Source organism: Oncorhynchus clarkii, chromosome 7 (genome assembly GCF_045791955.1).
Source record: "Oncorhynchus clarkii lewisi isolate Uvic-CL-2024 chromosome 7, UVic_Ocla_1.0, whole genome shotgun sequence".
Taxonomy (NCBI): Eukaryota; Metazoa; Chordata; class Actinopteri; order Salmoniformes; family Salmonidae; genus Oncorhynchus; species Oncorhynchus clarkii.
In genome coordinates this window covers 25,508,097-25,628,032 of record NC_092153.1, presented here as the reverse complement: position 1 = coordinate 25,628,032, position 119,936 = coordinate 25,508,097, and the positions used below count along the sequence as shown (strand labels likewise).

Genomic DNA, 119,936 nt, shown 5'->3' with positions numbered 1-119,936 from the left:
TGCAACTCATTGTTAAGAGTTTCAGTGACTTCATTAGCTGTGGGTGCTGACACGTATATGGTTGAATCATCAGCATACAGCATACACGCATGTACACACAGGCTTTGCTTAATGCCAGTGGCACGTCATAAGCTTTGTTGCAACAAGGATCCACCATGCCTCTGGACTACACCCCTTCCTGTGGGTGGCTGCCTGGACGACAAAAACAGGGTGATTAAAGGACACAATTCATCACATGAATCACATAATACGTTAACCATGCAATAGGAATGCTTGATTGTTACACATGGAAAGTAGTGACACCTGTGACATTCTCACCCACTTTAAAATGAGTGTTTCCTCACACTAGTGAGTGAAAACACTGCAAAATGACACATGCAATATTATGTTTCACACACAGGTTAGCAAAAACAATTTAAAAAAAATATAAACCCCCCCCCATATTTACTCAAAACAAACAAAATCACCTTGAACATAAAGGTCTCCAATACATTCTAGCTAGCAGCCACGGCTATTCTTGTAGTCGTCTCCATCCACCGTTTCCTCTCTCCTGGTCGACCTGGGTCATCAAGTGGCCCCATCGTGGTCGCTACAGCCCCATCGCTCACCCACTTTGAGTGGATCATTCCGTCCAGCTCTCTGCAGGCCCCCATGGCAGTGTTATTGTCCCCGCCCGCTGTCCTGTACCTTTGCCCCACTTCTGGATTACCAACCTCTGCCTGACCCTGAGCCTGCCTGCCGTCCTGTACTTTTGCCCCTGTTGCTGTAATAAACATTGTTACTTCGACACGGTCTGCATCTGGGTCTTACCTTTATCCTGATACCTGGCCCCTCAAAGATAATGGTCGGTCACACATACAGAGCACTGATTACATTATCAATGTTGGTTATGATCATCCTGGTGGAACCAACCTGATCGCTGTGTTCACCTTTCTATTTCACTTCAGATTTCATAAAATGTGAAGTGAAATAGAGTGGTGACAGGCTGGTTCCGCCGGGCTAGATTATGTCCAGGACATTATATTCACCCAACAATTAGAGAATAAGTGTAACGACGTTCGTCTGTTGAAGGAGAAGCGGACCAAAAAGCAGCGTGGTGGTTACTCATGTTCTTTAATGGAAAAATGAACGATACATGAAATAACTTAAATCTACAAAACAACCGGAACGTGAAAACCTATACAGCCTATCCTGTGACAACAAACACAGAGACAGGAACAAACACACAGTGAAACCCAGGCTACCTAAGTATGACTCTCAATCAGAGACAACTAATGACACCTGCCTCTGATTGAGAACCATACTAGGCCGAAGCATAGAAATCCCCAAATCATAGAAAAACAAACATAGACTGCCCACCCAACTCACGCCCTGACCATACAAACTACATACAAAACAAAGGAAATAGAGGTCAGAACGTGACAATAAGCAACAAATAATGCCCTTCACATAAATTATTTTTCACAATTGGTTTATCAAATGTATCAAAGTAATGAAGTGGGTTACCTTTTGTATTCGTACAATTGATGAGCCCGTGAAAGCTGTTGCCGAAGGTTGCCTGTCGGATACTTGCCATAAAGTGGCTGACTGTTCCATTCATAGGAATGCTCACAGCGAGGGCATGTCTGCATGATACTGATGGCGGAGAATAATTGGCCCAGCGTCGTTAGGGTTTGGCCGGGGTAGGTCGTCATTGTAAATAAGAATTTGTTCTTAACTTACTTGCCTAGTTAAATAAAATAAAAATGTAGTCTGGCACCCAATTATACACTTTGTCTAACAGAAAAACAGGGTAAACAATTGTCATCATCCTTGAATTCTAAATATAGCTAGAGAAATCATCTCATTTGGAAGCTAATTCTATGCTTTACAGATGAAGACTGACTGGCTCGAGATTGGATTAGATTTAGGCCGGTGACACCGTTACACTATGCACTATGGCGTGTGACATGTTTTGCTGTGGCCCTGAGTTGGTTTCAGTTTGTTGCTGCCAGTTAGCACACTGTTGTAGTCAGACATGAGTTAGTTTTTAACGCCATAGCTGCATCCAATATTTATTGGACACTGTATTGCACTGTATTAAGTAAGATATTAAGCTATTTCAAAATACATGTATGCTAGGGTTGAGGTTAGTGCATCTGACTAGTAATTATTTGGCCGGGTTCAATACTTGCAATAGAATATTTAATGTTTTGCTCTCCCAAAAGCACTTGGCATTCTCTCAACCAGCTTCACCTGGAATGCTTTTCCAACAGTCTTGAAGGAGTTCCCACATATGCGGAGCACTTGTTGGCTGCTTTTCCTTTACTCTGCAGTCCAACTCATCCCAAACCATCTCAATTGAGTTGAGGTCGGGTGATTGTGGAGGCCAGGTCATCTGATGCATCACTCCATCACTCCCCTTCTTGGTCACATAGCCCTTACACAGCCTGGAGGTGTGTTGTGTCATTGTCAAATGACAGTCCCACTAAGGGAAAACCAGATGGGATGCCGTATCGTTGCAGAATGCTGTGGTAGCCATGCTGGTTAAGTGTGCCTTGAATTCTAAATAAATCCCAGACAGTGTCACCAGCAAAGCATCCCCACACTATCATATTCCTCCTCCTTGCTTCACGGTGGAAACCACACATGCGGAGATCATCCGTTCACCTACTCTGCGTCTCACAAAGACACGGAGGTTGGAACCAAAAATCTCCAATTTGGACTCTTCAGACCAAAGAACAGATATCCACCGGTCTAATGTCCATTGCTCGTGTTTATTGGGCCAAGCAAGACTCTTATTATTATTATTGGTGTCCTTTAGTAGTAGTTATTTGCAGCAATTCGACCATGAAGGCCTGATTCATGCAGTCTCCTCTGAACAGTTGATTTTGAGATGTGCCTGTTACTTGAACTCTGTGAAGCATTTATTTGGGTTGCAATCTGAGGTGCAGTTAATTGCCGATTTCTGAGGCTGGTAACTCTAATGAACTTATCCTCTGCAGCAGAGGTAACTCTGGGTTTTCCTTTCCTGAGGCGGTCCTCATGAGAGCCAGTTTCATCATAGCGTTTGATGGTTTTTGCAACTGCACTTGAAGAAACTTTCAAAGTTCTTGCATTGATTGACCTTCATGTCTTAAAGTAATGATGGACTGTCATTTCTCTTTGCTTATTTGAGCTGTTCTTGCCATAATATGGACAGTCTTTTACCAAATAGGGCTATCTTTTGTATACCACCCCTACCTTGTCACAACACAACTGATTGGCTCAAACACATTAAGAAGAAAATAAATTCCACAAATTGATTTTTAACAAAGCACACCTGTTAATTGAAATACATTCCAGCTGACTACCTCCTGAAGCTGGTTAAGAGAATGCCAAGCGTGTGCGAAGCTGTAATTAAGGCAAAGGGTGGCTACGTTCACGAATCTAACATCTAAAATCTATTTTGATTTATTTAACACTGTTTTGGTTACTACATGATCCCATATTTGTTATTTCATAGTTGTGATGTCTTCACTATTCACTATTCTACAATGTAGAAAATAGTAAAAATAAAAATCCTAGAATAAGTCGATGTGTCGAAACTTTTGACCTGTACTGTGTGTATATATATATATATATATATATATATATATATATTACATAGCATAATTATTATGGCACTAGATTGCAGGACAAAATCTGTTTCAGGTGTTTGAAAAATGCTAAATTCATTGTTTAGCCCTCATCGGGACCACACCCAGAGCTATCCTCAGATTTTTTTGCAGGGCACCTCCCTAATAATTCCTTTCATTCGTTGTCCGGTCAGGTGACTTGGCGCTCGAGCAGCCTCGGTATCGTTCTCCATTAAACAAACACCGTCAGCGGCACTGCCACGGAGACGAGCTCTGAATACATACCGACGGAACATAGAATAAACCCCAATACACCATACATAGGACGCGTTGTGACAATAATACGGCATGGGGGACCGTATGGCTCTGTTGCTGCTGGTTGTTGCGACCACGGCGTTAGCAGTTGAGGTAAGAAACTGGGGAAAGAAAGACGGGAGTCGGGACAAGGCTGAGCTCCATGGTTATTCTTCTCTTCCGCTGCTATTGCGGGAGCGAGCAGCCGGGTGATTCCAAACCATGGGGGCTAATTACGCATGAATAGAACCAAATGAAACCAAACATTCAGCAAGGCTGTGATCATATTCCACGCCTGAATACATGTTGGACAGCTTTTTTATCGAATTTAGTCTGACTCGAAATCATAGAAGTAGATTAGCCAGTGTTTAGATCCCCCTTTGCCCAGTGTTGTTATAAACTGCTATATTTCTGCCATCGCTTGAATTGAAATCTAGTTTTATAGCCTATGGATAAGTTTTTTTTATTTTTCATAATTCAAAATGAGAAATAATTACATTTGTTTTGCACAGAATGGAATGCTTCGTCAGGTCTTCGTATCTAGGCTACGGCTGAGATTCCTGTGTAACCTATGTAAACGAACGTGATTTTTTTGTTTCTGTGCATAATTGCACTTCAAAACACAGCCTAGTCTAGACAGGTTTCTGTAGTGGCACTATTGATTGTTGTATCCGGATATTATGGGTAATATGATCACCATTTTGTAGCCACTTGTGTAGTGTTTTTAATCATGGCTCGATGATATATTTTGGTGGTGGGCGTGAAAGTAAACATCTAACGATTTTATAGTGGGTTATTCTTTCCCTTAGATTTAGCTTTCTGTAGCCTAAAAACACAGGCTACTCCCTAAAAAAGAGCCAACGAGTAGACCTACGACCCATTTAATTCTGCACTTTGCGGCCATGGATAAGTGTAAAACCGCCTATGTTTTCCCTACGTCAACCTGTTTCATGTTAAGCCTGAGAATCAAGATAATGTAGTGAGACAGAAGTAAGATGGCGGCGGTGCACTGCAGCATTCCATGAACCCAGAGGCTCGGGGACGCAGGGACACGGTCTCTCGCGGGAACCATTAGGTTAACATTTCAACCGATAGGCTGGCTACCTGTTTTTTATTTGATTTATCACGACTTAACCGTTTCAAGAAAATACCCTGCAAAAATGTCTGTGATTAGTCACGAGTTGTCTGAAATTGGCCCCGGTGTGGAGATGTTGCACACAATCACCGATCATCTCTCTCTCAGGCGCTATGCCATGTCGGTGTGACTGTGGCCTTGTCAAGAGAGAGACGACAATTGCTCTTTCACGACGTTCGTATTGTGTTACAGTGTAACACACACGCTACACTGCAATTGCGGCTGAGTTGCTACATTTGGTATGCCTGTGTGTGGGTACCGCGGTTTGGATTTGAACAAATGATACCAGGCAGTAAGCGGATACATTTGATATGGGTGATACTTGTAACAGGTCGATGCGGGTCTGTGGGCTAGCTAGGCTACCCACACAATAAACATTACTCCTCACACACCTCAAGTTCAATATTTCAATGTCACTCAGGTTTTACTAGGCCTTCTCACATCCATACACCTATAACATAGCTAGCTAGTTGTTATATGTGTAATAATAATAATAATGTTTCTGACTATATGTATCAGTTCTTAATCTTAGTTCAATATAGCCAAAGGGTGTTGGTGATATTTCTACATATTAAGATCATTTCAGTCAATTAAATTCCAAATAGGCTATAAAGTTGATTTTCAAACCTCCCAATACAGAAGTTCATAGTTGTTATTTCCCATATTGTGGGTTGTCAATAATTGACAATTAATTCCTTACATTTTTGATGGGAAAAGAAAGCTGATGTAGTTTAATGCTTTATTTCTTGGCATACACATGTATAAGCCACAAATTGAACAGTCTAAGGACACAGAGGGCAGGGCTCTCTTGTTAATCCGACCTCTATACAGACTGGAGTGTAGGATCAGAATTTCACTTTCCCATCCTTGAAAAATTGGTCGAAGAGCAACCCAGGCAGTCTGTCAATGCACTGCAGTCATTCAAGCCCGGGGCAACACAGCCTCACACCCATTAGCGTACATTATACCCATTGTCTCCCTTTGGCATCCACTGCTCCTGTTGCAGCTTCATCCAACCATCCATTTAAAGCGCCAGTTTCCAATGATGCTTTAAAGGGACAATTAGCTCCGTAACAGTCTCTACAATACCTACCCGTGTAATGTTTTGTTGTTGTGTGCCAATCATTGTCTTTGTTTTGGGATGTTTCTCAAGTCATGCCAACCATCCTCCATTTTAAGCCCCTTTTTATGTTTGTGACGGTGCCTCTTTTTCCGCCTGCCAGACATAAATTCCTGGCCCTTTATGGCATTGTCTTGGTACGTTTGTTATGATGTTCTCACCATGTTGGGATGTTCCTCACCTTTCAGGATTTGTTGTATTTTGTACCCTCTTTCTCTCCCATGTAGCCACACTGGACATCCTCACCTTTTAAGTAATGTTTGTCTGAAAAGGTCATGTCACCTATCCCTTTAATGGCATGGCAGGTTTTCAGGAGAGCTGATCAGTGAAAACACCTGGCATGGTGGTGTAAGGCTGGCTTTTGTGCTGTAACCTGGCCTTTCAGATAACCAGCCATGGATGCTATCTCTATCTTGCTGGCCATGGGCTGTGTTCAGTTGGCATGAAATGGAGTGAAACAGTGAGTGACTACCTGAACTTGTCCAATGAGAGTTGTTTGTTTTCACATTCTGTTGCAAAACATTTTGCGGCGGTGTGTCCTAATGAACACTACCATGAAGAGCTTTACATATCATGATATAACAGTATTATCTTATATGAAATGTGCAGCAGTGTCTGGTACAGACCACATTTTAGAGGCTCTCACAACATCAGGATGGGCTCGATTGAGAAGCGACTCCGGCCCCACTCTTCACAATCCCTCATCTATACAGATCAGTGGTTCTGTGCAAGTGCTGCTCCATTCCAATGCTCCCCAATGAAACTGGATGAGGGTTATCAGGGACCCCACCTCCAACTAGGAGAGAATGGGTGTGTTCCAGGTTGTCTTTTGCAGTCATGCTGCACATCCCAAAAGACTACTCTATCATAATAAAGTGGCACCTGGGACGTGCCCTATAGCCTTGCTGCTATGGCAACCCCCCCGCTGCTATGGCAACCCCACCGCTGCCCTGCACAGGCCAGTGGATCACGTCTTAACTGTCAGTGTCACCGTCATGGACGCTGCGTGACTGCCGTGGCGAGTCGTGTGTGTGTGTGTGTGTGTGTGTGACCTTCACGTCCCCACATACAAACCTGGAACTTGATAATCTGAGCGACCAAGCGCAGTCAAAGAGCCTGGTGGAGGTCGTTTGTGATGATTTCAGTTTTTAGGGGGATGACTCATTGTGGCTTATAGTTTTACAGAATTAGTCCAAAATGGCACCATATTCCTTATGTCGCCTTTCCAATATGGCTCTGGTTAAAAGTAGCGCACTACATAAGGAGTACCATGCCATTTGGGATGTAGACATAGTCCACCGTTAACGTATAGCTGCATAGAGTAAGAGCGCGATGGAAAGAGAAAAGAGGGAGGGCAGTAAGGTCAATGTGATGTACATCGATGTATGGGGCAGTGATCTGTGTGACCATTTGACTGAGCCCACGTGGATATATTAATTAATAATATGTCCGATGGCAACATGCTCCTGACATACACACAGACAGTTAGACACATGCACGCTCACTCTACACAACGCCAATACATAATCACACAAACACAGCAGCATGTGTCTTAGGAATTATGCTACACACTAGTCCCTCTGACTACAAAATGGCCACTCCTTCTTCAGTCAGCCTCCTTTGTTCTTGATTGACTTGTCCTACTTGACCAAATGTCTCCCAAAGCAATCAAATAAATACTCTAAAACATGTATTTTCTTAATTCCAAATCAACCCCTAGCCCCTACCGTGTACAGGCTACACGCCTATACACTCCTATAGAGCTGTCTGTTTCTGAGATAATTTGGCAGGTAATGGCTTACTTTTACCTTTTCATTTAGCTAGGGTGTAAATATAGCCATATTGATTCCACCGATCTAACCATCCAATCCTCTCAGATCGACAGGAGTGAGTAGGGGGCTAGGGGTTGATTTGGAGTTGAGCAATTATTCCTCACCTCATCAATTATCCCTTCTCCCATGTTGGGTCTCTTTTTGAAATGATTGAGCAACCCGCCTTGACCACCTCCTCTCATTCCTCCTTATCCCCCTCTTCCCTCCTCCTCCTGTGTTTTGGTGGTGGCAGTGCCCTCCCCGGTCGCCTGGCACCCGTGCTATAATTAGAGCGCCGCCTCCCAGAGATATTCCTGTCTCTGCTCTCTCACGCTTTCTTCCTTTCATTCCTCCCTTATTAATTTTTTTTTTCACTGCCTCTTTCTTCAGAAGCAACAGGCCTAAGTCTTCCCTCATTCAATATCTTCTCTTGCTCCCATTCCTCCCTTTCATTCCCTCATCTTTCTTTTTACTGCCTTTTTCTCCAAGACAGGCCAACGCTTCCCTCGCTCGACCCTCGACAGTGTCCCTCTGTATATTGGCCTTAAGTATATTTATTGCTACGTGCACTGTGAAGGGAGTTATTATATGCGTATTGCTTTACAACAGTTTCAATCAACTATGACCTGACATTTGGAGAATTTAATCAGTGCTGGTCTAAATGTTGATTTGGGCTTCGATTTAATCCGCTTGCTCAAAATTGCGTTGTTGATTATAGTTTGCAGTTGTTTTGAAGTATCTAATATCTCTAAAAGGTCCTCTTTGTTTCATGAACTAAATAACTTAGCTGAACTGTGAGTAGCATGGCGTGTGTGTGGTGTCAAGAAGGACTGGGATATTCTTGGCAGTGCCCTGCTATTCCCAGTTCCTGTTTCCTTGTCCCCACCATTACCTAGGGTTGGTTTCCTGCATTTGTGTGATGCCGGAGGAGACTTATAGCCTACTGTGTGAATGTGACAGTAAAGGAACATGGCTCTGTGTGTACATTTTTGAGTTTGTGTGTACGGGTGTGTTTGTCTCACACTCGATTCGTTTTGTACATCTCTCCCGTGTGTGTGCATTTTAATCTCACTTGATTAATTGTGTGTGTTCAGTGCCCCACTAAAACATGTGGGACGGGTAAGCATTGCATCACTGCACGGGTATGCTGCTGACCCCATAAATTACCTTATTTCTCAGTATGGGGAGCTAGTTCTTGGAAACATGCAAACATGTATCATACATACATTGACTTCACATAGTAGACTTGTTCCATTGTGGCTCAGTTGGTAGTGCTTGTACTAGGCTTGGGTGGTATCCAGAATGTTATACTTTCATTCCGACCTAGTGCCATACTGGCATAATTGGTAACACCGTCACTGAACACAAGGGGTGCCGTTTTCAAACCCCACTGATACTCTGTAATCCAAAGGTTAGCAATGCTAACAAGTACCTGTAAAATCACATAGAAAATGCTAACGGTCGCATTGCGAACATTTTGTACAGTTTCCGACCTAAACTATACATGACTTAAAAATGCTACTCAGTTTGCTGCACGCACAAAACAAATATTAGCCAGCAAGGCTCTTGATACAGGAGGGATTTCTCTGTTACCAAGCCTCCCGAGTGGCGCGGCGGTCTAAGGCACTGCATCTCAGTGCTAGAGGCGTCACTACAGACCCTGGTTCGATCCCAGGCTGTAACACAACCTGCCGTGATCGGGAGGCCCATAGGGCGGCGCACATTTTGCCTAGCATTGTCCGGGTTAAGAGGGGGTTTGGCCAGGGTAGTCCGTCATTGTAAATAAGAATTTGTTTTTTAACTGACTTGCCTAGTTTAATCAAAATGAAAGTGAATTCTTGTTGGAAGAAGCTAACCACTAGATAGCTAACTAGCTACTAAATCAGCAAACCAAATGCATAACTGCAAAGCATTTAGCACATTTTAGACATTTTATCTGAATTTCTTTCTCAGATTGCACTGCAGTAGGACATGTATCTGTCTCGGTCTTTTGTCTTTTCCTATTCCAGTCTTTTTCGTATATATCTTAATCTCACTTTCTATCTAAGTATACTTTTTTCCGATTAATCGGAATGCTGATTAATTAGGGCCGTTTTCATAACAATCGAAAATCTATATTTTTGGACACGGATTTGGCCGATTTAAAAATAATAATAATAATAATTTAAAAAAATTATTTAAAATAACATTTTAAAAAATAAAATAAAAAAATAATATATTTATTTGACACCTTTTTTATTTAATTGTTTTAACTAGGCAAGTCGGTTAAGAACACATTCTTATTTTCAATGACGGCCTAGGAACGGTGGGTTAACTGCCTTGTTCAGGGGGCAGAACGATTTTTACCTTGTCACCTCTGGATTCAATCTTGCAACCTTACGGTTAACTAGTCCAACGCTCTAACCACATTGCACTCCACGAGGAGACTGCCTGTTACGCGAATGCAGTAAGCCAAGGTAAGTTGCTAGCTAGCATTAAACTTATCTTTTAAAAAAACAATCAATCATAATCACTAGTTAACTACATATGGTTGATGATATTACTAGTTTATCTAGCGTGTCCTGCATTGCATATAATCGAAGCGGTGCATATCGTTGCTCCAACGTGTACCTAACCATAAACATCAATGCCTTTCTTAAAATCAATACACAGAAGTATATATTTTTAAACCTGCATATTTAGCTAAAAGAAATCCAGGTTAGCAGGCAATATTAACCAGGTGAAATTGTGTCACTTCTCTTGCGTTCATTGCACGCAGTGTTTATGCAACAGTTTGGGCCGCCTAATTTCCCAGAATTTTACGTAATTATGACCTAACATTGAAGGTTGTGCAATGTAACAGGAATATTTAGAGTTATGGATGCCACCTGTTCGATAAAATACGGAACGGCTCCGTATTTCACTGAGAATAAACGTCTTGTTTTCGAGATGATAGTTTCCGGATTCGACCATATTAATGACCTAAGGCTCGTATTTCTGTGTGTTATCATGTTATAACTAAGTATATGATTTGACAGAGCAGTCTGACTGAGCTACAGTAGGCAGCAGCAGGCTCGTAATCATTCATTCAAACAGCACTTTCTTGCGTTTGCCAGCAGCTGTTTATGGCTTCAAGCCTATCAACTCCCGAGATTAGGCTGGTGTAACCGATGTGAAATGGCTAGCTAGTTAGCGGGGTGCGCGCTAATAGTGTTTCAAACTTCACTCGCTCTAAGACTTGGAGTGGTTGTTCCCCTTGCTCTGCATGGGTAACGCTGCTTTGAGGGTGGCTGTTGTCGTTGTGTTCCTGGTTTGAGCCCGGGTAGGGGCGAGGAGAGGGATGGAAAGCTATACTGTTACACTGGCAATGCTAAAGTGCCTATAAGAACATCCAATAGTCAAAGGAAATACAAATGGTATAGAGAGAAATAGTCCTATAATAACGACAACCTAAAACTTCTTCCCTGGGAATATTGAAGACTCATGTTAAAAGGAACCACCAGCTTTCATATGTTCTGAGCAAGGAATTTAAATGTTAGCTTTTTTACATGGCACATATTGTACTTTTACTTCAACACTTTGTTTGCATTATTTAAACCAAGTTGAACATGTTTCATTATTTATTTGAGGCTAAATTGATTGTATTGATGTATTATATTAAGTTAAAATAAGTGTTCTTTCAGTATTGTTGTAATTGTCATTATTACAAACAAAAAAAACGTCTGATTTAATCAGTATTGGCTTTTTTGGGTCCTCCAATAATCGGTATCGGCGTTAAAATCATAATCGGTCGACCTCTAGTACGGAGCTGCTAATTTATAATCCTTGTAACTGGAACTTCCATCAGGCGCTAGCCAGCGAACTAGCTACTAGTCTTTGTTAGCCACGGCTAGCGGTTCTTGCTTTTTTTCCCCCCCAGTCATCAGCCAATCTTAGCTCGGACAACACCTGCCAGTGTGCACAACACGATATCAACCCAGAGCATATCGGACTTCTTCTCTCTACCATATCACCGGATTCCTGCCGCTCTGGATCATTACACCGGGTCATTACTCCGGATCATCGCAGCTAGCTAGCTGCTAACTCCTCTGTCCAGAAGCAAGCACCAGCTAGCCTTGAGCTAGGCCCATATACCAGCTAATTCTAGAGCTACAATACCTCCTTTGCCAATTGGTCTGGACCCTTTATTGTCGACATGGAGCCCTGCCGATCCATCACGACTGGACTGCCAACGTGATCGCCCGATGTGGTCTCAACAGGCTATTCTGTTATGATGTTGCCGAAGAACCAGCTACTAGCCCCGATCCGTTAGCTTTTCTGAACGCTGTGCCCCCTGCTTGCCTAGCGTAGTAGTGACTACCGAACAGCACCCTGACTCACCTATTTCTGTAGAACCTTCAGTCCCGCTCAAAATGCCTTAGATAGCTTTTTCGTCCCACACAGATGCGGCCACCTCACCTGGCTTAACTTGTCCCTCCAGAGACGAAACCTCTCATCGTCACTCAACGCCTAGGTTTCTCCACTTTACTCACATCCTACCATACCCTTGTCTGTACATTATGCCTTGAATCTATTATAATCTATTCTATCTATTCTATTCCCAGAAATCTGCTCCTTTTATTCTCTATCCCCAACGCACTAGACGACCAGCTCTTGTAGCCTTTAGCCGTACCCTTATCCTCCTCCTCTGGTGATGTAGAGGTTAACCCAGGCCCAGTAGCCTCTTGTTCCACTCCTATTCCCCAGGCACTATCATTTGTTGACTTCTGTAACTGTAAAAGCCTTTGTTTCATGCATGTTAACATCAGAAGCCTCTTCCCTAAGTTTGTTTTATTCACTGCTTTAGCACACTCCGCGATGTCCTTGCAATGTCTAAATCCTGGCTTAGGAATTCAGAAATGTCCATCCCCAACTACATTTTCCGCCAAGATAGAACTGCCAAAGGGGGTGGAGTTAGCGTGCAGAGTTCTGTCATTGCTATCCAGGTCTATGCCCAAACAGTTCGAGCTTCTACTTTTAACAATCCACCTTTCCAGAAATGTCTCTCACTGTTGCCGCTTGTTATAGACCCCCTCAGCCCCCAGCTGTGCCCCTGACACCATATGTGAAATAATTGCCCCCCCCCGTTTATCTTCAGAGTATGTACTGTTAGTTGACCTAAACTGGGATATGCTTAACAACCCAGCCGTCCTACAATTTTAAGCTAGATGCCCTCAATCTCTCACAAATTATCATGGAACCTACCAGGTACAAACCTAAATCCGTAAACACGGACACCCTCATAGATATCATCCTGACCAACCTGCCCTCTAAATACATCTCTGCTGTCTACAACCAGGATCTCAGCGATCATTGCCTGTGTCCGTAATGGGTCCGCAGTCAAACGACCACAAAAAAACACTTCAGCGAGCAGGCCTTTCTAATCGACCTGGCCCGGGTGTCCTGGAAGGATATTGACCTCATTCCGTCAGTAGCGACTGCCTGGTTATTATTTAAGTGCTTTCCTCACTATCTTAAATAAGCATGCCCCTTTCAAAAAATGTAGAACTAAGAACAGATATAGCCCTTGGTTCACTCCAGACCTTAATGCCCAAAAATATCATGTGGTGTACTGCATTAGCATCGAATAGCCCCCGCGATATGCAACTTTTCTTTTTTTAAATTTTTTTTATTTTTTTAATTTTACCCCTTTTTCTCCCCAATTTCGTAGTATCCAATTGTTGTAGTAGCTACTATCTTGTCTCATTGCTACAACTCCCGTACGGGCTCGGGAGAGATGAAGGTTGAAAGTCATGCGTCCTCCGATACACAACCAACCAAGCCGCTGCTTCTTTAACACAGCGCACATCCAACCCGGAAGCCAGCCGCACCAATGCGCCGGAGGAAACACCGTGCACCTGGCCACCTTGGCTACCGTACACTGCGCCCAGCCCGCCACAGGAGTCGCTGGTGCGCGATGAGACAAGGACACCCCTACCGACCAAGCCCTCCCTAACCCGGGCGACGCTAGGCCAATTGTGCGTCGCCCCACGGACCTCCCGGTCGCGGCCGGTTACGACAGAGCCTGGGCGCGAACCCAGGACTCTGATGGCACAGCTGGCGCTGCAGTACAGCGCCCTTAACCACTGCGCCACCCGGGGATATGCAACTTTTCAGGGAAGTTAGGAACCAATATACACAGGCAGGCTAGCTTTTTCTTTGCTTTCCTAACAGAAATTTGCATCCTGTAGCACAATCTCCCCAAAATATCTGGGACACTAAAGTCCATGGAGAATAAGAGCAGCACCTCCCTACTGCCCACTGCACTGAAGCTAGGAAACCCTGTCAGCACCGGTAATCTACGATAATCGAGAATTTCAATAATAATTTTTCTACGCTGGCCATGCTTCCTCCTGGCTACCTCTACCTGGTCAACAGCTCTGATCTCTGTACCCCCCACAGCAACTTGCCCAAGCCTCCCCATTTCTCCTTCACCCAAATCCAGATAGCTGAAGCTCTGAAAGCGATGCAAAACCTGGAACCCTACAAATCAGCTGGGCTAGACAATCCCCCCCCCCCCCCCCCCCTTTGAAAGGGGGTGACACTCTAGACCCGAACTACCCTGCCTTTCTAAAATCTTTGAAAGCCAAGTTGACAAACACATCACCAACCATTTTGAATCCCACCGTACCTTCTCCGCTATGCAATCTGGTTTCCGAGCTGGTCACGGTGCACCTCAGCCACGCTCTAAGGTCCTAAACGATATCATAACCGCCATAGATAAAAGACAATACTGTGCAACCGTATTCATCTACCTGGCCAAGGCATTCGACTCTGTCAATCACCGCATTCCTATCAGCAGACTCAACAGCCTTGGTTTCTCAAATGACTGTGTTCTGCAATGTTCTTCATCTCGTAGCATATTACAGAAGTTGACTGCAGGTATGTAAAGTAGCTACAAATATGTATTAAACGTTAACAAAATAGTTCACACACTAGGGCTGTTCCCGACAGGAAAAAATGTTGGTCGATTTACGTCATCTGTTCTTTCAAATATTTTTTTTTTTTTTTACATTGATAGAGAACCGTATGGGTTTTAATAAAATCAAATATATTCATTGAGCTTGTCTGATGCTTTAATATACTTTAATATACTCTTTTAAATGGATTAACTTCTATATGTAAAAATAGCATAAAGCCAACAAATGAAAATATTGCAGCCTACAGGTAGAAAATATCCTGATCAAAATAAATATCCTATGAATCACATTGGCTACGCATGGCCCGACTGCAACTAACTTGAAACGTATCAACTATTAACTTGGATCCAGCCCGAAGCTTGACTTGCAACATTGAATAAAATATTCTGGGCTCTGTTTCCCACACCAGTGAGCTCTGGACAGACAGTTGTAGGCTATTTGGCAGGGGTTAAGGAGCAGTCCTTGACTTGGGCAGGAGCTGAGTACAGACACCTCAAATGTTCTACTGCTTGAGCTTCTATTCCTCTTGTGGAGCTACTGCATCTACATATAAATAGTAAATATTCCTTTGTGGAGATGGTTGTCCTTCTGGAATGTTCTCCCATCTCTGCATCACTCCACCAATCAGGCCTTTATGGTGTAGTGGCCAGACGGAAGCCACTCCTCAGTAAAAGGCACATGACAGCGCGCTTGCAATTTGCCAAAAGGCACCTAGAGACTCTCAGACCATGAGAAACAAGATTCTCTGGTCTGATGAAACCAAGATGGTTTGGCCTGAATGCAGTGTGTCACGTCAGGAGGAAACCTAACACCATCCCTACAGTGAAGCATTGTGGTGGAAGCATCATGTTGTGGGGATGTTTTTCAGCATCGGGGACTGGGAGATTTTTCCGGATCTGCTCAGGACCTCAGACTGGGGCGAAGGTTCACCTTCCAACAGGACAATGACCCTACGTACACAGCCAAGACAACGCAGGAGTGGCTTTGGGCCAAGTCTCAGAATGTTCTTGAATGGCCCAACCAGACCCCAGACTTGAATCTGAACGATCATCTCTAGAGAGACCTGAAAATAGCTGTGCACAAATTTCTACCAAGGCACACCTGTTAATTGAAATGCATTCCAGGTGACTACCTCACAAAGTTGGTTGAGAGAATTCCAAGCGTGTGCAAAGGGTGGCTACTTTGAAGAATATCAAATGTAAAATTTATTTTGATTTGTTTAGGACTTTTTTGGTTACTACAGGATTTCCATGTCTTTTTCATCGTTTTGATGTCTTCACTATTCTACAGAAAATTAGAAAATTGTAAAGATAAAGAAACCTTGAATGAGTAGGTGTCTCCAAAAATACAGTGCATTCGGAAAGTATTCAGACCCCTGACTTTTTCCACATTTTGTTATGTTACAGCCAGTCTTATTGCTTGACAATGAGGTTGTCAACTGTCATCATAGGGACACAGTAGCACATCTCGACCAGATGGGAAAAGACATCATCGTCATGGCCACGGCAACCAGTCTTCCGTTCCGGGTGCAGGGTGTAATTGGAATGTTGGCAGGCAGGGTGTGAGGGAAACGAAGGGCTGACTGCCCTCTAATCACTGTAACACACTCCCACAGCCAACCTACCCGGGGATCCGGTCCCAGAACCTAGCACCGATAGCATTACAAACACACACACACACACACCCCAAAGACCAAGCACATGTACCATTTTCCCATAGCGTCCAACCTGTATTCCAAACAGAACAAGGCTCTGTCCTACAGGGCAGTGGTGGAAAAAAGTACTAACTTGAGTGACAGTAAAGATACCTTAATAGAAAATGACTAAACTAAAAGTGAAAGTCACCCAGTGAGATACTATTTGAGTAAAAGTGTAAAAGTACTTTTTTAAGGTACTTAAGAAAAGTGGTGGAAAAGGTACAATTGTCAGACTTGAGTAAAAGTAAACGCTATTCATCAATTTCTTTTATTGTGCAAACCAGATGGCACAATTAAAAAAATATATATATATATCCTTTTGATTTAAGGACAGCCAGGGGCACACTCAACATTCAGACACAATTTACATACGCAATATGTGTTTAGTATCCACCAGATCGGAGGCAGTAGGGATGATGGGTGCCTGAATTGGACCATATTGCTCTTGTGCCTGAGCATTTGAAATGTACCGAGTTCTTTTGGGTGTCAGGCAAAATGGGTGTTAAGTACATATTTTCTTTAGGAATGTAGTGGAGTATATTAAAAGTAGTCAAAAAAAGAAATGTTTATATACATATATCCAAGAAAACTACTTAAGTAGTATTTTTATTTGTTTGTATGTCAGACTGACTATTTTTTTTATACAAGGCCTCTGGCTATTTCTCTTTCCTCCCCAGTCATTGTTGATGTGCCTGTCTACTCAGTATCTGACATTCTTATCGATCTGTTTATGGTCTGTCTCTACGGCCTGGCTGCATCTAAAATGGCATCATATTTCCTTTAGAGTGCACAACTGTTAACCAGAGCACATTTCAAACACAGCCAGGGACCTAGACAGACCACAGTGTTGTACTAGTAGTGCACTACATGGGGAATAGGGTGCCATTTCGGACGCACCCGGTGTCTCTGGTGGGTAGAGACAGGCAGAGGACACTCCAGACTCCCGGGTCCGTACACTCTCAAGACATAATAGCTGATCTCGGATGACACTCGCTCCGCCAGAGGGTCTCCCTAGGTCTGAAGCTGATCCCAGATCCCAGTGGCAGGCCGGGGACACTCCGATAACACCACCGCAACAGAGCCACAATTAATGCCGCCCCGGGATTGTGGGACTGGTTCACAGAACAGGGCCCGGGAGGATTAAATCAATGTGTGTTTGATGATATTATACACTTGTTCTTCGGTGTGTGTTTGCGTTTATGTACGCCACAACACGTGCGGGTGTGCATGTGCCTTTTCATGCTAATAAAATGACAAAGCAGAGGATGGACCAGCTGGAAGAATTATAACCCCTGGTCAAAACCCACGAGATCCCCATGCAAACCAATGGGAAGCACACTATACCCATTGGTCGAGCTAGAGGAATGGTCAGTGACCCACCAATAATAGCACATTGACACATTCTCACTGGACAATAGGTACCAGCAAGGTTTTCTGTTTAACCAAACGAGTCAATACTGACGCAATGACTGTGGCTCTTAGATACAATATGGAGCAAAGATAACGTGTGCTTAAAGATGTGTGATAGAGACCTGGTATGTTTTGTCTGGTTTCAGTATAGGTCACTGAACGAGGTCACCCGACTGAAATGAGGTCATGATTCAATTCAAATAACTTTTTGTCCTGTGTAGGGCTAACCCCATTTTTAGTCGACTGGTGGATTGTTTGGTTGGTAGGCTGTTGGTTGACCGATACTGTTTTTACTCTTGAGTAATGTCTTTGACATCTTTCTCGGTGGACTAATCCATTGCGGAGGCCGCGGGGATTGCACATGAGTAGTACATTTACCATGAATTCCCATCATTTCTAATCGTCAATGTTTGTTTGGTTACCGTAATTTCTGTTAATGCAATATACCCAGGTCTGCTTCCCTTACACACTATCATAGAAAAACAATCAACGTGGCTTCTTGTCTCTGTGTAAGTATGTCGACCGTACGTTCCTACTAGTACCAGCAACCAGCTGGCTAGGCGCAGTCCAAAGATTATGCGTGGGTATAGGATTGTCTGACTTTATTTTCAGAAACGGACACTGTCTGTTTCATGGCCCACTTTCAGCATGAGGCAAATCTTCCCTGTGTTTTCAGGCGGTGCCGGCTCTATTGTAATGCGTGTTCTAGTTTCCATGGCTTCAACTTTTTGCCGGTGGAGATGTGCAACTGGGATCACTAACCGATGCAGTGCACCAGCGCCAAAGGCGTGATTGATGAGAGCAGTCTCCCATGTGCTGTGCTAGTACCAGCAGTACCAAGCATTGTATTAAGGTAGATTTACATTGGACTACTGTCATTTATATGTGAATTAGACTTAGGAGAAGTCTGGTCGAATGCCTTTCTTCCCGATTCTCCCAGAAAATTGCCCGATGTGCTATCACTTTACATTTGGTGTGCCGCGGTTGACCATTAATTGCACAGGTATAAATTGTTTGTTTGCCGTTTGGGGGGAAAACTCTTGATGTTGCGAGCTGGGACTGTTATTCCTGCATTTCCCTAAATGAAGCTTAAATCAACTGTATTAGCCTTTTTACTGTGTGCTTACGACAACAGTACATAGGTCTGTGTTACCTCCAATATGGTCTTTGATGGGGTACTTTACATGCAATATCTATTTCGAGTGTGCGGTAGTGAGACAACGGTGTCTTGTGACAGCAGCAGGAGGGTACCATGGGTGGTATCAGTGTGGATTGGGCCCTCTGTGGGATATCTCGGGCCAGGCAGCTCAGCGTAATCCCCCACCCAGCTTACTGCCGGCAGGCTGGCAAACCGATAGATGAGATTGCAATGCTGGCGATGGATGAGAGTGGGCAGAGGCAAGCGATGGAGCAGGTGGCTCAGGGAAAGCCCTGTCTCCTCATGTCCACTACTCCTCTGTTCTATTATTCGCTTTCTCCCTCCCGTCTTTCTCTCGCTCATGTTTTGAACCCTGCAGCTAGGAAAACCGTTAACCATTACTGTTCTATCTCTCCCGACTGGTTTGTGATCCAGGGTGAAGTTTTCCCAAGGTACATATCTAGGATCTGCTTTCCCTCCCCCAATCCTAACCTTAAACTTTTGGGTCAGCTTTGTATCTCCTGCAATAAGATCAGGGTCTAAGGGCAACTTCACCCTACTCCACTGGTGCTCAAAGTTTATGCACCTTACGTACATCACCTTACTTGAACCTCATACGCACAAAGCCTCATTGTCCATTTAAATCCTGCCCTCTTTCGTCTCTCGCTTTGTTGCTTTCTCTCTCTCTTTCTAACCTTTCCATTCCAAACAGTCTGATTTATAAGACTGCAGTGGGATTTGGCTGCTCCCCAGGCCCCCCCCCCCCCCCCAACTGTTTGCAGAGGGATGGAGAAGAGAGGGGGATGGAGAATAGAGGAAGGACATGATTTACAAGGCAAAAACAGATGAGGTGATTTTGAATACTGGAAAAGTGGTTTAGAGAGAGTGTGAGGGAGAGTGTTCACACATCAGAGTAGCGGGTAGGTCTAAAAGCAATATAGGGATTGCTCCACCTAGGCCCCTGTTTCAATTTCTTCACATTTAAGACACTTAACATCTAAGTGATGGGGGGGGGGGGGGGGAGCGACATGGAACTGGGTCAAATTTCAAACACATTCTAAAGGCCTTTATACATCAGCAGTTGTCACAAAGTGGAATTGGGTCATCGTGGTCTTTCTATAACAATAACCTTTTTCACACTATTGTCAACCTGAACTGTGCTCTTTTGGCTCGCTTTCCAGTGAGTACTGACTGGGACGATGGCCAGCCTGCTTTTGTTACGAACTGCTTCTTGCCAGCATGGTTTGAGTAGGGCATGGCAAGCTAACTATGCCTATATTCACTTTGGGCTGGAAACGGATATGTTAAGGGGCCAGTTCAGCTCGCTTTTAGTGACTGGACCTAGCAACGTGAAAAGAAAATAGCCAAGCAATATGGTTTGGGTTGAGATGATAATGTGGGTATAGGAGCATCATGTGTTATCTGACCCGATCTACAGGGTTCTCCAACTCCAATCATTTGGCGTGTAGACTTTTGATCCAGCCCTGCAGTAATGCACATTATTCAAATATTAAACTACCAGAATTAGCTGAATCAGGTTTGTCAGTAACTGCAGGGCTGGATCAAAAGTTGGAGAACCCTGTTCTACATCATTGAGTTCTTGTAGAGCAGAACTAAGACTCTGATCTTGCACACACATCACAAGGGAGGTGTACCTTTCCACTAGTGTAAACATACAGAGGAAAATGACATGAATGACAAGCAGATGTTTCAGCTGACTGCAGATCTACCCACTGGGGAAAGACATCAGTTCAACGGCTAGTTTTGAATTACTTTTGATCAAATTCAATGTGAAATCAGCAGAAATGTTAACCATGAAAATGGATTTAGTTTTAAAGTTGAGTGACGATGACAATTTCCCAAAAATCTTTTACGTTGATGACTTTTTGCAAATTTAATCAGTTTTCCATGTTAATTCGAAGTCGTCACATTTTCTGGTTGAAATGACATGGAACCACATTGATTAAGTTTTTATGGGCAGGTGGGACGGTAGCGTCCCACCTGGCCAACATCCGGTGAAATTGCAGAGCGCAAAATTCAAAAATGCCAAATTCAAATATTTAACATTCTTGAAAATATGTGTTATACATCAAAATAAAACTCAACTTCTTGTTAATCCAGCCGCTGTGTCAGATTTCAAAAAGGCTTTACGGCGAAAGCAAACCATGCAATTATCTTAGGACAGCGCCCCGCATACAAACACATAAAAATCATATTTCAACCAGGCAGGTGCGCCACAAAAGTCAGAAATAGCGATATAATTCATGCCTTACCTTTGAAGATCTTCTGTTGACACACCAAAATGTCCCACAAACATCACAAAGGGTCCTTCGATAATGTCCTTCTATATGTCCCAAAAATGTCCATTTTATTTGGCGCGTTTGATTCAGAAATACACCGGTTTCAACTCGCCCAACATGCCTACAAAGTATCTAATAATATACCTGTTAACTTGGTCCAAACATTTCAAACAACGTTCCTAAACCAACCTCAACCAATGTAAATAATCAATAAAATTTAAGACTGAATAAACTGTTTCCAATACTGGATAAACAAGCATGGGAAACAGTATTTTAAACCCTTTACAATGAAGATCTGTGAAGTTATTTGGAGTGTGTGTGTGTGTGTGATTTGAGAGAGAGCCATGTGTGCAAAGCTGTCAAGGCAAAGGGCGGCTACTTTGAAGAATCTCAAATGTAAAATATATTTTGAGTTTAAGTCATTTTTTTTGTTTTAGTTTTTTGAATACAACATGATTCCATATGTATTATTTCACTATTATTATAAAACAGTAAATTTAAGAAAAGCCCTTGAATGAGTAAGTGTCAACTTTTGACTGGTACTGTGTAAATATGTATTTAAAAGATTTATTTTTTTTTGCTACTCCTCAACAAAAGAACATCTTGGTTGACTGACAGCCTATCGGCCAAACAATTGACCAGTTGACTAATTGGGGTCAGTCCTACCGTGTTCAATGACTATATAGAGTAGCAGTCTCTAAGGTGCAATGTTGAGTACCGGGTGGTAGCCGGCTAGTAACAGTGACTAAAGCTCAGGGTAGAGTACTGGGCGGAAGCCTAAGTGACTATTTAACTGTCTGAAGACCTGGAAATAGAAGCTGTTTTTCAGTCTCTCGGTTGTAGATGATAGCAGGGTGAACAGGCCATGTAGCTGAGGTCCTGACTCCTTGCTGATCTTCTTGGCCTTTCTGTGACACCGGGTGCTGTAGATGTCCTGGAGGGCAGGCAGTGTGGCCCCGGGGATGCGTTGGGCTTAACACACTACCCTCTGGAGAGCCCTGTGGTTGCAGACAGTGCAATTGCTATACCAGGTGGTGATACAGCCTGATCGGATACTCTCAATGGTGCATCTGTAGAAGTTTGTGGTTGAAGAGGCACTTGCTCCTTTTTCACCACACTGTCTGTGAATGGACCATTTCAGCTTGTCAGTGACGTGCACGCCAAGGAACTTAAAGCTTTTCACCTTCTCTACTGCAGACCAGTGGTTTTGGATGGGGTGTGCTCTCTCTGCTGCCCACAATCAGCTCCTTCATTTTGTTGAGGGAGAGGGTATTTTCCTGGCACCACTCCCCCAGGCCCCTCTCCTCCCTGTAGGCTGTCTTGTCCATTTTGGTAATCAGGCCTGCCACTTTTGTCTGCAAACTTGATGATTAAGTTGGGAGATGCGCATTGCCATGTAGTCATGGGTGAACAGGGGGTACAGGAGGGGGCTGAGCATGCACCCTTGTGGAGGTGTAGTTGCCTACCTTCACCACCTGTGGTCATGCCATCTGGAACATGTCAACACAAAGCTGACTAGGGTCATGATGATTTTGCACCAAACCGAAAATTGACAAACGCAGAATGACTTCTTGAAGTTGTCCAGTAAAACACTCATTGTCGTTTTCCGTTGCAAAAGGTGGAGGCCAACCACCCTGTTTTGGAGTAGTTGGAAGGTCTATTTCCTTACTTTTGAGAGGCACTGGCTATTGTACCAGGGGACGTCTAGCAATTGCCCTAAGCTAGTGATATGCTAACTTCAATTATTACCCCGGTTTTGCGGGGGTGCGTGCTATGTCACTACAAGTTAAGTATAAATACAATAAATCAAAGATGTGTCAAATGTTATCCGGATTTGATAGCTAAGGGGATAGATGTCAAGATCAAGCTTCTTGGTTACGGCAGACATTCAATCCCGTCCTGGAGAGAGGTCCCTGTTACCTAAATGGGTTTGTGGGTTGCATTTTTTGTATTTTTTATAGCGCCACTTGTATGCCCATTGGTAATGCTGTATGCACTGGTATGGTACAGAAATGGTATGACTGGAAATCTAGATACCGCACAACCCTAGTTTACTGTACACACGGATGAATACATTCTCTCACACACACATACTTCTTTTAACCTGTTTGTGGGTTTTATAACAATCTGGCCTTAAATGGCCGTGTACTGTTAGAATCTCCACCCGGCACAACCAGAAGAGGACTGGCCACCCTTCAGAGTATGGTTTCTTCCTAGGTTCCAGCCTTTTCTAGGGAGTTTTTCCTAGCCACTGTGCTTCTACATCTGCATTGCTTGCTGTTTGAGGTTTTCGGCTGTGTTTCTGTATGGCACTTTGACCTCTACGAATGTAAGAAGGGCTTTATAAATACATTTGATTGACACTAACACAAGTGATTTCACCTGTTTTTCCACTGTCTGTATGTGCGTGAGGGATTTACAGATTTGCTTGGGCATGCGCTAGGGCATGTGGCCTAACAGGTTTGCTTGAAGGACATGAACTTCTTTAGGCGACACATCCGTCCCTCAGAACTACACTGCAATCTGATCTGTCTGAGTGTGTTTGTGTGTACACGTGCATGCCAGAATGTGTGCATGCATGCACAGTGCACGAATGGGCGTGTGCGCGTGCATATGAATGGGCGTGTGCGCGTGCATATGAATGGGCGTGTGCGCGTGCATATGAATGGGCGTGTGCGCGTGCATATGAATGGGCGTGTGCGCGTGCATATGAATGGGCGTGTGCGCGTGTCTGAATGGGCGTGGGTGTGTCTGAATGTGCGTGCACTGTCTGTGTGTGTGGATAAGGATTACATTGTGCATTAGCTCAGAAAAGAATCAAGTCCATTCACAGTATGTCATCCTCTACTTCACAAACATTTGTTTTACTGCCAAACCACTAACAAGATTATAGAAAAACACAATGCAATCAGTCTCTTTCTCTCCTCTCGTTCTCTCTCTTCTCCCTCGTTCCCTAGTACAATGCTGTCTTTCAGTCTTGTTTGTCCCCACCTCCCTTCTTACAGGATTCTCATTACAAGACCTCCTTACGCAGTAGCAATGGACACACATACGTGCTCACACAAACATACTCGCAGAGATAGATGTACACACATCAATGGAGTTGCATAATATAATTAGTACCCGTGAATAGGCATTGGATGGACAACAAAGGGGCGCGCACACACGTGAGCCAAGCCAAGCATGCATACCCCTTGGCAGGCTGGCAAACTACAGTACATGTTCTTTCTCAGTGCTGCCACCTGTAGGATATCGAGGATACATGCGTGGTGTACGCCGTCCAATGTGCGTGCGTGCCTGCATGTGTAAAAGCTTTAGGTTGGAGGTTTCATAAGAGACTGCAATGGTGCTGTGGGTTTTTCAATCACAATTCGGTAGGAAAGTCGACAGTAGCAATTATTTTCTCTCACCGTCAAAGAAAGCCTCTCTTTTTGCCATGGGTGTAGTGTGAATTTGCCCCTAGGATGCTGATCTTGGGTCAGTTTTGTATTTCCCACACAAATCTTAAAGGTTAGGATTGTGGGAGGGGAAGCTGATCCTAGACCTGTACTGAGGAGAAACTTCACACCGGAGCCTCATTGATGTAACAAGTCAATGACTGAAATGCCACCCAAACTCTAATCTGTGCATCTATCCCATATATTGGGCACTGGTCAAAAGTAGTTTACGAATAAAGGGTCTATATCTTTTCCCCTGCTTACACCTCTTTGTTCTCCTCTTATTCCTGCCTCCCACTTTTTTTTTTCTTGAATCATTACCCCGTTCTCTCCCTTTCTTACACATTTTCAGTTTTTCTCCAATCTTCCATCACTCCATTCCTCTCCATCCATTCCTTCTCCACATCATTCTGACATTTATGAAAAATGTATTTTTAAACATTCTTTGTATTATATTGTTCTATGTGTCATGTATTGCCAATTTTTTGTGGGGCATGTTTTAGAAACTGCTGCCATCTTGAACAAGTCTCCCTGGCAAACAACAATGACAGCAAACTGTATAAATAAAAGCTAAATGAAAGGAACCTAATTTCGTAAAATGTTGTATCAAATATTTTCTGCTGACCATTTGGATTTCTCACTTCTCACATGCCTACCGAATACCACGGAACGAGAGTAAATGAACAATTCTCTTTTTATGTCTCCATCCCTCCACTTCTCCCTCCCTCCCTCTCAAGGTGCCGACAGATGGTGGGATGGGCCTGCTGGCGGAGCCCCAGGTGGCCATGTTCTGTGGGAAGCTCAACATGCATGTGGATGTCCAGAGCGGCAAATGGGAGTCAGACCCTTCCGGCACCAAGAGCTGTATCGGCACCAAGGAGGGCATCCTGCAGTACTGTCAGGAGGTATGGAGATTGGGGTCGGATATGATACGATACAATAACTTAATATACACTCCCTGTCAAAAGTTTTAGAACAACTACTCATTCAAGTGTTTTCCTTTATATATTTTTTTCTTTATTCTACATTGTAGAATAATAGTGAAGACATCAAAACAATGAAATAACACATGGAATCATGTATTTACCAAAAAAAATCTAAATATATTTGAGGTTCTTCACTCTTCTTCTTGGTATGATAGCCCGTACACAGCTTAGAGGTGTGTTGGGTCATTTGTCCTGTTGATAAACAAATGATAGTCCCACTAAGCCCAAACAATGTGGGATGGCGTATTGCTGCAGGAACCAAAAATCTCCCATTTGGACTCCAGACCAAAGGACAAATTTCCACCGGTCTAATGTCCATTGCTCTTGTTTCTTGGCCCAAGCAAGGCTCTTCTTATTGGTGTCCTTTAGTAGTGGTTTCTTTGCGGCAATTTGACCATCAAGACCTGATTCATGCAGTCTCCTCTGAACAGTTGATGTTGATGTGTCTGTTACTTGAACTCTGAAGCATTTATTTGGGTTGCAATCTGAGGTTCAGTTAATTGCCAATTTCTGACGCTGGTAACTCTAATGAATTTATCCTCTACAGCAGAGGTAACTCTGGGTCTTACATTCCTGTGGCGGTCCTCATGAGAGCCAGTTTCATCATAGCACTTTATGGTTTTTGCAACTTGTATAGAGTGACCTTCATGTCTTAAAGTAATGATGGACTGTCGTTTCTCTTTGCTTATCTGAGCTGTTCTTCCCAAAATATGGACTTGGCCCTATTTGGTAAAATATCTTCTGTATACCCCCACACCCCTTGTAATAACACAACTGATTGGCTCAAATGCATGAAGAAGGAAAGAAATTCCACAAATTAATTCAACAAGACACACCTGTTAATTGAAATGCATTCCAGGTGACTACCTCATGAAGCTGGTTGTGAGAATGCCAAGAGTGTGCAAGGCAAAGAGTAGGGATTAGTAGGGATTTTGGTTACTACCTGATTCCATTTATTATTTCATAGTTTTGATGTCTTCACTATTATTCTACAATGTAGAAAATCTTTTTTTTTTAAATACAGAAAAACTCTTGAATGAGTAGGTGTTTTAAAACTTTTGATTGGTAGTGTATAATAATGTATTCCATTCAGCAGACACTTTTATCCAAAGGTGACTTAGTCATCTTAGCACATACCCATAGACTTCCATTCATTGCGCTACATGCTAGTCAGCATTAGCTTGCGAAACTACCTCTAACTTCCTGTATACTGGACACCGAGACGACGTGTTATTCACGAGTTCATCTGACTCTGGAGAAGTAAAGTGGCCTCGTTGGCAAAATCCCGAAGTGTCCATTTTAAGAGTGCTGGGCCAGTAACCTAAAAGGTCGCTACTTCGAATCCCTGAGCCGACTTTGATACATTTTCATATTTGTTCGTACTAGTTCCTCGTGGGAATCAAACCCACAACCCTGGTGTTGCAAGTGCCATGCTCTACCAACTAAGCCACATGGGACCTATACACTATAATACAACCACATGCAATGCAAAAATACTGCAAAGTGAGAACACACATGGGGGAGAAGGGACAGGGAGGGGAATGAGAGAGGGATGTATCCAAATGTATCGGCATCCTGCAGTTCTGGTAGGAGGAGAGCGAGAGGGAGTAGAAATGGTGTCTTTGGCATCAACCAGGACTGCCCGGAGGTGGGAGAGGAAGGGGGGATAGATGGGGAGGAGAGATGTGAATCAAGAGCTACATATTGCGAGGAGCTTGGGGGGGGGGGGGAGAAAGAGTTCAAGGTCAATACATGTAATTCATTTACATGGCACAATGCAGTTGAACTCTGAATTTTGTGATGATAAACTAAAGGGAGGGAGAGAAAGAAACAACCGAAAGGCATGTGCATAGAGAGGAGTTGGAGTGTAGTGCTGTTAAAATGGAGATTGAGAAGAATTGGGTCAGGGAAATGGTGGATAAATGATAAACCAATTGAAAGGTAGGAAAGGAGGGGTGGAGTGAGTTAGTCAAGTAATTGGATGAGAGGAGCAAAACAGGAGTAATACTTGGAGAGGTGGATTAGAGGAGAACTGAGAACAATTAAGAGGGAGAGGGGGATATGGAGAGAAGGGGGAGTAAAAAAAGAGAGCTTTGACCGGATGGTAAGGACGGATGGGAGGATGTGGACGAACGGTGATTGGAAGAGAGCGGAAAAGAGTGCTCACTGCCCTGTGAACGGATGGTGGGACAGAGGCGGAGGGACAGAAAAATCGTAGATAGAAAATGGGATGGGGGGGAAAGGAGATAATGATAGACTCCGTGTTTTTTCTCTCCCAGGTATACCCTGAGCTGCAGATCACCAACGTGGTGGAGGCCAACCAGCCAGTCAGCGTCCAGAACTGGTGCAAGAAGGGCCGCAAGCAGTGCCGCAGTCACCTGCACATCGTGGTGCCCTACCGATGCCTAGGTACAAATGCACTGTGTGGGGGAGGCTTGAGTGTGTGGGTGGGGTTCGCTGTGTGTAGGGGGGAAATATGTGTTGCGTGTATGTGAGGGGGGGGGGGGGAGAGAAATAGATTAATGTGTGCGTTTGTACTATTTGAATTCCATCCCTTAGTAAAAAGTGGTTATTTTGTTGTTGGCAGATGTTGTTTTTTTTGTTCTTATGTCTGTATATTAATTGGTTCTGTTTGTGTATGGTGCAGTGGGGGAGTTTGTCAGCGATGCCCTGCTGGTTCCTGATAAGTGCAAGTTCCTGCACCAGGAGCGCATGGACATGTGTGAGAGCCACCTGCACTGGCACACTGTGGCCAAAGAGGTGAGATCACGCGCGCACACGTACATGCATACAACGCTGATTGCGAGCCAGGCCTAATCGACGAACGTCAGTGCCTGACCTCACTAATGCTCTTGTGGCTGATTGGAAGCAAGTCTCCGCAGTAATGTTCCAACATCTAGTGGCAAGCCTTCCCAGAAGAGTGGAGGCTGTTATAGCATGTTTGTCAAGCAGGTGTCCACCTACTTTTGGGCATGTAGTGTTAGTGGAATTCTAAATTCCTCTGTATTATTTCCCAATCAGAATTAATTACTCTGTCAATGCATTCTTTGGGATTGTAAGACCCAATATTTTTATAAGAAATGGACAGAGCCCCGGTCTTAAAAGTCAGGTAACAGCGTTTAATTCAAGAGAGTACTCCGTACATACACATTTTACCACAGGTTATAAACTGAAAATGACGTCAGCGTTTCCTAAATGTTCTATCTCTTCATGACATCGGTAGAGAGGCCCTATAGTTCTCGAGCCTTCCCTCCTCTCCTAAAGCCAAGGTCAGTCACTGTAAATCAGCATTCTAGACAGTCTGGAGATAGTTCATTCATTTGTACAAAGGAACAGACCGTCATTGTTACTAAACTCCTGACTATATTATATACAATTGGGAATGGGAGCAAGAGAGAAAATTTATATATGTACAGTACATAATAGCATTTGGACTAGTCAGTCCTGATTGAAATGTATACATAATTAGTCATCATTGATAAAAATTCCCTTAACAAGTGTGTAATTCACAAAACCTGGAGCCGTATGAATCAATTATCTCAGAGTAGACGTGCCGATTTAGGATCCGTTTTGTCTTTTAGATCACCATGAATACAATGACATGGACGGGGGGAACTGATCCTAGATCAGTGCTCCTACTCTTGGTACGCACAGCCCTTGCTTTAACAGCCCCATCCCTCTCTCACCCAGTCCTGTGGAGACCGCACTTTGAATCTCCACGACTACGGGATGCTGTTGCCGTGCGGCATCGACCGTTTCCGGGGGGTGGAGTTTGTGTGCTGTCCGTCAGACAGGGAGACCGACAGCACTGAGCAGGACGAGGACGACTCGGATGTGTGGTGGGGAGGAGCCGAGACTGACTACACTGACAACAGGTACACACACAGGAGCTCATACAGTACTCCCTTACATTCATACTTATACTATCCTCGCCCCCAGGCTATTGTGCACAGTGCATATCAGCCTGGGATATCAACAATTCAAAGTTGGCCTTAGTGGGAGAGACCATAGAATTCTATGGGAGTGACCTACTGAGTAAAGTATTTGTCATTTAATTTGAGCTAATCACACAACTGCGAGGCTGACCATAAACTGAAGTGTGCATGACACAGGGTAGGGGGAAGGTGTTGTGAGAGGTGATTGATTGGTACATTAAGCCAATGCCTATGCGCCTGGAGTTTCTTTCGGTAGTGGCTAACAGCAGCGAAGTTTGACTCGCTGATCCACCAGACTTTTTGCCCAGTTGAGCAGAAGTGTCTGGGAATGAGATTATACTTATTATAGCACTCACACACACCCACAGTACACTCGCTCATTACCACGTTACTCACACACATCCTCACTCTCCCTCTTTCTACCTTCCTCAATCATCCCTCTCACAGTATGGAAAGGGGGGCAGCAAAGCCAGCTGGGTTCACACCCCAGCAGCAACAGGAGGAGGAGGAGACAGAGGAGACCGCCCCTGCCATGGTAGAGGAAGAAGATGATGATGATGATGAGGAAGAGGGGCAGGAGGTGCTGGACAACGACCAGGATGGAGACGGGGACGAGGACGACGACGACGAGGAGGAGGATGATGACGATGACGTCATTGATGAGCGTGACGATAGCGAGCCCACCACCAACATCGCCATGACTACCACCACCACTACTACTACCACGGAGTCTGTGGAGGAAGTGGTCAGAGGTGAGGGACTGGGAGGGCCAGGGGCCTTGTGTGTACATAATTTACTCTTGTCTATTTAAAGGTTGAGTGAGTGTTTGCAGGGGTGGAATTGGGGGGGTGCAAATCTAGAAACTCGCCACTAAATTAGTAGGAATTCAGCTAAATCCCCATTCCACCACCCATATTTCACAGTAGTGTATGACATTAGTGGTGTGTAAGTTCACACACCATTGGCATGCACACGCCTGTACGATAATAAGAATGTGTTCCAAATGGCACCCTATTCCCTATATAGTATCCCTATATATATCCCCATATTTTGACCAATGTAGGGAATAGGCCGGGTGCCATTTGGCACTCACCCTGTGTGTGTGTGCTGACGGCTCATTGCCCCCTACCAGAGGTGTGTTGGGCGAATGCGGAGACGGGCCCATGCCGTGCCATGCTTGCACGCTGGTACTTTGACCGCGAGGAGGGCCGCTGTGCCCAGTTCATCTATGGCGGCTGCGGGGGCAACCGCAATAACTTTGAGTCGGAGGAGTACTGCCTGTCTGTATGCAGCAACGTCAGTAAGTCAGTCACACAGACAGCGCCCTGTCTACCTGTCTGTCTGCGTGTCCACGTCTGAAAGCTAGCCTCTGTCATTAGCCCTCTGGCTAGCTAACTGCTAACCACGCTAATACTACTTCACGTTACATGCTAACCTCTGGTCTCACGAACCACCACTTGTACTGCCTGTCTGTCTGCTGCACTGTTAGCAAGTCGGTCACACAGACTACTTGTCTGTCTGCGTGTAGTGTCTATGTTGGCTAGTTACTGTCTGACTAGCTGTTAACCATGCAAGTTCTCGCTAACCTGTGGTCTCACTTAACTAAATCTTGTTGTACTGCCTGCATCGTCAGTCACACGGACAGCAGAGCTCCCTGCCTAACTGTCTGTCTGTGTTACACTGTTAGTGTCCACGTCTGCTAGCTAGTTTCTGGTTAGCCGTCTAGTTAGCGTCTGGCCCCTTAGTGCTAACTACACTAACCATGTCTCACTAACCACCACGCATTGTGTGTTTACTGTAGACTTGGGTGATATACTGGGGTGTTTCGAAATACAGATGGTATGATTTTCAATTACCGTTAAAAATAATTTGTGTGTAGACTTTTTTGGGGTGGGGGCACCCCCTGCTAGGGCCGCTACGCCACTGCTTATAACCACAAGTTAAGTATAAATATAACAAATCTAAAATGTCCAATAAATGTTAACAGATAAATAGAAATCCAAAATGGATGGTGTTGAGAGATAGATGGGAGAGGTTGAATGGAGCTGAAGGGTGGGACTAAAAACAAGATAACCAATGTAAAACATACCGGGTCTGTAAAATGTTTATAGGTTCAGAAATTTGTGAAATAGCACAGTTACAAATAGAAATCAAACTGGATGGACATCAGAAATAGAGGAAGGACTAAAAACAAACAAAATATAACTATTGTAAAATAGATTGTCTGTAAAATGTGTATAAGGTAGACGCTTAAGTGTTATTGTGTGTGTGGATATAGTTACCCAAAACATATATTGGGGAAATGGTACAGACAATGACTTTGCTTCCAGAAATCCACCCCTTAAACAAATTCAAAATGTTATCTGGTTTGCTAACTGCTAGCCAAGGGGCTAGATGTAAAGATCAAGCTTGTTGGTTACAGCAAAGACATTCAATTCCCTCCTAGATCAAGATCCCGGTTACGTAGTTTTTTATATATTATAATATTATTTATTTAAATAAATAGCGGCCGTTGTGTGCACATTCGGTAATACTGTATGCACTTGTATGGTACAGAAACAGTATGACTGTATGAAAATCTAGATACCGTCCAACCCTAGTTTACTGTACACATGGACAAATACATTCACACACACACATCTTTTAACCTGTTTGTGGGTTTTAGAAGACACTAACACCAGTGATTTCACCTGTTTCCCCCCCACTGATTCCGTATGAGCGGACAGAGTGCGCGCGACAGATGGAAGGCAAAAGTTTCTCTCGCGCTGATTCGAGTGTTGTGTGAGGCAGTGACCTGACAGTCAAGTGTGTGAACGATCCATTCAGCGATGGATCACTCTCGCCCTCCTCCTCCCCCTACTTTCTGTATATCTTATGTCTCCCACGCCCTCATTCTCTCACTAATCCTGTCTTTCACTCCATCTCACCTCCTCTGTAGCAGCCTCTGAAATTGTGTGTGTGTGTGTGCGCGCGTGTGTGCGCGCGCGCGAAAGACAGTGTTGTGGTTCCACCAGCTAGCAATCCTCTACCCTCACATTTAGACTTCCAAGTGAAAATTGTGTTAACGGTTCTGCTTTGTTCGGATCGCAAAAAAATGCTCTTGGTTGTTTTGGGACTATTGAGTGTCTGTGAAAGGAAGTCGTGCTTATCTCTGAGACAAACCTAAAACAAAAAAAACATGCTTCACATGACACACACACAGGTTCCAAAGTATCAAATCAGCGCTTCCTTATTCATGTAAGAAGTATTATATATTTATGCTGTTCAATGTTTAATCAAGGATGATAATGATAGGTACAGTATGTCACGTAATGTAATACACACACTAGCCTGGGGATATTTTACAACATCGTTCCTCTCGGAATGATATTACATATTATACAATTGACTTTTTCCTGTCAAATGGATCACAGGTCATGCAAGGTATCCCAGCCTTAAGGCATAACAGCTTTTTACTCGCTTTTTCTGTAGTCAAATAAATGGGCAAATTGCTAAAGTAACTCTTCTAGAGGATTTTAATCAAACGTCTAAATGACTTGGGAGTGTCTATGGCAGTCACATTAATGGAAGAGATTTGTTTTAAAAATATATATATTTTAAAGAAATCACGGTTGGAATATTCCCGGAATCTGGCCGGAACAAGCAGGAAATCTGGAATCCTCCAACCAGGACACACACACACACCAGCCACCCTTCAAACACACACTTCTCTGCTTTTTCACTCTGTGTTGTTTACTCTCGTTCACTCGCTCGATTAATCACTAACCAACCTGTTGTTGCTAACACTTGTATTATTAATCGTCTAGCTTTAGTGTTTGCTATTATGGAGCTGCTACATAGTGTTGGTAGTTTGGAACTTCTGTGTTTTTACTTTGTTTATTGGTATTATATTACTGCCTCCGGATCCTTATTTCAGTCGAGTCAAATACTCTGAAGGCACTTATCGTAAGTCACTCTGGAAAAGATGGTCTGGATTTTGAAGAGGAAAGCAATGAAAGAAAAGATTCCCGGGGAAGGTGAAGGAACAATGGGGAATGGGGGATACCTGAAGACCAGATTGTAAGAGTCATTTTCTAAATTTCTCTCCATCTCATCCCCTTCTCTCTCTCCTCCCTCTCCTCAATTGCACCCGCACCCCCTGTCCTCCATGTCCATTTACCCCTCCACCACCCAGTGCCCACCGCCACCCCCAGCCCTCCCGACGCCGTGGACCGTTATCTGGAGACGCCCGGGGATGACAACGAACACGCCCACTTCGCCAAGGCCAAGGAGAGCCTGGAGGCCAAACACCGCGAGAGGATGTCCCAGGTAGGATAGAGGGAGCAAGAAGGGGTAGGGGTGGAGGGTGGGAAAGACGGAGGGAAGGGGCGATAAAGAGGCGTTGAGAGTGGAACGGGGAGGGTGAGGGGTGAGGTGAAGGGAAGGAAGCAAAGACGCGGTCGTGGTGAAAGATCATGTATGACTATACCCGGAAGGAAGGAGTTAGATACAGCAGTAACGTGTCTTTCTTCTTGTATGTGTGTAGGTGATGAGGGAGTGGGAGGAGGCCGAGAGGGAGGCCAAGAGTCTACCTCGTGCTGATAAGAAGGCTGTCATCCAGGTCAGACACACACAGAAGATACTGATTGAGCATTTATGAATATGTTTGAGTGACTGTCAATGTCATAGCTGTTGTGTGCGTGTTGAGCATTTATGAATATGTTTGAGTGACTGTCAATGTCATAGCTGTTGTGTGCGTGTCTGAATATTTGATAATAGTGTGGTAGGTGGTAGTGACTTTTTAATTTGAGTGTGTATCATATACTATGTGTGTCTTATCATGAACCCATCATCTATGTTAAATATGTGTGTATATTAAATGTCATGTTGTACAGTATAATAATGTGTGTGTGTGTCTCTCACACAGCGTTTCCAGGAGAAGGTGGAGGCCCTGGAGCAGGAGGCAGCCAGTGAGAGGCAGCAGCTGGTTGAGACCCACATGGCCCGGGTTGAGGCCCTGCTCAATGACCGCCGTCGCCTGGCCCTGGAGAGCTACCTGACCTCCCTGCAGGCCCAACCACCCAGGGTAGGTAGAGAGTACATAGTAACAGAGTATAACACACACACAGTGTTGCCTGGCCCTGTAGAGCCACCTAACTGCCTAGCCACCCAGGGTAGGGACACACACACACACACACACACACACAGTACATATGGATCATCCTACCGTTGTCTTAATCCTCCCACACACAGACCGACGTTCTGACTCATATCTCTCTCGCTCCCGCTGTCTCTCTCCCTTTTTCCCCTCCTTCTCCTTCCCTCTAGCCTCGTCATGTGTTCAGCCTATTGAAGAAGTATGTCCGTGCAGAGCAGAAGGACAGACAGCACACCCTTAAACACTTTGAGCACGTCCGCATGGTCGACCCCAAGAAGGCCGCACAGATCCGACCCCAGGTAATAAGCCCACTAAAGGCCTTTAAAATAATAATACTTTAATTCACATTTAAATATGTTTTACATGGTGATAGTAATTTTGTTGTCATTCTCATGAAGGCTGAAACATTTTGATTTGATCTTGAATCAAATCAAAGATTTTTATTGATGCCCTTATTACTTTTTGTATGCACCTCGTCTCACGCTGGTTGACCACTTTCTAGTTCTCTCCAGTGCAGAAACAAAATAATTTCCATTTATACCGGATAAAATAATAAACCTAGAAACATCATCCACCCCCAATGCCAAATGTGCTCACACACACAAACACCTATACACCACTGAAGGGTATTTTGGTAACCTCCTGACATGTACAATGTATGGCTCACAGAAGATGGCTTGTATTAAATAGCATTCAAATGTACTTGTAGGTACTGACCCACCTGCGTGTGATTGAGGAGAGGATGAACCAGTCCCTGGGCCTGCTCTACAAGGTGCCCGGAGTGGCCGACGATATCCAGGACCAAGTTGGTGAGTTTTTTTTCTTTCTTCCCAGTCTCATTTCTCCTTCATTAACCAGGTAAAGGTTGACTAGGTCTGTGTGTAAGCATTAACTGATATGAACCAGTAACCTGCCCTCATCCACACTGTCACCAACCACTATCCATAGTTTATATCCACAAAACCCTCATCCACTTTTTCATTCATGCTACAGATAATCATAACATCATGACATCTCTCAATTCTCACCTACACCTCCGTCAAATCTATAACTACTTCTTCCCGCTCCCCCCCTCCCTCCATCTGTGTTTGTCTGGGTCTTGAGTTGTGTGCGTCACCGAGCCGTCTGAGTCCGTCTCAGACTGTCTAGTTTCCCCCTTCTCTCAGGCTGCTCCCCTGCCCTCTGCGCGCGCACACACACACCGCCTCCCAGCAACAAAGACATTGGTTAGGTTTTCTCCAGTCATTAAAACAAATGAGAACAGAAAGCGACCTTGTTTCAAGTGAAGTGTCTGAGGAAGCCTTAAAGGGTGCGTCCCAAATGGAACCCCATTCCCTATATAGTGCACTGATTTTTGACCAGGGCCCATGGGGTACCTACAGAGCATTCTGAAAGTATTCAGACCCCTTGACCTTTTTACACATTCTGTTAGGTTACAACCTTATTCTAAAATTGATTTAAATCGTTTTTTTCCCCCATCATAAATCTATACACACTACCCCATAATGACAGAGCAAAAACAGGTTTTTATACATTTTTACAAATGTATAAAAAAATGATATTACATTTAAACAAGTAATCAGACCCTTTACTTTGTTGAAGCACCTTAGGCAGCGACAACAGCCTTGAGTCTTGGGTATGACGCTACAAGCTTTGCACACCTGGATTTTGAGTTTTTCCCATTCTTCTTTGCATATCTTTTCAAGCTCTGTCAGGTTGGATGGGGAGCGTCGTTGCACAGCTATTTTTCCGTTCTCTCTCCAGAGATGTTCGATCGGGTTCAAGTCCGGGCTCTGGCTGGGCCACTCAAGGACATTCAGAGACTTGTCCCAAAAGCCACTGCTGCGTTGTCTTCAAATCAAATGTAATTTGTCACATGCAACGAATACAAAGGGTGTAGACCTTACAGTGAAATAGTAACTTACAAGCCCTGAACCAACAATGCAATAAATAATAACATCTAAATAAACTGAAGTATAAAAGAATCCATATAAAAACCAATAGAAAAATAACTAAGGAGCAACAATAAAATAAACAGCGAGAGGCGAAGAGCACTTTTTTTTGTCCATTAAAATAACATCAAATTGATCAGAAATAGTGTAGACATTGTTAATATTGTAAATGACTATTGTAGCTGGAAACGGCAGATTATTTTTAAATGGAAAATCTACATAGGCATACAGAGGCCCATTATCAGCAACCATCACTCTGTTCCAATGGCACATTGTGTTAGCTAATCCAAGTTTATCATTTTAAAAGGCTAATTGATCATTAGAAGACCCTTTTGCAATTACTTTAGCACAGCTGAAAACTGTTGGTCTGATTTAAAGAAGCAATTAAACTGGCCTTCTTTGGACTAGTTGAGTATCTGGAGTATCAGCATTTGTGGGTTCGATTACAGGCTCAAAATGGCCAGAAACAAAGCACTTTCATCTGAAACTCGTCAGTCTATTCTTGTTCTGAGAAATGAAGACTATTCCATGCTAGAAATTGCCAAAACTGGAGATCTCGTACAACGCTGTGTACTACTCCCTTCACAGAAGGGCTCGAACTGGCTCTAACCAGAATAGAAAGAGGAGTGGGAGGCCCCGGTGCACAACTGAGCAAGAGGACTAGTACATTTAGTGTCTAGTTTTAGGAATAGATGCCTCACAAGTCCTCAACTGGTAGCTTCATTACATAGTACCTGCAAAACACCAGTCTCAACGTCAACAATGAAGAGGTGACTCTGGGATGCTGACCTTCTAGGCAGAGTTCTTCTGTCCAGTGTCTGTTCTTTGGCCAATAATAAAAAGATTAAGATGGGCAAGTCTGAGATGGCTTTTTCTTCAACTCTGCCTAGGTAGGTTACCTTGGTGTTCTTGGGCACAGAGACTGGAGTGGTTAGCTTGAAGCATGTTGGTATTACAGACTCGGTCAGGAACAGGTTGAAAATGTCAGTGAAGACACCTGCCAGTTGGTCAGCGTATGCTCGGAGTACACATCCTGGTAATCCGTCTGGCCCTGCGGCCTTGTGAATGTTGACCTGTTTACTTACATCGGCTATGGAGAGTGTGATAACACAGTCGTCCGGAACAGCTGATGTTCTCATGCATGCTTCAGTGTTGCTTGCCTCGAAGCGAGCATATAAGTTAGTGGGGCAAAAATGTATTTAGTCAGCCACCAATTGTGCAAGTTCTCCCACTTAAAAAGATGAGAGGCCTGTAATTTTCATCATAGGTACACTTCAACTATGAAAGACAAAATGAGAATCACATTGTAGGATTTTTTATGAATTTATTTGCAAATTATCGTGGAAAATAAGTATTTGGTCACCTACAAACAAGCAAGATTTCTGGCTCTCAGACCTGTAACTTCTTCTTTAAGAGGCTCCTCTGTCCTCCACTCATTACCTGTATTAATGGCACCTGTTTGAACTTGTTATCAGTATTTTCCACCATAATTTGCTAATAAATTCAATAAAAATCCTACAATGTGATTTTTCTGGATTTAAAAAAAAAAAATTTTTTTAATTTTGTCTGTCATAGTTGAAGTGTACCTATGATGAAAATTACAGGCCTCTTGTCTTTTTAAGTGGGAGAACTTGCACAATTGGTGGCTGACTAAATACTTTTTCGCCCCACTGTATTTAGCTTGTCTGGTAGGCTTGTGTCTTGGCTGTGTGCATAGGGTTGTTGTCCTGTTGGAAGGTGAACCTTCGCCCCGGGTCTGAGGTCCTATCATGAAGGCCTGATTTGTGGAGGGCTGCAGAGAGGGTTGTCCTTCTGGAAGGTTTTCCTCTCCACAGTGGAACTCTGGAGCTCTGTCAGTGGCCATCGGGTTCTTGGTCACCTCCCTATCCAAGGCCCTTCTCCCCCGATTGCTCCGTTTATCCGGGCGGTCAGCTCAAGGAAGAGTCTTGGTGGGTCCCAACTTCTTCCATTTAAGAATGGAGGCCGCTGTGTTCTTGGGGACCTTCAAACCTTCCCCAGATCTGTGCCTTGACTCAATCCTGTCTCGGAGCTCTACGGACAATTCCTTCCACCTCATGGCTTAATTTTTGCACTGTCAACTGTGGGACCTTTTTATATAGACAGGTGTGTGCCTTTCCAAATCATGTCCAATCAATTGAATTTACCAATCAAGTTATAGAAACATCTCAAGGATGATCAATGGTAATAGGATGCAGCTGAGCTCAATTTTGAGTCTCATAGCAAAGGGTCTGAATAGTTTTTTTTATATTGATGACGGAAAAACAATTATTTAATACATTTTAGAATGAGGCTATAATGTAAACAAAATGTGGAAAAGGTCAAGGGGTCTGAATACTTTCCCGAATTCACTGTTTATAGGAAATGGTGGACATTTGAGACATCCATATTCTAGTGATCCTATATTCTTGTCTTTGTATGTACTAATAAATAATCGTAAATGTTCAATTACACAGTCATTTACCATTCTATTGCAACAGTATTAACGGTTTCTCTCCTTTTCTCTCTACCCTTGTTTCTTACACCTTCCACCCTCTCCTTTCTATTCTTCTCTCTCTTAATCCTCTCTGCTGCTGTCTTTCACCCTCTTCCCCTTTTTCCATTGTTCTTCTTTCTCCAGAGTTGCTGCAGAAGGAGCAGGCAGATATGGCCCAGCAGCTGTCCAACCTGCAGAGTGATGTGCGGGTGAGCTACGGCAATGATGCCCTGATGCCTGACAGTCTTCCAGACAGCACCAGGGCCTCCCTGGACCTGCTGCCCCAGGAAGAAGACCTGGGCATGGGCCTGGACGGACTGGGCTTTATCCACCCCGAGAGCTTCAACCAGGTCAACACCGATAACCAGGGTAGGTGTGCCTAAAGCTATGATCAATACACACACAGTCAGGGTGGGAACAGACCGAACCAGGGTAGGTGTACTCTACATACAACCACACATTAAATGTACCGAATCCATAACTGATTGTAGATCGCTGTCAGGGTCTTGACAGGGATGAGATCAAAGTGAAACTATATTAAGATACTCATCCTTCCTTTTCACTTTCTCTCGCTCTCCCTAGTTGAGCCTGTGGATGCCCGCCCTATTCCTGATAGAGACTTTCCAACACGACCAGTGTCTGGTCTGAAGCCAGAGGAGATCCCTGAGCTCAGGATGGAGGCAGAGGAGAGGCACAGCACCGGATTCGAAGTGCACCACCAGAAACTGGTATCTACACACACACACACACCACTTATTTTAGTATATTTACACTCTTTTCATAAATGGCCAGATACAAGCATCACGGAGTTATCCCAGACATATCCATGCCCATAAGGGTATGTCTAGCCATATGTATTGGCTAACCGTTGGAATGGTAACCAAGGCCTGCCGAGATGACCAGGGTTAGTAACTGGCGTCTGCGTTGCCAGGATGTTAGTTTCACACCAGCGCTAATTTATAAATGTCCTCAGATGAACACTGTCTGAAATTGAAAACGCACACCTGCCAACATGCACGCATTTTGCGTACCAACTACATAATTCTCTGTCCATGTACGCAGGTATGGGATCTGAGTTAAAAGTTCACAGAAATGAATAGGGCCTGATTTTATTTTTTAAACATTTTAATAAAACAATAAGTAAATCTAACATCCCGATTCTTGAGCTGCAACACACAGACATGTGTCAACAGACATGGAGATGAATACATAATTATTGGACGTAGCTACCCCGTGTCTGCCCCTCCTGTTTGCTGTGATGCTAAGTTTGCTGACTCAGCTGTACGTAAACACATGGACAAATGCCTTTTCGACTGCGTTGTGGAAAGGTAAACACTAATTGTTTCAATTTAGCTCTCGCATTTACGAGTGACAGAAATGAAATGTGAATATGAAAAACAACTGGTTGCGTTTGTGCCAGTGTGATGTATATTTAATTCTGCGTCCCATAAGTTGTATTCTCCACGTAACATTACGAGGATCACGCAACCTGAGACTGTAATTATGATCCACGTCACAAAAAAAGCATTACAAAAGTATAATCAAAAATAAGTATAAACATCTTGGAATTAAATGGATTCGGGAGTTTAGAGGACTGCTCAATGAAGAATGAATGAGTCTGGTATTAGCTATAGAGGCAATGCTTATAAAATGCCTTTGCACTAGCTTTGACATTTTATCAATTTATATCATTAGTTTTTATATTTTCAAAATGATTTTGCTTTTAGTGTTGATTAGGAACAATGTCTAAAAAAGCCAATACTTGTGAGCTGGCCCTATTGATTGTCCCTGTTTGAGAGATGGCCCTGTTTTGTAGAGACTAAACTTGGGGGCATGTGCTAAGAAAAACATGTATAGATCATCATCTAGATTCTACACTGTACATGTAATGGAATAAACATACAGACAATCTGTGCTAATTCCCCAGAACATATATTTCTTGTATATGTTCTGTACTTATCAGTATGAATCTTTTCTTTATGTTTTGTAAATACCTTTCAGAGGACTGAACTGAACCAGGTGTGCTCCATCATGTTTGTCTAAGCACATGAATCTCCAACTCGTCGCGCGTGCGTCTGGTACTCTAAAAGGTTGGACAGGGTGGGCCGATCTGAAACCGCGACACGCATACATTCACACTTAGAAAAACAAGCGGCGTTTCGTGCCCAATTTAAATCTCTCTTATACATTTTGGTAATTTTCCTCATTAAATAAGGGAGAAAATTGATTATGTAACAGTCATATTGTATAACATAACTTTAAGCTTACCTCTAAAAATCCCTCTAATGTAACTCTGAACCTTAATCCCAAACACCCTCAACTTTACCGCGGCCTCTTTTAACACCTAAACAGCAATCCTAACGTTAGATTACAAATCGTCTTTTTGTATTCCATCCAAACCCCAAATTATTCCTACTCTCTCCGACTTAATTTCACCTTAATGCCTTGAACTCCTGACCCCAGATCAGTCTGCATAAATCCAGTCAGTATTTGTGATTGGTTGTGCAGTGTGATTTTACAGTCCCTCTTTCTCTCTCTCTTGAGGTGTTCTTCGCCGAGGATGTCGGCTCTAACAAGGGCGCCATCATCGGGCTGATGGTGGGAGGCGTCGTCATAGCGACCGTCATCGTCATCACCCTGGTGATGCTGAGGAAGAAGCAGTACACGTCCATCCACCACGGAGTCATCGAGGTGAGGAGTAGAGGAGATGTGTGTGTGGACTTGTATTACTATCCTAGTGGGTACCGGAAATCCCCAAAACGTCCCCACAAGGATAGTGAAACGAGGGGAATTCTCCCACGAGGATGAAGGTTAGGAGGTAGGGTTAGGGGTTAGGACAATAGGATTTTGAATGGAAATCAATTTTAGGTCTCCACAAGGATAGTAAAATATATGCTATGCGTGTACTGTTCTGGACGTTGGCTCAGTATTTCCTTTGTCTCTATTTCTGTTTATGAGTTTGAGACTTTAATCTAAAGTCTGTGTAGAAGGTTAACAGTGCACATGTACTGTGTCAGCATGGGTACGAATCTATCCTACTGCATCAGTAAACATGTAAGGAGTGGGAACAGCCCCCACTCGTTACACTATTGCTGGTTCTTTTTTGTTGTTTATGACTCATTCCACAGAGGGGCGACTATCTGCGGGTTTTCACTCCACCCTTGTACTTGATTGATGAATTAAGGTCACTAATTAGTAAGGAACTCTTCTCACCTGGTCTTAATTGAAAGGAAAAAAACAAAAACCTGCAGACACTAGGCCCTCCGTGGAATGACTATGAACCCCTGGTGTACGAGGACATACCATATCTTGTGTGTAACACATCTCTCTGTTTCTGCAGGTGGATGCAGCAGTCACCCCTGAGGAGCGCCACCTGTCCAAAATGCAGCAGAACGGCTATGAGAACCCCACCTACAAGTTTTTCGAGCAGATGCAGAACTGAGGAATGACAAACCCCCTCACCCCTATGACCACTACCCAACCCCTCTAACCCTCCACACCCCTATGCCCTTAACACTATCCCCACTCCAAACCAACCCTACCCTCAAGCAGTGCAGGTTGGAACCAGGCACCACTATCACTCCTGGTGTAGATGGAGACTGTCCCCTTCAACACTGGTCCAGAGTCTGTTTTTAGTTTGATTTGGAATGAGTTGGGGAATGGATTTGAACAGAGAGATCTGACTCCAGACCAGTGTTATTTAAGGGGGCATTCTCTGGCTGTAGTGCCAGCCACACTGTCCCCAACCCTACACTACTGCATTCTCTATACACTGGGGAATAGGTGAGGTCTATGGGTCAATGAAGCCTCCTATCCTTCCTTCCTCCTTCTTTCCTTCTCTGTGCATTCTTATGACAGCTGTGCTGTGTTAGGTCACACAAGGCTAAAATGATGATGATAATGATGATGATGTACTCTGAATGAGCTCTTTATTTTAGTTATTCTATCGTTTTCGGTTTTGTTTTTCAAAAAATAAATTAAAATTAGAAAAAAATCATATGTAAAGAGAGGTCTTTTTTTTTTTTAAGTTGCGTGTAATGTAACAAAGTAGCCGTTCCTATTTAGTGCATGATGACAAATTACGATGGGGTTATTATTGAGAATAATAAAATATCTTTCTGCGTCTCCAGAGAGGTTCTCACATCGAGATGATCATTCTAGCAGGATTGTACATTTAGTATCTTTCTCGTGATTACGTGACTTAAATGACATTGGATAAAAACACATATATGAATCTCGGTGAATGGGCTCTCTGCTTGGATATCATGTTAAATACACTGTAAGAGAGATCTGTGCTTTTTGGATTTAAGTTTCTTCCTTTTTTATTTCAACCATGCTATGTTCCTAAAACTGCGGGGGGGCTGGCTTGATCCGTATTTGTATATTATATTATCGTATGAATTATGATTCTTTAGTTTATTGCGCTGGCATCCTATTGCGTTTTGCAGACGTTATGAATCAGCCCTATTTAATTTTTGATTTCTTTCTTTGATTCCATGTTGTCGTGTGTTTTTTTCTTTTTAAGATTGGGGGGGAGGTATGTGGCGGGAAGGCCGGTTCCAGCCGGGGGAGAATGGAGGGACGGGGGTGGATGACTCTGTGTTCTCCAGTCTAGTTAGAATTCTTGTTCCGGTTCTATGTTTCCGCTAGAAATAAACAAAGTTCTCCTCCTCTGTACATTTGTTTGTGATATATAAGAACAATCCAATACCATTTTGGGCTTACTTATTCTTCCCAATCTGTTCCTTTCTTGCTTCGGCTCATCCTTCTCTCTTTCTCTCTCTCTCTGCTGAGACTAGAAACGGAGCAGGGCCGGTGCCTGGGGAGGGTGCATGTGAAATATTGAGAGAAGGAAGGATTGAGGTAGAGGGAATTACTAGCTGTTCCAGATGGATAGTCAGACAAGCAGTCTGTAAATTGAATCTCCAACCACCCTCCTCCCCTCTTTCCCCCTGCTTCAGGCATGCGACTCACCTCTCTCAAGCACTTGTCTAGAGCCAGCCATACGACGACCTCTACCGTGGCCTAGAAGGCAACTTTCAGCGGGTTAGCAGGGCCATCCGGTAATTGGATGGACTACAGTTTCAGTGAGAAGTAGTGCAAAATATAGGCCTGTGATAGGGTGCCATTTTGCGACACAGTACTAGACTTAAGGCAGTGTTGTGGTGGTGTGTAGAGTGTCCTTTGCTTGGGTTTTCAGAGGATGCATTACCTCACCATAGTCAGAATAAGGCAGTATAGAGTTAGAGAGAGCAGGGTTTCTTTCTTTATTTCTCTGTGGCTTTATTTCCACTGTGTGTAATTGTGCAAGCCATTTGCTTTGACTGGGAAAAACGCTTTCTACACTGTATTCCATAAATAAAGTTTTGAACGTACATACAGCTCTCACTGAGTCATGGCTCCTAAGTCTTGGGGGATGGGGATATTTTCACTACTGTAGTGTGTTATGAATTATGCAATACCTCCTTTTAAGCACAGGACCAAATGATTCCCTGATCTAGATTTTGTTTTCTAATGATACATTAAAAAATATATTATTTCACTTTTTATTTAACCAGTTAGGCCAGTTGGGAACAAGTTTTCATTTACAACGGCGACCTGGCCAAGATAAAGCAAAGCAGTGTGACACAAACTACACATGGGATAAACAAACGTACAGTCAATAACACAATAGAAAATTCTATATACAGTGTGTGCAGATGTAGTACGAGGGAGGTAAGGTAGGCAAGGTAAGGCAATAAATAGGCCATAGTGGCAAAATAATTACAATTTAGCAATTAAACACTGGAGTGATAGACATTTATAAGATGAATATGCAAGTAGAGATACTGGGGTGCAAAGGAGCAAGATAATAAAGAACATGGGGATGATATCGTTTAGGACCGTGAGCGCGGCTGAGGTGCACCCATGACCAGCTCGGAAACCAGATTGCATAGCAGAGAAGGCATGGTGGGATTCTTAATGGTCGGTTTTTAACTTGGCTTTCGAAGACTTTAGAAAGGGAGGGTAGGATAGATATACAGTTGAAGTCGGAAGTTTACATACACTTAGGTTGGAGTCATTAAAATTTGTTTTTCAACCACTCCAGAAATGTCTTAACAAACTATAGGTTTGGTTAGGACATCTACTTTGTGCGTGACACAATTACTTTTTCCAACAATTAATTACAAACAGATTATTTCACTTATAATTCACTGTATCACAATTATAGTGGGTCAGAAGATGACACACTAAATTGACTGCCTTTAAACAGCTTGGTAAATTCCAGAAAATGATGTCATGGCTTTAGAAGCTTCTGATAGGCTAATTGACAATTTTAGTCAATTGGAGGTGTAGCTGTGGACGTATTTCAAGGCCTACCTTCAAACTCAGTGCCTCTCTGCTTGACATAATGGGAAAATCTAAAGAAATCAGCCAAGACCTCAGAAAAAGAATTATAGACCACAAGTCTGGTTCATCCTTGGGAGCAATTTCCAAATGCCTGAAGGTACCACATTCATCTGTACAAAATAGTACAGAAGTATAAACATCATGGGACCACGCAGCCGTCATACAGCTCAGGAATAAGATGTGTTCTGTCTCCTAGAGATGAATGTACTTTGGTGCGAGAAGTGCAAATCAATCCCAGAACAACAGCAACAGACCTTGTGAAGATGCTGGAGGAAACAGGTACAAAAGTATTTATATCCACAGTAAAAACTAATCCTATCGACATAACCTGAAAGGCCGTTCAGCAAGGAAGAAGCCACTGCTCCAAAACCGCCATAAAAAAAGCCAGACTACAGTTTGCAACTGCACATGGGGACAAAGATTGTACTTTTTGGAGAAATGTCCTCTGGTCTGATGAAACAAAAATAGAACTGTTTGGCCATAATGACCATCGTTACATTTGGAGGAAAAAGGGGGAGGCTTGCAAGCCAAAGAACACCATCCCAACTGTGAAGCACGGGGGTGGCAGCATCATGTTGTGGGGGTGCTTTGCTGCAGGAGGGACTGGTGCACTTCACAAAATAGACAGCAACATGAGATGGGAAAATTATGTGGATATATTGAAGCAACATCTCAAGACATCAATCAGGAAGTTAAAGATTGGTCGTAAATGGGTCTTCCAAATGGACAATGACCCCAAGCATACTTCCAAAGTTGTGGCAAAATGGCTTAAGGACAACAAAGTCAAGGTATTGGAGTGGCCATCACAAAGCCCTGACCTCAAGCCTATAGAAAATGGGTGGGCAGAACTGAAAAAGCATGTGCGAGCAAGGAGGCCTACAAACCTTACTCAGTTACACCAGCTCTGTCAGGAGGAATGGGCCAAAATTCCCCAAACTTATTGTGGGAAGCTTGTGGAAGTCTACCCAAAACATTTGACCCAAGTTAAACAATTTAAAGGCAATGCTACCAAATTGAGTGTATGTAAACTCCTGACCCACTGGGAATGTGATGAAAGAAATAAAAGCTGAAATAAATAATTCTCTCTATTTTGACATTTCACATTCTTAAAATAAAGTGGGCATCCTAACTGACCTAAAACAGGGAATTATTATGAGGATTAAATGTCAGGAATTGTGAAAAACTGAGTTTAAATGTATTTGGCTAAGGTGAATGTAAACTTCCGACTTCATCATGTAGGTCTGTAACAGTTTGAGTCTAGAGTGTCACCCCCTTTAAAGAGGGGGATGACCGCGGCAGCTTTCCAATCTTTAGGGATCTCAGACGATACGAAAGAGAGGTTGAACAGGCTAGAGATAGGGGTTGCAACAATTGCGGTGGATAATATTAGAGAGGTTCCAGATTGTCTAGCCCAGCTGATTTGTAGGGGTTCAGATTTTGCAGCTCTTTCAGAACAGCTATCTAGATTTGGGTGAAGGAGAAATGGGGAGGCTTGGGCAAGTTGCAGTGGGGGGTGCAGAGCTGTTGACCTGGGTAGGGGTAGCCAGGTGGAAAGCATGGCCAGCCGTAGAAAAATGCTTATTGAAATTCTTGATTATAGTAGATTTATCGGTGGTGACTGTGTTTCCTAACTTCAGTGCAGTGGGCAGCTGGGAGGAGGTGCTCTTATTCTCCATGGACTTTACAGTGTCACAGACATTTTTGGAGTTTGTGCTACAGGATGCAAATTTCTGTTTGAAAAAGCTAGCCTTTGCTTTCCTAACTGCCTGTGTATATTGGTTCCTAACTTCCCTGAAAAGTTGCATATCGCGGGGGCTATTCGATGCTAATGCAGTACGCCACAGGATGTTTTGTGGTGGTCAAGGGCAGTGAACCAAGGGCTGGCTATACAGTGAGGGAAAAAAGTATTTGATCCCCTGCTGATTTTGTACGTTTGCCCACTGACAAAGAAATGATCCGTCTATCATTTTAATGGTGGGTTTATTTGACAGTGAGAGACTGAATAACAACAAAATCCAGAAAAACGCATGTTAAAAATGTTATAAATTGATTTGCATTTTAATGAGGGAAATAACTATTTGACCCCTCTTAATCAGAAAGATCTCTGACTCCCAGGTGTCTTTTATACAGGTAATGAGCTGAGATTAGGAGCACCCTCTTAAAGGGAGTGCTCCTAATCTCAGTGTGTTAACTGTATAGAAGACACCTGTCCACAGAAGCAATCAATCAATCAGATTCCAAACTCTCCACCATGGCCAAGACCAAAGAGCTCTCCAAGGATGCCAGGGACAAGATTGTAGACCTACACAAGGCTGGAATGGGCTACAAGACCATCGCCAAGCAGCTTGGTGAGAAGGTGACAACAGTATGTGCGATTATTCGCAAATGGAAGATACACAAAAGAACTGTCAATCTCCCTCTGCCTGGGGCTCCATGCAAGATCTCACCTCATGGAGTTGCAATGATCATGAGAACGGTGAGCAATCAGCCCAGAACTACACGGGAGGATCTTGTCAATGATCTCAAGGCAGCTGGGACCATAGTCACCAAGAAAGTAATTGGTAACACACTACGCCGTGAAGAACTGAAATCCTGCAGCGCCCGCAAGGTCCCGCTGATCAAGAAAGCACATATACATTCCCGTCTGAAGTTTGCCAATGAACATATGAGACCAAAATGGAGCTCTTTGGCATCAACTCAATTCGCCGTGTTTGGAGGAGGAGGAATGCTGCCTATGACCCCAAGAACACCATCCCCACCGTCAAACAAGGAGGTGGAAACATTATGCTTTGAGGGTGCGTACGTTTTCCCTTACAACTATATTCTAATCATGTTTAAGTTAATTTCCTTGGAAAGATAACTGCCATGTGATTCTCCGCCAATGCTACTCTATTTCAATAAGACCACACGTCCTACTCGACTCACTTTATCTCACACACCCAACTAGGAGACGACGACAATCTTTGGGACATCTCAGGGCTTCATGCCCTCTTCTATCCATCTTCTCCATGCATGGTGAAAGTCAGGTTTGGCAAGGTACAAGGTGGAGGGGGTGGTGGAGTATATATTTTTCTCAACTTGATATGATAAAAAAAAACTTTAATGGATGTAAAGTGCAGTAAAAACCGGCGGGAATAAGAGTCTATAAAATCACAATAAAATGCATCATATCAAATCAAATCAAATTTATTTATATAGCCCTTCGTACATCAGCTGATATCTCAAAGTGCTGTACAGAAACCCAGCCTAAAACCCCAAACAGCAAGCAATGCAGGTGTAGAAGCACGGTGGCTAGGAAAAACTCCCTAGACAGGCCAAAACCTAGGAAGAAACCTAGAGAGGAACCAGGCTATGAGGGGTGGCCAGTTCTCTTCTGGCTGTGCCGGGTGGAGATTATAACAGAACATGGCCAAGATGTTCAAATGTTCATAAATGACCAGCATGGTCGAATAATAATAATAAGGCAGAACAGTTGAAACTGGAGCAGCAGCACGGTCAGGTGGACTGGGGACAGCAAGGAGTCATCATGTCAGGTAGTCCTGGGGCATTGCTCAGGTCCTCCGAGAGAGAGAAAGAAAGAGAGAATTAGAGAGAGCATATGTGGGGTGGCCAGTCCTCTTCTGGCTGTGCCGGGTGGAGATTATAACAGAACATGGCCATCATATCCACTCTAAAATTGTTCCTCCCGAATCATGGGTTTCAGTGATGGAATGTCCACCGACCTGAGGGTAAATCTGCGCCCCCAGAACAGCCATCCTCTCCTCTACTGTTCTCAATCCTGAAAGCTCATGTATTTAGTGTGTGTGTACGTGGTGAGTCTGTCTGCCATCTTGACGTCAAGGTTTTGAATGGTCTGAAGTTTCCTGACATGAGACCTCCCCACGATACACCAGGCTGATGTAGCATTCTCAAAGAGCGGCTGGATGTATCTCTGGTACACTCTGACGTCTGTTCCGGACATGGCTCCTCCTTTTCTTCTGCAGAGTACCCTCAGGTGGTTCTTTCACTTCCTTCCCTCCTCCTCCAGGCATTCTATATGGGCACTCCAGGACATTTGTTCTTGAAATGTGACCCCAAGGAACTTAGCCTTTAGGGTCTTCTGCAGTGCCTGTAGATATAGTTGAAGGTGCACTTGCTTGGTTCTTTTGGGGTTTCTGGAGACGAGGTCTTCAGGGGGTTGAACTTGAGCCGCCACAGATTGGCCCAGTTCTCGATCTCTGTTATGCTCCTCTGTAGCTTTTTTCCAGCATGGGAAAAGGCCCAATAATAGTGGCCCAATAACAGGTCGTCTGCGAACTGGGCTACTTGTCCCTCTCTTAGGTTGGGGTAATAAATATCACAGATGTACATTAAAAACAGTAGAGGACTGAGATAAAGCCAACTAGGAGACTAGAGGTAAATGCCAATTTATGCTTGCTCTGGCAATGCGACTCAGAGGCTTCGTGCGGTTGGTGTGACGCAACACCAAATCAAGCTTTGTACCGCATCGGAGTGCGCCTCCCAAATTTTGTAACCATGCGGAGAGCTCCATATAGCTCCGCATTGACATGATTGGCTGACGGTAGGTGGGGGCGGTATATCCTGTATAAACACAAACTCACTTCCTTGACAACAAACATGGAGAACTTTGATGAAAGGCTCAGAACAAGTTCACAAATAAAAAACATATTTATGAAACCTTGTGTCGGGTTTTCGAAGATACGAAAATGAGTTTGAACTCCTGGAAAGAGATTGGGGAAATATATGGAAATGTCTGCTCTACTCAAAATTACAACCATCTAATTGCAGCATTACCACAAAAATGGAAGAGGCAAGTGGAAGGAGGAGAAAGTAAGTCTGTCGGACCTGCATTAAAGACAAAAATTGTCTAAAGAAAATTGTGATAAATAAAAAAGTATATCAGTCCCGCCCCCCCCCCCCCCCCCTAAATTCTTGCAACCAATATAATGTTATAATGTTATATACAGTGCCTTGCGAAAGTATTCGGCCCCCTTGAACTTTGCGACCTTTTGCCACATTTCAGGCTTCAAACATAAAGATATAAAACTGTATTTTTTTGTGAAGAATCAACAACAAGTGGGACACAATCATGAAGTGGAACGACATTTATTGGATTTCAAACTTTTTTAACAAGTCAAAAACTGAAAAATTGGGCGTGCAAAATTATTCAGCCCCCTTAAGTTAATACTTTGTAGCGCCACCTTTTGCTGCGATTACAGCTGTAAGTCGCTTGGGGTATGTCTCTATCAGTTTTGCACATCGAGAGACTGAATTTTTTTCCCATTCCTCCTTGCAAAACAGCTCGAGCTCAGTGAGGTTGGATGGAGAGCATTTGAACAGCAGTTTTCAGTTCTTTCCACAGATTATCGATTGGATTCAGGTCTGGACTTTGACTTGGCCATTCTAACACCTGGATATGTTTATTTTTGAACCATTCCATTGTAGATTTTGCTTTGTTTTGGATCATTGTCTTGTTGGAAGACAAATCTCCGTCCCAGTCTCAGGTCTTTTGCAGACTCCATCAGGTTTTCTTCCAGAATTGTCCTGTATTTGGCTCCATCCATCTTCCCATCAATTTTAACCATCTTCCCTGTCCCTGCTGAAGAAAAGCAGGCCCAAACCATGATGCTGCCACCACCATGTTTGACAGTGGGGATGGTGTGTTGCTTTTACGCCAAACATAACGTTTTGCATTGTTGCCAAAAAGTTCAATTTTGGTTTCATCTGACCAGAGCACCTTCTTCCACATGTTTGGTGTGTCTCCCAGGTGGCTTGTGGCAAACTTTAAACAACACTTTTTATGGATATCTTTAAGAAATGGCTTTCTTCTTGCCACTCTTCCATAAAGGCCAGATTTGTGCAGATCTGTCCTATGGACAGAGTCTCCCACCTCAGCTGTAGATCTCTGCAGTTCATCCAGAGTGATCATGGGCCTCTTGGCTGCATCTCTGATCAGTCTTCTCCTTGTATGAGCTGAAGGTTTAGAGGGACGGCCAGGTCTTGGTAGATTTGCAGTGGTCTGATACTCCTTCCATTTCAATATTATCGCTTGCACAGTGCTCCTTGGGATGTTTAAAGCTTGGGAAATCGTTTTGTATCCAAATCCGGCTTTAAACTTCTTCACAACAGTATCTCGGACCTGCCTGGTGTGTTCCTTGTTCTTCATGATGCTCTCTGCGCTTTTAACGGACCTCTGAGACTATCACAGTGCATGTGCATTTATACGGAGACTTGATTACACACAGGTGGATTGTATTTATCATCATTAGTCATTTAGGTCAACATTGGATCATTCAGAGATCCTCACTGAACTTCTGGAGAGAGTTTGCTGCACTGAAAGTAAAGGGGCTGAATAATTTTGCACGCCCAATTTTTCAGTTTTTGATTTGTTAAAAAAGTTTGAAATATCCAATAAATGTCGTTCCACTTCATGATTGTGTCCCACTTGTTGTTGATTCTTCACACAAAAAATACAGTTTTATATCTTTATGTTTGAAGCCTGAAATCTGGCAAAAGGTCGCAAAGTTCAAGGGGGCCGAATACTTTCGCAAGGCACTGTAGATGGGGGGATACAACCTTACCAGCTCTGCAGATCTTGCTGCGATGAGACAGAATCATTGGATAATTTGTTTTGGTACTGTCCATATGTAGTTTTGTTTTTGGTCGCAAGTTCAGGAATGGCTGAAGAATTGCAACATTTACCTGGAGCTTACTCTGCAAATAGCACTGCTGGGTGATTTAAAGTAATTTGATTAATAATATAATAATGCTCTTAGCAAAAATGTTTATCTTTAATTTACAATATGTAGAATCTATGAGAATAGAAAGTTTCAAAACTTTTGTGAAACATCAGAGTACAGTTGATAAATATGTGGCAAGTTGTAGAAACATCTCAAGGATTATCAATGGAAACAAAATGCTCCTGAGCTCAATTTCAAGTCTCATAGCTACAAAGGTCCTGGATGGCTGGGAGCTTGGCCCCAGTGATGTACTGGGCTGTCCGCACCACCCTCTGTAGCGCTTTGCGATCAAGGGTGGTGCAATTGCCATATCAAGTGGTGATGAAGCCAGTCAAGATGCTCTTGATTGTGCACCTGTAGAACTTTTTGAGGATCTGAGGGCCCATGCCAAATCTATTCAGCCTCCTGAGGTGGAAGAGGCGCTGCCGTGCCATGTTCATGACTGTGCGGCTGTGTGTGGACCATGTTAAGTCCTTAGTGATACGTTTGCTAAGGAGCTTGAAGCTCTTGACTCGCTCCACAACAGCCCCGTCGATGTGGATGAGGGCATGCTGTCCCCTCTTTCTCCTCTAGTCCTCTATCAGCTCATTGGTCAAACTGACTTTGAAGGAGAGATTGTTACCCTGGCACTACACTGCTAAGTCATTGACATTCTCCCGAAGTAGTCTCTGACTGCCTGCTCCCACCCTCTGCATGAAAAATTCAGACTGTGCTGCAATGATCTCTATCAGGTTCTGCAGGCATCCCGTGGGAATGTAGCCCTCTAGTTTGTACCCATTTAAGTTGGCCTAGACTAGGCTACAATTATGTACCTCTTTTTCTGAGAGAGTAGGAAGGTATGTAGTTGAAAAGATAAGTATGTTTTTGTCCTGTTTGATTTTGCTTTGATCAACTCCACATGATTGCGTATTGTCATGTTATTGTAACCCATGTAGTATTTTATTTGAGTAGGAGATCATAGACAATTAAAATCAGATTCATGAGATTAAAACAATCAGTAGGTTACTGGTGCACACTGTAAATCCAATTTTCAATAGCCTAAAGAAAAACCAAATAGATTTATAGGACTGTACAACGAAGTTGAGGGAAAGACGAAATCGTTGGTGTAAATCCAGCAAGTATGTTTTTCGTGTGACAGTTGTTGCTTTGCCACAGGGGCAAAAACATGCACCTTCAAGGCATTTGACTAGTTTGATTTTCACTTCAGAATAAAATACCAAATAAGGTAGCAAATAAAGCATCGTTATTATGTGGGTGATATGAAAGCTGTGCACATTGCTATGATAAAAACGATATAGCGCTGAAAAGAACAGGGCTGTAGATATGCGCAGCCAGGACGCACGTTGATGTTCCGGAACGCGATCGATTGAAAAATAGCCACAATGCAAAGCGGTTTATCACAGTGGAAGTAATCACTGTCAACGAGTGTCAAATCCAAGGTGAGTGGTGTTTTTACAGCGGAATTAAACGCCTTATAATCGTTTTCATTGTATTAACGCCAAATCTTACATGTTCGTCATATTCATGCTAATACAAGTCATAGCCAGCCGGTAAGAGAGTCGACTAATACTGCAACTTCCCCCAAAATACTGTAAATTAGCTAGGGTCATGTATTTTTGTTGCCTCAGATGGGTGAATGGAAGATATGCACAGGGTTGGGTTCCCACTAGTTCCCACAGCCACGCTAGCGAGGAACCGTTAACTAGCTAGTAACGTTAACTTCAGCTAGCTACTGTACACGCACGGTTTATCTGTCGCCAGTAATTTACATGTTCAGCTTAGCTAGTTTGGTAGCGTCACTGTCAAACTTAACAGTTGTCATTTGTCCCTCTCTCCGTTTGACAGTATGGCGCTTCGTAAACTATTCCGGCTGTCCTCGCTGTTGCGCTCCGCGGTGTCATTGACACTGCGCAGGAATTTCGGCCTGTCTGCTGTCCTCTTCAACCGGGCCAAGGACCTGGACCCTATCCAGAAACTATTCCTAGACAAGATCCGCGACTACAGCACCAAGAGCAAGTGAGTGCGATAAATAACCGCACTATTTGTCCTACTGTCACTACTGCTAACTTACTTGTTTCTTCATGTTGGTAGGCTATGCATTAGCTAGGCTTATGTGGAATGACCCGGGATGTCATGACAGAGATGGTGGCAGGCAGTCTGCACGTCCTTTTAGCGCTGCAGAGCTATTTTCAGAAGGCAGGGCCATATGTTCAGTAGGCGAACGCTGTGGGATGTTGCAAATAAAAATGTCGGAGAACAGAGCTAGCAGACTTGATTATTGATTATACAGTACATGTCAGAGTCGTGTTCATTCTACCTGATATATTTCTATCTGAACGTTCCACAATGTTGTGCACCTTCTGAACCCGGTCCTATATGCCTAGATGGCAAGATCCATGAACCGCATAGGATGCTGAAGGTGCTTTTATAGGTTATATATGTCTGACTCGCTATAGGTTATTATAATTATAGGGCTGACTAGTTATGTGGTTTCTTGAGCTCACCCACTGCAACAAAGGTAGGGCTTCCTTGACATGTCTTTGCTTGATGCTTGGTGCTCACGGAATAAGTAGGCAATTAAACAAACACTCAAACAAGCAACTGAAGCAGGATCTTTCTTATTTCTGTAGATATACAGTGTATTTGGAAAATATTCAGACCCCTTGACTTTTTCCACATTTTGTTACGCTACAGACTTTTTCTAAAATGGATTACATTTTTAAACTCATCATCAATATAGACACAGTACCCCATAATGACAAAGCGAAAACAGGTTCGTAGAAATGTATTAAACAAAAAACATACCTTATTTACATAAGTATTCAGACCCTTTGCTATGAGACTCGAAATTTAACTCAGGTGCATCCTGTTTCCATTGGTCATCCTAGAGAATTTTCTACAACTCAATTGGAGTCCACCTGTGGTAAATTCTATTGATTGGACATGATTTGGAAAGGCACACACCTGTCAATATAAGGTCCCACAGTTGACGGTGCATGTCAGAGCAAAAACCAAGCCGTTAGGTTGATGGAATTGTCCGTAGATTTCCGAGACAGGATTGTGTCGAGGTACAGATTTTGGGAAGGATACCAAAACATTTCTGCAGCATTGAAGGTCCCCAAGAACACAGTGACCTCCATCATTCTTAAATGGAAGAAGTTTGGAACCATCAAGACTCTTCCTAGAGCTGGTCGCTTGGCCAAACGGAGCAATCCGGGGAGATGAGCCTTGGTCAGGGAGGTGACCAAAATCCCAATGGTCACTCTGACAGAGTTCCAGAGTTCCTCTGTGGAGCTGGGAGAACCTTCCAGAAAGACAACCATCTCTGCAGCACTCCACCAATTAGGCCTTTATGGTAGTAAAAGTTGTAGTCCTCAGGAAAAAGGCACATTACGGCCAAAAAAGAGGTACCTAAAGGACTCTGACCATGAGAAACAAGATTCTCTGGTCTGATGAAACCAAGATTGAACTCCTGAATGCCAAGTGATACGTCTGGAGGAAACCTGGTGCCATCCCTAAGGTGAAGCATGGTGGTGGCAGCATCATGCTGTGGGGATGTTTTTCAGTGTCAGGGACTGGGGCAGTAATCAGGCTGAGGGAAAAGATGAACGGAGCAAAGTACAGAGGTCCTTGATGAAAACCAGCTACAAAGTGAAGGGGTCTGAATACTCTCCAAATCCACTGTATATGCATGATTTATAAAGCCAGGCACATTTAATAGTAAGGTTACTGATTTCTAGACCTAAATAAGTTGGTTTCCTCACTTTTCTTAGGAAAACAGCCCTTGCCTTATTGTGTCTCCCCTCATTCTGCAGCTGTCTCCGCTTTATGCTCGTTAACCAATATGCCTGTTAACTTTGCTATTATGCACATAGTAACATGGTCTAGGAAAAGGTGCCAATTCAACAGCGTGTTTCAGAACCGTGGACAGCGGCCATCCCCACGGTCTCCACAATGGATTAGTCCACTCACAGGGGCAAATCAGACCGGTGTCTTGTACACAATGATATATATCTATATATATTTTTGCTAATGCTCGAATAAAGAATTATCAGTCGACTAAATGGGGTCAGTCCTAAACAACAGAGTAGTGTATTCCATGCTACAGTGTTGTTTTTAAAAGGTTCCTTCCCCATCTTTCTCTTTTCTCCAGGGCTGCAGCAGGTGGGATTGTTGATGCAGGCCCCTCTTACGAAAAGGGTGTCTCAGAGGAGATCACCAAACTGCAGAGGTTATACGGGACTGGTGACCTCACCAAATTCCCTGACTTCAAATTTACAGGTTCGTTAAGGCCATGTACTGCAGTATAGGACTGGGGCGATTAACTGAAAATGATCAGACATTTTACTGACATCATTAATAACGACAAGTTGCCTACAGTAGAGAAATGTGACGTTTGAAATAATATGGGCGATTACTAATGGAACAATAGATAGCTACGACATTTAAAGTGTAATAGAAAAAGTAACTGGGGTGTAAATTCATTTGAACAAACGTGTCGTTTGATTTCTCATTATTGTGATATGGATGTCACCCAGCTCTACCGCAGTAGTAGCATTTCTTGGTAGCTTAGTCATAGCCTAAATTGTACTACCCCCATCTCACCCTACGTAGCATACTCCATTCTATGCTTAAAAGCAGGGGTGTCAGTCATTTCATGGTGGTTCTAGTGTACGCGTGTTTTTTCCTTTCAGTTAATACCTAGACAACCAGTGAGGGGAGTTCTTTACTAATTAGTGACCTTAATTCATCAAGTACAAGGGAGGTGCAAAAACCCACAGACACTCAGCCCTCCATGAAATGAGTTTGACACGGGTGGATTTAAAGGATTCATTCACCCTCAACCAGGGTTGTATTCTTTAGGCACCAAACAAAAAAATATATATACAAAACATGAAAGGAACTACCGGAACAATAAACGCTTGTTATTGTTTTGCAAAGTGTTTCACTACGGTATGCACTAATGAATATGACCGAGCATTTCTCAATCTCCCTTCTCTCTTCTCCAGAGCCCCAGCTGCAGGAAGTGGCCAAATGAACACTGGCCACGACAACGTTGTCCCTGTCCTACATGTCACAACTATTAATGTACTATTTAATAAATGAAGTTGGATTAAATGTGAGAACATTTTTGTTTTCTTACGCTAATCAGTCAAAGGGTTATAGTAAGAGTTTTGCAAACCATGTTCAACCTTACATGCTTGCATTTTTGATTGATAACATATGATGTTATCATGATATGATGTGGTCACACTACAGTCTCGCTCGCCTGACTCATGGCACTCCACCCTGTTCCAGCGGCTGTGGGGAAAAGACCACATGGTGAGAAATGATTGAACAAGTTTTTGATAGAAAATCTTTAATACTGAATAAACATCTTACAAAGAATAAATGTACAGCAACCCCTTCATCCATAGCCTAAGAAAAATACACTATAAGACCAAAAATGCAGTAGCACAATAATACTTTAGCTTAAACAAAACAAGAAAACACTTACAAAAGAGCCCCTAGATAGAATATAACAACTACTTTTGAAAGGCACTGGGCATCACAGAAAATGTAGGCATCTTCGGGTGAGCAGGGGTCCATCTCAAAGGTCTCAATTCAATTAGTATTGCCGAAGTTCAGAGCTACCGCGCAATTTAAATGTAAAGGTAATTTATGATTGAGCCAACATATGCAGTTCAACGTGAAGGCAGTCTGCGAAAATAGGAACATCGCCTTTAAATTTCAATCATAGCACTGAACTTCGTCATTACGGATTGAATCGATTCCAAAGTGTCCCCTTTCCTTCAGCTGCACTGTTCTGAAAGGAATATAGTGGATGGCCAATATTCAAAATGGAGGAAACAATCCATAAGACTATTGTGGTGATCTCTGGTGTTTTTCAGGGATGTCTCCTGTTCTGACCAACACTGCTTTACTATTATTGGGGCGTGGCCCATACAAAAAAAAACAATTTCTCCATCTTAAAACAGATGGACTTTGATGTGGATATTATTATTTTTTTTTACCTGTATGCTAATTAGACTAACAGGGGGCGAGGACATCGACTATGTAATTTTGGGCTCCCGAGTGGTGCAGAATCTCAGTGCTTGAGGCATCACTACAGACCCTGGTTCGATTCCAGGCTGTATCACAACCGGCTGTGATTGGGAGTCCCATAGGGCGGCGCACAATTGGCCCTGCGTCGTTAGGGTTTGGCCGGGGTAGGCCATCATTGTAAATAAGAATTTGTTCTTAACAGACTTGCCTAGTTAAGTAAAAATCCAAACCGACTGAATGAGATCTACTGCCCTCAGAAGAAAATGGATTGGTCAGTTAAGAACAAACTCTTATTTACAATGACGGCCAAACCCAGACGACGCTGGGCCAATTGAGCGCCGCTCTATGGGACTCCCAATCACGGCCGGATGTGTTACAGCCTGGATTCGAACCAGGGACTGTCGTGACACCTCTTGCACTGAGATGCTGCGTCACTCGGGAGGCCTAATGTGATGGCTACCTTGTATGCACAACTTTCCCTTAAATTCACATCAATAGCCTTATCCAATAGCCTTCAGAAAATATGTACAGTATATTACACTCAGATGCCATGTTCACGGTCTTTGGTATAAAATAAGATTTAGGTAGTTCATGTTTTGGCCAGTTGGGGGGGGGAAGTGAGCATGTGTGGGACGTAATTCCTTGGGTCCACCACAACATGGCGATATGCTGTAGTTTAACAACTTGTCCACCAGAGGGAAGTAGAGTACCATGTGACTAATATAATAGGCTTGCATTGAGGGCCCTGGGAAAGCAAAACAGGGGGAATAAATGGCCTCTACGCAGAGTTGTCTGTCCCCTCCCTTGCTATCCATTCACAAGGGTGAGGAGAGCAGGGTTGGTCAGTCCCCAAAAATATAATTAACTATTCTTAGAGCTATTCATTTGGGTGGAATGAAACTACTCCAGTGGTGTCTTCCAGGGGGTTGTCGAGGTCCTCACAGCATGAAGGACTGGGTGTGTTTGAAGTCCGCAGGCTGAGCGAGAGAAAACAGTAGCATATTTTCATTCGGTCAGAACTACTGCAATTCAGGTCTTTTTCTCCATTATTAGTAACCATTTGGATAATTTTACTTACTACTACTGCCAAGAGAATTATACTAGAAATGATCATATTGTATTTTAATATGGTTGTAAAATGTTATCTAGAAAATGTCACATGTAAGGGGGTAATGCTCAAGTCAACATTTCCTGTGAACATCATACCCATCCATGAATACACCAACAGAGAAAATCTGAGGAAAAACACTCACGTCTTGGGGTGGAGGGTTGTAGTTGGCATTAGTCCTGGAAGACAGAGGCATTTATAAAGACAATAGATTGTTTAACAGAGTGGCGGGAGCGAGAGGGAGGGGGCTTCCTAAATGTGATGCAGCTGTGGTCTCAGTAAAAACATCTATCAAAAGAACACCACCACATCAAACACAGCACAGGACACGGTCCTATGGAGTGGAAAGGGCAACTTTTTCTGTACAAGGACTCTTGTCTACTTTTAAATCTATTACTCGAGTCTGTCTGTGGGTCAGACTCACTTGTCTTTTGTTCTATGGAGGTCCTGGTTGCTGATGTGGGCCACACCATGACACTGAGGGATCCAAAAGGACCTGGGGGGGGGGTTCAAAGTTGAGTGAAGGGGTGGATGAGGTTCACACACCATGCTCAGGGTTACTAACAAACACGACCACACAGAGGGGGGGGGGGGTAAGCGAATCACAATTCAGCCGGGAGGGGGGTTTATTAGCAGTCAGGGTTCACTTGAAAAGGAGATGTCAATCACAATGTGACTTCCCTCGATAAACAATGACTCATTATGGTTATTATTTTGTAATTCATTAAAAATAATCATGAGATTATTCCTAGTCATCTAACTGGCCTAATCTAGAGTCAGTCAGTCAAAATGCCTCAGGGTGCCTTCACTGTATTTGGGATAATCGTTCATGGATTTAAGGACACAACTCTTACCTTCCTCTGTGTTCTGGAGTTGGATAGAAATGAAGAGGAGAGTGGAGACAGAAAGTAAGAGGAAGTGAGTGCAAATGATATTTTCTAACAGAGAGCCAGACATATTGTATGTTTCATGGACAGACAGAGAGAGGGACAGACAGACTCACTGCTGAAGTAGCCATTACGGTGTGCATAGTACCCCCCGAAGCCACAAATGGCGATGACCAGACAGATGACCACGACCGCAGCCACGACCCCTGCCATGTTTACATCCTCTGAAAGAGAGAGTGAGAGAGTCACGCTAGTTGGTTACAAAACTAAGGACACTTCAAATAACATTTCTCTACACGCAGATGACATTCTCCTCTATATAACCAACCCTCAAGCCAGTATCCGAGATATCGTGGATCTGATTCATTTGTTTTGTGCCTTCTCTGGCTACAGAATCAATTGGAATAAGTGAATTAATGCCTGTTTGAGTGCAGGCCCCTTCTTGGTTAAAACATCTCCCATTTAAGATTTCCTCCGAAAAATGAACCTACCCAGGGGAAATTACAAAAATGTACTCTTCCCTATTTAAAGCTAAAAACCTTTGCTTCTGTTCCTCTCCTCGCCCCAACCTGGGCTCGAACCAGGGACCCTCTGAGCACATCGACAAGTCACCCTTGATGCACCATTACTTATCACTCCACAAAAGCCACGGCTCGGTTTTCCTTCTGGGGGTTATTCAAGAGGTCTTTTCTTTTTTTCTTTCTGAAAAACTAGTTTTATTTCTTTCCTTACTGTTTTTGTTGTATCCATTTGTTCTAATGGTTTCTTAGCTTAGAAGCTCAGAAGACCAATTGTACAATTCTATGCCTATATACCTACACTTCACAATTGAATTGAATGTATTTTGTGTAAAAGACATATACAACAACATGTACAATGTGGACCCAGAGGATATCACTTGAAAGTATTCATTAAAACGCTTGTTTCCAAAGTGGTCCCCGGTGGTAAAAACAATAACACATTTAACGATTAAAAAAAGGCAAGACAAAATGACAAACAACCATATATACATTCATTTATATTGACACCCTAAAAAGTGGCACTATTCACTGCACCTTTCCCTAACCTTAAAGCACAAGGGGCAGTGGAGGGGTTTCTCGTACTTAGACAACCTTATCCAAATGAAAACCTTTGCCTGGTTTTTGAAGCTATTTCCACTTTTTCTTTGCTTGATCTCCAGGGGGAGGCTATTCCATAGACACATGCCTGTATAGAAAAACGTGCTCCTCACAGTACTGTTTACTCTTGGGATTTTACAAGACATAACACTAGCTCTGGTATTGTAACTGTGTTGGTTATAGACCATATCAATGGGGTTTGAAGCACGAGAGTCACGCTAGTTTGTGTAAAGACAAAACTACACTAATATGAACCACAATCATTCTTAGAATTACACACACACACACGCACACACACACACACACACACATACACACACACACTCACCTATCTTCATGTGTTTAGCCTCACACATCTTGGGCGGCCCCACTTTGTTGGATGCCAGACAGCTGTACTGTCCCGTGTCGCCTCTCGCCACAGTCTTAAACTCCTGCCAGAGAGAGAAAGAGACAGATGGAGGGCTCACAGGAAAGAAAAAGAGAGAGGAAGATGATACGATGCACAGAACCTGTATAGTTTTTTTTGTGCAATTGGTCTAGAGTATACCAGTGTGCTTCCGAACTTAAGGGTCTATATGGGTTGATGTCTGACCAAAGGGAAGTGACCTATTTCAGAATATTGATTGTCGCACTCCAGCTGCTAATACACTGGACCACTGCTACTCTAACTTCCGCGATGCATACAAGGCCCTCCTTTCGGCAAATCTGACCACAACTCCATTTTGCTCCTCCCTTCCTATGGGCAGAAACTCAAAACAGGATGTACCCGTGACAAGAACTATTCAACGCTGGTCTGACCAATCGAATCCATGCTTCAAGATTGTTTTGATCACGCTGACATGGACATGTTCCGGGTAGCCTCAGAGAATAATTTCGATTTATATGCTGATTCGGTGAGTGAGTTTATAAGGAAGTGCATAGGAGATGTTGTACCCACTGCGACTATTAAAATCTACCCTTATCAGAAACCGTGGATAGATGGCGGCATTCGCGCAAAACTGAATGAGCGAACCACCTCATTTAACCATGGAAAGATGACTGGGAATATGGTCGAATACAAACAGTGTAGTTATTCCCTCTGCAAGTCAATCAAACAAGCGAAATGTTAGCATAGAGACAAAGTAGAGTTGCAATTCAATGGCTCAGACACGAGATGTATGTGGCAGGGTCTACAGACAATCACAGACTACAAAAAGAAAACCAGCCATGGACACCGACGTCTTGCTTCCAGACAAACTAAACACCTTCTTTGCCCGCTTTGGGGATAATACAGTGCCACCGATGCGGCCTGCTACCAAGGACTGTGGGCTCTCCTCCGTGGCCGATGTGAGTAAGACATTTAAACACGTTAACCCTCGCAAGGCTGACGGCCCAGACGGCATCCCTACCCTCGTCCTCAGAGCATGCGCAGACCAGCTGGCTGGTGTGTTTATGGACATGTTCAATCTCTCCCTATCCCAGTCTGCTGTCCCCACATGCTTCAAGATGACCACCATTGTTCCAGTACCCAAGAAGGCAAAGGTAACTGAACTAAATGACTATCGCCCCAGAGCACTCACTTCTGTCATCATGTAGTGCTTTGAGAGACTAGTCAAGGATCATATCACCTCCACCTTACCGGTCACCCTAGACCCACTTCAATTTGCATACCGCCCCAATAGGTCCACAGACGATGCAATCGCCATCACACTGAAGACGGCCCTATCCCATCTGGACAAGAGGAATACCTATGTAAGAATGCTGTTTATTGACTACAGCTCAGCATTCAACACCATAGTACCCTCCAAGCTCATCATTAAGCTTGAGGCCCTGGGTCTCAACCCCACCCTGTGCAATTGGGTCCTGGGACTTCCTAGGACCCCTAGGTGGTGAAGATAGGAAACAACATCTCCACTTCGCTGATCCTCAACACTGGGGCCCCACAAGGGTGTGTGCTCAGCCCCCTCCTGTACTCCCTGTTCACCATTGACTTCATGGCTATGCACGCCTCCAACATCAAGTTTGCAGACGACGCAAAAATAGTAGGCTTGATCATCAACAATGACGAGACAGCCTATAGGGAGGCGGTGAGGGCACTCGGAGTGTGGTGTCAGGAAAACAACCTCTCACTCAACGTCAACAAAACAAAGGAGATGATCGTGGACTTAAGGAAACAGCAGAGGGTGCATCCCACTATCCACATCGACGGGACAGCAGTGGAGAAGGTGGAAACTTTTAAGTTCCTCATCGAACACATCACGGACACACTGAAATGGTCCACCCACACAGATAGTGTGGTGAAGAAGGCGCAACAGCGTCTCTTCAACCTCAGGATTCTGAAGAAATCTGGCTTGTCACCTAAAACCCTCACAATTTTTTACAGATGCACAATTGAGAGCATCCTGTCGGGCTGTATCACCAACTGGTATGGCAACTGCACTGCCCACAACCGCAGGGCTCTCCAGAGGGTGGTGGGGTCTGCACAACGCATCACCAGGGGCAAACTACCTTCCCCCCCAGAACACCTACAGCACCTGATGTCACAGGAAGGCCAAAAAGATCATCAAGGACAACAACCACCCGAGCCACTGCCTGTTCACCCTACTACCATCCAGAAGGTGGAGGTCAGTACAGGTGCATCTGGGACCGAGAGACTGGGAAATAGCTTCTAGCTCAAGGCCATCAGACTGTTAAACAGCCATCACTAACACAGAGAGGCTGCTGCCTTCATACAGACTTGAAATCATTGGCCACTTTAATAAATATATGACTAGTCACTTTAATTGCCACTTTAATAACGTTTACATATCTTGCATTACTCATCCCAAATGTATATACTGTATTTTATACCATCTATTGCATCTTGCCTATGCCGCTTGGTCATTGCTCATCCATATATTTATATGGATATATTCTTATTCCATCCCTTTACTTAGATTTGTGTGTATTAGGTAGTTGTTATGGAATTTTTAGATTACTTGTTAGATATTGCTGCACTGTCGGAACTAGAAGCACAAGCATTTCACTACACTCGCAATAACATCTGCTAACCATGTGTATGTGACCAATAAAATTTGATTTGATTTCTGAGGTGGCCACTGTTGGTCTGAACTGTAACTAAGGTTTCAGTGTCTTACTGAGGTTTGTATTATCATATACTGTGTTAGTGGTTGATTATACCTCCATGTATTGGAGTATGTAATGGAGGCCTGCTACATCGGATGCATAACTTACAGTGTACAGAACGTGAGGCGCTCCTATTAATCTCCATGAAACTTGGGCGTAAGTGAGCTGTAGGTGAGTGAGCTGTAAGTTATACTTTGGTTCTATTTTCAATTTTAAAAAATCCCGCAGCTCACAATAGGATAAAGAACCTTGCACATTGCTCTCGCTGGCCAAAAATTACACTTCCAGTGTAGTAGGTAAAAATAATAATCTCGATGCCCTAGTGTGGCTCCTACGTAACACACAGTCTGTGGGTGTGGCTGGGCCCTCGTTCTGCCAAATTCAAATTGCTTTACTGGCACATACAGTGCATTCGGAAAGTATTCAGACCCCTTGACTTTCTCCAAATTTTTGTTACTTTACAGCCTTGTTCTAAAATGGATTAACACCTCTTAAGGATCCGCCCCTTTTTTTTCAATTTTCTCCTAACATGACATATCCAAATCTAACTGCTTGTAGCGCAGGACCGGAAGCAAGGATATGCATATTATTGATACCACTTGAAAGGAAACACTTCGAAATGTGTGGAAATGTGAAATTAATGTAGGAGAATATAACACATTAGATCTGGTAAAAGACACTACAAAGAAAAAAACGTGTGTTTTTTTTTTTTTTAGTACCGTCAACTTTGAAATGCAAGAGAAAGGCCATGATGTATTATTCCAGCCCAGGCGCAATTTAGATTTTGCAGTGTATGTGCAAAGTTTTAGACTGATCCAGTGAAACATTGCATTTCTGTTCAAAATATTGTATCAAGACTGCCCAAATGTGCCTAATTGGTTTATTAATAACGTTGCACTCTCCTCAAACAATAGCATGGTATTATTTCACTGTAATAGCTACTGTAAATTGGACAGTGCAGTTAGATTAACTACGATTTAAGCTTTCTGCCAATATCAGATTTGTCTATGTCCTAGGAAATGTTCTTGCTACTTACAACCTCATGCTAATCGCATTAGCCTCTGTTAGCTCAACCTGTCCCGCAGGGGACCCACCAATCCTGTAGAGTTAAATAGTTTTTTCTCCCCTCATCATTCTACACACAATACCCCATAATGACAAAGCAAAAACAGCTTGCAAACAGCTTGCAAAAAATAACTGAAATATCACATTTAAAGTATTCAGACCCTTTACTCAGTAATTTGTTGAAGCACCTTTGGCAGTGATTACAGCCATGAGTCTTCCCAGGGATGTCACTACACGCTTGCCACACCTGTATTTGGGGAGTTTCTCCCATTCTTCGATCTGACAGATCCTCAAATATTTCTGTCAGGTTGATGACTGGGGACTACAGGAAAAGGAGGACCAAGCACACCCCATTCTCATCGACAGGGCTGTAGTGGAACAGGTTGAGAGCTTCAAGTTCCTTGGTGTCCTCATGACCAACAAACTATCATGATCCAAACACACCAAGATAGTCGTGAAGAGGGCATGACAAAGTCTATTCCACCTCAGGAGACTGAAAATATTTGGCATGGGTCCTCAGATCCTCAAAAAGTTTTACAGCTGCACCATCGAGAGCATGTTTGCTTCACTGCCTGGTATGGCAACTGCTCGGCCTCCGACCGTAAGGCACAACAGTGGGTAGTGCGTACGGTCCAGTACATCACTGGTGCTATGCTTCTTGCCATACAGGACCTCTATACCAGGCGGTGTCAGAGGAAGGCCCTAAAAAATTGTAAATGACTCCAACCACCCTAGTCATAGAACTGTTCTTTCTGCTACCGCATAGCAAGCGGTACTGGAGCGCCACGTCTAGGTCCAAAAGGCTTCTTAACAGCTTCTACCCTCAAGCCATAAGACTCCTGAACAACTAATCAAATGGCTACCCAGACTATTTTCATTGCGCCCCCTCTTTAACCCTGCTGCTACTCTCTTATTGTCTATGCATAGTCACTTTCACTCTACCTACATGTACATATTACCTGAATTACCTCGACTAACCGGTGGCCCCGCACATTGACTCTGTACCGGTACTCCCTGTATATAGCCTCGCCATTGTTATTTTACTGCTGCTCTTTAATAACTTGATACTCACATTTTTTACTTAACACTTATTTATCTTAAAACTGCATTGTTAGTTAAGGGCTTATAAGTAAGCATTTGACTGTAAGATCCATGTGCATGTGACAAATACAATTTGATTTGTTTTGGATCGGGAGCGTCACTGCACAGCTATTTTTCAGGTCTCTCCAGAGATGTTCGATTGGGTTAAAGTCCTGGCTCTGACTTGGCAACTCAAGAACATTTAGAGACTTGTCCCGAAGCCACTCCTGCGTTATCTTGGCTGTGTGCTTAGGGTCGTTGTCCTGTTTGAAGGTGAACCTTCACCCCAGTCTGAGGTCCTGAGCGCTCTGGAGCAGGTTTTCATCAACAATCTCTGTACTTTTCTCCATTCATTTTTCCTTGATCCTGACTAGTCTCCCAGTTCCTGCGACTGAAAAACATCCCCACAGCATGATGCTGCCACCACCATGCCTCACCTTAGCAATCGTGGCAGGTTTATTTGAGATGTGTTGCTTGACATTCAGGCCAAAGAGTTCAATCTTGGTTTCATCAGACCAGATAATCTTGTTTCTCATGGTCTGAGAGTCAATGTTGCAGAATTGTTTTGGTACCCTTCTCCAGATCTGTGCCTCAACACAATCCTGTCTCGGAACTCTACAGACAATTCCTTCGACCCCGTGGCTTGGTTTTTGCTCTGACATGCACTGCCAACTGTGGGACCTTATATGGACAGGTGTGTGCCTTTCCAAAAAATGTCCAATCAATTGAATTTACCACAGGTGGACTCCAGCATCTCAAGGATGATCAATAGAATCAGGATGCACCTGAGCTCAATTTTGAGTCTCATAAGCAAAGGGTCTGAATACTTATGTAAATAAGGTATTTATGTTTTTTATTTGTAATACATTTGCAAACATTTCTAAAAACCTGTTTTCGTTTTGTCATTATGGGGCATTGTGTGTAGATTGAGGAGAATTCTTTTTTTTAAATCCATTTTAGAATAAAGCTGTAACGTAACTAAATGTGGAAAAGGGGGAAGGGGTCTGAATGCTTTCCGAATGCACTGTACATTGAGTAAATTGTGCCAAAGCATCAATGGTACGACTGTATATACACTGTTCTTAAAAAGTATCTCACCAGTATGCCCGTGATTGGGTTGAGATGGTAGGTGGCGTTGGCCATGCGGGAGGGGGTCAGCGGCTTGTCATCTTTGTACCAGGAGTAGGTGGCTGGGGGGATGCTCTGCTGGTCCCTACAGCGCAGCTGCACCACAGAGCCCGTCAAGGCCGAGCTGGGGATCTCACAGGATGGGGTGTGGGGGGGCACTGTGAGGAGGGTACAGCCACAATGTCAGCTGGGTTAAGGGGGTGCACAAACAGCATGTCTGAGACAACACACAGACACACTCAGAACACTCAGTCAGGCAGACAGACCCTCTCAGTCTGCCAGACGATGTGGTACACACCCAAGACTTCGAGGGTGATGTTAGTCTCCCCCAGGGTGATGGTGTCGTGAGGGGCAGTGATCTCACAGCGGTATTCGCCCGCGTCTTTCTGGGTCACCCTCTGTAGGGTCACCGTTGCCCCCTTGATCCTTGCACGCCCCGCAAAGGCTCCTGGGAGAGTGGAAACCGGTCAACACAGAGAAGAGGGGGGTTGTGGAGATGTGGTTTCTTAAGGACAAATGTTCTACTTAAACTAACATCAACCATCTGGTAACCTCTCATACAAATGTCTTTGTAATGTTCATCACATTCTGCTTTATGTTGATGAGGCTCTTAAAACAAATTCCCCTCGTGTGAGGAGCGTAAATGAAATCTGAGAGTCTGAAGATGGGCTCTGGACAGGGGTTAAAAGAGACAGAAAGAGAGCGATGGAAGACAATGTGCCAGGACAGCCAATCACCTCTGAAGTGTCCCTCATAGTAAACAAATGATACATCTGTTCCTTTCTTCTTCCACTCGATTCGAGGATTCTGTTCCTTCTCTGTCCGAAAATCACAGCTCAGGACCGCATCAGAGTTCTCGTGGACCTCCACCTTGGGCGTGGTTGTTGACACGGTAACAGGGACAATGGGGAGGCCTGAGGGATGGAGAGAGAGAGGTGCCACATATGGGGTTGGGGGAAAGGGTTGTAAGATGGAGGACCAGTTATGAACACCTTAACGCAATTATAAATCAGCAATTATAATCAGTTATGAACTAGTTTATAATCTGTTAGAAACCAGTTATATTCAGTTATGATGGACCAGTTGTAAATGTTGTATGAACCAATTATATCTGTTATGAACCAGTTTTTCCTCTGGACCAGATTGGCAGTGGAGCATGAAGACTCATGGCTGATTGTTTGGTTGGCTGGCTGTGTCTGTGTGTCGCTCCTGTTGAACATGTACATCTAGACAGGAACAGGAAATAGGAGCATCCCTTCCTGTCGGTTGATTGGTGCAGGGGTCAGGATTATTGTTTTGTCATCCTGTTGCTGTCCACAGGTCGCCCGGGTAACGCCCATCCATTGAGGGAGGAGTGCGTGTTGCGTGTGTATGTGCATATGTATGTATGTGTGTGTGTGTGTGTGTGTGTGTGTGGGGGGGGGGGGGGGAGATTAACTGGTACAATAACGTTATGTACAACACACACGCACACTGAGTATTTGGGTGGTTCCATGAAAAGACTGCCTTTTGCGCCCCTTTTGACATTTTATGTAGCAATTGTGCACCAATATTGAATTTTAAAAGCCTGTTATATTAAATGAAGAGCCTTATACTATACCCCATGGAGAAAATCAGCTTTTTTCAGTGGTGGAAAAAGTACCCAATTGTCATACTTGAGTAAAAGCAACCTTAATAGAAAATAATAGAAAAGTCCTCCAGTAAAATACTATTTGAGTAAAAGTCTAAAAGTATTTGGTTTTAAATATACTTAAGTATTAAAAGTCAATGTCATTTCTAAAATAGACTTAAGTATCCAAAGTAAAAGTATAAATCATTTCAAATTCCTTATATTTATTAAGCAAACCAGACGACACAATTGAATTGTTTTATTTACGGATAGCCACGGGCATACTCCAACACATTTATATTTAGTGATTCATCAGATCAGAGGCAGTAGAGATGGCCTCTTGATAAGTGTGTGAATTGGAACATTTTCCTGTCCTGCTAAGCATACATTCAAAATGCTAAGCACTTACATTCAAAATGTAACTAGTACTTTTGGGTGTCAGGGAAAATGCATGGAGTAAAAAGTACATTATTTTCTTTAGTAATGTAGTGAAGTAAAAGTAGTCAAAAACATAAATAGTGAAGTACAGATACCCCCTAAACTACTTAAGTCGTACGTTTTACTTAAGTATTTTACACCACTGGGTTTTTTAATATATGAATAAAGACTTGTTAAAGTGCCAAAATTCAGCATTTTGACACTATGATTCTAGAAAGTTATTAACCCACTTAACTCCAACATTTCACCATCATTGTAAAGCCCGAGTTATTTTGTTGCTTTGACAAAGTAATTTCTGAAGGTGATTATTTCTTACATTATTGATTCATTTACGTCTGTCCTTTATTTTGAGGTCAACCGTGTTACGTGAACTAAACTTTTTGTCAAAAATAATAATTGAACATTGAGCGTAAAAGCAGGTGAGCTGGTTCTGACTGTTTTGGGCCATTTTCTGGTGTTTTGTGGTGGAAAACTGAGCGGGTCGGGCATAACATGTCAACTGTTACCCATAGATAGACAGGCTAGAAATGTTTTTCCTTCCATTGTTTCAGTAAATACTGAGATGTATTCCGATAACACTCTTATTCACATGCATGCTCAACTAGATAACTGTAATGACATCTGTATCGCTGCATAACCTACTAATACTATATTCCGCTCAATTCATTAAATACTGGCCAGCAAAGCACAAAGCTATCTGTCATGGCCCAGTACTGGTAAACATCACGCCAAAAGACCTAAACCACCCATGTCTACACCAGTGGTTCCCAACCTTTTTCGGAAACTGTACCACCAACTGAATTTTGCTCTGCCGAGAGTACCCCTGAAGTACCCCCTCATGTGCATTTTACCAGTAAGCCCATGCTCATGAGTCTTATCAAGTACCCACTTGGATAGGCCAAGTACCCCTGGATGGGGAACCCACTGGTCTACACTGTACTTAACTGAGGTCAACTACCAAATGAGTCATTCTCTGTTAGCAGTTCGCTAGCTTCCTGTTCAGCCAGCTTCTTTTTGTTGCACTATTTCCTGTGGTTCTATTAGTGGACCAGAGGGTGGGATGGGGCAGAGGAAAGGTCCTAACCAATCCTCCTGGTCTCCTGCTTTCCCCCCCACGGAAGGGCAGGTGTGTGTCCCAAATGGTATCCCATTCCCTACATAGTGCCCTATGGGTCCTGGTCAAAAGTAGTACACTATGTAGGGAATATAGACGCAAACCGGGTCTACGTGGAAGAATTGAGGGAAAGTGAGACAAAGGCATTGGAGTTAACAGGAAGCCAGTGTAGAGGCTAGCACTGGAGTAATATGATCACATTTTTTGTTTCAAGTCAAGATTCTAGCAGCCGTGTTTAGCTCTAACTGAAGTTTGTTTAGTGCTTTATCCGGGTAGCCGAAAAGTAGAGCATTGCAGTAGTCTAACCTAGAAGTGACAAAGCATGGATTAATTTTTCTGCATAATTTTTGGAAAGTTTCTGATTTTTGCAATGTTACGAAGATGGAAAAAAGCTGTCCTCTCAGCGTGGAGGCGGCCATCTTAAATGGCCAGGAAAGCAGAGCAAAAGTTGGGAAACAAGACGTAAACAACTTGCTCGCTGACAAACAATGAAGCAAACCAATGAAGCATACTCAATTTCATTTCAAATCTAGTCGATTCACAGGAAATAAACGGAAAAACTGAATGTGTGTCCCATTGATTTTGAATTCTCCTTCTGAATCCTAGTTATGAGTATTTAGGCAATTAGGTCTACATAGGCCTACACATTATCAGTGGCAGAATGCAATCTCTCGCTTGATGTGCGTAAGTACAGTATGAATTCAAACTGCAGACTCATGTTGTCTATTCACATTGTCCTTCAGATGTTTGAGTACTGTAGGCGGTGGAAGTGCAGCCTTGTGTATTTTGTCCCTCCCTGCTTGCTGTCTGTGTTACTTTGTGCGTATGTGTAACACTGTTATCACTGCAGCTGTGTTGGGAGTGGGAGTGTGCCGCATCACTCCCTCTTTCTCTGTGAGGATGAGCATTGTCTCTCCCTGGCTGGATGGACAAAGAGAGAGGGAGAGGAGAGAGACAGAAGATAAGGGAGAGAGAGACAGATAGAGAGAATGAGATGTGGAGGGAGATAGGAAGAAGTAGATGGAGAGAATGAGAGAGATAACGAGAGAGTTTCATTTTATATCGTCAGGATCCATCAATAGCATCCCCGGGTTGAAGAAACTGTTGTCAGTGTCGGCTGTGGCGAACGCCAGCCACCTTGAGGAGCGTCTCCTCGAGATAACACAGACGTGATAACAACCGTGACATGATGCCAACACTTTCTCTGTCTGCTGAGTGGTGACCTGTCCCTCTCTGAACCCTTTGAGCCACCCGCCCTGAGACCTACCAAGGTTGGGTCAAATTGAAGTCAGTCAACTCAGAAAGAAAACTAAAATTCAAATTCAAGAATTTAAAAAAGGAGCATTTATTTTTATATGACTTTGCAATAAACGGGAAATTAGATGCTACTTCTATATGTTAGCATCTATTAGCATCTAAGAGAACATCCATTTCCAGACAGAGAGGGATCTAGAGAGACAAACAGAGAGAATGTGTGTGTGTGTCTTCCAAGGAGAACAAAGCCCCTCTGTATGTGTGTAACCCTGCACTGCTCTGTCAGGAACAGCTGTGCCAGTCAGGGTTGGTGGTGGTGGCGGTGGGGGGCTTGTTTGCAAAATGTTGGCATCTCACTGACACCATGGGATCGTCCCAAATGGCACCCTTTGTAGTGCACTACTTTCGAACGGAGCACTATGTGCCCTGATTTTTTTTAAAATAGTGCACTATAAAAGGGAATATAGAGTGCCATTTGGGACGAAACGATATGGTGACCTGCTGATAGCCCACATCCAGATTAGACTGGCCTGTTTCCAACAAAAACTTAAGGCCACATTAGTGGTCCATATCTGTTTTCTGCAGTTGCATGTAGCCCAATATCATCGCAATAATACGCACACACAGTGAGGAAGGCTGTATACGATAGACCGGCAACGTTGGAAACTTTAGTACAGGCCATAGTGGTTAGAGTGTTAGGCCAGTAACATAAAGGTTGTGAGGTCGAGTCCCCGAGCTGACAAGGTAAAACAATCTGTCGTTCTGCCCCTGAACAGGTCAGTTAACCCACTGTTCCTAGACCATCATTGTAAATAATAATTTGTTCTTAACCGACTTGCCTAGGTAAATAAAGTTTAAATAAAATAATGAAGAGGATTAAGTAATAAGTTAAGCCAATTACTACCGAAACAAGTGCTGCTCACTTTTTGTATTTGTGTGTGAAGCACTAGAAGCATCAACACAGTAAGATCACAATAATATATATATATATTTTTTAAATTGTGCTTTATCAATATTTTCCTATCTAAAATTGCTTATTTTTTTCTAAACACAAACAGCTGACATGGCATTACACATACAAAAGCAATAGGGATGACGGTAATGTAATTATTAAGAATACCAATACAGATCAACCCAAACATGCATTACACACACCCACAAGCACGCAAACAAACACACACACGAATAACTCATTATCATACGGAATAGCCTAAATGAAAAAGTTTACTTACATTGTATCAGTAGAATGACAAGGGGAAAAAACAGTGACGCTTTCTCCATCCTGAACTCCCGCTGTTCAAAAGTCTGCCCTTCCTCGAAATATGAGTTGCTCTTGAGCGACAACCTATTCCCGTACTTGTCCACAACTCCAGTAATTCCAGAATCTCGTCACTCCTTTGTGGAAATTATGTTTCGAAAACTCCGTAGAATTTCCTGAGCAGTTAGGCAGCCGGTGGTTCAAAGTCGCACTTTCGGACTCACTGTACACTATTACACCAGCCGCAGGGCACACGGCTGCAGAGTGGCTGTCACTGTAGACGGTCTCTCTACTATTCTACTGTTGTGGTAGGGAGGGGGGTTTGGTGGGGCGAGGAAGCGATTTGGTGGGGGACTCCTGGAGAAGGTATGCGGAGAGCGCAACGCTGTGTCCAAGACGTGCACTACACTTGTCCATCGTGCGCAACGCGCCAACAATGGCCAACTGCACTGATGACTGTTTTTTTTCCTGTAAGTATGTGTCATCATAGTCTCAGCACTTAAATCCTGGCATAACGCCATGCTATTTACTTTGAGACATTTTGATGAATTACCATAAAAGAGGACCACCACGAATGGTATAGGAAGCGACACCTGTTGCCAGGTGTGATTGTCGGACAAATCAAATCAAAATGTATTTGTCACATGCGCCGAATACAACACCTTACAGTGAAATGCTTACTTACAAGCCCTTAACCAACAATGCAGTTAGGAAAATACCCCCCCAAAAAGTAAGAGATAAGAATAACATAATTAAAGAGCAGCAGTAAATAACAATAGCGGGGCTATATACAGGCGGTGCTGGTACAGAGTCAATGTGCAGGGGCACCGGTGTCGAGGTAATTGAGGTAATATCTACATGAAGGTAGAGTTATTAAAGTGCCTACACATAGATAATAACAGAGAGCAGCAGCAGCAGCGTAGAAGGGGGGGGGGGGGGGGGGGGCAATGCAAATAGTCTGGGAAGCCATTTGATTAGATGTTCAGGAGTCTTATGGCTTGGGGGTAGAAGCTGTTCCGAAGCCTCTTGGACCTAGACTTGGCGTTACGGTACCGCTTGCCGTGGTCAGATTTGATTTGCCAAATGGAGGGCTTTGTACTTTGAGCCTGTGTGTGGAGTAAAGGTGGTCTAAAATAAATTCCCTCTGTTTGCACATTTAACATGCTGATAGGAATGAGGTTAAATGGATTTAAGTTTCCCTGCATTAAAGTCCCCGGCCACTAGGAGGACCGCCTCTGGATGAGCGTTTTCCTGTTTGCTTATGGCGGTACACAGCTCATTGAGCTTGGTTTTAGTGCCAGCACCGGTCTGTGGTGGTATGTAAGACAGCTACGAAAAATACAGGTGAAAACTCTCTAGGTAGTGTGGTCTACAGCTTATCATGAGATACTCTACCTTAGGAAAGCAACATCTTGGAGACTTCCATAGATATCGTGCACCCGCTCTTGCTTACATATATGCATAGGCCACCGCCCCATGTCTTACCAGAGGCTGCTGTTCTATCCTGTCGATAGAGTGCATAACCCACCAGTTGTATGTTCTTAATGAAGTCGTTCAGCCACGGTTCGGTGAAACATAAGATATTCGTTTTTAATGTCCCGTTGGTAGGATATACGTGCATTCAATTCATCCCATTGATTTTCCAGAGATTGAACGTTAGCTAGCAGGACGGAAGGCAAAGGCAGATTAGCCACTCGTCACCTGATCCTCATCCTGCACCCTGATCTTTTCCCGCAAAATCTCAGTTTCCTTCTCCAGCCAATGACGGGGATCTGGGCCTGGTCGGGTGTCTGTAGCATATCCCTCCCGTCCGACTCATTGACGAAGAACTCTTTGTCTAATTTGAGGTGAGTAATTTCAGTTCTGATGTCCAGAAGTTATTTTCTGTCATAAGAGACGGTAGCAACAACATTATGTACAAAACAAGTTACGAACTACTCGAAAAAACAAACAAAATAGCATGGTTGGCTAAGAGCCGATAAGATGGCAGCCGTCCCCTCCAGCGCCATCATACACTTGTCAAACTCGGACAATGCTTTTGGATAGAGTGAGGAAATGGTGCACACTGGTACCCATATCATTTGTTGAAATTGGCCCCTAATGAATGATGCAAATGATTTCAATATGAAGTCCTTCAAAGTAATTCACAATTGTAGGGTGGTTATCATTCTTTCCGCAGGGCAGTGGCGTGTATTCATGGATGCCAAGGGAATCCAGGCTTCCATTTTTTTACAAATAAAAAAAATACAAAATCATTTGATCTTTCGTCTCTCTAGTGTTTCAAAATGTTCCATCTATTCGCAAGAGGCTGAATGTATCTTACAGGAGAAAACAGAGCAAGCTAAACAGCGCCTCTCTGTCTCTATGTGTAGGCCAACTATCTGATGCGGTCTGGTCCAAACGAGTATGTTGTTGCCGTCCGTAGCATTGGAAGGCAAGGGAAGCATCTGGCCTCCCTTGATTAAAACAAAAGTGTACAAAATGTGCCAATCAGCGTTGCGCTAAACTGAGCGAGCTCAACTGTGTGGCGCACAACAACAACAAAAAGTGTAAAAGGGAAGCCAGCTTGGATTTTGGCATCACTCCTATCAAAACCCATTGAGAGTATACTTAAATTACATAACTTGAATTGTTGCATGTCGTTGTTGTCCTCCAGTGGCCAGCTAGCTAGCTAAAATGGTCCCTTTCTTTAATTAGCCATGGATGAAGATAGGGATTTGGACTTGTGGCTTTACATAATTCTCCTTACTGCCAATGATTGTAATGGTGATTCTGATCCAACCATTAAACCATACATTGTTGTGCCCCTGGCCTGAGAGGATGGGAAGTTCAACCTGTAGCTAGATGTAGAAGGCTAATGTTAACTAGCTAACGTTGGTCATGAATGGCAGTTAGGCTAGCGAGCAAGCATTAAAGCCAGGTAGACTAGAACAACAAAAAATAAAAGCATGTACTGTATGACAGAGTGATAGACCATTTTGTCAACATGAAAGAGAGGGGGATGGCATTTCTCTAGTAGGGTCAGTTAACATATTTTTCTAATTGTATGAACGAGCGGGCACACAGAAAAATCAGCACCATGGACAGCCACGTTTGGCTTACATTGATTGTACTAAATTGTTTTTGGTATCTTTTAGTTGTCACTGTATTAGACTAAGCATAGGTGATTTGATGATGTTGAAATGTTGAAGTTGAGATGGTGCTGGAATAGTGGCGGCAGCTCCTGTTTTCTTTGCGACTTGCGGTAACTCTGTGGTTCTAAATCAATAGTTGTTCAGTGGTCCGAAAATGTTGGAAACATTAACTTGCTTGACCATGCAATTGTCTGTTACTACATGCAATATGCTGGACAGAGTTTGCTATCTGGTTTGTGATAAAACAAAGGTGTGGTTTATTTATTCTGCCAACATTTTCTTATTGTTTCGGCCTTTAGGCCTATATATCACGGTCGCAAGACATGAATTAACAGGCTAGTGCAAAATACGCAATTATAAATCACACAAAGGTTGCGATATGGCTTTTTGGGGGGCTTCCACAGTGATTTTACCCACGCAGCACTACTGCCTTAGCGATCTCAGTTAACTTTATTGTATGGTTGTGGAATAATCCATTGTGAATGCTTCTTGTATAGGCTTATAGTCCAAGCTATATTTTACAAAAGCATGTAGACCTATCCCATCGTTAGTTGATTCAAATATCGAATTGATAACGGATGACATAAGCCAGGAAGAATCGACTTTTTGTGGACAATAACATTTAGGCTACATTTTGAGGCATTTGTCTGGAATAATAATATCCATGGAATATAGTAGTCTGGAATAATAATATCCATGGAATATAGTAGTCTGGAATAATAATATCCATGGAATATAGTAGTCTGGAATAATAATATCCATGGAATATAGTAGTCTGGAATAATAATATCCATGGAATATAGTAGTCTGGAATAATAATATCCATGGAATATAGTAGTCTGGAATAATAATATCCATGGAATATAGTAGTCTGGAATAATAATATCCATGGAATATAGTAGTCTGGAATAATAATATCCATGGAATATAGTAGTCTGGAATAATAATATCCATGGAATATAGTAGTCTGGAATAATAATATCCATGGAATATAGTAGTCTGGAATAATAATATCCATGGAATATAGTAGTCTGGAATTCCAGGCACCGGTTCAAACATCTCAATTGGTGAGAGGTGGGATGGGGACTGTAATTTGTCCTTGGGTGTGTCTCCCATACTGTCGCTGGGTGTCGGGGTGGGGCTGGCTGTTAGAGCGGGGGCGACAGCTGTGCAATGGGCAAACTCTCGATCGGTCTCACAGCACCGTGTATATTAAAAATGTCCCATCACCATTGTTGAGACTCTAGACCGGGAGCATCATAGATCAAGATGAATTATGCAGCATCACATTTATGCACACATTGTTATGTTTCTTTGTATACTATATCACAGCTTCAGTTTGAGGAATATACTGTAACTTTTGACATGTACTGTAGGCCTACAGATACACTTTTCTTCGTCCCAAACGGAACCCTATTCCCTATATAGTGCACTACTTTTGACCAGAGCCCTATGCACCCTGGCCAAAAGTAGTGCACTAAATAGGGAGCCATTTGGGACATAACCCATGTCCACTACTCTGATCTGGTAATCTGTGACAGCTCATGCCCACTTTTACACACACACACACACACACACTCCTCAAACACCTGTCCCAAAGCGACATACACAACAGCTGCTCTGCCCCTGATGGCCGAGCAGCACACACCCGTCTTTGTGTGTTAGCAAACTGCTGACCACTCAACACATACCGTCAGCTGAGCAGTTAAAGGCCGGAGAAGGGTGTGTTAGTGTAAGGCTTTAACATGCTCGAGCATGGCACGGACCGCAGCTTTCATTCCACACAAAGACAGATGGCTATATCACACACCACAGGTCATCAATTCATTTGACTTTGGGTTCAAATCCCCGGCAAGCATAAAATATTAAGGAAAAGTCAACTGTGCTGTTGTAACAGAGTCGGTTCTGTCCCTGTCCCTCACTGGGCACAAACCAGTTACGTTCTGCACAACAAATACTTTGATTCCATATCAGCTTCCCCACCCCCAAACCCAACCTTAACCATTAGCGGGGGAAATGCAAAACTGACCCAAGTTCAGCAACTTCACTCTACACCACATCAGCTACACTGTCATAAACCAATAACCCACTTAAATTTCAGCAAGCATTTAGTGTACAGAGGAGAGGGGACGATTTCCATGCGTTACACATTTATTCCCCAAATATTACAAAGACATATATAATGACAAGGTTATAGTCATGATCATTGTTGGGGAGGAGTCTGTTCAGGGGCAGAGGGCGGAGTCAATGTATCTGAAATGGCTTCATTGGTTGATCCTGTGGGCACCTCAACCTGTGGAGAGGGAGAGCCAATAGGATTAAACCGGCAGTAACACTAGAGAGTTATGAATAGATACTGATAGAGATTCTGAAAGGGATGTTTCACTTTTTAAAGGATCACTTTACTCAAAAATCCCCCCCCCATTTGTCAACTGTTGATATGGACCAAAACAATTGTGCAGGTCAGCAGTAAAGATTTGAGATACTGCAGAACTCCTTTCAGTAAAAATCTAAAAGTGAGATCAGGATGGGTTTTAACTCATTTTGACTTAACTAGGTGTTGTTGTTTCATCCAAACCACTCAAAATAATGTGGGGAGATGTAATCTGATCCTCACACCATTTGTAATGCTTTTGAACGCACCGCTAGCTAGTACAAACCATTTCCACTAGCATTGCTACATGCTCCAAAAATGCCAACCAGGAGATTCTGGATGCTATTAAAATAACCAGCTAACAAAAATAACAGTTCAGATGCAATGACAATACCCTAGCCATGTCGCATACAAGCTACAACTTAAAAAAAAAATGTGTCAACTTGGTCTTTAAAATTGTGAAGAGTAATATTTTCTTACCAGCTTCTCTGCCCTGCTCCTCAGTTTCCTCCATACAGTGTGGTGGGCCTACGGAAAGAGAACAGGAGAAATGAATGACTCAGTCAGTGGCACTCATCACTCACACACATTCTGACACTTAGTCACTGACACTCGAACACATCCAAAAGATGCTTCATACATTGACTGAAACATTTCCTGCATATTTGTGCGCGTACGTACCTGCTGCTGGAGGGGCAGTGAGAGCCCCTGGGCCCGGCGGTGGAGACCCCACTTGCCCTCTCCTAGAGGGTGGATGGCAGTGACCTCATACTGAGAGCACAGCCCTGTCCTCGCCACCAAGGGGCCCCCACTCAACAGAACATGGTCCCCACACCTAGGTGAGACAAGAGTGTGTGTGTGTGCCATATACGTGTATGAAAACACAGCGAAGATGAGTGTCACTCAATAAGGATGTGAGTGAGTCATCTACCGCGGTACAGTTCCTGTAGCTCACCTGTAGAGGATCACTGTGCCTTTAGGACTTTGTGCCGACTTCTCCTCCACTTCCTCCTGCTTACACCTGCAAACACAAACACAGGTACAGCTAGAACACTGGAAGAGAACACGAAACAGACTAAAACAAGTGAAAAAGTGCTTTGAAAACATGGAGGAGAAGGCATAGAAGGGAAAATATTGCAAGAAAAGAGAGGTTTCGAAACTGGCTTTGCCAATAGGCTTTCAGTCCAGAAAAATGCTAGGTTATAACCTGTTATAACAGCACGTAACAAGCTGCAACACCTTCTCAGTCCCCCGAAAGGGGGTATTGATGGCCAAATTCAATACCTTTCCATTATTTTGGTTTGTCTTGTATATTTTTATCCCCCCCCAAAAATGATACAATTGAACAAGAGAGTATAGAAATAAAGTACCTGCTGTGAGAGAAGACCTCCAGGGCAACAGGGGGCGCCACCTCCAGAGGCTCCCAGGGCAGGTCCCGATGGATTAGCTGCTGAGCACCACGCGTCAGAGAGCGCAGGGACTCCTGGGACACACACACTCTCAGGTCATTTCACTTTGCTGAACATGCATGCACAGTGGGGTCCGAAATTATTTACACCCTTGATAAAGATGAGCAACAATGACTGTATAAAATAAATGATTCAAATACAGAACTATATATATATATTTTTTATACTAATACATTTAAAAAAAAAATTGGCATCCCTAAAGATTCTTATAAATAAAGTAGTCAAAGTTAAGTAATTGGTCCCATATTACTAGCACGCAATGACTTGTTGGATGCATTTGCAGTTCGTTTTGGTTGTGTTTCAGATTATTAAATTAAATGGTAAATCATTTATTTTGTCATTTTGGAGCCACTCTTTGAAAATGAAAATAAAATAATCCTGAATTAATCATAAATAATGATGATTGAGAAAGTTAGAGGATCAAAGATCATACCCCCCCAGGACATTCTAAACTCTGTTACTGGCAATGGTGAGAGGTTAGCTTGTCTTGGGGGGGTAGGATCTGAAACTAACTTTCTCACAAAAACACATGATTTACCATGCATGTCTCTATTGGGCAAAAATAATCTGAAACACAACCAAAACAAACTGCAAATGCATCCAACAAGTTTTTAGAGTTACACGCTTGATGTAGTCAATACTAAACTTTTGACTACTTTATGTATCCAGGCTGTATCACATCCAGCCGTGATTGGGAGTCACATAGGGAGGTGCACAATAGGCCCAGCGTCGTCCGGGTTTGGCCGGTGTAGGCTGTCATTGTAAATAAGAATTTGTTCTTAACTGACTTGCCAAGTTAAATGAAAGCTCACATTTTTTATTATTTTTATTATGTACAGTGCCTTGCGAAAGTATTCGGCCCCCTTGAACTTTGCGACCTTTTGCCACATTTCAGGCTTCAAACATAAAGATATAAAACTGTATTTTTTGTGAAGAATCAACAACAAGTGGGACACAATCATGAAGTGGAACGACATTTATTGGATATTTCAAACTTTTTTAACAAATCAAAAACTGAAAAATTGGGCGTGCAAAATTATTCATCCCCTTTACTTTCAGTGCAGCAAACTCTCTCCAGAAGTTCAGTGGAGGATCTCTGAATGATCCAATGTTGACCTAAATGACTAATGATGATAAATACAATCCACCTGTGTGTATTCAAGTCTCCGTATAAATGCACCTGCACTGTGATAGTCTCAGAGGTCCGTTATAAGCGCAGAGAGCATCATGAAGAACAAGGAACACACCAGGCAGGTCCGAGATACTGTTGTGAAGAAGTTTAAAGCCGGATTTGGATACAAAAATATTTCCCAAACTTTAAACATCCCAAGGAGCACTGTGCAAGCGATAATATTGAAATGGAAGGAGTATCAGACCACTGCAAATCTACCAAGACCTGGCCGTCCCTCTAAACTTTCAGCTCATACAAGGAGAAGACTGATCAGAGATGCAGCCAAGAGGCCCATGATCACTCTGGATGAACTGCAGAGATCTACAGCTGAGGTGGGAGACTCTGTCCATAGGACAACAATCAGTCGTATATTGCACAAATCTGGCCTTTATGGAAGAGCGGCAAGAAGAAAGCCATTTCTTAAAGATATCCATAAAAAGTGTTGTTTAAAGTTAGTGCTTTAAAGGTGCTCTGGTCAGATGAAACCAAAATTGAACTTTTTGGCAACAATGCAAAACGTTATGTTTGGCGTAAAAGCAACACAGCTGAACACACCATCCCCACTGTCAAACATGGTGGTGGCAGCATCATGGTTTGGGCCTGCTTTTCTTCAGCAGGGACAGGGAAGATGGTTAAAATTGATGGGAAGATGGATGGAGCCAAATACAGGACCATTCTGGAAGAAAACCTGATGGAGTCTGCAAAAGACCTGAGACTGGGACGGAGATTTGTCTTCCAACAAGACAATGATCCAAAACATAAAGCAAAATCTACAATGGAATGGTTCAAAAATAAACATATCCAGGTGTTAGAATGGCCAAGTCAAAGTCCAGACCTGAATCCAATCGAGAATCTGTGGAAAGAACTGAAAACTGCTGTTCACAAATGCTCTCCATCCAACCTCACTGAGCTCAAGCTTTTTTTTGCAAGGAGGAATGGGAAAAAATGTCAGTCTCTCGATGTGCAAAACTGATAGAGACATACCCCAAGCGACTTACAGCTGTAATCGCAGCAAAAGGTGGCGCTACAAAGTATTAACTTAAGGAGGCTGAATAATTTTGCACGCCCAATTTTTCAGTTTTTGATTTGTTAAAAAAGTTATCCAATAAATATCCAATAAATGTCGTTCCACTTCATGATTGTGTCCCACTTGTTGTTGATTCTTCACAAAAAAATACAGTTTTATATCTTTATGTTTGAAGCCTGAAATGTGGCAAAAGGTCGCAAAGTTCAAGGGGGCCGAATACTTTCGCAAGGCACTGTATATATACACAGTTGAAGTCGGAAGTTTACATACACCTACATGGGAGTCAATAAAAATCATTTTTCAACAACTCCACAAATGTCTTGTTAACAAACTATAGTGTTGGCAAGTCGGTTAGGACATCTACTTTGTGCATATATATAATCTTTATCAAGGCTGTCAATCATTTTGGAATCTCCTGGATAATAACAGAATAACACACAGTTCCACACATACCAGAATATAACACACACTGACCTCTGAAGGGTTCCAGGCGTCTAACTGAGGATCCAGCACCACATCACAACAGAACGCTCCTGAAGTTACTGCAGAGAGAGATTACATACATTGTATGAATTATATACACTGTGTGTACAAAACCTTAGGAACACCCCCCTAATATTGAGTTGCACCCCCCCTTTTGCCCTCAGAGCCGCCTCAATTCGTCGGGGCATGGACCCTACAAGGTGTCAAAAGTGTTACACACGGATGCTGGTCCATGTTGACTCCAATGTGTCAAGCTGGTAGGATGTCCCTTTGGGTGGTGGACCATTCTTGATACACATGGGAAACTGTTGAGCATGAAAAGCCCAGCAGCGTTGCAGTTCGTCATACCCCCATTTGAAATATTTTGTCTTTCCATTCACCCTAAATGACACACGTACACAATCCATGTCTCAATTGTCTCAAAGCTTAAAAATCCTTCTTCAACCCGTCTCCTCCCCTTCATCTACACGGATTGAAGTGGATTTAACAGATGACACCAATCAGGCTTTCACCAAGTCAGTCTACGTCATGGAGAGAGCAGGTGTTCATAATGTTTTGTACACTCAGTCTACATTGTATGTAAGTAATACATAGTGTTACCAGCATCAATGTACATTTTGTTGTTTATCGATGAGGCATTTTTTCTTTTTAATCATTGTTTTCTTTAATTACATCTATCGACCGAAGACTACACAACACAACAGCAGTAGTGTACATGATTATATTGACTATTATTATTATTATTACTACTGAAATTAACTTCATTATCCTTTTTGCATTGCATATTTACTGAAATGCTGTACAGTACCACTATCTACAAATTGAATTTTATGCCAACAAAACAATCTGAATTTGAAAGAGATAGCGAGAGAGAGAGAGAGAGCGAAAGAGCAAAAAAAATCTAGCGATAGAACAAGCGAGCGTCAGTAAGAGCTGGTGCATTCGGAAAGTGTTCAGACCTCTTGACTTTTTCATTATTTTGTTAAGTTACAGCCTCGTTTTAAAAATTGATTTGTTTTTCCCCCTCATCAATCTACACACAATATTCCATAATGACATAGCAAAAACAGCTTTTCATACATTTTTGCAAATGTATATAAAAATACAAAACTTAAGTCCAGGCTCTGGTTGGGCCACTCAAGGACATTCAGAGAGTTGTCCCGAAGCCACTCCTGCGTGGTCTTGGCTGTGTGCTTAGGGTCGTTGTCCTATTGGAAGGTGAACCTTCACCCCAGTCTGAGGTCCTGAGCGCTCTGGAGCAGGTTTTCATCAAGGATCTCTCTGTACTTTGATCCATTCAGCTTTCTCTCGATCCTGACTAGTCTCCCAGTCCCTGCCGCTGAAAAACATCCCCACAGCATGATGCTGCCACCACCATGCTTCACAGGAGAGACGGTGTCGGGTTTCCTCCAGACGTGACACATTCAGTTTGGTTTCAATTTTGGTTTAATCAGACCAGAGAATCTTGTTTCTCATGGTCTGACAGTCTTTTAGGTGCCTTTTGGCAAACTCCAAGTGGGCTGTCATGTGCCTTTTACTGAGGGGTGGCTTCAGGCCACTCTACCATAAAGGCCTGATTGGTGGAGTGCTGCAGTCCTTCTGGAAGTTTCTTCCATCTCCACAGAAGCATTACAAGCATTTCGCTACACCCGCAATAACATCTGCTAAACATGTGTAAAATGTGATTTTATTTTTGAAGCTCTGTCAGAGTGACCATCGGGTTCTTGGTCGCCTTCCTGACCAAGGCCCTTCTCCCCCGATTGCTCAGTTTAGCCAGCTCTAGGAAGAGTATTGGTGGTTCCAAACTTCTTCCATTTAAGAATGATGGAGGCCACTGTGTTCTTGGGGACCTTCAATGCTATAGATTTTTTTTGTACCCTTCCCCAGATATGTGCCTTAACACAATCCTGTCTCGGAGCTCTACGGACAATTCCGTCAACCTCGTGGCTTGGTTTTTGCTCTGACATGCACTGTCAACTGTGGGACCTTAGACAGGTGTGATGCTTTTTCAAATCATGTCCAATCAATAGAATTTACCACAGGTGGACTCCAATCAAGTTGTAGAAACATCTCAAGGATGATCAATGGAAACAGGATGCACCTGATCCCAATTTGGCGTCTCATAGCAAGGGGTCTTAATATTTATGTAAATAAGGTATTTCAGTGTTTTCGCTTTGTCATTATGCGGTGTTGTGTGTAGATTATTCTAATCAATTTTTAGAAAAAAGCAACATAACGAAATGTGGAACTAGTCAAGGTGTCTGAATACTTTCCGAATGCACTGAATATAAGGATTCATTGTATCTAGGATTCAGTTCCAATCTGTTGACTAGATGCTAGTCATTTCTTGATGTTTTTTTTTATTTTTATGAAAATGGTAGGGAAAACATGGGTATGAGTGTTTCCTGGCTTATACCTAGCACCTCTGGGAGTCTGAGCAGTTCCACAGAAAAGTCTTCTTTAAAGGCATCCTGAAGGACCTGGCCAAGGAGGGCTGCACACGACCGCCAGTATGCCTAGGGAGGGAGAGAGAGGCCACACACACACACACACACACACACACACAAACCAACAGCCAATTACCACAGTCACAGTCTGAGACCAGTCAGTCACCACCACCAGAAAACCACCACTTATGTCTGGTGTCAAAAGTTTGGCCTATACGGTATCTATGGCCCTGTACACTACAGTCTATATGTACACTGCAGAAATGTTTCTTACCTAGATACAGTATCTCTTAACATTACAATGCAATGACTTGACATCTTCAAAAGGTAAATTCTCTCAGTGCCCTGGCAAATCATTTTGCTTACTTTAACCTAAAAAAAAGGCTTGAAACAAGTCAGAATATCTTAAAACAAGACCAATTACCTTGATGCATTTTCTGGGTGAGTGAGATCAACTCAAAACAAGTATATATATATATATATATATATTTAGTTTTTTTACTTCAATACATTTGCTGTTCAGGAGTCTTATGGCTTGGGGGTAGAAGCCGTTTAGAAGCCTCTTGACCTAAGGTCCCTCAGTCGAGTAGTGAATTTCAAACACAGATTCAACAGCAAAGACCAGGGAGTTTTTCAATACTTTGCATATTTTTTATTTAACCTTCATTTAACAGGCAAGTCAGTTATTTACAATGACAGCCTAGGAACATTGGGTTAACTGTCGTGTTCAGAGGCAGAACGACAGATTTTTTTTTTTACCCTGTCAGCTCGGGGATTCGAGCTACTGACCCAACGCTCTAACCACTAGACAACCTGCCGCCCCTAATTGGTAGATGGGTAAAAATACAAATATAAAGCAGACACGGAATATTCCTTTGTGCATGAAGAAATAATTACTTAAACTTTGGATGGTGTATCAATACAGCCAGTCACTACAAAGATACAGGCGTCCTTCCTAACTCAGTTACCGGAGAGGAAGGAAACCGCTCAGGGATTTCACAATGAGGCCAATGGTTATTTTAGAACAGGTACAGAGTTTAATGACTGTGATGGGAGAAAACTGAGTATGGATCAACAACATTGTAGTTACTCCTCTATACCCACCTAAGTGACAGAGTGAAAAGAAGGAAGATTTTGAATATTTTTTATTCTGTACAAACAAGCATCCTGTTTGCAATAAGGCACTAAAGCACTAAAGCAAAAAATGTGGCATTTTTTCAAAACTTTTTCTCTTGAATACAAATAGTTATGTTTGTGGTAAATCCAACACATCACTGAGTACCACTCTCTTTTAAAGCATGGTGGTGGCTGCATCATGTTATGGATATGCTCATCATCGGCAAGGACAAGGGAGGTTTGTTTTAGGATAAAAAGAAACGGAATAGAGCCAAGTATAGACAAAATCCCAGAGAAAAACCTGGTTCAGTCTGCTTTCCAACAGACACTGCGAGACGAATTCACCTTTAAGTAGGACAATAACCTAAAACACAAGTCCAAATATACACTGGAGTTGTTAACCAAGACGACATTGAATGTTCCTGAGTGGCCTATTTAAGAGTTTTGACTTAAATTGGCTTGAAATCTATGGCAAGACTTAAAAATGGCTGTTTAGCAATGATCAACAACCAACTTGACAGAGCTTGAAGAGTTAAAGAATACATGGGCAAATATTGTACAATCAAGGTGTGCAAAGTTCTTAGAGACTTACCCAAAAAGGTCAACATTCACAAGGCCGCAGGGCCAGACGGATTACCAGGACGTGTACTACGAGCATGCGCTGACCAACTGGCAAGTGTCTTCACTGACATTTTCAACCCCTCCCTGTCCCGAGTCTGTTTCAAGCAAACCACCATAGTCCGTGTGCCCAAGAACACCAAGGTAACCTGCCTAAATGACTACCGACCCGTAGCACTCACATCTGTAGCCAAATGCTTTGAAAGGCTGGTCATGGCTCACATCAACACCATTATCCCAGAAACCCTAGACCCACTCCAATTTGCATACCGCCCCAACAGATCCACAGATAATGCAATCTCGATTGCACTCCACACTGCCCTTTCCCACCTGGACAAAAGGAACACCTATGTAAGAATGCCATTCATTGACTACAGCTCAGCGTTCAACACCACAGTGCCCTCAAAGCTCATCACTAAGCTAAGGACCCTGGGACTAAACACCTCCGTCTACAACTGGTGGTAAGGGTAGGTAACAACACATCCTCCACGCTGATCCTCAACACAGGGGCCCCTCAGGTGTGCATACTCAGTCCCCTCCTGCACTCCCTGTTCACTCATGACTGCACGGCCAGGCACAACTCCAACACCATCATTAAGTTTGACACAACAGTGGAAGGCCTGATCAACGACAAAGACGAGACAGCCTATAGGGAGGAGGTCTGAGACCTGGCCGTGTGGTGCTAGGACAACAACCTCTCCCTCAACGTAACCAAGACTAAGGAGATGATTGTGGACTACAGGAAAAGGAGCACCGAGCACATCCCCATTCTCATCAACGGGGCTGCACTGGAGCAGGTTGAGAGCGTCAAGTTCCTTGGTGTCCACATCACCAACAAACTGACATGGTCCAAGCACACCAGGCAGCTGTGAAGAGGGCATGACAAAAACCTATTCCCCCTCAGGAGACTGAAAGGATTTGGCATGGGTCCTCAGATCCTCAAAAGCTTCTACAGCTGCACCATCGAGAGCATCCTGACTGGTTGCATCACTGCCTGGTATGGCAACTGCTCGTCCTCCGACCGCAAGGTGGAGGGTAGTGCGAACAGCCCAGTACATCACTGGGGCCAAACTTCCTGCCATCCAGGACCTCAATACCAGGCAGTGTCAGAGGAAGGCCCTAAAAATTGCCAAAGCCTCCAGCCACCCTAGTCAGAAACTATTCTCTCTGCTACCGCACGGCAAGCGGTACCGGAGCACCAAGTCTAGGTCCAAGAGGCTTCTAAACAGCTTCTACCCCCAAGCCATAAGACTCCTGAACAGCTAACTAAATGGCTTCCCAGACTATTTGCAATGCTGCTCTTCCCCTTTTGCACTGCTGCTACTCTCTGTTGTTATCATCTATGCATAGTCACTTTAATAACTCTACCATCATGTACATATTACCTCAACTAACCGGTGCCCCCACACATTGACCCTGTACCGGTACCCCCCTGCATATAGTCCCGCTATTGTTATTTTACTGCTGATTTTTAATAACTTGTTACTTCCGTTTCTTATTATTATCTGTATTTTTTTAAACTGCATTGTTTGTTAGTAAGCACTTCACTGTAAGGTCTACACCGGTTGTATTCGGTGCATGTGACTAATACGATTTCATTTAACCGTTTGTGGGGGAAATGCTAAACTAATCCAACATCAGCATCTAAGTGCAACTTCACCCTACACCGGTGCTATATAATTCAGTGCATGTATACCTATATCTGTGGTGCTGTGTTGTACCTGGTTGACCAGCAGTGGGTCTGTGTCTTTGAAGGTGAGCAGGGAGAGGGAGCAGGATTGGGTGAGGGGCTGGTGCAGGGACCAGGGCTTTCCATCTACTAAGGCCAGGGCAGAGCTGGTTACATACCACTCTGTCAAGTCTAAGAGAGAGAGAGAGATTTAATATGATTCATACTATAGAATTTTTCTGACTGCCTTGACAAAATCAATGTGGCACACAGACAAACCACAGGTATTGTCCCTGTACTCACGGCGTGCACAGCTGTGTGGTGTGGACAGTCCCTTGTTCATGACGAGCAGGGTGCCCTGCAGACCGGGTATTTGCAAGGTCACCTCGATCTTCTCTGTGCGTGGGTACAGGGAACGCTGGCGAGCCTGCTCCCGGGAAAACACCGCGCTGCGCCGACCACGCACCTCAGCAGCCGAGAGACGCACAGACGCAGCACTGGATGCCAACCCTGAGTCAATGAATTCATGGTGAGTACATGATATGACAATACACTATGAATAATACACATTTCCTACGCCAAAACTAGTTTGAAGATTCAAGATTTAATGGAATTTGCCATTCGTTGGTCATCATTGGAATAGTGTTATTGAAAATCGATTCCCGAAAAAATTATCTTGAACAAATGTTAACTTTACGTACTGGGCACTACAACTGCAGTGCCGGAGCCACAAAGCAAGAACATGGCAACTGATTTTCACAATCCAACATCCCATACACAAATTAGCGATGCAGAAACCCAGATGAGCGATACTGTCTCTCACTGTCATAGTTTACATCATGAACATTTGTTGATGGTGTCATGATCTAATACTGTACGTAGCAACCACCCAAGGTCATTTTGTATACAGTGAAGCTAGCTAAATAGCATTCTTAACTAGCCCATGTTATACGAGTGGCAGCGGTTGTGGTCAGATGTTGTACTTACGGCGCTGTAGAAGTTGACATACGGTACGACACGCCATTGTTGCTTTTGGCGATGAATCTCTGGTACTGGTTTAACAGTAGGGCACCAATGCCGGGCTAAATTATGTGTCTTTTACACTGCTATTTTCTATAGAGTTCGTTTGGACGCCATGCCTGTCTGAAGAGCAACGTTGATTTCGGTCCGGGTAGAATAAATTGTTGGGGTCTTGAATAGTTCCCACATAAACGCTTGAGAGGACATTATGTTCCAAAACAGACAGCAGGTGTAGTTGTACTATGTTTCAGTAAAGCATGAACAATATTATTGATAGTTTTGTCTGTTCAGAGATGTGGCTTACTGACCAACCAGAATGTTATTGTTGACATCTGACGTTTCCAGCCTGGACAGTAGCTAGTGGTCACTATTGTATTTACATATACAATATCCCCATGATATGGCAGGCCCTATAAAATACAAACTCATAAACGTCTCTTTAATTTCATTATTTTTTTGGAGACAGTGGTGGGATAACAATTGCACGGAATGAGCATGCATAGTCATATAAACATGAAAGTTGTTCTCCAAGGGGTAGAGGCGTGGCACTCAATTAGGTGCGTGGTTAAATGGCGCCATCGTGTGTTCAATAAATGAAATCACATTTTATTGGGCGCATACACAGTACCAGCCAAAAGTTTGGACACACCTACTCATTCAAGGGTTTTTCTTTTTTTTAAACTATTTTCTGCATTGTATAATAATAGTGAAGACATTAAAACTATGAAATAACACGTGTAATCATGTATTAACCAAAAAGGTGTTAAACAAATCAATATATATTTTAGATTCGTCAAGTAGCCACACTTAGCCTTGATGACAGCGTTGCACACTCTTGGGATTCTCTCAACCAGCTTCACCTGGAATTATTTTCCAACAGTCTTGAAGGAGTTCCCACATATGCAGAGTAATTGTTGGCTGCTTTTCCTTCACTCTGCGGCCCAACTCATCCCAAACCATCTCAATTGGGTTGAGGTCGGGTGATTTTGGAGGCCAGGTCATCTGATGCAGCACTCCGTCACTCTCCTTCCTGGTCAAATAGGTGTGTTAGGTCATTGTCCTGTTGAAAAACAAATGAAAGTTCCACTAAGCACAAATCAGATGGGATGGCATATCGCTGCAGAATGCTGTGGTAGCCATGCTGGTTAAGTGTGCCTTGAATTCTAAATAAATCAGTAACAGTGTCACCAGCAAAGCACCCCCACACCATCACAACTCCTCCTCCATGTTTCACGGTGGGAACCACACATGCAGAGATCCTCCGTTCACCTACTCTGCGTCTCACATAGACACAGTGGTTTGAACCAAAAATCTCAAATTTGGACTCATCAGACCAAAGGACAGATTTCCACCGGTCTAATGTCCAATGCTCGTGTTTCTTGGCCAAACAAGGTGCCGTTAACTCTAATGAACGTATCCTATGCATCAGAGGTAATTCTGGGTCTTCCTTTCTTGTGGCGGTCCTCATGAGAGCCAGTTTCATCATAGCATTTGATGGTCTTTGTGACTGCACTTAAAGAAACTTCCAAAGTTCTTGAAATGTTCCAGACTGACTGACCTTCATGTCTTAAAGTAATGATGGACTGTCATTTCTCTTTGATTTTTTGAGCTGTACTTGCAAAAATATGGACTTGGTCTTTTACCAAATAAGGATATCTTCTGTATACCACCCCTGTCTTGTCACAACACAACTGATTGGCTCCAACGCATTAAGAAGGAAAGAAATTCCACAAATTAACTTTTAACAAGGCACACCTGTTAATTGAAATGCATTCCAGGTGACTACCTCATGAAGCTGGTTGAGAGAATGCCAAGAGTGTGCAAAGCTGTCATCAAGGCAAAGGGTGGCTATTTGAAGAATCTCAACCAACAGTCTTGTTTAACACTGTTTTGGTTACTACATTATTCCATATGTGTTATTTCATAGTGTTGATGTCTTCACGATTATTCTACAATGTAGAAAATAGTAAAATAAAGAAAAAACATTGAATGAGTAGGTGTTCTAAAACGTTTGACCAGTAGTGTATATAGTAAAGTAAACAAGATAATTAAGAAATAAGAGAGGAAGCTATATACAGGGATAGACAGATATACATGAACACAGGGCTGAAAAGTGACTGGTAGCAGGAACATATATCAACTTCTGGTAATATACTGGTAAGATATACAGTTGAAGTCGGAAGTTTACATACACTTAGGTCGGAGTCATTAAAACTAGTTTTTCAACCACTCCACAAATTTTTTGTTAACAAACTATAGTTTTGGCAAGTCGGTTAGGACATTACTTTGTGCATGACACAAGCAATTTTTTGTTTACAGACAGATTATTTCACTTTTAATTCACTGTATCACAATTGCAGTGGGTCAGAAGTTTACATACACTAAATTGACTGTGCTTTTAAACAGCTTGGAAAATTCAGGAAAATGGTGTAATGGCTTTAGAAGCTTCTGATAGGATAATTGACATAATTTGAGTCAATTGGAGGTGTACCTGTGGATGTATTTCAAGGCCTACCTTCAAACTCAGTGCCTCTTTGCTTGACATCATGGGAAAATCAAAAGAATCAGCCAAGACTTCAGAAAAAAAATTGTAGACCTGCACAAGTCTGGTTCATCCTTGGGAGCAATTTCCAAATGCCTGAAGGTACCACGTTCATCTGTACAAACAATAGTACACAAGTACACTGCTAAAAAAAATAAAGGGAACACTAAAATATCACATCCTAGATCTGAATGAATGAAATATTCTTATTAAATATTTTTTCTTTACATAGTTGAATGTGCTGACAACAAAATCACACAACAATGATCAATGGAAATCAAATTTATCAACCCATTGAGGTCTGGATTTGGAGTCACACTCAAAATGAAAGTGGAAAACCACACTACAGGCTGATCCAACTTTGATGTAAACAAGTCAAAATGAGGCTCAGTAGTGTGTGTGGCCTCCACGTGCCTGTATGACCTCCCTACAATGCCTGGGCATGCTCCTGATGAGGTGGCAGATGGTTTCCTGAGGGATCTCCTCCCAGACCTGGACTGAAGCATCCGCCAACTCCTGGACAGTCTGTGGTGCAACGTGGCGTTGGTGGATGGAGCGAGACATGATGTCCCAGATGTGCTCAATTGGATTCAGGTCTGGGGAACGGGCAGGCCAGTCCCTAGCATCAATGCCTTCCTCTTGCAGGAACTGCTGACACACTCCAGCCACATGAGGTCTAGCATTAGGAGGAACCCAGAGCCAACGGCACCAGCATATGGTCTCACAAGGGGTCTGAGGATCTCATCTCGGTACCTAATGGCAGTCAGGCTACCTCTGGCGAGTACATGGAGGGCTGTGCGGCCCCCCAAAGAAATGCCACCCCACACCATGACTGACCCACCGCCAAACCGGTCATGCTGGAGGATGTTGCAGGCAGCAGAACGTTCTCCACGGCGTCTCCAGACTCTGTCACGTCTGTCACATGTGCTCAGTGTGAACCTGCTTTCATCTGTGAAGAGCACAGGGCGCCAGTGGCGAATTTGCCAATCTTGGTGTTCTCTGGCAAATGCCAAACGTCCTGCACGGTGTTGGGCTGTAAGCACAACCCCCACCTGTGGACGTCGGGCCCTCATACCACCCTCATGGAGTCTGTTTCTGACCGTTTGAGCAGACACATGCACATTTGTGGCCTGATGGAGATCATTTTGCAGGGCTCTTGGCAGTGCTCCTTCTTGCACAAAGGCGGAGGTAGCGGTCCTGTCATGTCTGCCACCTGCCCTCCATCAAGGTCCTGCACGACTCCAGGGCAAGGAAGAGTTCAGGAAAGATTGCCAACCCCTCCCACCCTGGTCACCCCCTCCTCCAAAAATGAACCCCTAGCAGGCGGTTCAGGTCAATCATGACCAAAACCTCCCACACCTGAAAAGTTTCTTTGCCCGGGCTGTGGCCTTCACCAACCGACCATCTGTCCGTTTCCCTTTCCCTGGATCGCTATCCTGCTCTCCATCCTGACGGTTTTCCTGACCACCATTGAGTTTCCAAAATAGTCCAAATTGGTGAAGTGAAATGGAAAAAAATAACTTGTTTCAAAAAATTTAAAAGAAATTACAAAGGAAAAGTGGTGCGTATATATGTATTCACCCCCTTTACTATGAAGCCCCTAAATAAGATCTGGTGCAACCAATTACCTTCAGAAGTCACATAATTAGTTAAATAAAGTCCACCTGTGTGCAATCTAAGTGTTACATGATCTCAGTAAATATACACCTGTTCTGAAAGGCCCCAGACTCTGCAACACCACTAACCAAGAGGCACCACCAAGCAAGTGGCACCATGAAGACCAAGGAGCTCTCCAAACAGGTCAGGGACAAAGTTGTAGAGAAGTACAGATCAGGGTTGGGTTATAAAAAATATATATATACAGTGGGGAGAACAAGTATTTGATACACTGCCGATTTTGCAGGTTTTCCTATTACAAAGCAAGTAGAGGTCTGTAATTTTTTTATCATAGGTACACTTCAACTGTGAGAGACGGAATCTAAAACAAAAATCCAGAAAATCACATTGTATGATTTTTAAGTAATTAATTAGCATTTTATTGCATGACATAAGTATTTGATCACCTACCAACCAGTAAGAATTCCAGCTCTCACAGACCTGTTAGTTTTTCTTTAAGAAGCCCTCCTGTTCTCCACTCATTACTTGTATTAACTGCACCTGTTTGAACTCGTTACCTGTATAAAAGACACCTGTCCACACACTCAATCAAACAGACTCCAACCTCTCCACAATGGCCAAGACCAGAGAGCTGTGTAAGGACATCAGGGTTAAAATTGTAGACCTGCACAAGGCTGGGATGGGCAACAGGACAATAGGCAAGCAGCTTGGTGAGAAGGCAACAACTATTGGCGCAATTATTAGAAAATGGAAGAAGTTCAAGATGGCGGTCAATCACCCTCGGTCTGGGGCTCCATGCAAGATCTCACCTCGTGGGGCATCAATGATCATGAGGAAGGTGAGGGATCAGCCCAGAACTGCACGGCAGGACCTGGTCAATGACCTGAAGAGAGCTGGGACCACAGTCTCAAAGTAAACCATTAGTAACACACTACGCCGTCATGGATTAAAATCCTGCAGCACACGCAAGGTCCCCCTGCTCAAGCCAGCGCATGTCCAGGCCCGTCTGAAGTTTGCCAATAACCATCTGGATGATCCAGAGGAATGGGAGAAGGTCATGTGGTCTGATGAGACAAAAATAGAGCTTTTTGGTCTAAACACCACTCGCCGTGTTTGGAGGAAGAAGGATGTGTATAACCCCAAGAACACCAACCCAACCGTGAAGCATGGAGGTGGAAACATCATTCTTTGGGGATGTTTTTCTGCAAAGAGGACAGGACGACTGCACCGTATTGAGGGGAGGATGGATGGGGCCATGTATCGCGAGATCTTGGCCAACAACCTCCTTCCCTCAGTAAGAGCATTGAAGATGCTGTATAATGTGGTGTGGGAAGTCATGTTCAAAGTCTAGAGTTTCATAAAAACCCGATGATCTAATAACTAACACACGTATATAATTTATATCGTTTACACATGTAGGATTTTTATTTGATCCAGTTTGCTACAGCAGCAACAGGAAATGTGAATTATTATGTGGATAATAATGAATTACATTTTTTTGTAGGGGTTGATACATTTTACATTAGGGCAAATCAAGTCTGAAATTTTGAAGTGGAAATGTAAAAACTCGGAAGCCTTTTTAAACCGTATACACTACATGTTTGCATTTCCGACTGTGCAGGAAAATTCTCATCAAATGGATATCCTACATCTGTATGATACTGATATTTGTATTATAGCCTATTAATAATTGTACAAATGTCATTAAATACATTTGACTCTTTTTCCACGTTTGTTGAAAATGTATATATTGAGGTGCAAAATAAAACCGAAGTGGGAGATTAAATGTAACTGTACACATTAAAAACGTGTAGTCAACCACGAACCTCAGGTAACAAGGCAAACAATTTGTTGTGTATGGCAACCAAGATGCACAGACAACGCCAAGCTAAACTATATGAAGCATTACAGATTGCACAATAGAAATGTAAATTCCAATTGAGTCCGACATACAGTATACAGTGTTTACCGTAAATGCAGTCTCCGCTAACACCGGAAAATTGGCTTTAAATTTCTATCACGCTGTAAGGCTAAACTTTTGCGATACAGATTTAATAGAACCCTTAGACTGTCTTTCTGTCTGTCTGTCCGTGCTTCTGTCCGTCCTTTGGTCTTGGTGAGTTTGATTCTACGTACTCAATAGTGTCCCATACTCTGCCCCATCCTTTTGAGTCAACACACGATATAGGCTTACAATGTTGATCTGTTTTCTTTCACCCCTGTTTCCAAATGCTTCTCTGGCGAATGTGTAACGGAGGGAATTCGGTGTACCACTGTCGCATGAAGAGTAACCTTGCCTGAGACCTGAAGACTTCGATAGCTCACCATCACAAACATGTTTTATTCATTGGGGGCGGTATTGTCCAACTCCCCCCTGGAGTTGGTAAATACTGCAAACCGAGCAGCTGTGCGCCTATTTGTTCAGCCCCCTGTCCGCCACCCTCTCACAGACCCGCCTCCCCGCGAGCTACTGTATACTGCAGGCTACGCCGCAGCAGGGATCCGCTCTGTTGGGCAGCGAGGAGGAGTCCATCAGTCGGACGATTTCAGTGAAAAGCTCGTCCACCATGGTCTTGCTCTTCGCCGAGGTCTCCAGGAAGGGACAGCCCCAGTCCTCGGCCAAAGCCTGGCCCTCTCCACAAGACACCTCCCTCTCTCCCTCCTGGTCCACCTTATTCCCCACAAGGATCACCGGCACACGCTCATACCTAGGAAGGAGGGAGAGAGAGAGAAAGAGAGATGGGGGAGATACAGTATATCTGTATGCATCTCTGTATTTATTAAAGCAATGTACAGAATAGAGATACAGAATAGAGAGCGAGAGATACAGTGCATTCGGGAAAGTATTCAGACCCCTTGACATTTTACACATTTGGTTACTTTACAGCCTTATTTAAAAATTGATTACATTTTTTGTTTTCCTCATCAATCGACACACAATAAATGCCCCATAAAGACAAAGCAAAAAACAGGTTTAAATTCTTGTTCAAATTTCTAACAAATACATTGAAATATCACATTTACAGAAGTATTCAGACCCTTTACTCAGTACTTTGTTGAAGAACCTGGCAGTGATTACAGCCTTGAGTCGTCTTGGGTATGTGCTGTTGTAACAGAGTAGGTTCTGTCCCTGTCCCTCACTGGGCACAAACCAGTTACATTCTGCACAACAATACTTTGATTCCATATCAGCTATTATGTACAGATCTAGGATCAGCTTCCGCTCCCCCAAACCTAACCTTAACCATTAGTGGGGGAAATGCAAAACTGACCCAAGTTCAGCAACTTCTCTCTACACCACATCAGCTGTCATAAACCAATAACCCACTTAAATTTCAGTAAGCATTTATTTTGGGGAGTTTCTCCCATTCTTCTCTGCAGATCCTCTCAAGCGCTGTCAGGTAGGATGAGGAGCGTTGCTATACAGCTATTTTAGGTCTCTCCTGAGATGTGTGATCGATCGGGTTCAAGTCTGGGCTCTGGCTGGGCTACTCAAAGACATTCAGAGACTTGTCCCAAAGCTTCTCCTGAGTTGTCTTGGCTGTGTGCTTAGGGTCGTTGTCCTGTTGGAAGGTGAACTTTCGACCTAGTCTGAGGTTCTGAGCGCTCTGGAGCAGGTTTTCATCAAGGATCTCTGTACTTTGCTCCGTTCATCTTTCCCTTGATCCTGACTAGTCTCCTGGTCCCTGCCGCTGAAAAACATCCCCACAGCATGATGCTGCCACCACCATGCTTCACCGTAGGGACGGTGCCAGTTTCTCTCCAGACGTAACGCTTGGCATTCAGGCCAAATAGTTCAATCTTGGTTTCATCAGACCAGATAATCTTGTTTCTCATGGTCTGTGAGTCTTAAGGTGGCTTTTGGTAAACTCCAAGCGGGCTGTCATGTGCCTTTTAATGAGTGGCTTCCGTTTGGCCACTCTACCATAAAGGCCTGATTGGTGGAATGCTGCAGAGATGGTTGTCCTTCTGGGAGGTTCTCCCATCTCCACAGAGGAACTCTAGAGCTATGTCAGAGTGACCATTGGGTTCTTGGTCAACTATACGACCAAGGCCCTTCTCCAACGATTGCTCAGTTTGGCCAGGTGGCCAGCTCTAGGAAGAGTTTTGGTGGTTCAAAACTTATTCCGTTTAAGAATGATGGAGGCCAATGTGTTCTTGGGAACATTCAATGCTGCTGACATTTTTTGGTACCCTTCCCCAGATCTGTGCCTCGACACAATCCTGTCTCGGAGCTCTGCCGACAATTCCTTCGACATCATGGCTTGGTATTTCAACAGGTCAATGACCCAACACACCTCCAAGCTGTGTAAGGGCTATTTGACCAAGAAGGAGAGTGAGGGAGTGCTGCATCAGATGACCTGGCCTCCACAATCATCTGACCTCAACCCGAAATGAGATGGTTTGGGATGAGTCGGACCGCAGAGTGAAGGAAAAGCAGCCAACAAGTGGTCAGCATATGTGGGAACACCTTCAAGACTGTTGGAAAAGCATTCCAGGTGAAGCTGGTTGAGAGAATGCCAAGAGTCCGCAAAGCTGTCACTAAGGCAAAGGGTGGCTACTTTGAAGAATGTCAAATATAAACATTTGTTGAACACTTTTTTGGTTACTACATGGTTCTATATGTGTTATTTAATGGTTTTGATGTCTTCACTATTGTTGTACAATATAGAAATAGTAAAAATAAAGAAAAACCCTTGAATGAGTTGGTTTGTCCAAACTTTTGACTGCTACTGTAGGTTCCTCTCTACCTTCCAGCTGTGCCAGTCCATAAACAATAAAAAATACCCCAAAATGTATTTATTATGATTATTATTATGATTATGATTATTATAGCACTCATAATGGCTTGATTTTGGCAGTTCTCTTCCAGGCCTCCTCTGGCCTTGTAGGGAATCCTGCCATTATCACTAATGTTACATTGCTCTGGCCTCTTGCCTCTCTTCTGAACAATACTGATCCAATGACAGATTACCATTGCCTTGGGCACTGCTGCTATGACAGTGATTCTCCAGAGTCCTAGGCCATTTCCATGACTCCATGGGCAGCAGGTAGCCTAGCGGGTTAAGAGTGTTGGGCCAGTAACTGAAAATGTTGCTGGTTTGAATACCCAAGCCGACTAGGTGAACAATCTGTCAATGTTCCCTTAAGCAAAGCCCTAATTTCTCTGGATAAGAGTGTCTGCTAAATGACTAAAATGTAAGACGAAAAAAAGACTTGTGCCACTGTGTTGAGGATCAGCATAGTGGAGGTGTTGTTTCCTATATTCACCACCTGGGGCGCCCAGTCCAGGACCCAGTTGAACAGGGCGGCGTTCAGACCCAGGGCCCCGAGCTTAATGATGAGCTGGAGGGTACTATGGTTTTGAGGGCTGAGCTATAGTCTATGAACAGCATTCATATATAGATATTCCTCTTGTCCAGATGGGATAGGGCAGTGTGCAGTGCGAGGGCGATTGCACCATCTGTGAATCTATTGGGGCGGGGCGGTATGCAAATTGAGTGGGTCTAGGGTGTCAGGTAAGGTGCAGGTGATATGATCCTTAACTAGCCTCTCAAAGCACTTCATGATGACAGAAGTGAGACCTACAGGGCAATAGTCATTTAGTTCAGTTACCTTTGCTTTCTTGGGACAGGAACAATGGTGGACATCTTGAAGCAATTGGTGACAGCAGACTTGGATAGGGAGAGATTGAATATGTCCGTAAACACTCCGGCAGCCTGCCGAGGGTTAAAATGCTTTAATCCCTTACTTAGGTCGGCCACGGAGAACGAGAGCCCACAGTCCTTGGGAGCGGGCCGCGTTGGTGGCACTGTGTTATCCTCCAAGTGGGCGTTAAATGTGATGTTTTCCACACTTTGGGTTTCTTGCAGTGCAGATTTGATTGAATTCCAAGTCCAAGTTTAATAAACCAGAAACAGTGCCGTCAGAAAGTATTCTTCCCCCTTGACTTATTCCACATTTTGTTGTGTTACAGCCTAAATTCAGAATTTATTAAATATATTTTTTCTCACCCATCGACACCCCATAACGACAAAGCAAAAACATGTTTTTAGCCTATTTGCAAAAGTATTGAAAATGAAATACAGACATATCTCTTTTACATACACTACCGTTCACAAGTTTGGGGTCACTTATAAATGTCCTTGTTTTTTAAAGAAAAGCACATTTTTTGTCCTTTAAAATTACATCAAATTGATCAGAATTACAGTGTAGACATTGTTAATGTTGCAAATGACTATTGTCGCTGGAAAATTAATGGAATATCTACATAGGTGTACAAAGGCCCATTATCAGCAACCATCACTCCTGTGTTCCAATGGCACGTTGTGTTAGCTAATCCAAGTTTATCATTTTAAAAGGCTAATTGATCATTAGAAAACACTTTTGCAATTAAGTTAAATTAAATACTGATGAAGCAATCCTTTTTTTCAATTTACACATACTGCGCTGGCTCAGCGCAGCTGGGAAGGTCCCCGACAGCGCCCCATACTACTGTGTTGTCCAGTCACGTGCGTTATTTTAATCACTTCACGAAACCAATCAAAGCTAATGTTTACAATGCATGTTAGGAGACCGATGTTGTCAGAGAGAGACAGAGAGAGAAGCAAAAGCGGAAGCGAGAGGAGAACTTATACAATGGCGTGCGCAAAAGTCAGGAAAGTCTATACAAAAAATCAAGCTTTCAAAGAGGAGTGGACTGACAAATATGCCTTTGTCGGGCAGAGTATGTTCAGAGACCGTGGCGCTAATAAAAAAGTGCCAACATGAAGAGCCACTACGAAAACAAAGCACAGATATTTTGAGCAAACATATCCACAGCAGTCTGAGGTGAGGGCACGCAAAAATAAACAAATTGTTACGGTTTTCTTCTGGTGAAAGAGAGGAGGACCAAAATGCAGCATGGTTATCTTTATACATCTTTAATGAAAGATGAAAAATAAACAATATACAAAAACAAGAAACGTGAAAAACCAAAACAGCCCTATCTGGTGCAACAAACACAGAGACAGGAACAATCACCCACAAAATACTCAAAATAATATGGCTGCCTAAATATGGTTCCCAATCAGAGACAACGATAAACACCTGCCTCTGATTGAGAACCACTCTAGGCAACCATAGACTTACCTAGACTACTTCACTAAACCACAATCCCATAACCTACAAAAAAAACCTAGACAAAACACACCACATAAATACCCATGTCACACCCTAAAGAAAACACAAAATACTAAGGCCAGGGTGTGACACAAACTCAAAGCCCAGTATGATCATTCCACCAGAGTCCTCTCCCATGCCTTCACTGCCCAACAACGTGCAAACGAATGTTCCATAAAAAAAATAGCTTGGATTTTGGGTCAACACCAAAAGCCATTTATTGACGGGGGAGTGGTGAACGAGTGTGTGAAAGCTGTTGCTGAAACATTACTTGACGGTAAACAAAAAAGGCGAGCTGTGTGAGAAGATCAAGCAAATCCCAATGCCATGTCCAACAACGGCAAGAAAGAGTGAAATACTAAAACAGGATGTATTAACACAGCGTGATGAAGCTATTCGGAGTGCACCATGCATAGCACTAACTCTTGATGAATCTACTGAGGTGAGTGATAAGGCCCGGCTTCTGGTGTATGTTAGATTTTACCACAGAGAGAAAGAAGGAATTCTGTGAAGACCTGCTAGGTGTAACACCACTCGAGACGCATACAAGAGGAAAAAGACACATACATGGCCATAAAGGAGATGCTGAGAAAGAGGGGGATAGATCTAAAAACAAGTGGTCTCTATCACCTCAGACGGGGCCCCTGCCATGACAGGAAGAGAGAGAGGAGCTGTGGCACGGCTGAACGAGGACAACCCTGATCTCACAGCCTACCACCGCGTCATTCATCAGTCCGTCCCGTGTGCCCATCTGTCAGAAGGGTATGCTGAAGTGATGAATACAATGATGACACATCCACTTCCTCAGGGCATCCTCATCTCATCAACATCACCTGCTGAGAGAATTCCTGAAAGAAGTTGAGGCAAATGCAAATGGCCTACTGCTGCACAACAGCTCAGTAAATGTAGGGTGTTGGAACGCTTTTGGTCCATTTGAAAGGAAATGACAGCTTTCCTTGTACAGCTCAAGAGTCAGAAGGCAACAAAGTTTTCGCTTTTTTTTTTGCAAGACGAGAGCAAAATGGATATTGTTGCTTTTTTGGTAGACATCACACCTTAATGAGCTCAACGTGAAACTACAGGGCAAGAACAATTCCGTTTGTGATTTGATGACATCTGTCCGCTCCTTCCAGAGGAAACTGGAAGTGTTCAAGGAAGATCTTCAAGGAGACTGTGCACACTTCCCAAAAGTGCAGGAAGAGATTCAGGGTGAGAGAGATGTTCCTCCTCATGCTGACTTCATAGATAAGCTGATTGGAAATGTGGAGGTGACACAGACCTTCAAGTGGGCACGTGCTGGATCTCTACAGATGGAACCGATTGATCTGCAAGCAAATGTTGCACTAAGGGAGCACTTTCAACTAACTGATCATGACGCTTTCTGGCTGAAGGCTGTGTCTGAGACTGTTTTCCCTGGTCTAACCAAAGACACAACAAGAAAACCGCTGTTTTTTGAAAAGGCATTTCCATTCTTCGTTTCGCCTGAAGGAGCGTCAGCCTGCTCCCTTATCCAGCACACCGACACCAGCTTCCTAAAGCACAGTGCAATTACACTAATGACTGCGGAGCATGCGCCCTCTCCAGCACGATGCCCCCCCCCAAGCCTTGAGCTGCTGTTGTTTCATTGTTTCATTGCACCTTTAATTAACGACAAATAAGTACAACCTGGGATATTTGCATGCAATTTTTTTTTTTGCAGGCAAGACATTTGCAGGAAATGTTTGGTCATTCAAATTAATGGGGCAGTGCATTGTAATACATGCTTTTTCTGTGTTTTATATATATACTGTATATATATTTCCACACTATGATGCTGGACTAATTCTGTGAAACTGTAACAATGATGATAATACCTTTTTTAGTGTAAGAGCTGTTTAAAAGGCTGCCTGAAATGTCTGCTTGTTTTTGCATGGATGCAGTTTTGGCTTGCCTGGCAACATCAAGTTAATAGATCGATAACAAATTAGAGTTGAACCTTTCTGCCAATAACAGCTAGTTTTCAGGTTACATATCCCTCCCATGAGGCTCCTCCCAATTAGGTCACTCACTCAGACCTATCCCAGACAGTCCTAGCAAAATTCTTGCTTAAATTGCTTTTTTACTATGTTTATTTTTGATCATTTCAATTGAATTTTTTTTTTCTCCCAGAAATGGTTTGAGATTATTGAGATAGAAATGGTTGCATTGGACCTTTAATGATATATATCCCCATTGATTCTTGAAAAAAATAACTGCAGTCTGGATGAAACACAAATACCAGATTGTGGCTTTCCCAATCCTGTAGCCTTATGGTGGCTAAGCTAACATACAGTACTTAGATACTGTAGATGTTTCTTTGGCGTACTGAGGGAGAGCTAGGGAAAATAATAACAAAATGGATGTGGAGTCCCAAGAGATGCTGTGATGACGGGCTTCCCACACTGTGCTGCTGCTGCTGGGCTGTGGGCTTATAAACCTATACTTATAAGCTTATAAACTTACAAAAACTTAACACAACACAACAAAAGGCCACATATAGTTTTTGACAACAAAAATAAATAGGGCAAATCAGTGAATTCAACATGAACCATAACAGTAACTTGAACTAAATAATGTTCCTTCATGGAACTTTAAAGCTCTATGGCAAACCGGGGAATGAGGCCTAAGAAATGGGTCTATATGGTCAAAAACAGGCTATTCGTGATACTTTTCAAATTGAGTCCCAGTACTTCTAAAACATAGCTACAAGTACTGGTTTGTATTCCATTTCATAGCCTATATTTATGTTCTCTAAATCATGCTGACCAGTACCCATTTTTGTGTCTTTTTAGAAAAAATGTATCCAGATAGACCTACAGTGTTGAGTGCATACATTTTCATTATGGTCCCCCATGGGAATCGAACCCACAACCCTGGTGTTGCAAGCTCCATGCTTTACCATGCTTTACCAACTGAGCCATGCAGGACCCTGTGGGTACCAAACATTTTGTTAAGATGTGCCTAATGAACACCACCACGGTGAGCCAGGACGTGGGTTAAACGGCAGAACTTCAGTCACACATCCCTCCTTAGAAGTGTAGTTTGAGACCACACCCCATTGCACAAATGACTACACTTAACAGCCTGTGTTGTTCCTCTCTTGCTATTAAACGCAGCATCAGTGCAGCGTGAAATCCATCTGAAAGTGCTTTGAAAACACAGCTTCTAGGTCGATCGACTCATTATCCTTCACATTCATGCGAGGAAAGCGTTAAGATCAAGTTGGAGCACACCCAGGTTGGATTTCCGAAACAACAATATACACGATACAGTAATTTATTTGGTTTGTGGGGTGCTGCAGCAAGAGTTGAAGGTACACACACACACACACACACACACATTACCTCACTCTTGGATCCCCCTAGTTCTGAGGATTCCGCTGCTAGGAGTCAAACGTGGCTTTAGGTTATGTGCCTTCTCACTAATGGAGACCTGATGTTTCTTTGGCTTCCAAATCACACACAATCCCGAGTTGTGGTGAGTGAGGATATAGTGCACTTCTGCTCGCTGGCTCAGCAATAATGGGTTTTGCGAGGCAGTAAAAGTACTGTAAAGCCACTTTCTGGAGTTAGCTAATGGGAGTAGAGTGAAGTTTCCCCTAGATGCTGATCTTGGTTCAGTTTAGCATTTTCCCCACTAATGGTTAAGGTTAGGTCTGTGGGAGGGGAAGCTGATCCTAGATCTGTATCCAGGGGACATTTTACCATGGAGGAGTACTATGCATCTTAGTAATGACAGGCTGGAAAATAGAAGCTTAACCAAGCAAAACCAACCCGAGCTGTACTGGGATGGCCAGTAAAGTATGGTTCGATTTGGGTCGGCCCTATAGTGTGAAACAGGCATCTGATTTGCATTTGCCACTTCATCATCTCACTTGTTCCAACTAACAGAGTGAAACTTTGAGTAGGGGACTTTAGTTTTTCTTGACCATGTGATCTGAGCAGGACAAGTTATTGCCAATACCTAGGATCTAGAATTTTTCCTGGACTTTTCTCTAAACCATCGTGTCTAACATCTCTGGTTACAAAGATACAGTACTTCCTAAATGAGTTGCCAGGGAGGAGGGAAACTGCTACTCTGGACCAGTATGGTATTCTGGACCAGCATTGGTATGGAGATGACCTACAGAGCCTTCAGAAAGTATTCACACCCTTTGACTTTTTCCACACTTTGTTGTGTTACAGGCTGAATTTTTAATTTAGATTTTGTGTCACTGTTCTACACAGATAATATCCAATAATTTCAAAGTGATATTTAGTTTTTAGAATTTTTTACATATTAATAAAAAATGAAAAGCTAAAATGTCTTGAGTCAATAACTATTTATCCCCTTTGTTATGACAAGACCAAATAAGGTCAGACGTAAAGATAATCCGTTTTCCAGATGCCTCGCAAGGAAGGACACCGATTGGTTGATGGGTTTTAAAAAATGAATAAATACAGACACTGAATATCCCTTTGAGCATGGTGAAGTTATTAATTAGGCTTTGGATGGTGTATTAAAACACCCAGTCACTACAAAGATACAGGGAAGGAAACCGCACAGGGATTTTACCATGAGGCCAATGATGATTTTAAAATGGTTACAGAGCTTAATGGCTGTGATAGTAGAAAACTGAGAATGGAACAACATCCTTGTAGTTACTCCATAATACTAACCTAAATGACAGAGTGAAAAGAAGGAAGCCTGTACAGAATAAACATTTTCAAAAACATGCATCCTGTTTGCAACCAGGTACTAAAGTAAAGAATGTGGCAAAGACATTTACATTTTGTCCTAAATAAAAGCATTAAATTTGGGGCGAATCCAAACACATCACTGAGTAACACTCTTCATATTTTCGAGCATGGTGATGGCTGCATCATGGTATGGGTATGCTTGTCATAGGCAAAATCCTAGAGGAAAACCTGGTTCAGTCTGCTTTCCAAAAGACACTGGGAGTTGAATTCACCTTCCAGCAGGACAATAACCTAAAACATAAAGCCAAATTCTAACATGTAATGACTCAGGGGGGTGAATACTTATCTAATCAAGATATATTTGTGTTTTTGTTTTTCATTAATACATTTTTTTTTAAATAAAAACAAATCTTCCAATTTGACATTGCATCGTACTTTGTGTAGATAATTGACAGAAAAATTACAATTTAATCCTTTTGAATCACACTTTGTAACACAACAAAATGTGGAAAAAGTAAAATGGTGTGAATACTTTCTGAAGGAACTGTATGTGGGACAATCTGAATGATGGCCTATGCTCTGACCTGTTCAGGTTTCATATGGGTTCTCCATCTAGCTAGAAGTCCAACATCAAACCATAGGACTTCTGGGCAATAGAGTACAGGTGAAGCACAGCTGGACTTTCATGACTAACACATGACCTGGATGAATCAGATATCTCCTCAAAGAACAGGAAGATTATTTGGTTTCATGTCCAAGATAAAACTAAGCAGATGTGAGCCCAGCCCTGCTCAAGTATTATCGATCCAAAGGAATCAAATCACACACACACCCGTGCACACGCACACACACATACTAATTTGCAATTTGTAGTGGAATAAACTAAAGTAATTACTAGACCATTAGAATTTTCTAGAATATAGCCTATATTCATTGATTTCAATAGGGCCATTGGCCATGACCCTGATCTTGTTCCAAATTAACTTTCAATCTAGTGACACAGTCAGGGAATTAATATCAAACTCAGAAATCACCTTTTAACTCTGATGATCTGATCTCTCATTGGCTTGATGTCTTGGAAACTCTGTTGGTTGACCAGACTGTAGACTAGTATGAAGCCCTGGCCGTTCTTGATGTAAAGGTCTCTCATAGAAGCAAACTGCTCTGTCCCAGCAGTGTCCAGAATCTCCAGCACCGACGGGGAGGAATCCACCTCGATCTCCTTTCGATAAAAATCTTCAATTGTCGGGTCATACTTCTCTATGAAGGTCCCGGTCACAAATTGCACGGTGAGAGCAGACTTGCCGACACCTCCGCTGCCGAGGACCACGACTTTATACTCACGCATTGCCCCACTGATGATGACGATTAGAATAATTTGTCAAAATGCCACTGCCTCCAGCCGATACCAAATCAATTAAATAGGCTAAACTAAAGCAATAACATTTTATAGAATGTCCATTTCGTAACACAAAATAGCCTACGGCAGTTGATGGGACATTATAATAACTAATAACTTAATTACAGAAAATACCACATTAAATAATCTAAGAAAAAAAACCGTATCGTTTTGTTGGAAAAAACTTAACGTAATGCATGTGAGTTCGACTGTATAGGCTGATTTGCTCATCTTTTCAGGCCATGGTTTAAAAACTTGCCTCTGTTCTGCGTGCCTTCTTCAGGAATCCTTTGGAGACTCCAGGATGATTTACGCAAAGGAAATACTTAGTTTTTAAATAACTTGCAGAAAAAGTTACATTGGAATATGTAGGACATTCCGACTTTCTATCACTCTGTGTCCACCACTCACGCCTGTCTGACATTCTTCAGTCGCCATTCCCGCGGGTGGAGACAAAATATTTCGTCTCTCCTCGGCTTCCGTAGGCCTATATGCAATATGTCTCAATGACGAGAATACATGAAACAATATAATATGTCTACTCTCTCTTATGGAAAGAGTAGGCTGACAGACGAATGGAGCTCTTCATTTGTTATGTTCCACCTTAAGCCTCGCCCACATGTTATACGTCAGGTTGTACCAGATACTTTTTTTGAATATATGTAGCCCCCCCCCCCCCCCAGTAGTCTGGACAATAGTGACATCTTCAGACAGAACAGAATCAAGTATCCCTAACTCAAATCAAATCAATCAAATTTTATTGGTCACAAACACGTGTTTAGCAGATGTTTTTGCGGGTGAAACGAAATGCTTGTGTTTCTATTTCCAACAGTGCAGTAATATCTAACAAGTAATATCTAAGAATTTTACAACAATACACACAATACACACAAATCTAAGTAAAGGAATGGAGTTAAGAATATATAAATATATGGATGAGCAATGTCAGAGCAGCATAGACTAAGATACAGTAGAATGCAATATAATACAGTATATACTTATGGGATGAGTAATGCAAAATATGTACACATTATTAAAGTGACTAGTGTTCCATTCATTAAAGTGGCCAGTCATTTCAAGTCCATGTAAATAAGCAGCAGTCTCGAATGTGCTAGTGATGGCTATTTTAACAGTCTGATGGCCTTGAGATAGAAGCTAATTTTCAGTCTCTCGGTCCAAAGCTTTAATGAACCTGTACTGACCTCGCTTTCTGGATGATCACGGGGTGAAGAGGCAGGGGCTCGGGGGGTTGTTGTCTTTTGATTATCTTTTTGGCCTTCCTGTGACATCAGGTGCTGCTGGTGTCCTGGAGGGCAGGTAGTTTTCCCCCGGTGATGAGTTGGCCAGACCGCACCACCCTCTGGAGAGCCCTGCGGTTGCGGGCGGTGCAGTTTCCGTACCAGGCGGTGTTTCAGCCTGACAGCCGTCAGGTAGTCCAGGACCAAGTTGCATACGGGAGGGTTTAGACCCAGGGCCTTGAGCTTGTTGATGAGCTTGGAGGGTATTATTGCGTTGAATGCTAAGCTATTGTCAATTAAGAGCATTTTTACATAGGTATTCCTCTTGTCCAGATGGGATAGGGCAGTGTGCAGTGCGATGGCAATTGCATCATCTGTGGATCTATTGGTGCGGTAAGCAAATTGAAGTGGGTCTAGGGTGTCAGGTAAGGTAGAGGTGAGATGATCCTTGACAAGTCTCTCATAGCACTTCATGATGTCAGAAGAGAGAGCTACAGGGTGACAGTAATTTAGTTCAGTTACCTTTGCTTTCTTGGGTACAGGAACAATGGTGGACATCTAGAAGCATGTGGGGACAGCAGACTGGGATAGGGAGAGATCGAATATGTCCGTAAACACACCAGCCAACTGGTCTGCACATACATGAGGACGCGGCTAGGGATGCCATCTGGGCCGGCAGACTTGTGAGGGTTAACAAGCTTAAACATCTTACTCACGTCAGCTATGGAGAAGGAGAGCCCACAGTCATTGGTAGTGGACCGCATTGGTGGCACTGTGTTATCCTCAAAGCGGGCAAAGGTGTTTAGCTTGTCCGGAAGCAAGATGTCAGTGTCCACAACGTGGCTGGTTTTCCTTTTGTAGTTCGTGATTGTCTGTAGACCCTGCCACATACGTCTTGTCCGTAGCTTGTCCGGAAGCAAGATGTCAGTGTCCACAACGTGGCTGGTTTTCCTTTTGTAGTTCGTGATTGTCTGTAGACCCTGCCACATACGTCTTGTGTCTGAGCCATTGAATTGGAACTCCACTTTGTCTCTATACTGACGTGTTGCCTGTTTGATTGCCTTATGGATGGAAAAACTACACTGCCAGATTCCCAGTCACCTTGCCATGGTTGAATGCAGTGGTTCGCACTTTCAGTTTGGCGCAAATGCTGCCATCTGTCCACGGTTTCTGATTAGGGTAGGTTTTAATAGTCACAGTGGGTACAACATCTCCTATCACTTCCTGATAAACTCAGTCACCGTTTTCATCAGAGGCTACCCGGAACATATCCCAGTCCGTGTGATCAAAACAATCTTTTTTAAATTTATCATTTCATTTTTTTACCCCCAATTTCGTGGTATCCAATTGTTTTTAGTAGCTACTATCTTGTCTCATCGCTAAAACTCCCGTACAGGCTCGGGAGAGACGAAGGTTGAAAGTCATGCGTCCTCCGATACACCAAGCCGCACTGCTTCTTAACATAGCGTGCATCCAACCCAGAAGCCAGCCGCACCAATGTGTCGGAGGAAACACCGTGCACCTGGCAACCTTGGTTAGCGTGCACTGCGCCCGGCCCGCCACAGGAGTCGCTGGTGCGCGATGAGACAAGGATATCCCTACCGGCCAAGCCCTCCCTAACCCGGACGACGCTAGGCCAAATTGTGCGTCGCCCCACGGACCTCCCGGTCGCGGCCGGTTGCGACAGAGCCTGGGCGCGAACCCAGAGTCTCTGGTGGCACAGCTGGTGCTGCAGTACAGCGCCCTTAACCACTGCGCCACCCGGGAGGCCGAACTTAACAATCTTGAAGTGTGGATTCCGATTGTTCAGACCAGCGTTGAACAATCCTTAGCACGGGTACTTCCTATTTCAGTTTCTGCCTATAGGAAGGGAGGACCAAAATGGAGTTGTGATCAGATTTGCCGAAGGGAGGGAGGGGGAGGGCCTTGTAGGCATCCTGGAAGTTGGAGTAGTAGTGGTCAAGTGTTTTAGCAGCGCGAGTACTGCAGTCAATATGTTGATAAAACTTCGGTAGCGTTTTCCTCAGATTAGCTTTGTTAAAATCCCCAGCTACAATAAATGCGGCCTCAGGATATGTGGTTTCCAGTTTGCATAAAGTCCAGTGAAGTTCTTTGAGGGACGTTGTGGTATCGGCTTGAGGGGGAATATACACGGCTGTGACTATAACCTAAGAAAGTTATCTTGGGAGGTAACATGGTCGGGATTTGATTGTGAGGTATTTTAGGTTGGATGAACAAAAGACTTGAGTTCCTGTATGTTATCACAATCACACCGTGAGTAGTTAATCATGAAATATACACCACCGCCCTTCTTCTTCCCGGAGAGATATTTATTCCTGTCTGCGCGATGAACTGAGAACCTCACTGGCTATACGGATTCAGACAGTATGTCCCGAGAAAGCCATGTTTCCGTGAAAAAGAGTATAGTACATTGCAATCCCTGATGTCTCTCTGGAAGGAAATCCGCACCCTCAGCTCGTCAACTTTATAAACCAGAGACTGAACATTAGCGAGTAATATACTTGTGTCGTGTCGTGACCATCATTAATGTGTTTGACTGTTATTTTATCAAATCAATTAACTATGTTTAATTATTACGATGATTACATTAATCATGTACCAATTAACACAGTAGTAATCTTGGGGCACCACGGGAAAAGTTTATTTAACAAGTTGCTATCTCCTGACTAAACTCTAAAGATAAATATCTCTTACATCAGTCACAGTCAATTCATTAATTCTAATTTATCTCATCAGTCTCATTCTGAATGTTGCAAATTCTTCAATATCTGCACGAAACCTAGCATAAATGATGAATCAGAGATATACAAATTGGCTTAATAATGTATTTACTAACTAACAAAATAATCACACAGAAATACATAAGCACACACAGGATAGGTTACACATTGATTACTACATAATGCAATGAAAATTCCCTTGTGGACTAACCCGATATGACGGCTTGTTACACAATGAAAAAGGAGGGGCATTTAAGAAAGAGCAGGAGAAGAAGAGGCAAAGGACTTCACGTATCGTACATACAGTTGATTAATACGCTCATCATAAATATGGATATTTAGCACCCCAACAACCACTCATTCGGATTTAGAAATACAATGTACATATTTACGATTGTATGACTTTGTCGTCTCGCTCTGTTGAAATCATTCGATCAGTCTGGAGAGTAATTCACCAGAATCAATCATTTTCCTCTTTTTTTAGCCATCTTAGATATAAAACTTAATTTGTTCATTGAAAATTCTGAAAAACTCACCACAGGTTAATGAGAAGGGTGTGCTTGAAAGTATGCACATAACTCTGCAATGTAGTGTTGTATTGGAGAGAGTCTCAGTCTTAAATCATTTTCCACACACAGTCTGTGCCTGTATTTAGTTTTCATGCTCATGAGCGCTGAGAATCCACTCTCACATAGGTAGTGGTTGCAAAGGGCATCAGCACGATTTGCCAAGGCAAGAAACTCTGAGCGCCGCCCTATCCAGAAATCTGGCAATGGCTTCTGATTAAATTAAATTTTCACAATTTCGATGAGGCTCTCTTGTTCAGATATCGGTAAGTGAACTGGAGGCAGGGCATGAAAGGGATAACGAATCCAGTTGTTTGTGTCATCCGTTTTGGGAAAGCACCTGCGTAATTGCGCACCCAACTCACTCAGGTGCTTCGCCATATCACATTTGACATTTTCCGTAAGCCTGAGTTCATTTTCACAGAATAAAATTATACAAGGATGGAAAGACCTGTGTGTTGTCCTTGTTAGTGCAGATAGAGTAGAGCTCCAACTTCTTAATCATAGCCTCAATTTTGTCCCGCACATTGAACATAGTTGAGGGGAGTCCCTGTGATCCTAGATGCAGATCATTCAGGCGAGAAAAAACATCACCCAGATAGGCCTGTCGTGTGAGAAACTCATCATGCAAGCAGTCAGACAGGTGAAAATTATGATCAGTAAAGAAAACTTTAAGCTCGTCTCTCAATTCAAAACAATGTGTCAATACTTTGCCCCTTGAAACCCAGCACATGCATATGTTGTAAAATGGTTGTTACATGGTTGATCGCCCATATCATTGCATTGTGCAGAAAATACACGAGAGTTCAGGGGCCTTGCTTTAACAAAGTTAACCATTTTCACTGTAGTGTCCAAAACATATTTCAAGCTGTCAGGCAATCCTTTTAATTAAGTCCTCCACAATATAATGGGGCCTGCCTGTCCTAGCCACTCGGTAGCTCACAATATAAGACTCTTCTAGCCCCTTCTTATTTAATGGTATCTGTTGCTTTTATACATGTCTTACTACTTGAAAGTCACCTTAAATCTCGCTAAAAAAACTCCTGTGGCTTATTTTATTTCTAAATGTTTGCGCAGGTGTGAAGTTTTCATCGAGTTGTGAGACAGTACCTTTGCACATATAACACACTGTGGCTGAGGAAAGGCACTACTCCCAATATAAGTGAACCCCAAATCAATGTAGTTCTCATCATATTTGTGCCCCTTCGATGGTCCCTGTCTGGTGTTCGGTGATTTCCTGGGTAAGGGGGCAGTAGCTCTTCAGCTGCATCAGATTCACAACTGTCAGTGTCCATGCTAGCTGGGCTAACAACAAATGTAGAATTACTGATGCTGGCATTGGATGTGCTTGTGGAAGCAGAACGACTTGTGTCATCAACAGGTGCAGGTGTAGCACTGCTGGTAGTAGCAGTACTACCAGTAGAGCTGGTCAGTGTCTCTAAGGAAGCAGGCCGTACTTTTTTTTAAAGCATTTTTCCATTTTCAAGCAAACGGAATGAGCTGCAGTTACATTTGGCTACACACGTGAGACAAATACCTCACCCAAACGTTGGAAAATGTAAATGGACTGTTTGAAAATGTGAACAGATATTCCCAGTTTGGGAATACCTGTTTTAGGGGAAGTGTTTGTTAGAGTGGATCTTTCAAAGTACCACCCGGTGGTTCTCTGTCGAGTTTACTAGACTAAATTACTTAAACAGCTGCAGACTGAATGTTTCAGAGTTTCTAACCATTTTGTCCCTTTCAGCTCACGCTGTTGGTTACGCTGGTCTAATGTAGAGTCTAACCATTTTACATGTGCGGCTTACTGTCCGTATACTGGTGTCTAACCATTCGTGACGTCCGGCTTACCCTCCACCTATTGGTCTGATGTGAATTTCGTCATATGTCGTTTTATACACTCTGGAAAAAGGCCGGTTCCATTACGTTTGGCATAATGTCTGTGCTCACGTGGTCGTGGTTACTGACTGGATAAACTTTATTTGAAAAACATTTTCTCATTTAGAAGGCTAAGATCACATTTAATCTTCTCACAAATAGTTTCATATTTAATCATATAAGTTCCACAACATTTAGATGTAAATCTGATAACTGGGAAATATACACACTCAGAGATACAGTTATGTTGTTCTACTGTCCTTAGTTACATCACAGATTAGTAACAAATTCGACATGATTGTTCTTTAAGTCCCCCCCACCATTTCCAACATTATTTATATTAGAAATATTGTTTCATTCTCCACTTTTGGATGATGAAGTTTTGGTGGGAAGAAAGTTTAGTTGCAAAAGGGTTCTTTCCCCTCAATCCTGCAGAACCCAAAGGCAGAGTTTCTGCAAGGTATTTACGACCGTTATAAAACTGTTCAACTCCATCCCTCTCCCTCTCTGCGGGAGAGAGAGGGTGCTGTAGAGCGGACCCACTGTAACCTGATCCTTCAGATCCTCACAGGAGAGTCATGACATTTGGAAGCGGTGGGTGGTGTGCCCGCCTCCTGAGTCGGACTAGAAGTGCACTCCGAGTACCTCTTCCATGCCGGCAATGTTTTGGGTCAGCCTCTGGAATCAGTTCAATTGCCCTTGGGGGTACGAACAAAGGATCCGATTCGGGAAAGTCGTATTCCTGGTCGTAATGCTGGTAATGCTGGTGAGTTGCATACCGCCGCTCTGATATCCAAAAGTTCATCCAGGTTGTATGTAATAACACAAACATTTTTCTGGCCTAGTAATATAAGAAATAACACCTAAAAAAAACAATGGTAACTGCTCCTCACCTAAGGAAACAGCAGGGATATGTTGCTTCTACATCCAATCTACCTCCAATCTTCCCCATTGATCCTTAACTAGCCTATGTGCAGGTGGTTATGACCTGAGGTTGCTTCAGAAACATGGGATGGATCTCAATATTCAAGCATCGTATGTACTGTATGAGCGTGGATTGGAGCAAAGAATAAAAATCAAACAATGCAGAAGATAAAATAAAACATTCATTGCAGTGAATAAAAAATACCCAAGCTTATGCCTGTACCAAAAGTGGACTGCCATTTGCAATGAATTCAAAGCAAATTACATCCATTTCTAATTTCAATGTCTCAATTCGGGATGAACTAAATAACCACAATACATAAGACTTATAGCTAAATATGTTGTTTTAATCAGGCTTCAGCAGGAGAGACCAGAATCACCTGTACCCAGCTGTGTTCATGTAGAGTGACTGGTCTATGGATCCACCTCTCCAGTTCAGACAAGAACCCCCCCCCTCGGTTAGTTCATAGAATCACGGTTATGTGAGTAACCTCTGATATCTGCTATTAGCGGTTGTGACAAACAGAGCAGTTTCTGTTTTCTACCTACACATTTGGCTAACTTTTGAGACATCCTACCCAATTATTTTCTGAAATACTGCCTCAAAAACAGCCAGATCGATCTGATCCTGGATGAAGTTGCATGGACTCACTCTGTGTGCAATAATAGTGTTTAACATGATTTTTTAATCACTACCTCATCTCTGTACCCCACACATACAGTTGAAATCGGAAGTTTACATACACTTAGGTTGGAGTCATGAAAACTAGTTTTTCAACCACTCCACAAATGTATTGTTAACAAACAAACTATATTTTTTGGCAAGTCGGTTAGGACATCTGCATGACACAAGTCATTTTTTCCAACAATTGTTTACAGACAGATTATTTCTGATCTCAAGACATCAGTCAGGAAGTTTAAGCTTGGTTGCAAATGGGCAATGACTCCAAGCATACTTCCAAAGTTGTGGCAAAATGGCTTAAGGACAACAAAGTCAAGGCATTGGAGTGGCCATCACAAAGCCCTGACCTCAATCCCAAAGACAAGTTGTGGGCAGAACTGAAAAAGCGTGTGCGAGCAAGGAGGCCTACAAACCTGACTCGGTGGGCCAAAATTCACTTAACTTATTGTGGGAAGCTTGTGGAAGGCTACCCAAAACATTTGACCCAAGTTAAACAATTTAAAGGCAATGCTACCAAATACTAATTGAGTGTATGTAAACTTCTGACCCACTGGGAATGTGATGAAAGAAATAAAAGTTGAAATAAATAATTCTCTACTATTATTCTGACAATTCATATTCTTAAAATAAAGTGGTGATCCTAACTGACCTTAAACAAGGGAGTTGTACTCTGATTAAATGTCAGGAATTATGAAAGACTCTGTTTAAATGTATTTGGCTAAGGTGTATGTAAACTTCTGATTTCAACTGTACTGTTCAATCTGTAAGGTCTCAGTCGAGCAGTGATTTTCCAAAACAGATTCAAGCACAAAGACCAGGGAAGTTTTCCAATGTTTCACAAAGGGCACCTATTGGTAGATTGGTAAAAAAAAAAGACATTGAATATATTTAAGCATGGTGAAGTCATTAATTACACTTTGGATGGTGTATCAATACACCCAGTCACGACAAAGATACAGGCGTCCTTCCTAACTCAGTTGCCGGAGAGGAAGGAAACCACTAAGGGATTTCACCATACTAACCTAATTGACAGAGTGAAAAGGGGCTCCCGAGTGGCGCAGTGGTCTAAGGCACTGCATCTCAGTGCTAGAGGTGTCACTTGTGTGAACAGAAATTGCAAGATTATGTTATAATACTGTGATTGCATCAAAATAGGGGGGTTTTAGAACACTCATCTGAGTGTGGACTGAAAGTGTGCCTGGGAGATTTAACACTGACAGTAGATTTACGATGGATTGGTGATAAAACAGCATTCCATTCCATGATTAATGTCTGTCTGTCGGTAACAGGGAGAACCAATCTCCAGTTTCTTGAGAGAAAGGATTTAGTATTCTAGGATGCATTAGTATTTTTGTACAAGCAAGCAGTAAATGAACTCGAGACAGATATTTGGCACCATGTAAATCTTGATGTCTGTTGCATGAGAGCAAAATGTACCTTTGTATAAATTCTCTCATCTGTGATTTGTCATGAACATCCAGGAGGATGGACTGTGCTATACAATGCTGTGGCTTTTAATCCTGCTGGTTGGGCTCTCAACGAATCACCTACGGGAGGGTGGTTGACAAACTCCATTATTTCAGTAATTACATTATAAAGTTAACTTGTTTTTAAGAAATGTAATTCAATTTTGATTCGAATAATTTCATGACAATTTTGGCGACGATGAATGAACTTCATTTTTCTGATTGTTCCCAGTGAAATTCAGGTTAACCGTGCACGGGGAGTTGCATTAGATGCAGTTGGGGAATGCCACTCTCCACTATTCAGAGCAGATCGGATCCCCACCTGGCTGGGAGCGTCACCTGAATGGATACATCATTTCGAACAGAATTGGATTGAGACTGGTTTCTTACAATAATTGAACTTGAAAGTGCACAGAATTGGATTGAGACTGGTTTCTTTCAATAATTGAACTTGAAAGTGCACAGAATTTATAGTAGTAATTATACATTATTTGAACATTGATGTCGGAGTGGACAATCTGTCAATAAGCGATGATAAGATATGAAAAAATAAAGATAAGAAAAAGATAAAAGCTCCCGTTGAGGGTATGCTCAGAGCAAGGTCTTCCTTAAGAGGGCCACAGCTGGGGCAACTGAGTTGAGTTGATAAGAGTGTTCTTAAGTGAGGTATCCTTGGACATGATTGTTAATCAGCCAGTTGCGGGCTACCAAAAGTCCAGATCCGTGGTTCTGGGTTTGATCACAGTTGGACTGGTGAGGTTAACTTATTGAACGAGGAACTAGAGTGCAGGAAACGCCTTGCGAGGGCATCTGGCTTGGTGAAGTTGAAATTATAACTGTAATGAAATGTTTATATTTGGGTAATATTTTGATAATGTTATGGGTTTCCCTGTTCATATAGACAGGGTTTGAAATCCTGTGTGGGTAATCTTTGTAAAAGCATTCTGTGTGGGCGTGGTAGGTTGACTCTGTGAGGGTGATCTTTCAATGATGTTCTGTGTGGACATCTGACCAAGTCTGTGTGAGTGGTGTCGTGGAAATTTCCTCTATTTGCCAAATCATGAGAGCAAACCACACACCAGTCAGAGTTATGCTTAATCTTCACCTTTAATAATAATGAAGCTTTTGCAATAGCATTTTGACTTTCAACAGTTCAGTATCTCTAATGAAAAGTTGAGAGTCCCAACATAATGGCAAATGGGATCCTTTATAGCAAGGATCCACCCCCCCTAGACGACATGACAAACCACAGGTCTTAGGAACTTACACAAAGAAAAACTTTACTTCAGAGAGGAATATCCCCTAGCCAGACAGAGTTGGCTATAAATTATCGTTCAGTTTGGTCTCCTAAACAAAGCTCTTATTTCGTCCTTGGTACAAAATGGTACCAAGACATTACCCCCACCCTATTATATATATCAAATTGTCATTTAGATACAACCAATTCTAAATACAACCAAGCTCACGGAGAGGAGAGTGAGGCTATAGGTTAAGATAGGAGCAACAAAAGAGGGAGCATAGAATGATTCCAGACACTGCCATCCTCCTCTCCCCAATGGGAAAAGTAGGGAGTGACTGGCACACAGACACAGTGGAGCAAAAGATATGTTTACACATGATGACACCTTGACCTCTCCCCTCTCTCCGGCCCAAGCAACTTAGTCTTGACATAGAACAGATACTGCAACCCCGCCACAGTATTATACAAAAATAACATTCTGATGAGAAGTAACTTACAAACATATGATGAATATAAAACATCTTACCTATGTACCACCTAATTCAGATTATTCCCCAACAGTGGTCTGACCATTCCTGTGTGGATGGTTATTTAGTAATGTTTTGTGTGAGCATTTGATCAATCCTGTGCGGGTGATCATTAAGGTTCTGTGCGAGCCTGAGATAAATAACAATTAGTAGATAAGTTAATGATATGCAATGGTTTTAAATAGTTAGGCACATATGTGAAAGCTATAAACCAAATCCACCTATTGAAGTAAGAAAATATTCCTGCAGGTGATAAAAATTGTTTAAGTGAAATAATATATAGACATTTGCATAATAAGATGATTGACATTTGCATAATAAGTATTGATATCATGTTATCGTGGGGTTCCGTCCATCACTGGGCATCATAGAATATCTCGGGGTGGTATTGAAAGCGGGATGTTAGCAGCAAGTCTATAGTTTCTGGGAGGCTGGACTTTTCCGTGGTTTCTGGGAGGACAGAGAGCCATTTAGGATCCCATGACAGGGCAGGGCAGTGTCTGGGAAAGTTCCGTTTTTCCCCCGCTGGGAGAATGTTTGTGAACATGGATTGGTGTATGTGAGTACCTAAGAATTTCAAACGTTCTATATGGATTCTGTGAAGACATGAACATCTGATAAATTGTATGTGTGTATAAAAGATTACTAGAGATTTGATACAAGTAATACTGGGAATATAATGAGATGCAATTTAAACAACCCAGACATACTTTAGGTTCAGAGTTGGTCCCTTTGATAAAGATGGTTTACGCATTATTAAACTCTACAATGTCTGGGCAATTGTTTCAGAAACGGATTGGAGTGTGTCCAGGCACAGCGCAAGGATTTTTTCTCTCTCCCGGATCTAAGGGAGGGTTTGACAAATACGTGCGGGTGCTAAGAAGATAGTCGATTTTCATGACTTTAGAGTTATAAGGAAGTTCTCGCTTTTTCAATAAAAGCAGATATGGCACACAGCACATTAGATGTAAATGTGTTTTTTAATTGAATTTGACCAAATATTAAACAAAAT

At 43.0% G+C, this 119,936-nt stretch overlaps 5 protein-coding genes across 7 annotated transcripts; 2 read left to right on the top strand and 3 right to left on the bottom strand.

Annotated features, from left to right (window-relative positions):
• The first annotated feature begins 3,773 nt into the window (after positions 1-3,773).
• LOC139413120 (amyloid beta (A4) precursor protein a) lies at positions 3,774-44,760 on the top strand. 3 transcript variants are annotated; one of them, XM_071160195.1, is made up of 16 exons: positions 3,774-4,004; positions 25,613-25,780; positions 28,141-28,270; positions 28,509-28,621; positions 29,552-29,736; positions 30,244-30,548; positions 30,929-31,096; positions 33,971-34,104; positions 34,322-34,396; positions 34,703-34,861; positions 35,104-35,232; positions 35,643-35,742; positions 39,524-39,748; positions 39,962-40,107; positions 41,924-42,070; positions 42,720-44,760. In XM_071160195.1, the coding sequence occupies exons 1-16, from the start codon at positions 3,945-3,947 to the stop codon at positions 42,819-42,821; spliced, it is 2,346 nt and encodes a 781-aa protein (XP_071016296.1). In that variant the 5' UTR covers positions 3,774-3,944; the 3' UTR covers positions 42,822-44,760. The 3 variants fall into 3 exon arrangements, with proteins under 3 accessions (XP_071016296.1, XP_071016297.1, XP_071016298.1); XM_071160196.1 differs by having other exon boundaries at positions 3,781-4,004; positions 34,712-34,861; XM_071160197.1 differs by lacking the exon at positions 30,929-31,096 and having other exon boundaries at positions 3,781-4,004.
• Positions 44,761-53,863: 9,103 nt separating this feature from the next.
• Positions 53,864-57,627, top strand: LOC139414178 (ATP synthase peripheral stalk subunit F6). The gene is made up of 4 exons (XM_071162065.1): positions 53,864-53,948; positions 54,355-54,525; positions 56,663-56,790; positions 57,519-57,627. The coding sequence occupies exons 2-4, from the start codon at positions 54,356-54,358 to the stop codon at positions 57,545-57,547; spliced, it is 327 nt and encodes a 108-aa protein (XP_071018166.1). The 5' UTR covers positions 53,864-53,948; position 54,355; the 3' UTR covers positions 57,548-57,627.
• Positions 57,628-57,851: 224 nt separating this feature from the next.
• Positions 57,852-73,988, bottom strand: LOC139413119 (junctional adhesion molecule 2a). Its single transcript, XM_071160194.1, has 10 exons — positions 73,693-73,988; positions 68,783-68,959; positions 68,344-68,493; positions 68,016-68,203; positions 61,996-62,098; positions 60,666-60,773; positions 60,517-60,529; positions 60,087-60,158; positions 59,808-59,841; positions 57,852-59,531 (listed from the first exon to the last, which is right to left on the bottom strand). Exons 1-10 carry the CDS (start codon positions 73,739-73,741, stop codon positions 59,493-59,495), a joined length of 933 nt encoding a protein of 310 aa, XP_071016295.1. The 5' UTR covers positions 73,742-73,988; the 3' UTR covers positions 57,852-59,492.
• A 4,997-nt stretch (positions 73,989-78,985) lies between these two features.
• On the bottom strand, positions 78,986-90,394 carry LOC139413118 (mitochondrial ribosomal protein L39). The gene is made up of 10 exons (XM_071160193.1): positions 90,214-90,394; positions 89,530-89,736; positions 89,279-89,418; positions 85,793-85,892; positions 83,368-83,435; positions 80,597-80,709; positions 80,182-80,247; positions 79,908-80,061; positions 79,707-79,754; positions 78,986-79,145 (listed from the first exon to the last, which is right to left on the bottom strand). The coding sequence occupies exons 1-10, from the start codon at positions 90,248-90,250 to the stop codon at positions 79,056-79,058; spliced, it is 1,023 nt and encodes a 340-aa protein (XP_071016294.1). The 5' UTR covers positions 90,251-90,394; the 3' UTR covers positions 78,986-79,055.
• A 4,406-nt stretch (positions 90,395-94,800) lies between these two features.
• On the bottom strand, positions 94,801-108,290 carry LOC139413117 (ras-related protein Rap-2a-like). Its single transcript, XM_071160192.1, has 2 exons — positions 107,298-108,290; positions 94,801-97,113 (listed from the first exon to the last, which is right to left on the bottom strand). The coding sequence occupies exons 1-2, from the start codon at positions 107,609-107,611 to the stop codon at positions 96,873-96,875; spliced, it is 555 nt and encodes a 184-aa protein (XP_071016293.1). The 5' UTR covers positions 107,612-108,290; the 3' UTR covers positions 94,801-96,872.
• Positions 108,291-119,936: the final 11,646 nt, after the last annotated feature.

Excerpts from the sequence above, each read along its gene's own strand:
- LOC139413120 (XM_071160195.1), top strand. The coding sequence starts at position 3,945 with ATGGGGGACCGTATGGCTCTGTTGCTGCTGGTTGTTGCGACCACGGCG. Across the intron at positions 25,781-28,140 it reads TCCTGCAGTACTGTCAGGAG|GTATACCCTGAGCTGCAGAT; the intron begins GTATGGAGATTG and ends TTTCTCTCCCAG. Across the intron at positions 40,108-41,923 it reads AAGTGCACCACCAGAAACTG|GTGTTCTTCGCCGAGGATGT; the intron begins GTATCTACACAC and ends CTCTCTCTTGAG.
- LOC139414178 (XM_071162065.1), top strand. The coding sequence starts at position 54,356 with ATGGCGCTTCGTAAACTATTCCGGCTGTCCTCGCTGTTGCGCTCCGCG. Across the intron at positions 54,526-56,662 it reads GACTACAGCACCAAGAGCAA|GGCTGCAGCAGGTGGGATTG; the intron begins GTGAGTGCGATA and ends TCTTTTCTCCAG. Across the intron at positions 56,791-57,518 it reads CCCTGACTTCAAATTTACAG|AGCCCCAGCTGCAGGAAGTG; the intron begins GTTCGTTAAGGC and ends TCTCTTCTCCAG.
- LOC139413119 (XM_071160194.1), bottom strand. The coding sequence starts at position 73,741 with ATGGAGAAAGCGTCACTGTTTTTTCCCCTTGTCATTCTACTGATACAA. Across the intron at positions 60,774-61,995 it reads GGCTAAACACATGAAGATAG|AGGATGTAAACATGGCAGGG; the intron begins GTGAGTGTGTGT and ends TCTCTCTTTCAG. Across the intron at positions 59,532-59,807 it reads ACAACCCTCCACCCCAAGAC|CCTGCGGACTTCAAACACAC; the intron begins GTGAGTGTTTTT and ends TCTCTCGCTCAG.
- LOC139413118 (XM_071160193.1), bottom strand. The coding sequence starts at position 90,250 with ATGGCGTGTCGTACCGTATGTCAACTTCTACAGCGCC. Across the intron at positions 85,893-89,278 it reads ACCCACTGCTGGTCAACCAG|GCATACTGGCGGTCGTGTGC; the intron begins GTACAACACAGC and ends CTCCCTCCCTAG. Across the intron at positions 80,062-80,181 it reads GGCACAGTGATCCTCTACAG|GTGTGGGGACCATGTTCTGT; the intron begins GTGAGCTACAGG and ends TGTCTCACCTAG.
- LOC139413117 (XM_071160192.1), bottom strand. The coding sequence starts at position 107,611 with ATGCGTGAGTATAAAGTCGTGGTCCTCGGCAGCGGAGGTGTCGGCAAG. Across the intron at positions 97,114-107,297 it reads CAGATCATCAGAGTTAAAAG|GTATGAGCGTGTGCCGGTGA; the intron begins GTGATTTCTGAG and ends CCTCCTTCCTAG.